Source organism: Schistocerca americana, chromosome 3, assembly GCF_021461395.2.
Source record: "Schistocerca americana isolate TAMUIC-IGC-003095 chromosome 3, iqSchAmer2.1, whole genome shotgun sequence".
NCBI classification, from domain to species: Eukaryota; Metazoa; Arthropoda; class Insecta; order Orthoptera; family Acrididae; genus Schistocerca; species Schistocerca americana.
Genome location: NC_060121.1, coordinates 562,545,578 through 562,689,756, shown reverse-complemented (window position 1 = coordinate 562,689,756; position 144,179 = coordinate 562,545,578). Strand labels below are relative to the sequence as shown.

At 42.3% G+C, this 144,179-nt stretch overlaps 1 protein-coding gene across 1 annotated transcript; it reads right to left on the bottom strand.

Moving 5' to 3' along the window:
- Window positions 1–26,196: 26,196 nt before the first annotated feature.
- Window positions 26,197–85,965, bottom strand: LOC124606223 (prolactin-releasing peptide receptor-like). Its single transcript, XM_047138199.1, has 4 exons — window positions 85,894–85,965; window positions 32,078–32,096; window positions 26,538–27,533; window positions 26,197–26,450 (listed from the first exon to the last, which is right to left on the bottom strand). Exons 1-4 carry the CDS (start codon window positions 85,963–85,965, stop codon window positions 26,197–26,199), a joined length of 1,341 nt encoding a protein of 446 aa, XP_046994155.1.
- Window positions 85,966–144,179: the final 58,214 nt, after the last annotated feature.

The following is a 144,179-nucleotide window of genomic DNA, read 5'->3' as shown; positions in this document are numbered from 1 at the left end:
AAGATCTGATAACTTTTCATTTTAATAACATGCAGCTCCTCGCTAAACAAATTGCCCCAAACATTCGACACCGACTGAACAACAAAGAAAAGCTTTGGTCAAGATAACTGCATATCTTAATTTCAGAAAAGATTTCTGACTGACGATGGAGAACGAATAAAGAGAACAGCGCATTCTGCGCTGGAATTTCTATACAGTGAGGCATAAGGGACGGGCGTCTTAAAAAATATATATAGTTATTTGTGCTTCGAACAAATTTTTATTTTCAGCGTAATAGTCAAATGATGTTGCCATTTGGCAAAATTAATGTTTGAAGACATCTCTCAGGTTACAGCCGTTTTTAGCGATACACTTCTCAAGCCACTCTCTGAAGTTGGCTCCACTCTCTCCTACATTGCTCTGTCAATCTGAACGACTTTAACACAAAGCGCATGCTTCAGTTCCTCAAGTGTACGTGGTTTATGCTAGTACACACGTGACTTGAGGTAACCTCACAAAAAGCAGTCGCGCTTGGATATGTCTACTGAACGAGGAGTCCAACTAATATCACCAAACCGGGAAATGACGCGACCACGAAAAGCAGTCCGAGTACGTAGCTTCCATTGACATTCTTTCAGTATGAATTGTGACCCCCTTCCTGCTGAAACTAAACTCGCCTGATAGGAATACCTTTCCTTCTTAGTTCAGGTAGGAAGAATTCAGTAGTCATCTGTCTATAACGTTCCGAGGTTACAGTTTCAGTGTTGCTGTTATCGTATTGAAAAAGTATGGACCAATAATATCTGTACCGGTTACAGCACACCAGTCACCTTGGGACTACGTAATGGTCTCTCTGGCAATAGTTTTCGATTTTCACTGGCCCAATACCGACAGTTCTGCTGATTTACCACGCCGTTCTAATGAAAATGAACCTCGTCACTCGTAAACAAAGTAATGATCTCATTTTGCTCAATTATGGCCTCCTTCATCGAGTAAAATTTAGCCACAGAAACAGAGTGTGCAATAAAGATACGCCAAGTGCACTCAATGTACCCACTTACAACTGTTACCCATTCTTGAAAATTTTTGCTTGCTACATCTTGGACTCCATAATTAGCTAATATTGTTGTTGTTGTTGTGGTCTTCAGTCCTGAGACTGGTTTGATGCAGCTCTCCATGCTACTCTATCATGTGCAAGCTTCTTCATCTCCCAGTACCTACTGCAACCTACATCCTTCTGAATCAGCTTAGTGGATTCATCTCTTGGTCTCCCTCTACGTTTTTTACCCTCCACGCTGCCCTCCAATGCTAAATTTGTGATCCCTTGATGCCTCAAAACATGTCCTACCAACCGATCCCTTCTTCTAGTCAAGTTGTGCCACAAACTTCTCTTCTCCCCAATCCTATTCAGTACCTCCTCATTAGTTACGTGATCTACCCACCTTATCTTCAGCATTCTTCTGTAGCACTACATTTCGAAAGGTTCAATTCTCTTCTCGTCCAAACTAGTTATCGTCCATGTTTCACTTCCATACATGGCTACACTCCATACAAATACTTTCAGAAACGACTTCCTGACACTTAAATCTATACTCGATGTTAACAAATTTCTCTTCTTCAGAAACGATTTCCTTGCCATTGCCAGTCTACATTTTATATCCTCTCTACTTCGACCATCATCAGTTATTTTACTCCCTAAATAGCAAAACTCCTTTACTACTTTAAGTGTCTCATTTCCTAATCTAATTCCCTCAGCATCACCAGATTTAATTTGACTACATTCCATTATCCTCGTTTTGCTTTTGTTGATGTTCATCTTATATCCTCCTTTCAAGACACTGTCCATTCCGTTCAACTGCTCTTCCAAGTCCTTTGCTGTCTCTGATAGAATTACAATGTCATCGGAAAACCTTAAAGTTTTTACTTCTTCTCCATGAATTTTAATGCCTACTCCGAACTTTTCTTTTGTTTCCTTTACTGCTTGCTCAATATACAGATTGAATAACATCGGGGAGAGGCTACAACCCCGTCTCACTCGTTTCCCAACCCCTGCTTCCCTTTCATGCCCCTCGACTCTTATAGCTGCCATCTGGTTTCTGTACAAATTGTAAATAGCCTTCCGCTCCCTGTATTTTACCCCTGCCACCTTCAGAATTTGAAAGAGAGTATTCCAGTTAACATTGTCAAAAGCTTTCTCTAAGTCTACAAATGCTAGAAACGTAGGTTTGCCTTTTCTTAATCTTTCTTCTAAGATAAGTCGTAAGGTTAGTATTGCCTCACGTGTTCCAACATTTCTACGGAATCCAAACTGATCTTCCCCGAGGTCCGCTTCCACATCTTGCTCACCAGATGGTAGAGTTTTGTCATGACTGGCTCTCCCAAGGCCATCAGTAGTTCTAACGGAATGTTGTCTACTCCATAATATTGTCCTCAAGTACATCGCCCTTGTATAAACCCTCCATATACTCCTTCCACCTTTCTGCCTTCCCTTCTTTGCTTAGAACTGGGTTGCCATCTGAGCTCTTGATATTCATACAAGTGGTTCTCTTCTCTCCAAAGGTCTCTTTAATTTTCCTGTAGGCAGTATCTATCTTACCCCTAGTGAGACAGGCCTCTACATCCTTACATTTGTCCTCTAGCCATCCCTGCTTAGCCATTTTGCACTTCCTGTCGATCTCATTTTTGAGACGTTTGTATTTCTTTTTGCCTGCTCCATTTACTGCATTTTTATATTTTCTCCTTTCATCAATTTAATTCAATATTTCTTCTGTTACCCAAGGATTTCTATTAGCCCTCGTCTTTTTACCTACTTGATCGTCTGCTGCCTTCACTACTTCATCCCTCAGAGCTACCCATTCTTCTTCTACTGTATTTATTTCCCCCATGCCTGTCAATTGTTCCCTTATGCTCTCCCTGAAACTCTCTACAACTTCTGGTTCTTTCAGTTTATCCAGGTCCCATCTCCTTAAATTCTCACCTTTTTGCAGTTTCTTCAGTTTCAATCTGCAGTTCATAACCAATAGATTGTGGTCAGAATCCACATCTGCCCCTGGAAATGTCTTACAATTTAAAACCTGGTACCTAAATCTCTGTCTTACCATTATATAATCTATCTGATACCTTTTAGTATCTCCAGGAATCTTCCAGGTATACAACCTTCTTTTATGATTCTTGAACCAAGTGTTAGCTATGATTAAGTTATGCTCTGTGCAAAATTCTACAAGGCGGCTTCCTCTTTCATTTCTTCCCCCCAATCCATATTCACCTACTATGTTTCCTTCTCTCCCTTTTCCTACTGACGAATTCCAGTCAGCCATGACTATTAAATTTTCGTCTCCCTTCACTACCTGAATAATTTCTTTTATCTCGTCATACATTTCATCAATTTCTTCATCATCTGCAGAGCTAGTTGGCATATAAACTTGTACTACTGTAGTAGGCATGGGCTTTGTGTCTGTCTTGGCCACAATAATGCGTTCACTCTGCTGTATATAGTAGCTAACCCGCACTCCTATTTTTTTATTCATTATTAAACCTACTCCTGCATTACCCCTATTTGATTTTGTATTTATAACCCTGTAATCACCTGACCAAAAGTCTTGTTCCTCCTGCCACCGAACTTCACTAATTCCCACTACATCTAACTTTAACCTATCCATTTCCCTTTTTAGATTTTCTAATCTACCTGCCCGATTAAGGGATCTGACATTCCACGCTCCGATCCGTAGAACGCCAGTTTTCTTTCTCCTGATAACGACGTCCTCTTGAGTAGTCCCCGCCCGGAGATCCGAATGGGGGCTATTTTACCTCCAGAATATTATACCCAAGAGGACGCCATCATCATTTAATCATACAGTAAAGCTGCATGTCCTTGGGAAAAATTACGGCTGTAGTTTCCCCTTGCTTTCAGCTGTTCGCAGTACCAGCACAGCAAGGCCGTTTTGGTTAATGTTACAAGGCCAGATCAGTCAATCATCCAGACTGTTGCCCCTGCAACTACTGAAAAGGCTGCTGCCCCTCTTCAGGAACCACATGTTTGTCTGGCCTCTCAACAGATACCCCTCCGTTGTGGTTGCACCTACGGTATGGCCATCTGTATCGCTGGGGCACGCAAGCCTCCCCACCAACGGCAAGGTCCATGGTTCATGGGGGGGAAATTAGCTAATATAAGCCTGCTTTATTAAAAAATATCTTGTGTGGTTACATGATTGAAGGACATAGCGATTTCCTATTCCCTATATCTTTAAAACTTTTTCTATATTTTTCTCTCACATGATATAAAATTGCTTTTCCAGTATTCTTAAATTCAAAAATTGGAGGAACATCACAAATGCTTTCTTCTCTTTCAATATAAGCTTGTTCTTGATGAGGTCTGCGACTGACTCCATTTAATAAAAATAATTTTTATTAGAAACATATTTTAATTTTATTATAATTTAAGGCTATATTGTCGCAGAAAAAGCTGAGTAGCACCGTGGTGTAGTTGTTATGATACAAAACTATTGCATGGATTGTCGTGAGTTCAAATCACACCTGGACTATACAATCTTAGTTTTTATATTCGGTTCGAGTACTTTCTAGAAGTATCCACAAATGGCAAAAATCCTTGTACTGGAATATTCTGTAGCTGTATATATACTGTATGTGTTCTGGCCGGAGGCAGTTCGCTCAGCACTCTTGTATGTGCAAGTGCTGAATAAACATTCGTTAAGTGACGTTAGTGTTCGTCGTACATCTAATTACATCTTCTTCTACGTGACATTATTCTGATGGAGACGCTGGGTATTGGAACTTGTGATAGCGCACGTTATCGACGACACAAGGGCTCCCATCAGGCCACGACACAGCCGCCGATTACGTGGCGAGAGACCCGAGTTCGAGCCATATCCAACAGATCGCTATCTATCGGAGACAGAAGAAGAAAATGCCGTTACGATGACAGCAACTGTGTGCCACCACATGAGACATTCTTCCTGGTTCTCTGGTGACGATGGTCAAGATCCAAACAAGTGGCTGAACGTATATGAGCGTATAGCCACATTTAACAAATGGGATAAAATGGGATGACACCGTGTGTTTGGCTAACGTATTTTTCTACTTGGAGGGCACTGCCAAGCAATGGTATGAGAACAACGAGGACAGGTTCACAAGCTGGGAAGTAAACCAGGTGGAACTGCGGAAGTATTTCGGCGACACACAACGACAGAAGTGCAAGGCTGAAGATAAATTAAAGTGCATTGCACGTCTCATGAAGGGTATTGCTGAGGGCGTGTATCAAACCCTACTCCTGAAAGAGATTTCGACAGCAGACGACTTCATAAAATGGTGCAGGTCTATCGAGACAATACATCAAAAAAGAATTACACGCAAGAAGCTTGAACGGCTTCCAAACGTCGTATCGATGTCTGTGATGGAGGAAGCATCTTCGTCAGATAGTGAAAGAGTAAGTTCAGAAGGAATTTTGATTGCACGGCGATCAAAAATCCGAGACGCTTCAAGAGGTCATAACGGAGGAAGTGGAACAGACATTGAACCCAATCTCTCGTCCTTCATTTCCCTTTAAAATGGTGAAAAAGTTGAGACCCAGGCGGAGTTACGTTCCTACATTGTCGCATGAGGGAACTGTTTGGACAGAAATGAAGACTGACGTCTGGAGGACCCAGGATAACCAACCAGTATATTTCCATTGCGGACGCCGGGACATGTGGTGCTCTATTGTCGATAAAGGCGGCAGATATTTGATGACGCCAGCGCCAGAAGACAGCAGACCGATCTTAGCCGACGCCAACTCCGAGACGACGAAGATGAAGAAGAAACTGTGGGTGCAGGATGACGTAGGTCACCATCGCCGCAAGCTAGCCGCTGGACAGGACGCTCCCCAACACTTCTATCAAGGTCTTCATCGCCGTTTAGAAGCTCCAGCTGATCACCCAGCCGCCGCATCTTGGAAAACTAAATGAGATGAGGCCGCCGAAGAGAAAAATCCTCCGCCATTGATCACTATAAAAAGACAAGAAACTACGTCGATATCCTCGTGGATAGCCGACCAGCCAAGCTATTATGGACCCTGGAGCATCATATTCAGTCATTTCGGAGAAATACCGACGCCAGTTGCAGAAAACCGTATTCATCGACGGTAAAACATATCTGCTGAAGGTAGCTAATGGGAAATATGTAAAACCTACAGGAAGATGTACTATCCGTGTGGGTATAAGTGGCAATACACAGCCCTTAGAATTCATCGGCTTACAAGAGTGTAATCATGACGTCATTCTTGGATGGGACTTTTGAAAGCTTCTCAAGCAATTATAGATTGTGGTCGCTCGAAGATTATGCTAGACGAGATGAGATACTGTGGACAGGAAGCTCTGCATCCGAGTGTGTAGAGACTATGTGTGCTGGATGAAGTGATCATTCCTGCAGTCAGCGCTAGAAAGGTAACTGTCACGTGTCATGCCATGCATCAACCCATGAATCTTGTAGTGGAATGTAAGAGAAGCATACCACTGAAGAATAACTTTGCCATCCCAGCCTCTGTCGTCTTGGTTAAGAACGGATTCGGTGAATTGTGGATAGTTAACTGTCGCCGAGTACCACAGATCCTTACAAGACGCATGTTCATAGAAAACGCTAAGCCGTTAACTGAAGAACAACTGAGCGTCATAGAAACCTCCCATGCCGAAATTAGCGCTACGAGATAAGATCTTCTACTCTACTATCACCAGATCACACTAAGGAATAACAGAAGAAGCTACTTGCCATTCTTCAAGAGTTCTCTGAACGCTTCAATTCACAGGTGAAGAGAAAATTAGGAAAATTGACGGTGAAGCACCAGATTAGCACTGGAGACCATCAACCAATAAGCCAGAGAGCATACCATGTGTCAGCAACGGAACGTCGAATAATTCGCGACGAGGTAGACAAAATGATGAAGAATGACATCATTCAGCCTTCGCAGAGCCCATGGTTGCCACCAGTGGTTCTCGTCAGGAAGAAGGATGGCAGTTGGCGCTTTTGTGTTGATTACAGGAAGCTTAATAACTAAAAAAGACCTTTACCCTCTTCCATGAATTGACGATACACTAGACTATCTGAAGGGGGCTAAGCTTTTCTCAACATGGACATGTACTCGGGATACTGGCAAATCGAAGTAGATGTGGCTGATCGTGAGAAAACTGCATTCATCACCCATGAGGGCTTGTATGAGCTTAAAGTAATGCCGTTTGTTTTGTATGATGCACCAACAACTTTTGAACGGATACTAGATAGTCTTCTAGCCACCTGAAGTAACGATGTGTCTTTGTTATTTAGATGACGTTATAGTGTTCTCAGAGACATTTGATGAACATATAAAAAGACTGAGGGCCGTTCTTAAGTGTATCCAACAAGGCGGACTGAAACTTAATCCAAGATAGTGTCTCTTTGGAGCAAAAGAAATCAAAATACTTGGACCCCTTGTGTCAAACGAAGGTGTTCGGCCAGAACCAGAGAAGGTGAGATATATAACGGAATTTCCCACTCCTAAAAGTATTAGAGATGTGAGAGGCTTCCTCGGATAATGTTCTTGCTACTGTTGTTTTATCATAGACTTTTGTATCAAAGCCAAACCACTCCAAGAGTTGTTAAAAGCTAATGCTAAATTTATCTGGGTTGGTGCTCAACAACATTCTTTCGATGTGGTGTGAAATGCTGACGACTGGCCCTGTACTTAGTCTGTATGATGAGAGAGCACTTACGTAACTACATACAGATGCCAGTGGGTGTGGGATCGGTGCTGCTCTGGTGCAAATTTCGGATGGAAAAGAGAAAGTTATAGCCTATGCCTCTAGGACACTTACAAAGGCTAAGAGAAATTACTCAACTACAGAAAGAGAGTGCCTTGCTGTGATCTGGGCCATGTACAAATTTCGACAGTATCTCTATGGGAGGCCATTCACAGTTATTACAAACCATCACTCACTGTGTTGGCTGACAGGTCTTAAGGATCCATCTGGGCGACTCGTCAGGTGGGCACTAAGTCTTCAAGAGTATGACGTTACCATAGTGTATGTCTCACAAGAAACCCTGTGCAAGACCATCAAGACTTTGATGAAGATAGTGACTGTCGTAAGTTGTGAAAGGACAGTTTAAGGTAGTTAATGGATTACTCTGCAGTAAAAACTTTGATCCGTTTGGAAATAGGTGTCTACCAGTGATTCCTAAACACATGCGCTTAGATATTCTACAGAAATTCCACGACACATCTGAGGCCGGACATTTAGGATTTATTAAGACATACGATAGAATCCGCAAGAGATTTTTCTGGCCGGGTTTATTTAGGAGTGTCCGTCACTATGTGTCGCACTGTCGAGTGTGCCAGAGGAGAAAGACAATTCCTCAAAACCACCTGGCCGAAACATACCAATTCCACAGCCGAAACGCCTTTGCAGCGTGTTGGGATTCACCTCCTCAGACGATTCCTAACGTCTGGTAGTGACAATAGATGGATTATTGTTTGCACTAATTATCTGACACGCTATGCCATTACAAAAGCCGTGAAAATAGCCGAAGCATCCAAGGTCGCCAAATTCATCGTAGAACAAGTTGTATAAAACACGGTGCCCAAGGTCGTTAATTACAGATCGAGGGATAGTTTTTCAATCGAATCTTGTTACAGAGATAAACCGTCGGTGCAACATTACTCATTACATGACGACTGCCTACGAACTAACGGACTTACTGAATGCTTTAATAAGACCTTGGCCGACATGCTCTCAATGTTCGTCAATGTTGAGCAGAGCAACTGGGATGAGGTGCTACCTTTCGTGATGTTTGTCTACAACACCGCAAAAGAAGAGATCACAGGATTTACGCCATTTTTCCTGGTGCATGAGCGTGAGGCGACTTCGACGATGGACACTGTGTTTCCGTTACATCCTGACGACGTGGACGACGACTACATCGGCCAGATGTTAACCAGAGCTGAGGAAGCTCGGCAGTTAGCTCAACTCCGCACGCTGCAGGCTCAGGAAAACGATCGCCGAAGGTACGACGCGAGCCAGCGCCCTGTTGTCTGCCAGCCTGGTGTCCTCGTCTGGATCTTTTCGGAAGGTTGGTCTCTCCGAAAAGCTCCTCAGGCGCTACTTTGGACCTTATAAGGGTGTAATACAGTTGTATGGTGTTACTTATGAAGTTGAAGATTTCGACCCCAACGTAAGACGACGAAAGATTAGATATACGGTCCACGTCCTTCGAATGAAGCCCTACAAGGATCCTGCCACCCAGGGTAAATTCTAAGCTCCAGCGACAGGCAACAAGCGGAAAGGTGACGAAGAGCGTAGCAGCAAAACAAGTTCTAAGAAGATCACCGCCAGGGCGAACATCAATCATCGGGAGTCGAAGTATGTGTAGTGGCGTGGCAAGACAGCCAAGCCTTTCGGAGGTAGCCGAAAGGCACGCGTTAAGCTCACGCATACTGGCGTGAGGTCTGGAACAGTTAAGGGAATGTATAGTAGCAAATAAAATACGTAGTGGATGTAATACTTAACTTTAATCCACAATTGTAGAACATCTCTCGTTACTGTACATGTTTCACAATATTAATTATCAAATGCTATGGCGCCTTCCTAGGTCGTAGCAAATGACGTAGCTGAAGGCTATGCTAACTATCGTCTCGGCAAATGAGAGCGTAATTGTCAGTGAACCATTGCTATGAACGTCGGCTGTACAACTGGGGCGAGTGCTAGGAAGTCTCTCTAGACCTGCCGTGTCGTGGCGCTCGGTCTACAATCACTGACAGTGGCGACACGCGGATCCGACGTATACTAATGGACCGCGGCCAATTTAAAGGCTACCACCTAGCAAGTGTGGTGTCTGGCGGTGACCGATGACACCTTCCCGGACTAGGACGACGTAACACCGAGACGCTGTTTTCTGAAGGAGGGAGCAATGTCACAGAACAAGCTGAGTAGCACCGTGGTGTAGTGGTTGTGATACTAAACTGTTGCATCGAGGGTCGTCAGTTCAAAACTCACCTGCCCTGGACAATTTTAGTTTCTATATTCGGTTCGAGTACATTCTAGAAGTATCTACAAATGGCAAGAATCATTGAACTGGAATGTTCTGTAGCTATATATATACTGTATGTGTTCTGGCTGGAGGCAGTTCGCTGCACGCTCTTGTATGTGCAAGTGCTGAATAGACCTTCGTTAAGTGACATTAGTGTTCGCCATTCATCTAACTACACCTTCTTCTACGTGACAATATAAATGAAGGAACTTCTACTATTGGCGTTTGTGGAAACAGTAATTGAAGATGAAAGGGGTAAAAAAAATATTTAAACGAATTTGGCTGTTTGAATAATCCAACAACAGGGGGGAAAACTCGAGAGAGTGACTTTGTATTTAGAGAAGCCTTAATCGTATTTCAGGACACATACAGTCTTTAAATAAATGGTGAGTTAAGTAAAGAAACCTCTTTTATGAATAACCTAGACGTGGTGTAACAGATATAAATGCTGACTGTAGAAGTAGTATGTACAAATGGAATAAGTAAAATATAAAATAATATTATGAGAAACAAGGGCAGAAACTTATTTATGGCAGAAGTATATTGACATCAAGATAACAGTAGTCCTGATATTTTAATTATAAATAAAATACACGTGCATAGTTAGGAAATATATGGTCTCCATTGTCCAAAGAATCGAGATGAAAAAATTAGGTGTTAGGTCATGCGTTTTTCCAAATGTGAATAACGATCCAGTGGAAATACCTATGGATGACAAAGAGTTGTGATACTTGGAGACTGATGGGAATACACCAAGAGATTAAAGAAATTTATCTGCAGTGCTAACTCAGCAAATTGGTGGTGCATTAGGTCTAGAGAACACTGATGTTTATTGAGCAAAATTCTATTTTTGCTGTAAGGTTCTCATTTAGAATTATCTCAAGATGATATCGATGCTATTCAAAGCTTGTATGGTAAAAAAATATTGACGGCAACAAAGCCATCTATACCGAAAATAATTCCAGTTGTTGCATCTAAACCAACTGAAGCATTATGTAAAATTACAAATGTGTGGTCAAATATTATCTGTGAATGGAATTTTACATATTTTTATCAGAAGTGGGTATGGATAAATATTAACTCACAGTTAATAACTAATAGGTTAACATTTTACTACAAGATTCACAAAAAAGATATGGAATATATCAAAGACAAGTGGTGAAGTTACTTTATTTGATGCAATATAATATATATGATAAATCTGATTACAAATAATCTCAGCATATCCAAAACTACTATCTTATAGAGGATTAGATCAAGATCTTAATTAAATGGTGTATCAAGCACATATTGAGGTAAAACATATATATTCTGTAATGATTTTTTCTATGCAGAGATGGATGAATGTAGTTTTAAAAACAAAATGCATGGCACTATAGTCATATGATTTTCAGAATTCTGTGTTTACGTACATTAATTTCTTTTTTTAGGATAATACATTTTATAAACATAATGAATTCACAAAAAATTGATTGGAACTGGTACAGTTGATTTATCGTTCTTTGGTATTGATTGCATTAGTTCCTAAGTTATAAATATATTAAGAGTTACATAGCTGAAACTAGGAAGTTTTATTTTTTCCTAATAAATTTTTTTTATACAATTGGAGAAAGTTCAATCCATACTGTGTAAATATAGTCATACTGAGATGTTATTTGATAATTTTGCTTCACAGAAATATACAACAGATGGTTATAACATAATGTGTAGGCAACATATAAACGAATATCATATAAGAGTATACAATAGTAAAAGAATTCCTTGTTTATGTGTGTGTGTGGGGGGGGGGGAATGTTTCTACATTTTATTATAAAAATTACTCACAATGGATTCAAAGTAAAGGACACCCGAAGATATTGTTGTGTATGGGAAATGATGAACAACAGACTGAAGGTATAAAATGAGTTGATTGTCAACAGATTAAAAAATAGAATATTTTTGCCTAAAACACATGTGTAAAGATAAACATTCAAGTTGATTTAAGAAATGTACTCTGGAAAATGCCAACAATAAGAAAGACCATTTTAAAATTCCTTTATATAATTTCTTTGTTAAATGCAAGTGTAAAATTGCTCCATTCACAAGTGCTGAACTTTGTGATCATTGTAGAAGGGATAATATAACTAATTACAATGTATTAAGCGAATTAATTTAATTACATCACATAATTTACCCAGTTTTACAAAGCTACTCAATAATATAAGAGTAACTTAACTCAAAGCTAGAGCTAAAAATCTAGGTGTTACAGGCTGCAGCAGATTAAAGAAATCAGGGTTCTTTAATTAATTGTTTTACAAGATTTTCCATTTCAACAAAAATAATTCCAAAAGAATAAGTCATAACCAAAACACGTACCTAATATAAACTACTTTTAAAGGTTTCATGATGATGTCTTTGAAAAAATATGACCACTAAGATAAAAACCTGTAGTGAGATTACATCAAATTTATCCATTTACCAGTAACACTATTTGAGCAAAAATAAGAGGACAAGCCACCAAAAATGTACTCATTTCAGATTACAGAAATAAGATCCAAAGGTAATGAATTTAAAGCATAGTCTGGTGACTATAAAATTTTCTTTAATGATGATAATTTTAGTAAACTCGGTACCATTTGTGAGAAAACTAATGTTTACATAACGAAAGCACTTAATTCTATGGTACAAGTAGGTAAAAAGGGAATTGATTTTAGAAAAAGGAGATAACCTGAACATAACAACAGCAGAACCAAAAATGTTTTATCCTATTTTTAAGGGATATAAAGCATCAAATTGTATTAAACAGTCTGTTCAAGTTTTGTGGAATTAAATCAGATATATATTAACATCTGATGAGTCTATTGATTCAGAAATACTACATTTATTTTCAAATTTAAGTAATTCCAAAAGGTAACAAACATAATAAAATAATAAATTTAGCTGATGATAAAAAGAGCAAAAACGCAATTCCAGAATTAATAATTGTAATTATCTGTGTTGATCTAGAGCAATAACAGTTGCATTAATATATCACACAGATTTTATCATATGCCCAGAAATAGGTACTGGTGAAATTAAGAAAATTAGAGAAGAAGGTAAATAAAAATTAGAAAACGAGTTAACCAGGGTATTACATAACCAATTAGGCGAATACAACAATAAGGGGTTTACTCTAGATGACATTAAAAACGTGGAACAACTATTGGATATTCAAATAAATGTTGTATGTGTTGAAGATTTCATTTCAGTTACCTATTATGTTCCTGAGAAATCAATAAAAATATGTCTGTACAAAATCACAACCATTTTCATGTAATTGACAGTATGTCAGCATTCTTAGGACCATCACATATCTTTGATAAATGTAACAAAAGATATAAGAACAAGAATGAATATAAATGCACAATAGAACAAAAACTATATGTATTAAACGATGGTACAGAATACAAGACTCTGGGAAGTAAGATATACTGTGAAAACTGCAATAGATACTGTTGTAATGAAGAATGCTTGAACAATCATCAAGAAGTTTGTGATGTATATTATAAATGTAAGCATATAAAAGTGTTTGTTTGAGTACTAAAGAACATAAATGTGGTCTAGAAGTAGAAATTGAACATCATTGATGTTACATACAATACAAAATAGAAAAAATGGTGCATGAGAAAGAAAATTTCGTGGAGAATATGTAGTCAATTTTGTAGTAAAAATGGTTGTTGTATTAATAATGAAGAAAAAATTATTTTATTTTTAAATGCTTGAAATGTAGTAATATAATTACAGGGAACCAGTTCAGTGTTGTAAAAAAGGAATTCCATAAAGAATTCCTTGTACCTATACCAAAAAATACTTGTGGTTTGATTATAAAGCTCAACAAGGAACAGGAATACATATTCCAAATCTCACAACAGTTCGGAATTTTAATGTATATACTGCTTATAAATTTAAAACTAATGATAATTTCTACAGGTGGATAATATCAAATAAACATAATGATTATGCATTTATAGCTCATTATTGTAAAGACTATGATGCACAACTCATTTTGAAGTACTGTGTTGAAAATACAATAAATTCATATTCTGTCTTTATTAGGTCTAAAAATTATATATAGCAACAATGTTATATAAGGAAAACTTAGTAAATTTCCAGTAACATTTGATTTCAGAGATTAAAGAAAGGTTATTTCCCACATTTATTCAATATATGGAAAAATCAAAATTACATAAGACTAATTCTTGATATCAAATATGGTGTTGATACTATGAAACTGAATGATAGGGAACTCTTGCTAATAGGCATAGTCAAGAAGTTAAAGAAAATTTTGTATTCAATATAAAGAAAGACATTGATGAATACTGTAATGCTGATGTAGGTATATTAAGAAGAGGTTGCTTAGAACCAAGAAAAAATGTAGATATATTTCATTATTTCAAAATTGTTAGAGTTTAAGTGGTAATATACAGTTCTAAACATTTATCTGATAGAAGAGTTGCTGTATTGGATAAAGGACAAAAGGAAAATTATTGTAAGGAATCTATAGTTTAGAAACAATAATGTTCAATATGCTCTTAATGGTAGTGAAGTAAATACTGATGGAGCAAAAGTAGACAGTTTAGATGAGGAAACCAATACTACTTGTCACTACCTTTTGGCATGGTTGCAAAAATGTTTTAAGACAGAAACGATTAACAACAAAAACTGAGAATCAGTCGATGATTTATACCAAACTACATTAACAGGAAGTACCAAAATACGAAATTCAGGATATAATTCAGTAGAGATGTGGACTGTAATTAGATTAACGCACCAAAGTACAAAAACTTAAGAAATTGTAACAGTTACCTGAAGTTACCAAACCAGTGAATCCAAGAAATGCTGTTTATGGTGACTGTACAAACACAATGTAATTAAGATGTAAAACAAATGATTTTAACAAAAAAATTAAATATGTCGATGTATGTAATCTTTGTCCAACAGTACAACATTATGATAACTATCCTATAGGTCATACAGCAAAAAATGTAGAAGCAAAGATGTTATTCTAAAACATGGTAAGGGCTTACAAAATGTAAAGTAGTGGCACATAGAGCACTGTATCATCGAGTTTACCTGCACAAATGAAGAGTGATAAAAATGAAAAACTGTTAATTCCTGTCTAAAATGTGCAGAGGAAAGAATAAACAAACAAAACCACAATGATGACAAAAGAAATTTTGTTGGAACTTAGACAATTAATTAAGTAAATAAAGCTACAGAAACATAATAAAAATTTTACATATCTGCAAAGTGTGGAATTTTATAAATAAAACCAACATGTTGTTTAAGAATTATGTGGAAGACTTAACAAAAATAATAATAGAAACCAGACTCTATAAGTTTGAAATTAATAAGATCTATATAAAAAATATGAAAAAAAATGCACTGACTGGGATCTAGACAAAATAAAAGTAAACCCAGGAAAACGAGTTGTTGCTAATATATGTGTGAATTCATTATGGGAGAAATTTTGATCACGTCAGAATATGAGTAAAACTGCGAATGTTACAAATTTATGATAGTTATATCAGATACTACTGGACGAATGCATAGCTTTGTTTCATCTAACTTGATTTTTTTTGTGTCGCTTTGCTTGATATTCATTGTTTCTTTACCGAGTCTGACACGCTAAACCTTTGAAGAAATGATGGGCCAAGCTATTTGTTTTCCTTTTACGCCCATATTCCATGAGTGATTGTTGTTGGATGTCTGTGTGAGTGTTTGAAAAAAAAAAGAAAGAAAGAAAGAACACAGAAGGAGAGAGAGAAGGGAACGGACAGGCCCTGACAGGAATGGGAAAGAAAGTTGGTTGGACACTTTAAACCCAATGAATCTCTCTCAACCAGTTTTGAAGCAGAGGAACTGTTCTCCAGCTTGTGTCATTTTACACATAACAGAGAAGGAAATAGGTCAGATGAGAATGAAAAAGTGTGGAACGAGAGACCAGGTTGGATATTTCAAAGTCAGCAAATTTGTCCCCACCACCTTTTTAAGCTGAGGAGTCGTTTCGCTGATGGGGGTAGTTTGCAGACACTTATGGACAATGGACAGTCATACTTTTTGTAGCAATCTTGTCTGACCTTCGTTGGAAAGTATCAGACGGTATTATTTTGTGATTTATCGTTTTCAATTCCTTCTGCTTTGGTGTAATTGTGATGGCGAAGTGCTTGATGTTATTTGTTTCATTTTTGACGGTATTTTGGTATGTTCAGAAAGATGTCAGTTATACTGTTATAAATGGGTAACTCACTTGTATTGACTACTGTCTGAGATCCATCGTAGTAACTTCCGTGAAAATTAAGCAGTCTTGAGGGTGAAAACGCTGAGAAGATTTCGACATAGACAGTGTTCAGGGTTCGTGATGTCAAGGCGGGAACGAGACAGTGTTACCAAGCTTTTGAATTCCAGTAGCTAATGTTCGTCGCATCGGCGCACTGCTGCTGCCAGTTGAATCCAATGGTTACAGATAGAGATAGACTTCCCGCGGCATCGAATATACGGCCGTTTTTAATACTGGCTCTACTTTTAAATCAAACACCGCACATTGTCATATTAATTTCGAGTACAAGACGCACCCGAATTTTGGAGGCAATTTTTCGAAGAAAAAAGTGCGTCTGATAATCCCTAAAATACGGTAAAATATAAAGAATACCGTAATACGATATGAATTTCTGTTTTGATTTTCTTTGTGAAATATCTCATGTAATTAAAATCAAAGTAATGATGTTTGGTCGGAAGTTTTACTAAAGAGGCCAAACGAAAGGAACTTCGTATATTTTTGTCTTTAAAACAAGTGAAATATTGTATTTCATTTATCCTCGCCATACTTAGGCTCCCTTCTTATTGTCTTGCTGCTGTAACATAAGCATCCATGTTTGTATGTACCGTAAATTAGACTCAAACAGATCGTATTGCTATAACTGTGCGTGTGGAATTCTTTTAGTAATATTACACCTGACTAACTCCCACGCTAATAACATATTTTTATAATTAGATGATATATATATATACATATATATAGCCACATCGGTTGCGCAAAATTTTTGTCAAATTGACTATGGTTACGACTGCACTAGGGCAATCTTCCTCAGAAAAAAAATTACATTGATTACCTAAAAAATATAACGACATGGCTTGAAATACAGTATACTTAATAGGAATACTTCCATAAATTACGAGTACGTAAAAATAGAGTGTACTTACATGTAATCACACCATGAGTAAAATAACGTCTTAGCAAAAGTGTTCTCGTCAAATATAAATTTCACAAAAATAAAAAATAAAATGTAAAAATATAACATGTTTGTGAACTGGATAAAACATTCCATCGAAATACAGTGGCAGCCGCAAGGTCTCTTAGGGCCAAGAGCTGCATCGACACAGCCGCTACCATTAAAAAAAAAGTAGCTAACAGGCCGAGGCAGCCACGAGGTGGACACGAAAACAGATTCGCGCCATCTAGCAAGAAGGTATCGAATTACAGACAAGAGCAAATGAGGCATTGCAAAGACAGTTTTAAACATTACAGATAACAAACAGAAACCAGTGAATGAAAGTTACAACATAACGTAACAGCCTTTTTTACAACAGAAAATACGGCTCAGGTAATGTACAGAGAAAACATGAAAATGGAAGGGAAAACGATGTTTAAGAGAAAAAATTTTTGGAAATTTGTGGTAAAGTCTTATGGGACCAAACTGCTGAGGTCATCGGTCTCTAAGATTACGCACTACTTAATCTAACTCAAACTAACTTACGCTAAGGACAACACACACACATACCCATGCTCCAAGGAGGACTCGAACCTCCGACAGGGGAAGCCACGCGGACCGTGACAAGACGCCCCAGACCCGGCGACTTACCCATGCGGCGATGTGACTACGTTAAGGAGAGTATCGCCATTCACACTAGTTTTAATTAGCGGATCTATACCTTGAAAAAAGCTTTTGTTGCGTAGTTGCAACTGTTCGTTAAGAATGATACCCTCCTTCAGAGATAAGTGTTTAAAAGTTTCAAGATGTTAAGCCTAAAGACTTTTTTTCTCCGAGTGCAAGATCTGGACGTCTTCTACATCTTAATGATTATGCTCTGTGATTAACAAATGGTCAGTCAAAGTTGAATTGTGAACGTTGGTGCCATTTTTGCCTAGAAGGTGTTTCCTGAATTTTGCCGAAATAGCTCGGCCTGTTTCCCCTATGTAATTTTATAAACACCAGAATTTTGCAAAGGGGAGAGCGTAGGTTTCAAGTTATGTATGATGTTACTTTTTAAAGAATTATTAGTGGAGAAGGCTACTCTACAGTTATACTTATTTTTAAGCAGATGCTGTATCCTGTAAGAAACTGGACCCAGAAGCGGTATAGACAAAAAAAAAAATTATTTTCATTAGGTTCATTATTAGAAAGGCGTAGGGTGGTGATTCTCTCATTGGTTTTACTATTTAAAATATTATCTACTATGGCAGGGTCATAGCCATTATTAACTGCAATGTTTGAATCAAATTGATTTCAGAATTGAGACATTCACCAGAAAAGGGGTTGGAGGTGGCTCTATTAATAGATGAATGAAGAAAGGCCTTCTTATGAGAATGCGAGTGTTCTGAAGTGAAAGGTATAATTTGATGAGAACTGGTTTCTTTACGGAGGATTTTGAAGATAATTTTGTTGTCTACTATCATAAGAGTGAGATCTAGAAAATTTCCACGTTCACGAGGGAAAAAAATATTTTCGTGAAACTCGCTAAAGATATTGAAAAGTCGATCAATACCGTCGTTAGGCCCTTTGTAAATGGTCAAAATGCCGTCGACGTATCTAGCGTATGAAAGAATGCCTGCAGTTGATGCTGTGAAATTATTGAAAAATTTTACTTCTAAGAAATTAACGAACACGTGTGCAAGGATTCCTGCTACGGGGTTCCCCACTGCAAGGCCATCTAGTTGTTGATATAGTTTTACATTAAACTCAAGATAATTGTATTTTACCACAACACGAAGTAAATTCTTAAGATCGGTGATTTGCTCATCAGATAAGTCTTTTTTGAATAAACGTAATTTTTTTCTACTATGTCTAAGGTTGCAAGTACTGGCATATTTGTGTAAAGATTTTTAATGTCAAAAGAAAGTAATTTCGTATCTCTTGTTACAGTGAACGTCTTTCAAATGTTCAGATGTGTGTGAGTTCTAAGGGACCAAATTGCTGAGGTTATCGGTCCCTAGACTTACACACTACTTAAAGTAACTTATGCTAAGAACAACACACACACCTATGCCCGCTCGAACCTCCGGTGGGAGGGGCTGCGCAACCCACGACATGACGCCTGGAACCACGCGGCCACTCCGCGCGGCTGAATGTCGTTAATTTTATTAACTAAATCTTGACTATTGGAAACAGAATAATTGTTATGGAAATCGAAACGATTTTTTCAATATATCTTGTAGGAATTTCACTAAGTTGTGATAGGCACTGTTCACACTGCTGGAAATTGGGCGGACAGGATGGTCTATTTTATGGACTTCAAACTGAGCTCTTAACATAATCGGTTGAGGGTTCATCTTGATTAAGCTGCTTTTTTTGAAAAGGTTTAACAGGAGATTTGACATCGTCAATTGCGGCTCTGACTTCTTTCTACTGGGGTCTTCATGTAGCTGGGAAATATCGTGTTCCCCAAAGAACTGTAGAGTTTTTGTAACATATTCTTGTTTACCAGCAATGACAATGGTATTACCCTTATCAGCCTTCGTTACCAAAGCATCTTTTTCTACAAGCTTGGTATTTATGATTTTAACTAGTTTTTGTCAGAATTGACAGTATTATGAGAATTGCTTAGGGTTACAAACGCCATGTGCTACTCTAGTCCGACGGGAACTGTCCGTTTTTATACTGTCTATGCCTGATTTTAAGTCAACAAGAAAATTTTCAAGTACATTTTGGTTAGATATCTAAGGCATGACATTATGCTTTAAGGCTTTCTCCAGTAGCGACATCTCAGCTTTTGTAAAATTAATGTCAGCCTTATTTAAAACCCTGTCATAAAATTTATGATCACTTTTTTTATAAACTAGGCGGATTACATGATTTTACAGGTAAATGCATTGCAGTTTGCTTAGTTTCTTTTCATGTCTAATGAGAATTTTTTGACTACAGTTGTCTAAGCTTTCGTTAATATATCGCCAAAAATCATCAATTTGAATATTATAACGAACCTTAAAGATTTTGTTAATTCTAAATAAAAATAATAAGCTTTTTCGTTTAAAACATTCCTCTTATTATACAGGGCATTTATTTTTTCAGACATGATTTTTTGCATAAACATTTGAAGGTTTCTTTTTTGAAGCGCTTAAAGCTGGATCTTAGCCAATAAAAATGTTTAATATTTCAAGATTCCTACCTGCCGAGGTACCTAAGGCGGTTATAAAATACAAAGATTTGAAAATGAAAATTCTGAATACAGGTATGGCAATTAATTTCAATAAACAATGTGCCTAATCATGTGAAGTGTTATCTGAACTTTTACTAATGTTATATCGCTGAGGGGGACCTCCCTGCGATCGATTTGCTATCATTTCTTTCAGTTCTTTGCGCTTCATTCGACTAATATGTCTAGTCTCATACTACGCAAATGTGTAATTATCTGATATCATCAGAAATCATTATTTCCTTTTGTGTAAATTGTGGATCACGTTTTTCCGAATTGTGGTTCGCCTCTCTTGTCGTCGTGTTACATTAACTTCAGTTCCTTGACAATCATATTTCACTATTACCGTGTCTTTCTGAGAAAACTTTCATCTAAAAATATCTCAGCTTTTTCCTTCATCATTTAATAATTTGAGAGAGAAACACTTCATTAGAACAGGAGTAGTAGAGTTGAAGGCTCGCACATATTTATCCCATAAATGAATGAGACGTACAAGATTGAAAAGAAATGAAACAGTACCAATTCTAATAGTAACTCGCTGAGTGCGTCACCTGAATTTCCACAAACTATCTTTTAACTTTAACCACCACATGCATTTCGTAGTCCTTCTATAGTTCAGAGATTGCCTCACCCTGTCATGAAATACATGAATACCTATAAATTTCCCCAAAAGAGCATGCTGACTTTAATTCATTTTGAAGATGAGTCTTATATTATTTCCTGATTATCAAATGCAAAAGATAACTTTTATTTAACGAGAAGAGATAAATTATTTTACTGCAGACACAGTTATTAGCTTCAGTATTGTAGAGAGAAAGATTTAATTTGCTTTCAAGATGTCAAGAAATACATTTCATTTAACACAGATTAATATGTGCCACATTCTAGCTAATCGTTTTTTGCTGACCTCCACATGTGCAGACAATATGTTCTCCTTAGAATATATCTTCACGTTTTTTGGCTACTGGCAGTACTCTTTAGGCAACTAACTGGACAGTTCCAATTAGTTTAACTCTCGCAGAAGTCGTTTAAATAAAATTTCGCCCAGTATATCCTCCTACGCAAACGACAGTTATCAGAGGCAACCTGTAAACGTGCTCGGAGTTCGCCAACTCAATGCTGAGAAACTCATGAGAATTAAGAGCAAAGTACTATAAAAAATCTTGCGAGCGGATTGGTGGATATCATAATCTGTAAGTTACACATCGACGATGAGAAGACTCTCTGGAAGCAAGGTCATGTTCCTGATTATAAACTTGTGTCCAGCATTAATAATTCTTAATATGGCATTGCCAACTTTCTTTACAATGGTGGCTTAAATTATGTTGGAGTTATACTCAAAGGGAAATCGGATAAATAAACGTATTTGTAGTGGTGAATCAGATTGGGAACATTAGATAGCAAACATCTACAAACCACCGAACACTGCTTGGTCCAAAGAACTTACGGTACTAAACATCCTGCAATATACAGTATGTAGACAACTATTGTCACAGCCATGAAAGAGGCTATGCCGAACAGGATGAAACTGGAATAATTGTCGCAAAACTGACGAAAGCCTACGATTTTCAAGCTTCATTATGACACAAAATGAAAGAGCACATTCAAGTCTAAAAAGTTGGTTACAGAGGAGACACTTGTACTCTGCATGTCGCGGGCACTTCTGGGAGCAGTACCGGAACTGTCATCAAATCGATCCTTCATGACTTTCGCAGAAGTCAAAATCGCCCCATTCTTATCTCCTACGGTCTACATATTCCTCCAGTGTGATCTGCTCCTGTACACAATAGGAACTTTCAAAAGCCAGAGTGGAATACATACTCAAAAGTTTTGGGTGAGCCAATAAAATGGATTCCTCCCCTACTGAGGGAAGGTAGGTTTTAATCCAGAATTCATCTCTCTATGATGTGAAAATTCGCCAGAAATGACATGTGGTTCGGACTCCACGTTAAACGGCAGATCCTCTTTCCCCGGGTAACTGGGGCAGCTTAGGGACACGCAAATAGCCGAAGTAGTTTCCAGTTGAAAGACCTGCATCCAGGCTATTGAATTAGGCGAAATTATTGCCAGGATCTGTACGTCTATGCATATCTTCTTCTATAGCTACTATAAATTAAAGTCCGAGCTTTTCTGTACGTATGTGAATGCAAATCTCGGGATCTTCAATAGGAAATCTGACACAGTTTTAGTAAGAGGCAGACTTATGCTCTAGGCAGATTCGTGCATTTAATTTATTCACTACGTCAGACGAGTGGTCTGGACGTAGATACTTCGAGCCAGCCCTGAGCATCTGGGGCGGATCGCTACTTGAAAGCAAATTTAAGTTTTAGGAAGTGTTTTGTGAAGGTATTTGTCCGGAACATAGCCTCGTACGGAGACGTGGAGGGTAAGCAGTTCAGACAAGAAGAGAATAGAAGCTTTCGAAATGAGAAGCTATAGAAGATTGCTGAATATTAGGTGGGGGGACCGATGACTGTTGCTGTCTGGTCCCTTAAACCCACAAACAAACCTATTAGGTGGGTAGATGGCGTAACTCATGAGGAGGTACAGCAAGGAACAAGGTAGAAGAGAAACTTGTGCTACAATTTGAGGATACGTTCAAGAAATCATCAGTTTGGCACTGTCGAAACTGGGATGACAATAAAATAAAGTATAAAATAGCACGAACGCTACAGACGTTTAAACACAGACTTGTGGTGGGGGAACATCAGGACGTGTACAGTTTTTAAGAACGTACAAGTTCTAGCCAAAAACACTAACATTTATATAAAAAAAGTCCGAGAGGTGTTTGAGATCTCTGATAACGAAAGTAATTTCAGTAGAGATGAAAGCTACATACTTCCAGCTTCGTGTATTCCGGCAATCAAGTAATAAATATCCAACCACTTTGCGTGAGGAATACGAACAATTACCAGGACGCATCTCGGCAGCATGACAACAGTAATATTTTGGTAAGCATTCCCCCTGTCCTTCACTCTCTGTAATCACCTATCCAATGACGACTGTCTGCCTATACTATCCTGAAGAATTTTTCCCCGATAACTATACCTCTTCTGAATAAGCACGGGAAAACATCCTTTCACGAGTAAACGCCACACTACTTTCCTCCGAAATTCACTCCAACTTGCTTCCCTCGTCTGACTACCTTTTCCCGTTCGTATTCTGTAACAGTTCAGAAACGTCGTACATATCCTCAGACACATATAAAACCTTCTGCTCTTCTGTATCTCCAGCAAACTTGAGTCCTAACATAGTTCAGTCTCCTCTACCCTTGAGAACCAACGTCTGTTGTCACGCCTCTATCAACACATACCACATTCCCTTCGCCCTGAAACGTCCTTTTTCAACGAAATTTCAGCCTCCTTCCTCCCTGAGACCATGAACTTATTTCTTCCCCACATTCTCCCACGTCCGATTCCTTAGCTACGGTTACCTGGAGCCACCAAAATACAGAGCGTAACGAGTAGAAGTGCAGATATTTCTATCGGTGACTGCGGACGATGTACTGACCAATATAACATCAGTATTTACGTCATTTGCAAATTAATACTTATAGCCATCATAAGTCGTATGTTTTTTATGTTGGTTAGTAAATCCAAGTATATGTGGAGAGAACAAGCAGTCAGTGTTTATTTTCCCATGGGAGTAAGTCAGATGTTAAATTGTAGATGCATTGGCACAAAACTGTTACATTACTGGCCATTAAAATTGCTACACCACGAAGATGACGTGCTACAGACGTGAAATTTAACCGACAGGAAGAAGATGCTGTGATATGCAAATGATTAGCTTTTCAGAGCATTCACACAAGGTTGGCGCCGGTGGCGACAGCTACAACGTACTGACATTAGCAAAGTTTCTAACCGATTTCTCATACACAAACAGCAGTTGACCGGCGTTGCCTGGTGCAACGTTGTTGTGATGCCTCGTGTAAGGAGGATAAATGCGTAACATCACGTCTCCGACTTTGATAAAGGTCGGATTGTAGCCTATCGCGATTGCGGTTTATCGTATCGCGACACTGCTGCTCGCGTTGGTCGAGATCCAATGACGACAGAATATGGAATCGGTGGGTTCAGAAGGGTAATACGGAACGCCGTGCTGGATTCCAACGGCCTCGTATCACTAGAAGTCGAGATGACAGGCATCTTATCCGCATGGATGTAACGGATCGTGCAGCCACGTCTCTATCCCTGAGCCACCAGATGGAGACGTTCGCAAGACAACAACCATCTGCATGAACAGTTGGACGACGTTTGCAGCAGCATGGACTATCAGATCGGAGACCATGGCTGCTGTTACCCTTGACGCTGCATCACAGACAGGAGCGCCTGCGATGGTGTACTCAACGACGAATCTGGGTGCACGAATGGCAAAACGTCATTTTTTCGGACGAATCCAGGTTCTGTTTACAGCATCATGATGGTCGTATCCTTGTTTGGCAACATCGCGGTGAACGCACATTGGAAGCGTGAATTCGTCATCGCCATACTGGCTTATCACCTGGCGTGATGGTACATTAGTTACACGCCTCGGTCACCTCTTGCTCGCATTGACGGCACTTTGAACAGTCTACGTTACATTTCAGATGTGTTACGATCCGTGGCTCTACCCTTCATTCGCTCCCTGCGAAACCCTACATTTCAGCAGGATAATCCACGCCCGCATGTTACAGGTCCTGTAAGGGCCTTTCTGAATACAGAAAATGTTTGACTGCTGCCCTGGCCAGCACGTTCTTCCGATCTCTCACCAACTGAAAACGTCTGGTCAATGGTGGCCGAGCAACTGGCTCGTCACTATACGCCAGTCACTACTCTTGATGAACTGTGGTATCATGTTGAAGCTGCATGGGCAGTTGTACCTGTACACGCCATCCAAGCTCTGGTTGACTCAATGCCTAGGCGTATCAAGGCCGTTATTACGGCCAGAGGTGGTTGTTCTGGGTTCTGATTTCTCAGGATCTATGCACCCAAATTGCGAGAAAATGTAATCACATGTCAGTTCTAGTATAATATATTTGTCCAATGAATACCCGTTTATCATCTGCATTTCTTCTTGGTGTAGCAATTTTAATGGGCAGTAGTGTATGTACTGACAGGGGTATTCCACTTACTGATGCACTTACAACTGTTCAGAAAATATCAGGTAGTTTGCAGGAAAACTCTTCGACGCAGAGAAAAAGCAACCAACACACTAATTTGTGTGTGTAATAAGGTACCATAAATAAAAATATCTGTACTTATACGCATTACACCCTACATGATGCCCGTAATAAAGAGAACACACATCACATCACAGTTACCTTGTCATAAACAGCATTACCTATTTTGTACTTTTACGTTTCTTGTGGTAGAATTAGAAATTTTACAGTACAGTGGCTGAAGAGTGGCAGTTTGGCCGAAAGCAGATCGCCCCCAGTATGTAAATAATGACGTTTACGTAAAATAATAGTTCTCCAGTTTTCAACCAAACGATGGCGTCAGAAAAATACTGAAGAAGACTCCAGCAGAGGAGTCGAAACGTCGACTAGTGAAGAGGAAATTTCAACAGAAACATGCCACGGCTTAACAACTCTGAAGAGCTTACCATCAACGAAATAAACTTCATGACCAAATATATAGTGGTCAGCTGCTTATTATGGGCAGAGATCGAAAATGGGAAGAGCATGGAAAGGGAGAATGGAGCTAAAGCCAGGTGCATATATACTAGAGAAGTACAATGGAGAGCGTCAGTGCTTACCTACAGCGAGTCGAAGACAGGGCTGCAGAGAACATCGTCCTCCTTATGAGTGCAGCCAAGATAGAGGTGCACTTCATTAACACCAGCGTTGTACGAGGCTGCCTCAGCACCAGTGGAGACAGGATCCGTGAATTCTTCGAGGACGGGCCCCGCCGACCGAGGCCGCATCGAATCGAGGCGGCAGTGCGGCGTCGTCTTCGTCAGCAGCGTCTCAAGAGCGTCGTGCCCGTTGCACGCACGCTGCTCCTTCCAGCCTGTAGCGCCATCCGCGGCTCCAGCAGAGCGGACTGAGTTCCTACCCCCACTGCCACCACCGCCACCGACACTAACGCGGCCTCCACCGCCTCCAACGTCCCCGCACCGGTTGCTACGGTCGTGTTGCGCGGCAGCCATCGCCGACTGCTCGAAGCAGGGCAGCACCTGCTTGAACTCCTTCCGGAAGTTCTCATTGAGCCATGCGTACAGGAACGGGTTGTAGCAAGTGGAGCTCATGGCGATAGCGTGCACCAAGAAGAAGCAAAGATTGAAGTACTCCCAGCGGCCAGTCGACATGTACACGTCGTTCGTCAGATTCACGATCGTCAGCGGCATCCAAGAGATGCCGAAGATGGTCACCATGGCGATGAGCATGCGATTGGTGCGCCGCTTGCGATCGCGGTCGGCCTCTTCTCGTCGCGAGTTCTTGCTGCCGGGCTTGGCTCTCGCGCGGTCCCTCAGCTTGAGCGACACGTTCACGTAGCAAAAGGTCACCACGAAGAAGGGCAGCACGAACTGCAGGCTGGCCGTGAGCCCGCCGTACGCCTGGCGCACGCGCTCCGACGGCCAGTGCTCCTCGCAGTAGTAGGCGCGCCGGTCCGAGCGTAGCACCGTGTAGACGCCGTAGGGCAGCGTCACCACCAGCGAGAACAGCCATATGCTGCAGATGATGGCCACACATGTCGATAGCCTCATCCGCGGCTTGAACGGGTACACGATGACGAAGAAGCGGTCCACGGCGATCGATGTGAGGGTCAGCGTCGAAATGTAGACGCTGGTCCCCTGGGCGAAGGCCACGACGTGGCACAAGGTGCCGCCGAATACCCAGGTGCCGAGAAAGGTGTAGAGTGGCGTGAAGGGCACGCACAGCATGCACAACAGAATGTCGGAGAGGGCGAGATTGCTGATGAAAAGGTTGGTCACCGTCTGCATGGCACGGTTGCGGCCCACCACATAGCACACCAGCACGTTACCGAAGAGGCCCAGCACGAAGATACCAATGTACACAGTGCAGAAGAAGACCTGCACTGCGCGATTGTGGATGACATCGTTGAAGATGTTGTACTCTGTCGTGTTGGAAGGGCCGATTGCTGAGACTGGCGCCGGACTGGAAAAGTTCATAGTCCCGATCAGACAACAGTCACTTGTCCTAAAGACATTTTCCAACGTTGGTATCCCGTTGATTCTTCCAAAGTAGCAGTAGTTGGCTCTGAATCTTCACGCGTCCGAAGGCTAACTTTATACAGGAGGGTTAAGGGTCTGTTTTCCACAATAGTTTTGTATGTACCCAAAAATGGGAGCTACAGTTCGGTAAAGAATTAATGACTTCCCCTATCTGATACATTGCCAACAGTCTTCGAGCCCCAATCGCGAAAGTTTCACAAATATACTTTTTCTGGTCTGATTCTCTTCATTGAAACGTGTAACTCATTCTGGCTCTTTATGCGGCCGAAGCCTTAGTAAATGTCAGTTTTTCACGATGACAGTTACGTTTGTACTATGCAGTGAGCATTGCCCCATACTGGAAACTCCGCTTAGCTAAATAATTCATGCCAACTACGCCTTCTATGATATATTAAGAAGAGACCCTTCACACCAGTCGAAAGCGTTCTACAGATATCATAATTCTTGCATCTATGGAAATATGTTCACCGTAATAAAGAGGTACAGAGGTACAATACAGCCGCACATTACCGTAAATTTACTGACACAATCATGTTATAAATATGTCAGGCAAACATAGTAGCTACAGTAGTGAGTGACCCATATAGCAACGGATCTGAACTCGTGATAACATTAATATACGTTGATGGGAAATATGTCAGTTCGCGGTTTACAACTACTGAATAATAGCATGAATTACGACGAATGGCTGAGCATTTTGTTAAACGTCTAGCTAAGGCTGTAGACCGGCGAATGAAGCAGAGAGGTACTCTCTGCAGACAATAACTAAGTCACATAAGCTTTCTCTTTCAACACGCTATAATTTATTGCGTCTTCCGTTCATATTCTTTTCATTATTGTTTTTGTAACTATAACAACAACAATCTCTTCATCTAACTGGGACTAATAAAATATTTCAAATAATCGAAATGTATTTTTCTACTGACTACAGGAGTAGCTCGTAGGCTATTCCACTATGTGGTCCACTAGGTACACTAGTTGTTTCATTAGTTACACTACTCACAAATACGATTTGATCCTGATTAGATACGAAAGAGTTTTAAGAGTTAAGACAAACACAAAATACGAATGAGCACATTTTATAGGTACCGGATTTTAACACAGCCACACGTTAATAACACGAGCTGTTCCCAAATCATGTCCAAAATGACTGAGGACTGAGTGAAAGAATTGTTTATTGTCTTTCGCCGATGCACTTAAAGGAATTAATTAGGTCTTTGTTTCACACAACAGGAGCTAAGTTTACTACTCGAAATTTGATTTTCCTTGCTACATCTGCGACCCAGAAACAATGGTCATGAATATTACTTGAAGAATTCTTAAACGGCTTAATTCATAGCACAAGACCACATATTAATGGCCATAACGTGATCTGGAGAGAATGTATTGTACCGCATGAATCGAACGTCATTGGCACAGCCGAGAACGCGCGCGAGAAATTCGCAATGCTCGAGTGCAGCGTTGAGCGGCCGTACGCGCGCAGTCGAGCGAGAACGCGTAAACGCGCGTTGCGGGCAGGTATAGCCAGCAGGCGAGGCGGCTCCCGAGAGTGCGGGCGGGCGACTGGCGCCAGGCCACGTCTCGCAGCGCCGCGACGCCACTGCGCACGCATGCGCCCGCACAGGCCGGTGACGCTCATTGTTGTGCAGCTCGCCCGCTGGACTCTTGGGTTGGACCACAGTGGAGAATCAGGAAGCAATCCATCACAGCCCTCCTGCATGTCGACAGCTATGAAGCTTCAGGGCGGTAAACATTTTTTATTCGCTTCTGAGGTCTTTTAAAACCAGATTTGAAAACGCTACGTGATTGTTTCTATTTTTGCTCCTTTAAAAATACTGGTGACATGGTATTCGTGGCAGAAAGTGAGCGGACAGTGAATAACATGCTCAAAGATTTGAATGAAGCTTGTGTGGAATATGGGATGCAAATAAACACAGCAAAAACAAAGAGTATGGTCATCAATACAAGACACAGACTGTCCAATATTAAAATAGGCCAATCTACCATTAGCCAAGTAAGTGAATTTAAATATCTCGGAAGCACAATAACTGAAGACTTGAGATGTCACCAGGAGATAAAAACTCGAATTGCAATAGCGGAGGAGGCATTCAACAGAAAGAGGAGACTCTTATGTGGAAAATTAGATAAAGGACTAAGGAAAAGGCTTTCCAAATGTTTTGTCTGGAGTGTGGCACTATATGGGGCAGAAACATGGACTCTGAGACGAGAGGATGAAAAAAGGTTAGAAGCATTTGAGATGTGAATGTGGAGGAGAATGGAGAGAATAAGCTGGATGGAAAGAGTGAGTAGTGAAAGAGTATTGGAAAGGGTTGGTGAAAGAAGATGTCTGCTGAAGGTTGTAAGAGAAAGCAAAAAGAACTGGTTGGGGCATTCATTGAGAAAGGAGTTCTTGCTAGTAGATGCTTTGGAAGGATTGGTTTGTGGGAGAAGACTGAGAGGAAGAAGGAGATACAAGGTGATAGACGACATAAAGGGAAGAGGAAATTATGCAGACCTGAAGAGGATGGCAGAAGACTGGACAGCCTGGAGAACTACCATGTGAAAATCTGCCTTTAGGCAGAACACTGATGATGATGATTACAAATACTTGTGCAGATAAAACTGACTACAATTCTGTTTTTGTTGTGCCCTGTAGGAAAATTTTGTCTTATTTGTAGTAGCAGCAGATTTTCAGCAGACAGGCGTTGTGAACCACATGTATGTTTACTGTTATAATTCAGTGAAAACAGAGGTACAAATCTTCAAACAGACAAGACCGCTTTTGTACAGAATTTGTCTACATTGCCGGTTTCGGCAAACTATGTTGCCATCTTCGTATCCGTAAAGCGTGGACCCAGTCATTAGCACAGTTTGGCTATCCAAATCAGATGTGACACATCTGAACAACATTTTTTTACAAAATATCTATCTATAACGTACTTTATGCACTACACTTTAAAGAATCTCGTCCTTGTGCACAATATATCTTGTCACATCACACAATGACATTTCAAGAACATGCAATGTGTAGTATATCGGCACAACTTAAGTAAAACTACCATTACACAAAATATCATGCATAGTGCAGTGAGTATGCATGCTCATGTTTGCTTGGCAGTTGAATGAACAATGAGATTCTGGAATAAACATAATAGATGTTGTGATTAACAACCAGGTAGCACTGTAGTAATAACAATCAGAAATACACCATATCGTATAAAACATAAGTACAAATATAGATGCATACAACTGTTTACAATGCCATACATACAATTTTACTATACAAGGAGTCATCCAAGTCAGAGCACATAACATGTTTAAAATATTTCTTAAATTTTTAAAAAATACTTTAAATTTAAACATATTTTTGTAAAATAAAAAAGATAATTTAGCAAAATCATATTTATCATTTAATGCATTTGTAATGGAGCCAAACGTATGGTATGTGGAAATTAAATACGTAGACCAACAAGTCGCAAGAGTACATTCAAGTTTTAAAAGACAAGGAATACAGTACAGATATGTCACATAATTTTTTTACTCGATCTATACTATTGTGGCCTGTACATGATATTAGGAATTTAAATTTTTTTCTATATTTACTTCTTTAATGTTTACTCCCAAATCTCAGTCTTTATTCGGCTGTTAACTAAACATGAGCATGTATACTCGGTCCACTATGCGAGATATTTTATGTAATGTTAGTTTTACTTATGACATGCCGATATACTACGCCTTGCATGTTATTGAAATGTCTTTGTACGATGTGATACGATGTATTGTGCACGTGGACGAGTTCTTTAAAGTGTAATGCATAAAGTACCTCATATATCCATATTTTGTAAAAAATGTTATGTAGATACGTAGCACCTGATTTATGTGATGACACTGCGCTCACGACTCGGTGTATGCTTTGCAGATCTGAAGATAGCAACATAGCTTGCTGAAACTGGTGATCTAAAAAGATGCTCTACGAAAAGCGATCATGGCTGTTTGAATTTTTTTTTTTTTTACTTCTGTTTTCATATTAATCAATATCGCCCCCCAAAACTGAAACAATGTCAAGTACATAGATTGTAATTCATATCAATTCCTACTATAAACAACCCAGGAAGTGAGCAATATGGGAAATTGGAGCTCACGCAGAAACTTACCGTCGTTAGTTCTCCGAGCGCAACATTCGTGAATGGAATGGGAAAGGGGACTAATGTTGGTCGTACCCAAAACGTCCTCCACTATATACTGTAAGGTGGCTTCTGCGGCACTGATGTACACATCGACGCATACCACAATCGTGCTATTAATGAGACCGTAGAGTATACATACAGCCTCAGCTCTACCTGACACGTTATGGAACTACAACATTTCACTAATAGGTACTTGCGTTTATATGATGTATAGGTTATACTATTTTCGAAGACTGCATTCCTAATGCAGAACAACCACTCTTCAAGGATTTGCTACAGAGGTAGAACACACCATCGGTTACTCATTTGTAACACAGTGCTAATTTCGCGTTGAAGCTCACAGTGAATGCGTGTTTACTGTGTCAACGGCAATGCCGGAGATTTTATTTCTTACCGTTTGAATGTATGAGAAAAGAAATTACTGAAGAAAGGAGACGGAGTTTTACAGCTCAACAACATGGATTTTATTAGAAATGAGATATCAGCACGGCTGAACAATTATGGAGATGAAAATCAGAGCTGACTTTCTTGAACGAAACGCTCCAGAATTCACCTGAAGCGGAAGGTAGTAAACACAAAAAACATGTATCGTGATTGGCCAGATGAGTTTTGTCCTTTTTTCTCAGATTGCAGTAGTTACATACAAGTAAATTCCGTCATAGAAAGAGTCATTGCATAAACAATTCTTGCAGTTCTGATTAAAAGAAACAAGATATTTGTGAACTGTATACAAATATCACTATAGACCAGGAGTATGTAAACTACATCCAGGAGCTTGTGTACAGAATAAAAGACGTGTAGCTGGAGGAGGCTTTCCAACTTCAATTTTAGAATTTGCAATTTAACACTCACATCTCTCAGTTGTGCTAGAAATCAGTAGAAACTGCACAACAGTGGTCACCTTTCTATGCAGCCGTTATCTGGGTCATTTCATACTCCAGTCGCTTTTGAATGTTACCCACAAAAGCTAGCATGGAGTATACGTAAAGGGATAGCTCGCTTTTCGTTAACTTACATCGCAAATTTTTCTGTGCGCCTTTGCTGTGAACAGAATATTTTGTATGAATGTGCAGAGTTGCCTAAAAATATACTGTTCTGAAACAAAGAAACACTTTTCAGTGTTAATGACAGTGGAGATTAACCTCGTAGTGAACCTACCGAAACTTTAAAACGGTTAACAAGGTTTAGCTTAGAAAAAGTTATCTGATTTGTTTCAAAACTTACGTGGCATGTTTTCCAGATAAAATACTGAAAAACGAAACAGTAAGTCAAGCTGAATTAAAAAAGTTTTGCACTCAGTGACGTCATGAGAGAATGGGCATGTAATCATTATATTAGCGTACAATCCGAAAAACTGTTAACATGGGTTAGCTTAAAAGAGTTATATTCTGGCGTGTCTCTGAACTACAACTGCACTTTTTAAAAATAAAATGGAGCGTAATAATTTGGGATTAATAAAAGAATAAAATAGTTGCAATGGATGATATGTCTAAGTCGAGCGTAAACATGTGACATCTAAGAACTGTTGAGGGTACTGACATAGCTGGGACGCATCGTTGACTGCTTACAGAAGTATGTTTCCTGGCAATTACCTACAGCTGCGAACTTGAGGAAAATCTTTGAAAGAAGTTGTCAACAACTGGGATGCAGATGTCCAAGAAATTGATGCTCCTCATTGTGCATTGTTCGGTAAGTGTCTTTTCCTTGGCTTTTTTCAAATGAGCCTAAATTTCTGTATCTTCATAAAGTAGTCCTTCGTCATTATGCGTACGAAGGAGTACAATATTTCCCAAAATGTGTACCTTGTGACTATCTTGTATAAGGTGAGCTGAGAAAGTGGATTTGCTACATAGGTTTTTTCTTTTTAATTCCGTGTGTTCCTAATATCGCGTTTTAAATTTCTGCCCAATACATTTCGCCATACAGTCAGAGCAGTGACCTTTGTGTATGCCACTGCTTTGGTATATGTCATATGTAGTGTTGATGTTGTGAAAGTGACGGTTGAGGTTGTAAGTAAGGGGTTCACCAGCCTGCTGGAGCAAATGCAATCTCGATGTGCTGCTCACTTGCTAGAACTACAATTCACAGGTGGTGCCTGAGACATAAAATATCTTTGCCCCTGTTAAAACAGAGCTGCAATAGAGTCGCAGGACATAGTAGTCTCTGCCGCAGTTGCAGTCGCTCGCTGCTACAGTGTAGTTGTAGTCTGTCGCTGGGACAGCGCAGTTTATAGTTAGTAGTTGTTAAAGTCACACTGGAGAACAAATTGTAAAATTTTATTATATGCAACTGAATGATAATTGTGATCAGCTGCAGAGCTAAATGATACCATGGAATGAGATGATGATGAACAAATGAATACTTTTTAATACAACGAAAAATCAACAGTGCAATTAAGTGAACCATCTATTGTAAATTTTAGTACTTTTATTTGTATGCGCGTAGTTAAGTCACTTGTCTGAGATGTTAATACGAATTTGTTTCAATCTTTTCGTTTGTGATTCGTTAGCACCAGTAGACCCAGATTTGTAACATATTTAATTTTCCCGTGTAACGGATTGTAGATCTTTGTCAATAGCCTAAAACATTTTCAGAATATGATTGTTTTTACCAGTCAACTATAAAAGTATAATTTCCCCTTAAGTCATTGCCAGTCCCGACCCAGTCACTTATCTAAATTAAAATATTCCAGAATTTTTGTCAGATCATAGTCATGCGCTCTTTAATAATCAGACGAGCAGCTGTGCAGCTTTGTCACTAAGTAAAGTCAGGTTTTCTAGTAATTCAGATCTCAGACGAATGCTATCCAGTATTAGTAGATAGGCCAGCATTGCACTAAGCTGTTCCATTTACGAGCAGATTTATAGACAGTGTCATCCGGCGACACCATCAAGAGGTAAGAATTTTTCAGTTTATTTCTCACGGACAGATTCAAACTGATTTCACAGGGCCATGGCGTAGCGCTGCTTACGTCAAAATGTATCAGTTTTTCATGAGTTAAGGTTTATAAATTTTCATACGTTAGAACTTAATTATCCAAATTTCATTATTTTATATTTTATAATTATACGGGAAGGTTACAAGGTTTTTAGGTGATGTATAAACCACGTTTTTAAACAGATTACTTAGTCTGTATGAGACCTGGACGCTGAAAGGAAACGAAACAATTTTTTTTTTAATGTAATACCTCGTTACATGTCAATTGATTCCTTTTAGACTTCGTCAAATCGTAAATTTCATCAATGACCATGCTATGACAGACATTATTCTGTGCTGTATTTCACAACCAGCAGAGTTCCTTCTCAACTTCCTTAGGTTTTAATGGCAGTTTAAGGATTCCATTTCTCGTACCGTTTGTGCAGAAGTGTTTATACTTGGAAGCCATGAGAATAGAAAATAATAATGAAACTAAATGATTTCTGCTGATATAATATATGTCGTCGGCAGCAGCTAGGATATGAAGAAGAGAAACAAATAGCATTACACGTTGCGTTGACCGATGGGCGTCGCAAGCGCACGAGCTAACTAGAGGAAGAGGCATATCTGATTTTATTTCTTTATTTTTTATTAAATAATCTCATATACAACGCCTGAATAATAAACAACAAACAGAAAACACTGTCTCTTTTCCTTATAATTACAATTGCTTAATTTCGTAAAACATAAACAAAATCCAGCGTTTATACAATCTATCAAAAGAAAAGCACTTCTGCCATCTCCATTCTTATAATAATAAAATCTTTCGAAACTTGAATAATAATTCTAACACAGAATTTGTCATTGCGATATTGATCACCGCTTTATTCGATGGTTTAGTATTTACTTCAACCAAATATCAAACAGTTAAAAAATCTGCGGAAATTCACAGGACAATTGCAACGAAGTGAATGCAACAAAAATAATCATCACAGGGTTCTGATGAATACTTTTGCGAGAGCTGATTACATATGTAGTGTAATCACGCTGTTCTCTCAGTAAAATGTCCCATATGAATAAATTAACGTATGATATTGTACCTATCGAAATAGACTGAGATAAAAGATTTTAAGTAGACGATGTACTGGTGTGAAAACTTCTGAACTCCCAAGTCCAATTCAGTCAAAGCCGTATTTTGCATATTTTACGGTCTGCATCTACATCTACATAAAAAGACTGCAAGCCTCCATACGGTCAGTGGTAGTGGGTACTCTGCAGCACTACTAGTCGTTTCCCTTCCTGTTCCACTAGCAAACAGAGCGAGGGAAAACAACTACCTATGTGCCTCCGTATGAGCCTTAATTTCTCGGATCTTTTCTTCGTGGTACTTATGCGAAATGTACACTGCGGCAGGAGGATCATCCTGCAATCAGTTTCAAATACCGGTTTTCTAACCCACCGGTAAAAAATCTAGCAGCTGCCTCTAAACTCCTTCGATGACCTTTTCCGTCCGACCTGCTGCGGTACCGAAACGAACAGCACTCAAGAATAGGTTACGTTAGCGTCCTATATGCAATCCCCTTTACAGATGAGCATTACTTTTCTAAAATTCTCCCAATAAATTCAAGTCGACCATTCACCTTCCCTACCACAACCCTCACATGCTCGTTCAGTTTTACATCGCTTTGTAATGTTACGTCCAGAGATTTGAACGACGTGACTGTGCCAAGCAGGACACCACTAATGCTGCATCCGAACATTACGCGTTTCTTTTTACAAACATCTTTTTAATCCCATCAGTCACTATAGAACAGTATACTAGAAATAACCTCAAAAACCCTCAAACACAAATCACAGACTTACGCTCCACATTAATTACGAAAGTCGTAAGTGTTCATTTCCTCCGATTTTTTTCCGTGTACTGACCTCCAAAGAGCACAGAACAAAGTTTTTATGCATCTGACAGCGCATCACATTTACGAGATATTTAAATTGAATTATTTTTTCCAGTTTCAAAAATGGTTCAAATGGCTCTGAGCACTATGGGACTTACCATCTCAGGTCATCAGTCCCCTAGAACTCAGAACTACTTAAACCTAACTAACCTAAGGACATCACACACATCCATGCCCGAGGCAGAATTCGAACCTGCGACCGTAGCGGTCGCCCGGGTCCAGACTGAAGCTCCTAGAACCGCCCAGCCACACCGGCCGGCTTTTACAGTTTTATTTAGGTAATAGGCAACTTACTTAAATCATTATCAATTGCAATTTACAACAAATTACAATATTTAATCAAGTTAAAATTTACGTTAAGTTTAAAAATCGCTCTATTATCCAGCATCTTGACATATCTTAAGTAGCCTGGCGTACGGAGCAGACAGGCAGCTGCTTCTCGACAGAAAGACAGAAGTTGGACCACGTGACGGGTTTAGTCACACAGATACCAGGATCGTTGCTGTGTCTATAGTGAAACTTCCTGGCAGATTAAAACTGTGTGCCCGACCGAGACTCGAACTCGGGACCTTTGCCTTTCGCGGGCAAGTGCTCTACCATCTGAGCTACCGAAGCACTTGCCCGCGAAAGGCAAAGGTCCCGAGTTCGAGTCTCGGTCGGGCACACAGTTTTAATCTGCCAGGAAGTTTCATATCAGCGCACATTCCGCTGCAGAGTGAAAATCTCATTCTGTGTCTACAGTGCTGTAACTGACTGGGCAGCAATTTTGGTCGGTCATCTGCCAAATCTGTCTAAAACTAACTCTTCTACAATCTTGAGAACCAGAAAACAAACATTAGTGAATTTTTACGTGTTATTTTCATATCCTACAAATGCTGAGAAGAACTAAAAACAAAGCGACGTATTACAGATTTTATCTCAATGGTTAAATGGTTTGATTTACTTGAGGTAAATACCAGCAGCAGGATCACCATTGGCTTCCATTAGTTTAACCTTACTCACTATAAAACAGTCTCATCTACATAGCAGTCGAAGATGTTCAATTTATGGCTCCGTTGTCATGGTGGTCAGGTACATTCGCACTCACAGTGATGTCAACACAATAGTCTAATAGCTGGATCACTGTAGATCCAGTTGCTCTATAGAGACAATTTATATTCATTAGGTATTTATAAATAGCTTCCGCCGATTTACTAGCTCTTCCACCAAAGAAAACTGTTGTTGTGTAGTCTACTTTAACTCGCCTATATTTATGTGACCGCAATAAAGGCAGCCACCCAGAGGCAGTGTGATTTCTAATTCCCTAAAAATTTGTATGAACGTCATCGGTGTCAAGTCGCAGCCAGGCTTCTCACAAAACCTTCGACGTCTGTGGTTCAAAGTTTCCAGTCTGATCCTTATCTGGAGCTACAACAGTTCTGGAGACAATTCAACAGATTTCGTTCTGTGCCGATGTCCCATGAGCAACGCTGGTCTTGTCAACATCCTCTGTTACTGGGAAGATCCAAATACAGCTATCGAGATAGGATCTCAAAGCGATACTGCTGTTGCGACAAGTGCAACAGGTGTCACGGTGCATACATACATTACGACGGCAGTACCCTACGCCTCGCGAGGCAGAAATTCAGACCGGACAGCTTAATGGCATATAACTGAGGGCGACAGCGGTGACCGGGCCAGCAGCAGTACCAAGGCGCGACGTCAGTCACGATCAGCGTTCCCAGATCGAACTGTCTCCTACTTCTACCGAAGCTAAGTTTGAGCCAACGAAACAGTAGTGTCACTCTGTGAGACAACTACGCACATCAAAAAAAAGTTTTGCATCACCCCGGTTCCCAGAACTCCTGGAGATAGACGTTGAATGTGAATATTGTATCAGAGACACAGTCACTTTGACTGTTCAGAGATATCACTAAACCCGCCCAATGATGAGAACAACCATGTATGAGCAGCGCCTATTACACGGAAAGGATCCGACAGCCGATCAGTTCCAGTCATTCCACGAGGAAGGAGGTACACGGCTCGTGTTGTCTGTAGTTCAACCATGCCTAGACGGTCAATACCACGGTTCGATCGCGTCTGCAATGTTACTTTGTTCCAAGAAGGGCTCTCAACGAGGGAAGTGTCCAGGCGTCTAGGAGGGAACCAAGGCGATGTTATTCGGACATGGAGGAGATACAGAGAGACAGGAACTGTCGATGACATGCCTCGCTCAAGAAGCCCGAGGGCTACTACTGCAGTGGATGACCGCTATCACGGATTATGGCTCGGAGGAACCCTGACAGCAACGCCACCACGTTGAATCATGCTTTTCGTGAAGCCACAGGACATCATGTTACGACTCAAACTGTGCCCAGTAGGCTGCACGATGCGCAACTTCACTCCCGACGTCCGTGGCGAGGTTCATCTTTGTAATCACGACACCATGCAGCGCGGTACAGATGGGTTCAACAACATGCCGAATGGACCCCTCAGAATTGGCATCACGTTCTCTTCATCGATGAGTGTCGCATATGCCTTCAACCAGACTATCGTCGGAGACGTGTTTGGAGGCAACCCGGCCATGCTGAGCGCCTTAGACAAACTGTCCAACGAGTGCAGTTTTGGGGTTTCATTATGTGTGGCCGACGTACGCCGCTGGTGGTCATGGAAGGCGCCGTAACTGCTGTACGACACGTGAATGCCATCCTCCGACCGATAGTGCTACCATATCGGTAGCATATTGGTGAGGCATTCGTCTTCATGGACGACAATCCGCGCTCCCATCGTACACATCTTGTGAATGACTTCCTTCATAATTACGACATCGTTCTACTAGAGTGGCCAGCATGTTCTCCAGACATGGACCCTATCGAACATGCCTGGGACAGATTGAAAAGGGCTGTTTATGGAAGACGTGACCCACCAACTACTCTGAGGGATCTACGCCGAATCGCCGTTGACGAGTCGGACAATGTGGACCAACAGTGCCTTAATGAACTTGTTTATAGTATGCCACGACGAATACAGGCATGCGTCAATGCAAGAGGATGTGCTACTAGGTATGAGAGGTATCGGTGTGTACAGAAATCTGGACCACCACCTCTGAAGGTCTCGCTGTATGGTGGAACAACATGCAGTGTATGGTTTTCATGAGCAATAAAAGGGTGGAAATGATGTTTATGTTGATCTCTATTCCAATTTTCTGTACAGGTTCCGGAACTCTCGGAACCGAGGTGGTTCAAAACTTTTTTGATGTGTGTAATTAGTCCCGCGCCGCGATGTCAGCCAGCAGCTCCAGCGCCCCCAGCATCATTGGGAATACCTTGTGGGAACGACGCACTACCACGATAAGCTCTTCCATTCTTCTACTCTTCTTCGTCACTGTGAAGTGGGACCGACCAAACGGTACGCCGCCGAGTGGACAGAACTTGGCATTTTGTTTTTCTACATCTCTTACACTTATGAAGTGTCAGACTTAGCGCCAGTATTACAAAATGACTGTTACTTTTTGGAACTCAGATTATTTGTTCTCTCAATCAGTCAACAAAGTTTTCATTTTTGTTCTTCAGAAGTTAGTTATTGTGTCCATCGCAACTTTGTGAGTTTAATTCTTGTTTTTCAAATAAAACTGTGATATAACCGATCTAATATACATAACAGAGTCCATATTTCTAGATTTGCGAAAGGTATCTGACGCCGTTCATCACAAGCAGTAATAAGACTGCATGCCTATGGAGTAACGTCTCACCTGTGAGACTGGATTCGCAATATTCTGTCAGAAAAGTCACAGTTCGTAGTTACTGAAGGGAACTCATCGTCAAACGGAAGTGATATCTGGGGATGCCCGATGAAGTGTTATAGGCCCTCAACTGTTCTTAATCTAGATCAGCTGAAGAGCCAAAGAAACTGGTACACATGCCTAATATCGTCTATAACCCCCGCGAGCACGCAGAAGTGCCGCAAGGCGACGTGGCATGGACCCGACTAATGTCTGAAGTAGTACTGGAGGGAACTGACACCATGAATTCTGCAGGGCTGTCCATAAATCGCACGAGTGCTGAGGGTTGGAGATCTCTTCGGAAAAGCTCGTTGCAAGGCATCCCAGATCGGCCCAATAGTGTTCATGTCTGGGGAGTTTGGTGGCCATTGGATGTGTTTAATCTCAGAAGATCGTTCCTGGAGCCACTCTGTGGGATGTCGCATTGTCCTGCTGGAATTGCCCAAGTCCGCCGGAATGCACAGTGGACATGAATGGATGCAGGTGATCAGACAGGATGCTTACGTACGTGTCATCTGTCGGAGTCGTATCTAGACATATCAGGAGTCCCACATCACTTCAACTGCACACTTCCCACGCCACTACAGAGCTTCCACCAACTTGAAAAATCCCCTGCTGACATTCAGGCTCCATGGATTCATGAGTTTGTCTCCATACACGTACACGTCCATCCGCTCGACGCAATCTGAAACGGGATTCGTGGGACCAGGCAACACGTTTCCAGTCATCAACGGTCCAATGTCGGAGTTGTTGGGCCCAGGCGAGGGGTAAAGCTTTGTGTCGTGCTGTCATCAAGGATACACGAGTGAGCCTTCGGCTCTGAAATTCCATATCGATGATTTTTCGTTGAACGGCTCGCACGATGACACTTGTTGATGGTCCAGCATTGAAATCTGCAACAATTTGCGGAAAGGCTGCCCTCTGCCACGCTGAATGTTTCTCTTCACTCATCGTTGATCCCGATCTTGCAGAATCGTTTCCCAGCCGCAGCGATGTTAGAGATTTGATGTTTTATCGGATTCCTGATATTCACGGTACAATCGTGAAATGGATCTACGAGGAAATCCCCAATTCATCGCTACCTCGGACATGCTGTGTCTCATCTCTCGTGCACCGACTGTAGCCCCACTTTCAAACTCACTTAAATCTCGATAACCTGCCATTGTAGCTGCAGTAACCGATCTAACAACTGCGACAGACACATGTTGTCTTATGTAGGCGTTGCCGACCGCAGCGCCGTATTCTGCCTGTTTACATATCTCTGTATTTGAATACACGTGCCTCTAATTCAAATGGCTCTGAGCACTATGGGACTTAATTTCTAAGGTCATCAGTCTCCTAGAACTTAGAACTGCTTAAATCTAACGAACCTAAGGACATCACACACATCCATGCCCGAGGCAGGATTCGAACCTGCGACCGTAGCGATCGCGCGGCTCCAGACTGTAGCGCCTAGAACAGCTCGGCCACTCCAGCCGACCGCGTGCCTCTACCAGTTTCTTTGGTGCTTCAGTGCAGGACACATATGGGAAAACCTATTAGATTTCTTGCAGATGGTTCTGTCGTTTATCGTATAATAAAGTCATCAGAAGGTTAAAAGGAAATGTAAAATGATTTCAATAAGATGTATATATGATGGAAAAAAGTTAGGTTGCCCTACAAAATAAAAAAAATGAGAGGTCCTTCACATGTATACTAAAAAAAAATTAGTTACATTTCGGTTAAGCAATAAATCTGAAGGTTACAGGTTCAACTAAATACCTAGGGATTAAAATTATTAGCAAATTATAGTGGAACCGTTGCAAAGAAAAGGTTGTGGAGAAGACAAAATAAATACAGTGTTTTATTGGCAAACACATGGAAGATGCAACAAACCTTCTGGAGAGACTGCTTCCGCTACACTTGTCCGTATCCTTCTGGAGAAATGCTGTGCAGTATGGGATCTTTACCAGAAAGGACTGATGGAGGATATCGATAAAGTTCACACAACGGCAGTTCGGTTTGCATTATCGCGAATTAGGGACAGAGTGTCACGAATTTGTTAAGGAAGTTCTGGTGTCAGTTTTCTTTGCAACGTGGTATTTTCATAAAATTTCAGTCAGCCACTATTTCCTCTTTCTGCCAAAATTTTATGTTGAATCTCACATTTGCAGTTCAGCATCACGCCTTTTGACAAGGGCTATCTGGAGTCACAGCCTTTCATCCTTTTCGTCATCCCCTAGCTCGCCTTGAAGGCGCTTCTGCTACTTGTAAGTTATCAATTCACTTGTTTTTCCAAGCATATCTTTTTGTTTTAGCGGTGGTTATTTACTTATTTAACCAGTCCTTATTTTCTTTTTTTACAACATAGTTACCTAAGAAGTAACAGTTTTAATTGTCACTAACTCAAATATTACTAGGTCTTCGTCCATCTTCTTTGTCTGCCAGTTTCTCCACACCAGTCATTAAATGGAGCTGTACCTTAACAGCGTAAGTTCATTATTTAGTTTTCTTATCTTCTTCCCGGTGGCCAGTCGTCGCCGGCAACCGATAAATAAGCCTAGTTGTGAAAAACGGTCCTACACATCCCATTACGAAGTTATCTTGGTTTTTTGGCTCCCCAGTCAGTAAGAATACATGTCTAGAAACACGGATGAAGGAAATCAACATCTTCGAAAGCGGAAGAAGCTGAGAATCTAAATGGCAGAGGAGATTTTCCTCACTGTAAGCCTGGAGTTAATCCAGACACGGGATCTACGGTCGAGGGACTGTGCTGCGATACTAAGACAACTGCCGCTTGTCGACAGAAGAAATGTCATTACAAAGAATAGTATTCCACAGAATAGAGACCTGGCAATACACAATTTAGTAGAATTATGAGCTTTACACACTGACCATGAGAATTCATTGTGGTACGAACGCGGGAAGTGCTGCAATCATCACCTCTAGACGTCGTGGCAGAGAATCAAAGAATTGGGTATCTGAGGAACACGATGGTTTGTAGGCGCGTCCACAAAGCACCAACAGTGGTTGCAATAGGGCCAGAACGAACACTTTGCCGACGGACTACCTCCCAAATGTTCTATGTGCGACATGCCAGGCGATCGTGCAGGCCAGGGGAACAGGGGTAAGCTTCGTTCTTCCAAGAGGGCTCGCACATTCCTCGCCGTATGTGGCAGAGCATTGTTTTGCTGAAATATGGCATTTGGTGCTCCCTGTGGGAGGCACGGTGCTTCGGACTTTAAAGTTCCTCTGACACAACGGTAGTGTGCAGATTTTCCTGAAGATGTAACAGGCGACATTGTATGTTTTAGCCAATGGCACACCAAACCATAAAACTTGATGTTTGTTCCATACCCCACTCAACAATACAGTCTGCTCGATTGCGTTCACCGCAGTACGCGACCGTCACTGTAGGACACTTCGAAGCGGGACATATCCGAAAACACTGTGTTTATTCCCCCACAGTATGCCAGTGACGGAGTTCACGTGACCAGTGGAGTCTGAAACGTTGGCGATTTCTGGTCAATGGAAGGCGACACAGTGGTATACATGCCGCGAGTCAAGTATTCAGCAGACGACGTCGAACCACCGACCCTGGCTTGTCCTCAGCCGTGGTAGTGTTCCAATGTTTAATCAACGTTATGGACTAAGCTGTTGTGTCGGCTACGGTTATGCACGCATACTGGCAGCATATCGCGATATGGTAATACTGTGTGGTCTAGTACGCTCTCGTCGCTGTGTACGACCCTCTTACTTCCACACAGTCGTTACTGTCACACCAGCGTGCCCTGGATGAGCCGCAATTTCACGATACGACAATCCCGTTTCCTAGAGACCATTCATTTGACCCCATTCAAGCTCATTCACATGCTGCTATTGCGCTCTTTGACGTCGACTAGACATACCGTGTACTTTTTAGCACGTCTTCGCTTCGTTTGAGATCTGTGCATCAACAGTAACACTGAACTGCTCAGTCACACAAAACAAGCCGCTGCTGGGCCGTCGCGTATATATCTTTCTGCACTCTTAATCACTTATTATGGTGCCACTCTTCTATACATCCTTAGATTTTGGAGTGATTCTTTCTTCTGTGCTCTGCAATTTTCAAAAACAATAGTGTAGGTCCTTGCCTGCCTCAGTATCAGTAGGCCTTCTTCAAGGGATGGTTCAAATGGTTCAAATGGCTCTGAGCACTATGAGACTTAACATCTGTGGTCATCAGTCCCCTAGAACTTAGAGCTACTTAAACCTAACTAACCTAAGGACATCACACACATCCATGCCCGAGGCAGGATTCGAACCTGCGACCGTAGCAGCCGCGCGGTTCCGGAATGAGCGCCTAGAACCGCTAGACCACCGCGGCCGGCCTTCTTCAAGGGAGCGGCTGCTAAAGAATACACGTAGGTTCTGCATGTTAGGAGCGGCGTGTAAAAATTCTCTGAGGCTCGTTACCTCACTGCCACTGCTGTGATAGCCGTATTAATACTTCGGCTTGGGAAATAACTATGCAACACAACGAGGTATTTACTCCACATACTAAATAATCCACGGCGATCCCGATAGGTACAAGCACGCTATCAAATCTGAGTAGCCTGCATCGTATGTAGAATACGTAATGAATCGCACATCAAAGATAAGATCAAAAATGGCCATTTAAATTGATGCTCCATTAACATATAGACCTTGACCAAACCCAAAAACTAACACAGATAAAAAAAATCATAAATTTTTCTGGGTTATTACCGATTGATTTACTTGTTTTGCACCATAAGCAGACAATGCAGTATTAGTAAAATGTAGCGGGCCAGAGTCATACAAAGGATACAGAGAAACCTCCTTAGCAGAGGAGTCTAAGGACTTCTTAGTCACCTGTTAACACTGTACAAGAACTTCGGAGATATGTTTCAGCGGAATAGTTCATATGCGCGAATTACAACCAAATATTCTGATGCGGGCGACATAGAGGTTAGTTCCCTTTTAGAAATTTAACGGAAAATCATAAAACAAGGTAATATTAATGTGAAGTAAACCTGTGCTGGATGAAGAGAGTGTGCGAGGAAGTCGATTGTCAGCTCATGTTTGAATATCTGAGGTTAGTTGGTCACACGTTGTTTTAATTCCTGTCACAAAACAATTAAAAAAACAACCTACAAGCGATGACCATCATTCTTCTGTCGTTCAACGAGTCAATATTTCAGAAGATCATAACGTCACTGCAAACCTCATGAGTGGTAACATGTAGTGATATGGTTATATTGGCAATACTAGTTTCTGAGAAACACTACTTCCCCTGACTAAGACCGTAGTTCGTTGTAAAAGTCGGTTTCTAGTATCATAATACCCTTCATGAATGCGCACAGCTACCCCAGCCCATGAAATCAGTGGATCTAATAGAATGAAAATTAGCAGAATTAATAATTTTTTACTGGTGAAGTATCGGTAATAGTATCTTGTTATGGAAGTTCCCAGTGTATGCATACGATACTGAATGTGAAACTTCCATGAAAGTTTTTCATCTATTTCAGTCCTAGGAATTTTAAGCTTTCAATTTAATGTGTCCCCTAGAGGACTCCCTTCTCATTAGCATGTGGGTGTTCTTAGCTAAGTCGGTCGTTACTTCCACTTGCTCGCGTCAGGCTTCTTCTGTCATTTTTTGTTGTTGTTTTTTTTTGTCAGCCGGTGTCCAATGTTGAAACTCTTTTTCCTTTCGACCCCAACGGTATTATGTTTCGAGGCCCGAGCGTGTCTTCCACTTCCCTCTTGTACGAGTATCTCCAACGGCCAAAGGTTGGCAAAAGGATCCCAGAGTCCGCTCAGGCTACCGATACCGGTTCAGAATCAAAACTCTGACAAACGTCTACTGAAATCTGATGACTGAATCAGACATTGAAGAATTCAAGGCAGCTCCGCCAACAAACCCTACTCCCACGTCCAAATAGATGCGAGTCGCACAACCCTGCTCAGTGCAGGGCTGTACGTCATGTAGTCAACGAGAGATGATGAAAGCCGAGTTTTCCGGCATCTTATGTCACCAGAACGTATCAGCTAGGGTAGATAACGCTGAAATAAAATCTTGATAGTCCTAGAAAGGCGGTTGAGCACATGGCTGGTAACCAACTCTCGAAAAACATACGTTATTTCTAGTACCCAAGGAGCCTCGTAAACAAGGTAGTGTCAAAGAAAAATGTCAGAACTATGAAAAGAAGAAACGATAATGGATCAACGGATATACAATGAGCTGACAAAAGTTATGGGATGCCTCCTAATATCAATGTCGCACCTACTTCTGCCCGGCGTAGAGCAGCACCATGACGTGGCATAGACTCTCCAAGTCTTCGGAAGTCTCCTGCAGAAATACTGAGCCACGATGCCTCTACAGCCGTCCATAATTGCGAAAGTGTTACTGGTGCAGGATTTTATGCACGAACTGATCTCTCGATTACGTCCCACGAATGTTCGATGAGATTCATGTCGGATGATCTGTAAGGCCAAATCATTCGCTCTAACTCGCCAGAATATTCTTAAAATCGATCTCGAACAGCTGTGGGCCGCTGGCATAGCGCATTGTCATCCATAAAAAAATCCATCAAGTCTATGAATGTTTGCAAATGATCTCCAAGTATATGAGAATGCAGGCTTTCTCGGCGAATCTCGATGATAAAATCTTTTCGGGTTGACAGGCGAGTCAATGAGTTGTCCTCCAGCAACGTTTCCGCAAGTTTCTTACTTGCCATCTTCAGGCGAAGTGTCGGGTTCACGTCTCGTCCGGATATTTATAGCCGCTGCACCAGCAGTGATGGTGCAAGAAGGAGAAGGACCTTCAGGAAGAAGAGAACAACAAAGGTCTGGTGTTCCTCACGTCCACGGCCAAGATTGCCAGGATACTGGAGAAGAACAAGATAAAAACCATCTTCCATCCTCCAGCAAAAATCAGAAATATGCTGGGCTCAATTAAGGACAACTTGGGTCTAAGAACACCGGGTGTCTACAGCATTTCCTGTGAATGTGGGAAACAATGTATCGGACAGACACAGCGTTGCACAACACAACGCATCTCTGAACATGTGAGAAGCGTCCGCCTCGGACAAAAAGAAAAATCCGCGGTGCGGAGCACAGCCTCAGTGAAGAACACACGTTTCAATTTGAAGAAACCAAGAGACTGTGTAGAGCGGAAGATTTCTGGGACTCTATTATTGAAGAGGCAGTGGAGATATCGGTGAGTGACAAGCTGGTCAGTCGGGATAGTGGCTTCCAACTCAGCAGCGCGTGGAACACAACATTGTCAAGAATGAGACGAGAGCGCACCGATGGAGGAGGGGTCGGTGGCGGCACATGGGATAAACAAGCCGCACCGAGACGAGACGCCAGGACCCGGCGCCCGCGGCTCCCCTCCACCACCCGCCGCCGCGACGATTCCGCTCGCACCTAATTGGCCCGACTGGCGCGGATGCAGAAAAGCCCGTGGTCCAGCGGCTATAAAGATCCGGACGAGACGTTAACCCGACACTTCACCTGAAAATGGCAAGTAAGACTCTTGCTGAAACGTTGCTGGAGAACAAGACATTGACTCGAAACTTCCTGGCAGATTAAAACTGTGTGCCGGACCGAGACTCGAACAGGCGACCTTTGCCTTTCACGGGCAAGTGGTACGTTCTGGTAACACATTGACTCGGCTGTCAACCCGAGAAGATTTTATCATAGATCTCCAAGTAGCCGAATGTAGCCATTTACCGCCAATGATAGGTTCATTTGAACCAAAGAACCTAGTCTATTCCATGTAAACACAGCCCACATCATTATGGAGCCACCACTAGCTTCCACAGAGACAACTTGGGTCCATGGCTTCGTGGGGCGTGCGCCACACTCGAACCATACCATCAGCTCTTACCAACTGATTCCGGACTCATGCGACCAGGCCACGGTTTTCCAGTCGTCTAGGGTCCAACAAATATGGTTACGAGAGGCGCTGCAGGGGATGTGGTACTATTAGGAAAGGCACTCTTGTCGGTCTTCTGCTGGCACAATCCGTTAACGCCACATTTCGCCGCACTGTCCTAACGGATAAGTTTTTAGTCCGTTCCACAGTGATTTCTGCAGTTATTTCACTCAGTGTTGGTTGTGTGTTAGCACTGACAACTGTACACCAACTCCACGGCTCTCGGTCGTTAAGCGACGGCCGTCAGCAGCTGCGTTGTCCGTGGTGAGAGGTAATCCCTGAAATTTCATATTCTCGGCACGGTCTTGACACTGTGGATCTCGGAATACTGAATTACTTAACGATTTCCGAAATGGAATGTCCCATGCGTCTAGCTCCAATTACCGATCTGCGTTCAAAATCTGTTAATACCCATCATGCGGCCATAAATCATTTATCACCTGGGCCGGCCGAAGTGGCCGTGCGGTTAAAGGCGCTGCAGCCTGGAACCGCAAGACCGCTACGGTCGCAGGTTCGAATCCTGCCTCGGGCATGGATGTTTGTGATGTCCTTAGGTTAGTTAGGTTTAAGTAGTTCTAAGTTCTAGGGGACTTATGACCTCAGCAGTTGAGTCCCATAGTGCTCAGAGCCTTTTGAACCATGTATCACCTGAGTCAAATGACAGCTCTACCAATGCACTGTCCTTTTATACCTTGTGAAAGCGATACTACCACCATCTGTACATGTGCATATCGCTATCCCATGAGTTTTGTCACATCAATGTATCAAAACAGCAACCTGGAATGTCAGAGAACTTTCCCAAAAAGAGACAGAACTAGCAAATATACTAAAAGACATGAGTATTGATGCTGTACGAATCACAGGAATGAAAATGAAACTGGGAGATGGTACAGCGATAGGCTATTACAGTATGTTCTAAGAAATGAATATTGATGCTGTAGGAATCACAGGAATAAATATGAAAATGAGAGATGGTACATCGGTAGGCGATTACATTATGTTCTAGAGTGGTGTCGAACAAATCGAAAAATCAAGTAAAAGTGTGCGTAAGAGATCGAAAAAACAGATCAAAAATTGGACACACATAAGCGAAAGTATACTCTAGCCAATTATATGTATGGAGGTTCTTTAGACTAAACAGCTCCATATGCTTGGTAAGGCCAGATGTTACCAACGAGCTCCTCAATGTTCTGCAATGAAACCACCAATTTTCTTGTTTAATGCGAAAAAGCTTGAAAAGGGTTTGCATCGGTGTAAGGCGTAAGTAATGCGTGAGGAACAGTGCTAGCCTGGAGATCGTAAGCTGTTGTTGTTGTTGTAGAGTCAGACTGAAACTGAGAGGAGGCAACACCACCGTTATAAGAGCATATGCACCTGAAGCAGGAAAAAAGTACGAGTCTACAACCTTCTAAGAAGAACTACAGAAGACTCCGAATAAATGCAGCACTACTGATTAATTTATGATGATGGGCGGTATCAGTGCCGGAATATCCCAGCAACGAATAATATGGGGCCTTTTGGAGAAGCGAGATGTAATGAAAATGGTAAAATATTAACAGATTTTATCACTTACAACTATTTAAATATAACAAACTCACTTTTTAAAAAATTCGATGTATACTTGGGCCAGTAGAGGTCTTGATCAGAAAGTTATTACTTTTCAGGAAATGATAAATTAGTGGGTCAAGTAAGGGATACAAGAGTTAATAGAGGACAAGACAAAGGATCATCTCATTTTCTAATACCATTCTCTCCAGAAAAGAGTAGCATGAGAAACTCTCAGAAAAAGGCCTAAAAATTTGGAATGAGGATATAATTAAAACTGTAAAAGAACAACTGGATGCATATATAAAATACTTAAGCAACCCACAACTGGGAAGAAGCAATACTATAAGGTGAGAATAAATGTTGCTAAATGTGTAGCAAGAAAAGCACTTCAAAAATGTCAAGAATGATGTCCATGGGAAACAGCAAATGGTCTATTAGGTTTTAAAAACTTTAAACACAATATAATAAGAGAAGATAAAAATAAACAACAATGAAGAAGAACAATAGCTAAATTATTACAAAGAATTATGGTGTGACGAAACAGTACAAGAAACTGAAACTGAATCAGTAGATAAGAAGGGAATAGATGAAAAGCAGTCCAATGATATAAATCTGCCTTAACATCACTAAAGAACAGAAAAGCGACAGGAAGAGATGGTATTAATGCTAGATTGTTAAAATATGGAGGACTGATGCTACGGCTGCAACATCTCTTAAACGAATGTTTGAAGAGCAAGAGCATCGCCAAGGGCTGGAAGATCCCTAGAGTGATATCAGTTTTTTAAAAAGGAGATAAATATCTGACGCAGTAACTATAGAGGAATAAGTGTACGAAGTCAGTATTCAAGATCCATGTTAAGATTTTAAACACAAGACTTAAAAATGGAACGGAAGCAATACTGCATGAAGTACAAGTGGGTTTTAGGAAACGACGCTCTACAATATATGCAGTTTTCATTTTACAGTAGGTAATACAAAAATGCAGAGAATATAATAAAGAAACACACACTGCTTTTATCGATTTTAAAGAAGCTTTCGGCACTGTCAATAGACAGGATCTTTGGAACCAACGGATCATGGATACCCGAAACTTCTAACAAATGCGATAAAAAAGTTTGTATCAGAACTCTAATTTCACTCTAAATCTCAATGGAAAAGTGACTAACGAGATCCCAACTGACAAAGGAGTATGACAAGGCTGCTGCGTCTCCACAACTTTGTTTAATATTTACATGCATGAAACAACAGATATATGGGAAACAGGATTTAAAAAATATATTTACCTAGACAGGAGAACTCTTTTAAACAACTTGTGGGGCGGCGAGTGGAAAATAAAATTTACTTCTATTTGCGGCCGTTCTCAACACAGGCTCTCTAACTACTATGTTAGCAACCAGGAAAGTGATTAGCAAAAATGTGTTGCCTGCAATTAGAGTTTACTGTGCACACTCTGATAGAGAATTAGAGTTATTGATTATTGAAGTTCATTACTCTGAGGATTTAGGATGATGTTTGGGATTCATAGAAAATGCAGTTTACTATAACAATTTTCACCATATTCTGAAAACGATAAAGTGTATAGTTCCAGACAAATGGTTACTCATATCAGCTATTGTACTATCAGAGCTGTTAAGGGTCTATTGCGTGGGTCCTATTATCTCTAGATAACTAAACTGTTCAATAATCGTTATCGAAGTAAATGTTCAAAGTGAATTCTCGCCAAAATTTCGTGTTAATACTTATCAAACGCCACGCTAGTAATGGTAGAAAGTCTGTCCTGTGGCGACACACGAAAATACGACATACGCAAACTGAGAATAAATCACTGGAGTCGTTCTGCAATTAACACTCTACCCCAATGCGAACTCATCGTTACGTGCATACCGAGTTACGTAAACCGGCATCCAAGGCTGTTCCTTGCAACTGCACAAATGCGACGCGGCTTCAAACATGGAGTGCGCGCTGATACGAATCTAGAAGAGAACTGCGGCCTTACTCTAGTTTTTTTTTCTTTATTGTTATTTTTAAACCTGTACAAACAGGCAGGCTGTCAGCAGAATTCTACGCTGCTCGTCAGTCATAGCATAGACAATGAGAAAACAACAGAAAGAAGACACGTAAGTTACATAACAGTGGGTAAGAAAACATTACACACAGAAATACAAACACGGAGAAACTGTTGACGCGACACACAAACATTGAAGATGTCGATGGCACAGGTGAACGAAGGAGTGTGACAGCGAACACTGAACACTAAACACGACGGCACACACGAGACACTAATGGCGATGATCTCCAGCGCGCGAATGTCCACATAGCGTGTGCGAGTCCGGGGGCCTGCCGAGAGGTGAAAAAGGGTGGGTGGGGCGGGGGGAAGAGGGGAGAACAAAGATGCCAATGGCTGAGGAGATGGGAGGAGGAGTAGAGGGACAGGGGAGGGGAAGCCCGGGGGAGGAGTGGGGAGAAATGGAGGGAAGGGGGAGAGAAGGGAGGGAGGGTGCCCAAAGGAGAAACACAGGAAGAGGGAGGGAGGTTCAAAGTTGGTAGGAGGGGTAGATAGAGGGGAGGAGGGCATCATCAGGGAGGGGGAGCTGGCGGAAGCCACCTTGGGAGAGGGTAAGGAGGGTGGAGAGATGGAGAGCAGTTTGGACATGGGAATACAGGTGTGGCAGCGGACGGGGGTGGGAGAGGATGGGGGAGATAAGCAGGTGAGGAGGATCGAGTTTACAGGAGGTGTACAGGATCCATATCCTTTCAAGGAAATGGAGGAGGTGGGGGAACAGAATGAGGTCGTACAGTATCCGCGTGGGGGAGGGGAGACGGATGCGATAGGTGAGGCGGAGAGCATGGTGTTCAAGGATCTGAAGGGATTTGTAAAAGATGGGGGGGCGGAGATCCAGGCCGGATGGGCGTAACAAAGGATAGAGCGGATGAGGGATTTATAGGTGTGGAGGATGGTGGAGCGGTCCAGACCCCATGTACGGCCAGAAAGGAGCTTGAGGAGGGTGACGCCAAGGTCATTAAGGGTGGGGGTAATTGAGATAGGACGGCCATAGAAGGTTAGATAGAAGTCGAGAAGGCGGAAGGAAGGGGTGGTTTTGCCTACAATGATCGCCTGGGTTTTGGAGGGATTGACCTTGAGCAACCACTGGTTGCACCAAGTGGTGAACCAGTCAAGATTGGAGAAGGTGTTGGGAATGCTGCAGGGTGGGGGTGAGGGAAAGGAAGGCGGTGTCATCGGCAAACTGGAGAAGGTGGACGGGGGGTGACAGCGGCGGCATGTCTGCCGTAGACAAAACGTTCAGAAGGGGGTAGAGGACGGAACCTTGGGGCACACCGGCGGAGGGAAAAAAGGTGTAGGAATCCGTGTTATGGATGGTGACGTAGGAAGGACGGTGGGAGAGAAAGGAGCCAATCAGATGGACGTAGTTAATGGGAAGGGCGAAGGTTTGGAGCTTGAAGAGGAGACCGGAATGCCACACACGGTCATAGGCACGTTCGAGGTCCAGGGAGAGGAAGATTGCGGAGCATTGGGAATTAAGCTGTTCGGAAAAGAGTTGAGTGAGGTGAAGAAGAAGGTCATCGGAAGAGAAGGACACCCGAAAGCCACACTGTGTAACGGGAAGGAGGCGGTGCTGGCGAAGATGCTGGTGGATGCGTCGGGTGAGGATGGATTCCAGGACCTTGCTGAAGACCGAGTTAAGGCTGATGGGTCCGTAGGAGGAGATGGCGGACGGCGGTTTACTGGGTTTAAGGAACATCAGGATACAGGAGGTTTTCCACAGGTCGGGGTGGTAGCCGGTAGACAGGACTACATTGTAGAACCTGGCCAGGGTGGAGAGGAAAGAGACAGGAGCTTTACGAAGGTGGCAGTAGGTGGCACGATTGTGACGAGGTGCGGTGTTGCGTTTCGTGCAGAGTGCAGCAATGAGATCCTATGTAGTGATAGGGGCATTGAGTTCTGTGTGTGCAATGTTGTCCAAGTACTGGAAACCAGGTGTGAGGGGAGGGACAGAGGTGTCAGTCCGATCGCGGACATCTGGGAAGAGGGAGTAATCGAACTGGTGATCGTCGGGGATGGAAAAGACATTGGAAAGGTAGGAGGCAAAGTGATTGGCCTTACTAAGGGTGTCAGGGAAGGGGTGATCATCATGGAGAAGAGGATAGTAGGGGGAGGGTTTAGTTCCGGTAAGGCGACGGAAGGTGGACCAGAACTTGGACGAGTTTATAGGTAGGGTAGCAGTTAAGTGGGTGCATGTCTGTCACCAGTCCTGGCGTTTCTTAGCTGCGAGCAAATTTCGGATGTGTCGCTGGAGTTGCCAGTGGCGTCATAGTGTGTCCAGGTCACGCGTGTGGAGGAAGGCACGGTAGAGACAGCAGGATTCACAGAGGAGGAGGACAGCCTGCGGGGGTAAGGTAGGACGGTGAGGGTGGATGGCGACAGTAGGGACGTGGGCCTCCATGGCCTCAGACAAGGTCTGCTGGAGAAAGGAGGTGGCATGGGTAACATCGTCAGGGTGGTGGTAGGTGAAGGGGTGGCCTTTGACCTGGGTGGAGAGGGTATCCCGGTAGGCATTCGCGTTGGCTCGGGAATAATCACGGACGTACTTCGGGGGAGGGTTATGACGAGGGTCGGGGTGGGGGCGACGGTGAGGAGGACAGGGAGATGGTCGCTACCAATGGGCTCCAGGACATCCACCGTTATGCGGCCAAGGAGGATAGGGGAGGAGAGGATGACATCGGGAGTGGAGTTGGATTCGGGACAGGACGAGTTCGCCTTGAAGGGAGGAGAGGAACCGATGCCACCACCGTAACTGGGCGGCAGAACGACTATGGATGTTAAGATCAGCAGCAATCACGTAGGAAGAGAAGGTACGGTCAATGTGGGAGAGGAAGTCGAACGAATAGGGGCGTTAGGGTGGACATAGATGGTGGCACAGGTGACGGTAAGGCTGGGGAAGAAGAGACTAAGGATCAGGTGTTTGGTGGGGTCGGGAAGGAGAGGTTGGAGCCGAACCAGGATCTGGCGGTGGTTACTAATGGCAACTCTGCCACGCGCAATCAGGAGGGGATTGTCGGAATTGTGAAGGAGGTAGGGCAAAGATTGGACGGTGTGGTGGAGTTGGAGGAAGGTTTCATTTAGTAGGAAGGCATCCATGCGGTGCGTGGCAAGGGTGTGCAGGAAGAGGTTCTTGTTGGCGGGAAGGGAGCGGATGTTGTTGAAAAGGATATGGTGCTATCGTGCCATGACAAGGATTTAGACGAAGGTGTCAAGATGGGAGACGGTGAAATGGGCCCGGTTGTGAGAGTAGGTGGCATACATTTTTAGGTGGAAGAACATTTTGGAGGATGATGGTCAGGAATCTGATGATGTCCTCAGTGGTAGGGGGGGGGGCGAAGGGAATTGCCGGGAGGGGTGGGGGCGTCCAGAGGGTGGAGGGTGGACAGGGACAGTGAGTCCAGGAGTGGTAGGAGGCGGTCAGGCCTTACATTTCTGGGAGTAAGTAGGATGAGGGAGGTTACAGGTATTACAGGGGGGGGGGGGGGGGGGTGGGGGACTGGAGGTTGGGACACTGCCGTAAGAAGTGCTTGCTTACAGTGCAGGCAGGTGGGGGCCTTGCGGCACTCAGATGTCGGGTGTGCATTATACCGCAAGCACCTCTGGCAGCGGAGGGACTGAGGAGGGGAGCGGGAGGGCTCAACTTTATAACGTTGTTTAAAGAGGAGGGCACCTTCCTTCAGGAGACAGTCTATGGAGGGGGCGTGTTCGGAAATGACCCGCATAAGGCGGGTGGGGCCGGCTGAGTTGTGAATGTGGCGAACTGCACACACCTCCAGATGGGGATGTACCTTAATCCCCGCCAACACCTCCTCCTCCGTGATCGTCGGACTAAGCCGAGTGATCAAGGTGGTGAGGGTCGGCGGGCGACGCAGGGGTGAGGGAGGCATTAGGGCCAAAGCGGGTGACAGGGATGTGGGAAAGGAGATCGGTGCGAAGGGTAGGGCTGGAGATGAGGACCGAATCACGGCGAGGAGTGAGATGGGGGCACTGAGAAAATGCTGCCGAAGGAAGAGGGTGAGGTTCCGGGCCTCAAGAAGGGAGGGATCAGGACGGGAGACGAGGTAGCGGTAGGAGGAGGGGTAGGAGGAGGAGGAGGGGGCAGGGACAGGCAGGGAGACATCCATGGCATCCTGTGCAGGGGAAGGGGGACGAGGCGGAGCCTTTTTAGGAGCAGAGGAGGCAGGGGTGCCACTGGGGCGTTTGACGGCGGCTGAGGAGGTCTGGGGGACGGGAGCAACTGGAAGGTGGCGTGGAGTGGCAGGTCCCGGTGCTGGAGTCGGCGCCGGAGATGGTGAGGGCGATGGCGATGGCGACGGCGATGATGAAGGCGAAGGGGTGAGTTGAGCATGGGCCGTAGCCCTCCGGGGGACCACCCTAGTGGGGCTGCGGAAGCGGAAGGAGCAGAGGGAGGGAGTTGAGGGAAGGGATCAGAGGTGGCGCGGGAGGGAGGAGCCGGGGATGGGGCGACTGAGGAGTGGGGGGATGGACTGAGGGGGGGTGATTGGGCACACCACGTGATAGCCGTGGCGGCGGCGGAGGTGGATGTGTATATGATGGCAGTGGTGATGGCTGTAGTAGTGGTGGTGGGGTTTGACATTATGATAAGGGGAAAGACACAGGGCAGGACAAAGAAGCAAATGAGGGATGAGCAAGGCGACGAGAAACACAGAGTAAAAGGGACGGAGAATGATGAAGGAGACTGGGGCCCAAGCCCCACTCTGCTGCTGCTGCTGGTGGGGGGGGGGGGGGGGGAGGCGACCCGGCTGGCTGGCCGGTGGGGACGCCGCTGCTGCTGCTAGTGGCTGGCCGGCTGGAACCGCTGCTGGCTGCTGGCTGGAACTGCTGCTGGCTGGAACCACTGCTGGCCGCTGGCTGGAACCGCTGCTGGCTGCTGGCTGGAACCGCTGCAGGCTGATGGCTGGAACCACTGCTCGCTGATGGCTGCTGGCTGCTGGCTGCTGGCTGGAACCACTGCTGGCTGCTGGCTGCTGGCTGAAACCGCTGCTGGCTGCTGGCTGGGACCGCTGCTGGCTGGCACCTGCAAATACCTATCGCTTCAATTAGAGCCAGAAAGGCACAATCGAAGGGTAGTATCCTTTCGGATTACCGCCGGAGATTGTGGGCCCTACTCTAGCTCACAGGCTCTTATTTATATAGCGCGGTGCGGACCGCCGAAGGAGCAGCCGACAACATTTGCCTTACTGACCAGCCGCTGGGGCTAGCAGAACACCACTTCAAGTTACTAAATAATTAATTGCTTCATTCACTAAAGGCCAATGAAGCTCTAGATTTAACTGTGCAATCACCACACAGGTAAGTATCTATAATAAAATTCTAATGTGGCTATGTTAAATACTTTTGGCGAGAGAATTATTTTAGTTGTACTGCACGCAATAGATAAGCTCTGAACTTGCCCTCTGGAGAGACGCTACAGCTGTAGTTTTATAGCTTTCTTTTTGAAACTTCACACATCTTTGTTATTATACCATATCTCCATTCTACCTAAACCTAAACATCCTAGCTTTATCCAATCACTTACTTAATCTATCTTGCTTCCGTACCCTTTAAGACACAAACACAGAAACTTACGAATTTCAACCAAAATATTACTTTGTGAGATCCATCGTGCTGTTTCCATTAAATTACAAGGAAAAAGGAATCTGAATATAAATTTTGAAGTTTCTAGCTCTTTCCTGATGCGCCGATGATTTTTATGTAAGACATCCAAACTTCGAAAACTGTTAAAGTTACTAAAGTGAAACTTAACGCATTATAATTTTAGCATCACTCCTGACATGCTATTAACCTTTCAGATTATCTACTTTATTTTTAAGGCAATGCACAACATTTGTGACGTCATAGCTAGTTACAGCGGACTAGGCTGGCACACAATGGAAAGCATATGAATTTTATATGGCGTGAGAAGGCTGCTTCCCTACAAACTTATTATATGCTGACGATGCAGTGATCCTAAGAGATAAAGCAGAGGACTTTCAGAGGGGAATTTACTTATTGAAACAAGTATGAGCAAAATTTAACATGGAAACCTCAACAGAAAACACTAAAAGAATGACCTTCATGGGGGAAGAACACATTAGAACCAAAATAGTGGCAGATCAGAAGATTTTAGAGCCAATAAACCACTTCCGTTATATGGGTGACATATGGCTACAGTAAAGATATAGAAATTAAGCTTAGTAAATTCAGCCAGATATGTGGAACAATTAACAGAAACTTTAAAAGCAAAACTAGGAAAGATACTCAAATTCTAAAAAACCGTTACATTCCCTTCTCTGCTCTATGGAAGCGAGACAGATGATTAGCAAAAGGCAAGAAAGCTGTATTCAGGCAGAAGAAATGAAATTCCTGGGACAATTGAAAGGCTGCGCAGTAGAAGACAGTCTAAGGAAACAAGGTATTAGAGAACATCTAAAAATTTTTGATCTAAATGATAAAATTTTAAATTACAGAAGAAACTGAACGAACACATAGCAAGAATGACAGAAATTATAAGTGGCAAGGAACAAGAGCATAGAGGAAGGCACTGGCAACGGCAACGACGGATACCGTAAGAGTCGACTTTGTCTAATACCCGAAGAGAAGAAAAAGATTATTTCATAACCACGTGATAAAAACAGATTCCTGTTATATTAATTTTGTCTCCGCAATTTTTGTACTGTGAACGAAATGGAGAAAAGAATTCTTCCGATGTGTATTCCATAACGTGGCTTCGGTAAGATAAAAACATGTGTTGAGGTACAATGGTTAAATAGTGTGCTTGAGGAAAACTCGATCCTGTAGGTATTTCACGCGAGGCTGTATTATTTGGGAATACCAGTGTATCAGCCTCATTTTATTTCGTTGACTTTCTTAAAAAATATATCGTTTTTCGTTGGCGTTTATTTCGTATAACACAACTGCCCCGCTGGAAAACCCGCCGTTGTGCAACTCTCCTTTGAAAAAAATTCGAGTGCTGAACTCAAAATCAAGAAACTGACCAAAAGAAAATAACATTTTTAGACATACGGCGGGGAAGCGTTCTTTTAGTTTCCCCAGTGTGTCAATTGTTGGTGTGTCTTCAGGTACAGAAGGTAACACGACATAGGGTAACAAACAAGCTTTCGTGTTTCGCGCAGTTCACGTGAAGTTCAGTCAGAAGGGTGAGTGGCTGGGTGAGAGAGGAGGGAGGGGGCAGAGGGCCGGCAGAGGTTGGCGTTGGAAGGGAGAGTACTCGACGATGCGCGAGCAAATTGGTCGTCCTGATTAATCGATCCTCCGACACCTGCGATAATTACCACGCTCCATTGAGTAGATAGACCACAGACCGCAGGCCGGAGAGCGAGCAATTAGGACAGATGTCGGCACGGCCCTCCCGCCTCCGGCCACGGTGATCTATCACCCTGTCAGAGCGGATCACTTAGTTCTGTTGCGACTTCTCTCAAAGCACAGTGAAGTCCCTTATTACGACACAGACCCAATTCCGAGGCCTGGGGAACTGAGGCGTTTGTACCAACAAATGTTTCTTTTATTCTGTTGGTTCGCGTCTTGCAATAACGTCATATTAACCTGTGGGTTCATTTTCTTCCCATCGTTTTTTGAAGTAGTAGCGTTGTAGGTGTTCCTTTCGTGTGAGTAAATTGTAATGACACGTCGTTAGGAAGTTCTTTGTCTGAAACTGTTTACTGCATACGGTAACTAATTCAAAGTTGATTAAGGCTAACAAGCAGTAGTGGATTCTTAATTTTTAATAGCTACAAAACGGGAGGCTATTTAAACATGACCGTAGTTCAGTTGAGGATAACCAATTGAAAGCCGTCCGTAAAACAGCAACAACTGATAGAAACGTGAAGAAAGTGTAGAATGTCGTATTGGACTATAGATATTTAAAAGTATGTGAAATAAATGATGTCCTGTACGTATCTGCAGAAAGAACGCGAGGGGTTAACAGCAGTAAAATTTTTTGTGAGATGGGTTGCTCGTTTGTTGACTTCTAACTGGAGTAATCACAACAAGCTGCCTCCACGAATCCATTACGCAGACAGCGTTAAAATGACTGCTCATTCAAAACCACACTATATACACACGGATCCGCGAAAACAATTCCACAAACAACTCAAACAATACAGAAACCAGTCACTGTGGAGCAACAAGGACGAATTAAAAGTCGACACAAACACAGAGAACCCAGAAGCCGTCGGAAGAAAAAATACACGTCGTCCGTTCAGACGACCGACCGAACGACCAACCAACGGTCGCTCTCGATCAAGTCAGGTAAGCAGAACGTCCCAGTATGAATTGCCAACTAACAGCTTGTTACCATGAGGTCACTTCGGCGGACAGACACACATACTATGGTGGCGGTTTCACTACTCGGATTTAACGATCCATTCAACTTAAACTAGCTGAATCCGGTCCTTGGCGTGGTCGTGCACTCTCGCGACCACATCCTTCTATCGGATAGTACATGTACTGCCAGCTGTCCCGGCGAGTCCTGGGGCTGTGCGGACCTCACTGGTTCTCCGCCCAACTCGAACTACGACACACGACGACCCGGAAAAACTAGAGGTCGCTCCACAGGTAGTACCACAGTACTCGCTATCGATAAACGCCGCCGGCCGTTGTGACCGAGCGGTTCTAGGCGCTTCAGTCTGGAACTGCGTGACCGCTACGGTCGCAGGTTCGAATCCTGCCTCGGGCATGGATGTGTGTGATGTCCTTAGATTAGTTAGGTTTAAGTAGTTCTAAGTTCTAGGAGACTGATGACCTCAGATGTTCTCATAGTGCTCTTTTTTTTTGATAAACGCCGCTGCTGCTATCACGGACAGACAAAGCGAAAAGACTTTGTGGTGCCAGTGAACGCACTAAGAAAACGAGAGGTCACAATCCGAATACACGTCGCCAACCTGTCAACGGCACAAACGCGAGACGGAGCACGGCTCATGAGGTAATCGTACAAACAATACGTCTTCATTAGACAGACTCCCTTGTGGATGCCAGAGTAATAAGCATCCCTGGCGTAAAGAAACAACTGAAAGACTTGAAAGCAAATAAGTCACCAGGTCTGGATGGAATCCCATTTCGGTTGTACAAAGAGTAGTCCACGGCACTGGCCCCTTAACTAGCTTACTTTTCTAGTGAGTCTCTGGCCCAGCACAAAAGTTCCAAGCGACTGGAAAAGAGCGCAGGTGACTCCTGTGCATAAGAAGCGTAAGAAAAAAGAAAAAAAACGTATCCGTAATATTGCAAACCAATATCCCTAACTTAGGATTGCTGCAGAATCCTTGAACATGTTCTTAGTTCGAATATAATACACATTTATAATACACATTCTTGGAAACTGAGAAGCTTATGTTGATGAATCAGCATAGTTTTAAAAAGTATGTCTCGTGTAAAACTATTCAGCTTGCCCTTTTCTCAATGATATACTGTGTGCTATTGATGAAGGACAATAGCCAGATTCCGTATTTCTAGATTTCCGGTGAGCATTTGACACGGTGCGCCATTGCAGGCTGTTAACAAAAGTACGGGCATATTGCTTAAGTTCATAGATATGTGAGTAGTTCTATGACTTCTTAAGTAAAAGAACCTAGTATGTTGCCCTAGACGTCGAACGTTCATCAGAGACAAGAGTATCGTCAGCAGGGCCGCGGGAAGTGTTATTGGACCGCTGTTGTTCTCTCTATGCTGAAACGATTTGGCGGACGGGGTGGGCACCATTTTTTCGGTTGTTTTCTGGTGGTACTGTGGTGTATGGTAAGGAGTCGAAGTTGAGTGACTGTAGGAAGATACAAGACGACTTAGACAAGCTTCTAAGTCAATGCAGTCAAAAGGTACGGATGTTTATGTTACATATTTTTGTACCCACAAACCCACTCGTCAAAATCTATAACGAACTTCCCGTGGACCTAGTATTATTAAATTAGGCAAGATGTCTAGTTGGTGTGATGAATGTCAACTAGCATTAAGTGTGGAAAAACGGAAGTTAACGCGGTGAATAGGAAGAACAAATCTGCAATGTCCGGTTACAGTATTACTAGTGCCCTGCTTATCACAGTCAAGTCGTTTGAATATCTGGGTGTAGCGTTGCAGAGCAATATGAAATGCAACGAGTATGTGAGAACTGTGGAAGGGAACGCGAATGGTCAACTTAAGTTTATTGGGAGAATTTTGGGAAAGTGTGGATCACCTGTAAAGGAGACCGCATATAGGACGCTGGTGCGACCTATTCTTCAGTACTACTCGAGTGTTTGGGCTCCGTACTAGGTCGGATTGAAGGAGGACATCGAGGAAATTCAGAGACGGGCTGCTAGATTTGTTACTAGTAGGTTCGAAAAAGATGTAAGTGTTACGGAGATACTTCGGGAACTCAAATGGGAATCACTGGAGGGGATGCGACGTTTTCCTCGAGAAACGCTACTGAGAAAATTTGAGCATCGGCATTTGAAGCTGACTGCTGAACGATTCTATTGTCGCCAACATCCTTTGCTCGTAAGGCCCTGAAGATAAGATTCGACAAATTAGGGCCCTTACAGAGACATATAGATAGCCGTTTTTTCGATTAGATTAGGGAAGGAAATGACTAATAGTGGTGGAGGGTACCCTCCACCATACACCATGCGGTGGCTTGCGGAGTATCTAGGTAGATGCAGATGTAGAGGTCGTGTCGGACCTCCTTTTGCCTACTGTAGTGCAGCAACTAGACGTGGCACGGACTCAGCAAGTCACTGACAGTCCCCTGCAGAAATATCGAGCCTTGTCGGCTCTATAGCCGACTACAATTGCAAAAGTGTTGTCGGTTCAGGATTTTGTGCACGAACAGACCTTTCAATTAAGTCCCGAAATGGAATGTCACATGCGTCTAATTCCAGCTACCATTTCGGCTTCATAATCTGCTAATTCCCATCCTGGAGCCATAATCACGTCGAAAACCTTACCACATTAGTCATCTGACAGCTCCGTCAATGCACTGCCCTTTTATACATCTTGTACGCGACACTACCGCCATTGGTCTTTTGCAACTAACCTTCGCCTCTACTAGTGCTGCCTGTGGCCACAGGGTAACTCGTTCTGTCCGCTGGCACGCCAGATACAGTGCTGCAGGGAGTCTCCATGGAATTAGCAATGACCTTGGTGAACTGACTGTACACGGAACACCACATTAAAGTTTATAAATTAACAACTGAGTACGACAAACAATTGAAGACAAAACCCACAACTGGGATATAATGGAAAAAGAGCACCTATTTTCGGCATTAATAACTTCACCTTTAATTAATGACGTGAGTGATTATTTGATCCGGTACCCTCATATGAAGAGAAATAGAATAAGAATGCTTGTGTTGAGCCTCTGAATTTGAACACTGCATAGATAGTAGGAATCACTGTAAATTTAACAGTTCTAATATAAAGATCCCTGCGCAAAATTTTCTATGCTTCTGCGCCAGTCTCTCGCATCGCAATGCCGCCTTACCACCGTTCGATTGTGTGCGTGGTGGTCGTGGTGCGCCTCTGAGCTCCGTCAGAGTGTTTCCTTAGGAGTGGGCAGGATCGTCCGTACAGCGGCGGTACTTGCAGACTTCACGCCCCATTCGAATCTCATAGCCACTCATGTTTCATGAGCTCATTAAAACTGGTATGCAAGATTGAATTACTTATACCTGATGTCGATTAAGAAATTTGAGGAAAAGACCAAGACGCGGCCGATGTCACATATTGTGTATGTGCATCTTGCTATCCCATGACTTTCATCACCTCAGTGTAAGACCAAATGGTTTGCTGTTGCCATATGTACTACTCAGCCTAAAAACAAACGACTTGTAATAGCGATAATGATTAGTCTGCAAGTGACGTAAATGCCAAGCCCTTGCCGCAGTGGTAAACTAGCTCTCGTCAGATCGCTGAAGAAAAGCGCTGCCGAGCTTGGCTAGCACTTGGATGGGTGGTCACATGAGTGTGCCGTGCGCTGTTGGCAAGCAGTGTGAGAGGCCAATCGAGTAGCTGCTTGACTGAGAAGTAGCGGCTCTGGTTACAAAACCGTACAATGGCCGGCAGAGCGCTGTGTTTACCACATGCCTCTCCATATGCCTTGTAATAATGATAATTATTAGTCTGTGTTTACCACATGCCCCTCCACATCCAGTGACGTCTATCAGCTCAGGATGAACCGTGGTTGGTTGGTACTGTTGGACCTTCCAAGGTGTGTTCGGATGGAGCTAAGTTTAAATGGTGTAAATACTGATGTAATATCGTTCAGCCAACAATCTCTGTACTTACACCCATTGCACCCTGTGCGCCGCGCGGGATTAGCCGAGCGGTCTCGGGCGCTGCAGTCATGGACTGTGCGGCTGGTCCCGGCGGAGTTTCGATTCCTCCCTCGGGCATGGGTGTGTGTGTTTGTCCTTAGGATAATTTAGGTTAAGTAGTGTGTAAGCTTAGGGACTGATGACCTTAGCAGTTAAGTCCCATAAGATTTCACACACATTTGAACTTTTTTTTTCACCCTGTGCATGATAACACCACTAGGAATATATGCTTGAACATAAATCCAGATGCTAGCAAAGCTGAGGATTACGCTATTGAATTTCACCATGAACGGCACCCGCACAAAGGCCTCAACGCGTTGCAAATGTCAGTTGTGGCCAGAACAGTGTTGTGTGTAGGTGTGAGTGCATTATGTCGGAGCTAAGTGACTTCGAATGTGGCAAATTGTTGGTGCTTGTATGGTGAGTGCTTCCGTATCCAAGCCAACCGAAGTGTTTCGTATTTCATGACGCAACATATCAGAGATACATACCGCATACAACGAAAGTATGGGTTCAGAATAAGTGATCATGAAATGGTCGGCGAAGAGGATAGTGGCGAAAAATAAGAAGACGACAACTGCAAAAGCCAGTGCAGAACTGAAAGTTACACTCGCCAACATTGTCAACGCCAAAACAACGAGAAGGGAGCTCCGTAAGCAGGGAAATGCAGGGCGATCTGGAATTCTAAAACCACTCATCAGTGATGCAGTCTTGTTTCACACTGGTTCAAACTTCTGGCCGAGTTTACCTCTTAACAATGAAACATGGCGGGGGTTCAGTGATGATTTGGGCAGCTGTATCGTAGTACTCTATGGGTCCCATTGGTGCGCTGCAAAATCACATTGCTGGCAACGATTATGTGACCATTTTGTCTGATCAGGTCCATCCCTTGTTCCAGTATTTGCCGTCCAATGATAATGGTGTGGCGGCTGTGGCCGAGAGGTTATAGCCGCTTCAGTACGGAACCGCGCTGCTGCTACGGTCGCAGGTTCGAATCCTGCCTCGGGCATGGATGTGTGTGGTGTCCTTAGGTTAATTACGTTTAAGTAGTTCTAAGGCTAGGGGACTAATGACCTCAGATGTTAAGTCCCATAGTGCTTATCCATTCCGAGAGGACTGTAAACTATTTCGATAGCCAACGGTTTGCTTACACTGTACTGAGCAAGGAAATTTGTTGCTTGATAAATAAATTTACTGAAGTTCTTTCAATTACAATTAGCATGAATCTGTGGTTTGCTCCACAAATTACTGAGCATTGGCCGAAGCATTTTGGTGTTTCAAAATTTTTGGTCGACCTCCATAAGAGCACCACTATCCAAAATGGCCACCGGGCGATGGTAGTGGCAACCAGCTGCAACATCACATTAATAACAGTTACTCTATTAATTTGGTTGGGCTAGTGCAGTGGTGCTACAGAAGAATGCTGAAGATTAGATGGGTAGATCACATAACTAATGAGGAAGTATTGAATAGGATTGGGGAGAAGGGAAGTTTGTGGCACAACTTGACCAGAAGAAGGGATCGGTTGGGAGGACATGTTCTGAGGCATCAAGGGATCACCAATTTAGTATTGGAGGGCAGCGTAGAGGGTAAAAATCGTAGAGGGAGACCAAGGGATGAATACACTAAGCAGATTCAGAAGGATGTAGGTTGCAGTGGGTACTGGGAGATGAAGAAGCTTGCACAGGATAGAGTAGCATGGAGAGCTGCATCAAACCAGTCTCAGGACTGAAGACCACAACAACAACAGTGCAGTGGGTGGACAGCAGCTAGATATTATGTTAAATAACGAAGCCCGATAAATGGAAACAATACAAACCACGGGCATGCTACATTTATTATTGATGGCTATGGTACATGATCTGTTACGCTAAACAATGATTTAATTCCTGTTATAATATATCATACAGGAATACTGTGTGGCGGATACTCATTCCAGAAGTCAAGTAAATACACTGTCGGCCATTAAAGGCGCGACGGTTCAGTTGGCTCTGAGCACTATGGGACTTAACTTCTGAGGTCATCAGTCGCCTAGAAATTAGAACTAATTAAACCTAACTAACCTAAGGACATCACACACATCCATGCCCGAGGCAGGATTCGAACCCGTGACCGTAGCGGTCGCTCGGCTCCAGACTGTAGCGCCCAGAACCGCTCGACCACACCGGCCGGCGAGGGAATATTCCATAAGAATAGTTTCTTTAATTTTGCATCAATTTAGGGCACCTGCTTTTTACAGGTATGCTCAAATACCCATGGTTCGAGTCGAGCTGAAGTTGATCAAAGAAGGAACAACCTTTCTAGTTCAAACGAACTGTGTTTTCCGGTGTCGCTTCTGAAGGCTTTGTCTGTCTGCAAGCCAGAAGCTGTCATTCTATGTGCGTGATGTTCCACGAATTTGTGTTTCGCCTGCTTCTGCGACAAATACCATGCGAAATACTGTTCTAGCAGATAAAGTGTTGCAAGAGATAGCGAGTGAGCCGATAATGTATTAAATGGAAAACACTCCTGAAGAAAGTGCGCTATAATGATTGCTATCTGAATGAATTTTCTACTAGTCACAGAAACTGATGTTTCTGTCACATATTGAGTCTGACCTTTATCTACGATAAAAAAAATGCGCCGAAGCAATGAATGTAACAGCGCGGAAATTAGAACTGGCATCTCCTGCTTGCAAGGTGGATGCGTTATCCGTTGTGCCACTCCATCTTCCTAAGTGACTGAATACCGATATGTATGCATGTGTGGAACAACTACATCAAATAAATAGAAATACAAATGATTGAGCGTACGATTCGCAGTGCGAAGAGAAGTTATGCTGGAGCTCACCAGATGCTACCAAGTGATAGCTCCAGAGCCCGCTAGTGGCGGTGTGCGTGTAGGGAGAAGTGGCAACAAAACGACTATTTGCATTGGGTTGTAGAATTTATGAGACTGGCGATATACCATCTGATTTCCGGAAAAATATCATCCACATAATTATGAAGATTGCCGATAAGTGCGAAAATTACCGCACAATCAGCTTAACAGCTCATTCATCCAAATTTCCGACAAGAATAGCATACAGAAGAATGGGAAAGAAAATTAAGGATGTGTCAGATGACAATCAGTTGCGCTTTAGGGAAAGTAAAGACACCAGAGAGGCAGTCCTGAGGTTGCGGTTGATAATGGAAGCGAGTAAGCGAGACTGAAGAAAAATCAAGACACGTTCATAGGATCTGTCGACCTAGAAACAGTGTTCGACAACGTAAAATGATGCAAGTTGTTCGAAATTGTGAGAAAAGTAGGGATAAGCTACAGGAAGAGATGGGTAATATACAATATGTACAGGCACCAAGAGTAAAATATAAGAGTGGAAGACCAAGTACGAAGTGCTGGAGTTAAAAATGGTATAAGACTGGGATGTTGCCTTTCGTCCCTTCTGTTCAGTCTACATCACGAAGAATCAACGACGGAAATAAAAGAAATATTCAAGAGTTGGAATAAAACTCAATGTTTTTTATTTTTCCAGTCTTTGATCACAATATCAATTCTTTAGACGATGACCGGTTTCCGTCCGTAATGACCATCCTCAGATCTTTTTTACATCTGTTGCAATAATGACTGTGCGGACGATGTGACCTATTCTAAACCTTATTTTAGATATATGTGACGATCCTGTGCTGATTATATTTATATGTTTTGACGATGCCATTATGACCTTATCACTTTAGGACATGGTGTAAAAAAGATCTGAGGAGCCGCGCGGGATTAGCCGTGCGGTCTAGGCGCTACAGTCATGCACAGTGAGCTGGTCCCGGAGGAGGTCGAGTCCACCCTCGGCATGGCTGTGTGTGTTTGTCCTTAGGATAATTTAGGTTAAGTAGTGTGTAAGCTTAGGGGCAGATGACCTTAGCAGTTAAGTCCCATAAGATTTCACACACACACACACACACACACACACACACACACACACACAAACACACACAGATCTGAGGATGGTCATTACGGACTGAAACCGGTCATCGTCTAAAGAATTGATATTGTGATCAAAGACTGGAAAAATAAAAAACATTTGACAGTATTGGATCACTGTTTGTATACACGACCGTGTCGCAGTTGATGAAACTAGTGCCATATCAATAATAATATTCGCTGATGACTTTCCTGTCCTCAGTGAAAGTGAGGAGGAATTGCAGGATCTGTTGAGCGAAATGAACAGTCTAATGGCTACAGAATACTGGTACAGAGTAAATCGAAGAAGACGAAAGCAATAACAAGTAACTTCATATTTGGTGACCAGGAAGTAAGTGAAGTTAAGGAATTCTGCTACTTAGTCAGCAAAATAAGCCATGACGGAAAAAGCGAAAAGAACATAAATTTATTTTATTTTATTTATTTATTTATTGTTCCGTGGGACCAAATTAAGGAGAAGTCTCCATGGTCATGGAACGAGTCAATACATGAAATTATAACACGATATTAGAAACAGATAAAATGAAATATAAAAAAACATATTCAGGTGACAAGTCGTAAGTTTAAATGAAGAAAATCAACAATGTAACACTGGAATTTGCTTAATTTTTTAGCTCTTCCAGGAGCTCCTCGACAGAATAGAAGGAGTGAGCCATGAGCAAACTCTTCAGTTTAGACTTAAAAGAGTTTGGGCTACTGCTAAGATTTTTGAGTTCTTGTGGTAGCTTATTGAAAATGGAAGCAGCAGAATACTGGACTCCTTTCTGCACAAGAGTCAAGGAAGTGCATTCTACATGCAGATTTGATTTCTGCCTAGTATTAACTGAGTGAAAGCTGCTAACTCTTGGGAATAGGCTAATATTGCTAACAACAAACGACATTAAAGAAAATATATACTGTGAGGGCAATGTCAGAATTCCCAGATTTTTGAATAAGGGTCGACAAGAGGTTCTCGAACTTACACCACATATAGCTCGAACAGCCCGTTTTTGAGCCAAACATACCCTTTTTGAATCAGAAGAATTACCCCAAAAAATAATAGCATACGACATAAGCGTATGAAAATATGCGAAGTAGACTACTTTTCGTGTTGAAGTGTCACTTATTTCAGATACTGTTCTAATGGTAAATAAAGCAGCATTTAGCTTCTGAGCAAGATCCTGGACATGGGCTTCCCACAACAGCTTACTATCTATCCGAACGCCTAGGAACTTGAACTGTTCTGTCTCGCTTATAATATGCCTATTCTGTCTGATCAAAATATTGGTTCTTGTTGAATTGTGAGTTAGAAACTGTAAAAACTGAGTCTTACTGTGATTTAGCATCAAATTATTTTCCACAAGCCATGAACTTATTTCATGAAGTACATTATTTGTTACTGTTTCAATATTACACACAAGATCCTTCACTATCAAGCTGGTGTCATCAGCAAACAGAAATATTTTTGAATCACCTGTAATACTAGAAGGCATATCATTTATATAAATAAGAAACAGCAGTGGCTCCAGCACCGACCCTTGGGGAACGCCCCACTTAACAGTGCCCCAATGGGACTGAATATCACCACTACTCTCAATATTGCGGAGAATTACCCTCTGATTTCTGTTCTTAAAGTAAGAGGCGAACCAATTGTAAGCTACTCCCCTTACTCCATAATGGTCCAACTTCTGCAGTAATATTTTGTGGTCAACACAGTCAGAAGCCTTCGTTAAATCAAAGAAAACAGCTAGCGTTCGCAACCTTTTATTTAATCCGTCCAAAACCTCACAGAGAAAAGAGAATATAGCATTTTCAGTTGTTAAACCATTTCTAAAACCAAACTGAACATTTGACAGCAAATTATGTGAATTTAAATGCTCCAGTAACCTTGTATATACAACCTTCTCGATAACTTTAGCAAACACCGATGGCATAGAAATAGGTCTAAAATTGTCAACATTATCAATGTCTCCCTTTTTATAAAGTGGCTTCACTACCGAGTACTTTAATCGGTCAGGAAACCGACCACTCCTAAAGGAAAAGTTACAGATATGGCTGAGAACTGGGCTAACATACATAGAACAATACTTCAGTATTCTGCTAGATACCCCGTCATATCCATGAGAGTTCTTGGTCTTTAATGATTTAATTATTAACTCAATCTCCCTCTTGTCAGTATCATGGAGGAGCATTTCAGGTAACAGTCTCGAAACACTTTTTTCTAAAAGCGCTATATGATTCCCTGTTGGGACTACGTTTCTATTTAGTTCACCTGCTATATTCAGAAAGTGATTATTAAATACTGTACATATATGCGACTTATCAGTAACACGAACATTCCCACTGCGCACTGATTCTATATCCTCGACCTGACTCTGCAGACCAGCAACTTCCTTTACGACTGACCATATGGTTTTAATTTTATCCTGAGACTTAGCTATTCTATCTGCATACCACATAGTTTTTGCCTTCCTAATAACATTTTTAAGCTCCTTACAATACTGTTTGTAATGGGCTGCTGCATTTAGATTTTGACTGTTTCTAACGTTTTGATATAATTGCCACTTTGTTCTACAAGATATTCTTATCCCTCTAGTCAGCCACCCAGGCTGCCTGTTTGTGCTAGCACCCTGTTTTAAACGTTCTAACGGAAAGCAACTTTCAAAGAGCATGAGAAAAGTCTTGAGAAAAGCATTATATTTATCGTCTACTGCAGACTAATGCTGGCAAAGAGGGGACTCCTAGTCATGATAAATCTACTAGTATCAAACATAGGCTTAATTTGAGGAATAGATTTCCGAGAACACACGTTTAGAGCACAGGATTGTATGGTAGTGAAACATGGACCGTGGGGAAACCGGCACAGGAGAGATTCGAAGCGTCTGAGACGTGCTGCTACAGAAGAATGTTAAAAATTAATTGAACTGATAAGGAATGAGGAGGTTCTCCAAAAAATCGGCGAGGAAAGAAATATATGGAAAACACTGACAGGAAGAAGGGGCATGATAGTATGATATCTGTTAAAACATTAGGGAATAACTTCCAGAGTAACTAGAGATAGATTTAGTGGGTAAGAACTATAGAGGGAAACAGAGATTGGAATACATCTAGGAAATAATTGAGGACGTAGGTTGCAAGTGCTACGCAAGATGAAAAGGGTTGGCACAGGAGAGGAATTCGTGGCGCAACACATCAAAACAGTCGGAAGACTGATGACTCAAAGAAAAAAAAAGTAATTCTATGCAATCCTCGTACAATCTAACAAGGATGTACATTATTTGATGCCAAAGGCGTGTTTGCATAGGGGCTGTTATGTACAATTTGCACTTCTGTGACGCATAGCCGGCCGGAGTGGCCGAGCGGTCCTAGGCGCTACAGTCTGGAACCCCGCTACGGTCGCAGGTTCGAATCCTGCCTCGGGCATGAATGTGTGTCATGTCCTTAGGTTACTTAGGTTTAAGTAGTTCTAAGTTCAAGGGGACTGATGACCTCAGAAGTTAAGTCCCATAGTGCTCAGAGCCATTTTTTGTGACGCATTGAAATTGTTTATAAATAGTATGGAGGCGTTATAGTTAAATTCGTTTCGCCTGCTGGCGGATTTATGGTGCAGCTCGAGTAATTACGTGCAAACTATACCGCATATGGTGCTATATATTATGCGGCATGTTATTATTTTCATTGAGCTTGGATTAATTACCATCAATAAATGGTTGCAATATGTTTGGATTATTGTTAAAAGTCAGCAATCATAGAACTGCAGTAGTAGAAGTGTTCATCAGATAACAAACGTTTTGTCCTACGCACACATCGCCACTAGCGGCCTCTGGCGCTATCACTTGGTAGCGTCCGGTGAGCTCCAGCATTAGTTCTCTTCGCACGACTAATTTTAACTTGTCTAGAGTATGGTAAAGCATCTGTATTACCATTCGGATTATTAGATGTGGGTGATCCACAAATACGTACATGACTGTTTTCAGTCTCTTAGGAAGACGGTATGTAACTTTGTATCCTGTTACAACATGGCTCAAATGGTTCAAATGGCTCTGAGCACTGTGGGAGTTGACATCTGAGGTCATCAGTCCCCTAGAACTTAGAACTACTTAAACCTAACTAACCTAAGGACATAACACACATCCATGCCCGAGGCAGGATTCAAACCTGCGACCGTAATAGTCGCGCGGTTCCGGACTGAAGGGCCTAGAACCGCTCGGCCACCGAGACGGGCTGTTACAACATGAATTATTGTCATACCCACCATCTACTGGTATTACTATTACAACATCTGCTGCAGTTCTGGACCCATGGGATGATTTGAGAAGAAACTCCGAAACTAGTCACTATCAACAAATAAAGGAGACTTCGTAATGCAACTTACGACGGTTTTTCCAACCCTTTCTTTCACGTTAGAGGTTGTTTCCTTTCTTGTTATTTGATATCTCGTTTTATTTGCTGTATCTGATGATGCATGTTTCTCAAAAAACCTTTTGTCACAGGAATGAATAACTTAAATTTACTTTTTCAGTAGAAAAGGGAATAAAGAGTACAAGTACAATCGCGAACACATATGCAGGATTTATTTCACAGAGAGCTACGTTCGACACTTTTTATAGACGTCTCTTTGATTACCATTGGACCGTGAAGGCAATTCCTCGCGATCGCCATATGTTTTTAGTTAGCTGTGTATAAAATTATAAAGGCTTATAACGTTCAAAAAAATCTAGAGGCCTTCCACATGTTACCTCATGGCTAGAACCTTTAAATATGAACGAGCGAGGCGGCGCAGTGGTTCATTGGATTCGGATGCAGAAGAGGTGATTCATATCCCAGCCCTGTTTTGGATTTAGTTTTTCGCTGATTTCATGAAATTGCTCACAGTAGTTTCGAGGAAGGTTCCTTTAAGAGGAAATGGAAATTTGTGGTACGTTCTATGGGACGAAACTGCTGAGATCATCGGTTCCTAGGCTTACACACTACTTAATCTAATTTAACGTATCTTAGGCTAAGGACAACACACACACGCACACAAACACATGCCCGACTGGGGCAGCCGAGACAACCGTGGCAAGACGCCTGAGACCGCGCAGCCACCCCGCGTGGCCCCTTTAAGAAAGGCAATTTTCTACCTCTATCCTTTGAACGGCTATGTTCCAGTTCTAATTACCTTGTCACCGGCTGGGCTTTAAACTACACATTTCATTCTTTCCTTTCTTATACATAGTTTTCTTGGTGAAAAGAAAATTCGCTCATCTTCTACAACAACTATATTTATCTGAAAATTATATTTCAGCATTATACTTCAGTATGAAGATTTACATATTGGATGGTAACTCACATCGTAGGTCAGATGGGGTGGTATAGTGGATGCCACAACCTCGTCAAAGATGCAGCTCGGCATCGAACGAAAGAGGATATCCTGTCGGAAAACAAAGCCTAGGTATCTTAATTAGATGAAACTATATGGTTCCAGAGATCTTTTCAAGCACCTACGATGTATATATGCAGATTGAAGCGACGAATGAAAATTAGTACCATGGCCGGAATTCGAACCGCCAGCCGCATTGACCGAGCGGTTATAGGCGCTTCAGTCAGGAACCGCGCGACCGCTAAGGGACTGATGACCTCAGAAGTTAAGTCCCATAGTGCTCAGAGCCATTTGAACCATTTTGCACAGAGTTCTACGTGTTTGCATAGCTAGGCACTTGTCTCATATAATTATAAAGGATATGACCATGAGAAATATATGTAATAACCCAAGACGGGATAACATTCAACGAGTCGGAGCTTGTAAAGTCAGAAGATTGAACATAGTAGGGAAGTTAGAAAATCTGAAGAGGAAATATAATGGTTCAGTCTACATAAAGGCGTGGGGCGGGAGGGAGGGGGGGGGGGAGTCAGTTAAGTGAAATAGAAAGGGGATAAGCGTTTCTGGTCATACGAATATCGAATAACATCAGCAACGGGAGAAAATGGTATAACGCGAGTAAGATTTGTTATGAATAGGAAAGTGGGACAAACAGTGAGTTACTGCGAAAAGTACAGTGATAAGTGTGTTTCGTTAGAATCGACAGAAGACCAACCGTCAACAGCAAAAGGTCAAGGACACATGGTGACATTACAAATAGAAGATTAAGAGAAAGACAGGATGTTTAAGGATATTGAAAGCGTAACACAGTGCACAGGATGTTTCCATAAAAGCGTACAAAAATAGAGAGTGCTCCACTGAACAAACTGAGATGAGGAACCTGGGGTCGGAGAAGCCAGCTTGAAGAGATATGAAAGTAAACTTGTCTACCACGTTATGCAGCATTACTTTTTTCCAGCTTATTTACAACTGACACGCGTTCAAGTTTACACGTACTGTGCTGCTGATTTACATGTACATTCTTCATTTCCTGGAAGGAAACCAGGAGGACGATCCTGATTACCAGGAAGTCATGATACGGGTTTTGTTTATGTTACTTGTCCATAAGGTGGCTTTGTTGTATGGTATTTGCATTGTCCCATGATAGAATGTGATATGAATCAACGACAGCTCCATTCATTACTCAGTGCTATTCAGAGACATACAGCACAGTACGAGCAGCGCCGGTACAGTATTTCTTGGTGGCTGGATTGGGAGGTCTTATTCTATGGCCTGTGAGGTCACCTGACCTGAAACCCCTGCATTATTTCCTATAGGGAGATCCAAAGTCACTTGTGCATGAGTACGTGACCCCAGTGAATACGGAGACGGAATTAACTGCCAGAATTGTAGCTGCCTGTGATGTGATTCGAAACACACCAGGGATATTAATTTTGTCAGGGTGCATCAGAATCTTGTTCACCGACGCCATGCTTGCACTGAGGTTGATGGCCGTCAGTTTCAGCATATTCTGTAAGATACAATACAAATGGCATGTTCGTTGTGTCAATGATGGTATTCGCAGTTAACTAATGTAAGTAAAAAAGTATACAGTAGCGTGATTTTATTCTTGTTATCTCCTTAAGCTGGCTTCTCCGACCCCAAGTTCCCTACCTCAAATTGTTCGGTCCAGCATCCTCTATGCCCTGTTAAATTTTTGCAAACACACTGCGACGGATTTTTTACGTGCGTGCGTGCGATGCACCAATTGCGACGGATTATACGTTGCTGCTGCAATGCAATTTCCTTTATAATTTTTGTTCACCTACCTCTTTACAGCGGTAGATCTTCGCACGTAAAACTCCTGACTGCAGCTACTTATGAGATCACAGAAAAGCAGTGTTGAGGAAACTGTAACCACATAGCTACACGCCGGAGGCCGCTATAAGTAAAATTTGCTGAAAATTGTCTATGTACTTTAAAGAAATGATTCGGAAGGGGGATGTCACTCGTACTTTAAACATGAAGTTCAAATTTAAACCTTCAATAGATCTTTATTGCCGTGAAGCAAGATCATCAGCCCACATTTACGAAAATTACTAAAGTTTCTGCTCACAGTTATCACCATACCCAAAACAGCCTGAACTTTTACCCTCCCAAATTCCGAAACCAATTACTTGTAACACAGTCAATGATCGGCCAATTACTTCTGCACACGATATTCAGTGGTTGTCTTTAGTTAAAGTTTATGCTCGCCATAAAATACTCGGTAAGAATATACTCAGTACCGCCACGCTATATAATTCAAAGTTCACTAGCGGTTTTCGTCGGAACGAATTGTCACAACACTCCAAAGTTTTCATCAACAGTTTCTGGTCACTACCAGATACCGTTAACACTGGACGATAACGCGGAAGTCATCCTAAGACTTCATCTTACACATAACGCGAAAAGTCACATCCAGCATAACCGCCTCCAATCAAAGCTAGCTCGCGACCCTCTTCTCACTCTCCCACCCCTCAAAACTATATCTCCTCGCTAGGTGACCAACCGTCTCGCTTCTCATTGGCTATCAGCTCTTACATCCAATGAGAACTCACTTCTAGGGCGCGGCTCGCGCCAAAATCTAGCAAGCACCAACCACTCCTCTAGGCTCATTAACGTCACCAAATTAAGTAACACAAAACTCTCTAATTAAATAAACAAAACAAAATGAACTATAAGCTTTACTCTACATCTGGAAATTTACTATGTAGTCGCGAAAGTTCTGGCTGTCTCATACATAAGCATACATACTTGGACATCCGACATTCACTAGTAGGGGAACCACTAGTGGATTCGTTCCCACGTTACAGAGTTGGAACACTTGCCAGTTCCTGTAGAGAATTACATGAATGATTTTTAATAATGCCGAACGTCCCACATACTCTCACGCACGCATTCTCATTCACACGCACCCTAACACACAATACACATATTTACTTAGAATTCTTGATATTATTATTATAGAAAAGTCACAGAGGTAAAAACTTTCCAAATTTAATTATGAACTCTGAAAGTGTTATCAGATCATCGTACATAGTCACTGAAGGTGAACTATTACATCACTGTATTTATTTAAATTCTTGACTGTCGGAAAATTACGTTTTTTTATGGAATTTTACTAACTTCCAAAATATAACTATTTTTGATCTCAGACTTTGACATATTGCTTGTTTTCACAACAGAAGGACGTACATCAAATACGACGTTCCTCAGGTTACTCCTTTATTAGTTATCAAGATTTTTAGTTTCGTATAATGTAAGTGGCCTGCCAGCGCTACTCCACTGCTTTCACACGCACAGCTGCAACAAATGGTCATGACGTCAGTCTTCAGGACACAACTCGTCCGTTACTGACCGTATAATACTCTACCGGCTTACATTGCAGCCCACATACATTCTGAAGTAAAACTTTTAATAGACAAATGGGCGATCGCGCACTAGTTGCGACGGCACAACAGTGCATGCAGGGACATGAAAGCTTAAAAACCATGGTAGACTTGAAGGCGGTAGTAGGGAAGGAACAGAAGAACGTGCTTCGAGAGGGTAAGGGCATGGCAGTTGGAATGATAGACGAGAAAGATTAATTAATTTCTGCAATAAATTTCAGGTAGTAACAGCGAATACTCTTTTCCAGAATGACAAGAGGAGGAGGTTGGTTGGTTGGTTGGTTTTTGGGGGAGGGAGACCAGACAGCGAGGTCATCGGTCTCATCGGATTAGGGAAGGACGGGCGAGGAAGTCGGCCGTACCCTTTGAAAGGAATCATCCCGGCATTTGCCTAGAGCGATTGAGGGAAATCACGGAAAACCTAAATCAGGATGGCCGGACGCGGGATTGAACCGTCGTCCTCCCGAATGCGAGTCCAGTGTCTAACCACTGCGCCACCTCGCTCGGTAGAGGAGGAGGTATACTTGGAAAAGACCGGGAGACTCGGAAACATTCCAGCTGGAGTACATCATGGTCAGAAAGAGATTTCGAACTCAGATATTGGATCGTAAGGAGTGCCCTGCTGCTGTTACAAACTCACGTCAGATCACAATTTAGCCGGCCGAAGTGGCCGAGCGGTTCTAGGCGCTACAGTCTGGAACCGCGCGACCGCTACGGTCGCAGGTTCGAATCCTGCCTCGGGCATGGATGTGTGTGATGTTCTTAGGTTAGTTAGGTTAAAGTAGTTCTAAGTTCTAGGGGACTGATGACCTCACATGTTAAGTCCCATAGTGCTCAGAGTCATTTTTGAAGATCACAATTTAGTAATTATGAAGAGTAGATTAAAGTTACGAGAATCGTCCGGAAGAATCAGTGTGGATGAAAGTAGGATCTTGAAGTACTGAGGAACGATGAAACACGTTTGAAGTTCGCTAAATATGTCTACTCTGTGATAACAAATATCAGAGCAGGCGGTTCATTCAGCAGATAATTGATGATGCAGAATGCAACTCAATTCAACTCCTACTCTCAGATCAAAAGGTTAGCGTAGAGCCGCATCAAACCAGTCAGAAGACCGATGACCCAAAAAAAAAAAAAAAAAAAAAAAAAGGGCGGTTTGTCTCAACGAAACTCGAGCCCAAACATTGCCAATTCATATGTAGTTCTCTTACCGACTGCGCCACTCACTCGAGACTTACGACCGCTCTCGTAGGTTTAATTTCACCCGCGCCTCTCAGTAGCTTACCCAACTTCACAGAACCTCACATATCTTACTTATTAATACCTCTCGAATAAAAATATGTTGTCGATAAATCGCTTAGATACATTCATAAGATTGTTTCCCGAATGGGTCTTTCACTCTACAGCAGAGTGTCTACCTTTTTGAAACCTACTAATTGTGTGCAGTAGCGGATTCAGGGGGAGGGGGTCTAAGAGGCTCAAGCCTCCCCCCCCCCTTCCCCCAAAAGCATCTGGGTTCATTCATGACAAATCTCAAATTCAACTCGATATTATCCTGTTGTCTTAGTACTACACTACCTACAGTACAATTTTCATCACTTGTTACGTAATCCATTTTCAGTAGGTGTAGTATGTTTCCAATCATACCATTTCTCTAAGAAGGTGCTTGTGTGACTAGTTTTTAAATCGCGCGCCACCCATTCGGAACGCAGCTACATACTCACACACCACTGCCACCGCCACCCGCCCGCCCGATACGTGTGTGCGGCTTGCGAGTGGGCGCGCCGCGCTACTGTACACATAGGGCATTGTTGTATGGTTTGTCGAATGAGACACAATAGAATGCGCTGTTCAGTTGTAATCACGGGGTGCTTTTGTTCGTATTTGTCAGATTTTCAAAAAAATGACATCGAAACGTAGAGAAGGAGATCTTCGTTCGTTTTTTTTTCTTTTTTTTCTGTTAAGGAAGAAAGAAGAGGTAGGATCGAGCGAGAATGTTACCTGGAAACAACGTCGGTGACTTATCATTGTCGACTCAACGTTCAGCAGGTACATCTTTCTGGTTATTTTGCATGTACTTAGTGAAATTCATACAAACACCGCTGTCGAGTTCGTTGATCTTTCGGTCGGTGTGGTGTGGGTGGACTCTGGATCAGTATTGCAAAGTTAGTGATTTTTCCCATTAAGTTTGGTGGTTTTGAGTACCTGTCTAGTGTGTAGATTTTGCATCTACTGGCTGGTGTGAATTATGGTAGATTTTAAAAAGATTTGTGTGGTTTATGATCAAATTATTTTTTAAAGCCACTTGATCCATTCTACGTACAGCAAACAGCACTATTTAATTTTCTAACGTCTAGTAGCTCTTAAATTTATATCACCTCAACATTTATAATACATGGTACTTTGTCTTCGTTTAGGTGCTATTTTGTGGCCGTATTGTTATGCACCCGTTTTGTTAGGCGCTTTAGTATAATAAATCTGCAATTGTATGCACAGAGCATATCTGTAGCGCCGCTGGTAATGTGGCGTTTCTTAAATCACTTGCTCTTGTTTTAGTTCAAAACATATGTAAAGTAAAGGGACAGTATACCCAGAAATTTCGTACATAATCGCAGACTGTCTAGAAAGAATTGAAGGCGATGACACAAGATCATATCGCAAATTTTGCCGTAACATTTTGTTAGCGTGTTCTGCCGCAATAATAAGCCACAGTGACATAAAAAAAAAAAAAAAAAAAACACAAGAGTCTCAGCACCAATGTCAACAAACAAAAATACCTTTCAAAACCGTGGAAGAGTATTCAGAAGTGAATCAAGCTGGCCGTCACCGTGCAATTTGTTTCCACCCATTGTCCGATCATGTCTTGTCATCACTTAACTGATTTGTGCAAGAGGAAATTCACAGACAGTAATATTGCCAGAAAACTTAAATTGGGTAGAACAATATGCAGTGCAGCTATAAAACATGTAATAAGGCGATATTTTGTGCAAAATTTGCAGCAAGATATAGGTGACAACATGTTTGTCATTATAATTAATGAATCAACAGACATTAGCGTGACCAAATTTTTAGGAATAACAGTAGTATATTACAGTGCTGCAACCAATGCGATCACTTCAACGTTTTTAAAATTGGGTGATCTCGAACATTGTAATGCACAGTCTAGTGTAACAGTAACTAAAGACATGCTTCAAGAACTGAAATTAGATCTAAACAAGCTACAGGTTATAGGCATAGACAGTACGAATGCAATTGTAGGAGTTCACAATGGTGCCAATCAAATTTTGAAAAATGTTATTCTGGATTTGATTGTTATAAAATGTGTAAGCCATTCAATTCAGCTTGCTACCGAGCGAGGTGGCGCAGTGGTTAGCACACTGAACTCGCTTCGGACGGTTCAATCCCGCGTCCGGCCATCCTGATTTAGGTTTTCCGTGATTTCTCTAAACCACTCCAGGCAAATGGCGGAATGGTTCCTTTGAAAGGGCACGGCCGATTTTCTTCCCCGCCCTTCCCTAATCCGATGAGACCGATGACCACGATGTTTGGTCTCTTCCCCCAAGCAACCCAACCCTCAAATGGTTCAAATGGCTCTGAGCACTATGGGACTCAACTGCTGTGGTCGTAAGTCCCCTAGAACTTAGAACTACTTAAACCCAACTAACCTAAGGACATCACACACATCCACGCCCGAGGCAGGATTCGAACCTGCGACCGTAGTGGTCGTGCGGTTCCAGACTGTAGCGCCTTTAACCGCTCGGCCACTCTGGCCGGCCCCAACCCTCAGCTTGCTACTTCTGCCGCAAGTGAGACGCTCCAGGAAATCTGGACTGCTTATTTAGGGAAGCATATAATTGGTTTTTGCATTCTTCAACTCACCAACAGTTGAATAGTGATATTTATCAGACTGTCAAAGGGGCAAAACCCCTTAAAATTCCACGCGCGTGTGATACGCGATTGTTGTCCATAGAGCCTGCGGTAACAAGAACTACAGACCAGCGGTTAGAGTTTAGAACGCACATTGAAATAACGCGAATCCAAGACAACTGTTACGCTGCAGAAATGCTTTATTCAGTGTTTTCCGATGAATCGAGGATCCGTGCAAGCTTTCAAATAACCACGTTGTGCTAACAGAATCATAAATAAAAAAAGTTTTTGTCGCTACATATCCCATGCAGAGAAAATTAGACTTTGAAAACCACTTAGATCCCAAAACATATCTAGGATATTAGTTCGAAAATAAGATTAATGAATTGAGAAAATCTTAATTATACCCAGAACAAGAACATGTCCTACGTCTGAGATGCATCCAGTTTGTGTACCAATTAATAATTCAGTTGTTGCATCGACTTCCAGACAACAATGAAATTTTGAGGAGAACTTCACTTCTTTCAGTGCCCAAAGCTCACCGTGTCGTTAAAAAGTCATTCATTCCTCCCCCTGAATCGTGTAATACGGGTCCTGGCACAATAACAAAAACTGATTTTCAATGACACAATTCAGCTTTTGTGAAATGGTCCGAAACAGACGCTGTTAATTTCTGATGTGAAGTGCTTCCACACAGATATGCAAATGACGTCAACCCATTTCACGAACTGACAACTTTTGCACTGTCACGACTAGTGTTACTATGGTCGAATGCGGAAGTGGAAAGACCTTTTAGCCAGATGAACATTATTAAAACTAAAGCGAGAAATAAAATGAAATCCGAAATGATTAATTCACATTTGTCGATTCGAGCAGGAATCTGAATGATGAATCACTGTTGCCACAATAATGAACTGCCAACAGAATTACTGACACAGGTAGGAACTTACAACATTGTAACATGGGCAGCCACAGCCGTTGAAATTCATGGTGACTTGAAACTGAATGAAACCGCAGACAGCTTTTAACTGATGGTTTATTGACACGGCCGGTTTCGCTGCATTAAAGCAGCGTATTCGGGTGTAAGTGGTGTCACATAAATCAACGCATGGAGATGCTTCCAACGTTCGCAGTCAGAAAATACACTTGTGCTTTACCCTTACGACTACTGAATACAGTTACCGCATCCCCTGCACCATTCGCCCCAATGTTTCGCCGATTTTTATTTGTTGAGCACTTCCCCTCTTCATGGGGTTGGATTCTCTAACTACGAAGGTTGGGATGTCTGCATGTGCTAATTTATGTGACACCACTTAACCCAGAAGATTTTGGTTCAACGCAGCGAAACTGATCGTGTTAATAGACTATCAATTAACAGATGTTTGCAGTTTCATTCAATTTCATGATAGGAACTGTTAACGACATGTAAAGCATCTGAATGTACTACTACCTCTGCCTCCGGTGTTGAACCGTCTGTCGAAGAAGACGTTGATATCACCGAGCTCTTCATTTTCTCTTAGATAATTTCGCTGTACCTCATTTCATAATATTGTTCTAGCTTTCAACAAAGGAATAAATTCAATTGCTTCATACTTTTGGTTTCTCAACGTATTCATTGCTTAAAAAATAACAATCTAATGGTTTTGTTAAAGCCACGATAAAAAAAATGTAGTGGTTTATAGTGGTTTTGAATAAGTTATTTTAGTGGGGAATCTCATTTCACTGTTGGCAACAAAAATGCTCTGAGGACTCGATCCTCTCCGCCTGCCGTACAAGGGACAGCGTAAAGTAATATTTAGCGTCAATGATGTAATATCAACCATAGGGTTTGTTTGGTTTTGAATTCTTTTTTAACTACCTTTCTCGCGCACATTGCGGTGTTGCCGTGAATTTCATACTTTTATACCGCGTTATTTACCTAATTGCGATAAACAATCTTTTAACGGGTTAAATTACTCTTCAATAAGAACAAATTTTACTGTGGGACAAACTTCAAAATCGGGAAAAATCAGCTGTTTCATACATTTTGGTCGAGTAGGTTAGTTTGTATGTAACTTTTGCAGGGACCAGTTGATTTCAAGTTTGTCCCATAATAAAAGAAAAGCTTCATATTAATGAGGGGCCTTAACTTTCACATATGGACATACAGACCGTTGTGGACACATGTTATGTTGAGACAGCGTCACTGACTGATTGGTAATGTGAAGTTTACACGTACAACTTTTCCTTTGCTGGTATGTATCATGTTGTCTGTGGCATTCCTACGTCTGTAGAAAATAGCTTCTGTTTGACGCGTAATATTGGTCCTAGACGTTTCGATTGCAAGTTATGTTGTCGCATTGTATGCAGGTTTGTCCTTCTCAGGAAGACGGGTTTAAATCCGTCGAAACCATGGTAAAGGTTATTTGAAAACCACCATATATTGTAACTGGTTGATTATTACACCGCTGTTCTGTAGCCTTGCTGTAGTGCAGCCACATTACAAATATTGAATATCTAGCTTTCCAATAACATAATAAATTACAACAGATGCACAATTTAGTATCCAGAAACGCGTACATGAAAACGTTAAAATTGATATATTGGCCTTTCAACCATAAGATAACACAGTCATACACAAAATGACAGGAAGCATATTTATCATGTAACAGTTTTGCAAAGACGGGAATTAGTGTATATAATAAAATACAAAATGCAGTGTACATAAGGTTAGGAATACTACTGATTAATGTGCATTTAACATACGGCTCAAGAAAAATAGTGAAAAATTAGCATCTGCCAAATCTTATGATCATGCACAACGTGCAAACTACTATTCACAGGTTGTGAGCTATGGTAGACTGTGGGCATTCCATTAAAGATATAGCGGTCTTGTGTAACAATATTCCACTTCCGGTGAGGGGAAATTCCACCGCTCTTCGCTTTTTATGACGTGCATATCATGTATTTTATCAATGTTTTTTCACTGAGCGCTTGCTCGTTCCGATTTTACTATGTACGTTTTATGCAGCTGTAGTAACAGTTTTTTCGCTCCTACTCTTTCATGTATTTCTTTTGTAGCGTCTTTGAGAGAGGGGTAAGATGGAAACATTTGAGGCGGCATAAAATTAACAAAAACACTGGGAAAGACTAATATGAGGTTTTGAGTGTATTATTTTAATACTTTGCACTGTACTTAGAGAAAAGAGAGCTATTGGTAACGACAAGGGATATAAAATGCAAACTTTCACAGCCGGAAATGCCACAATTAATAAAGGAAGGAACCAATGATGTCAGCTGCATCGGGTTTCAAACCTGTGACCTGCTCCTTACTAGGCAGTTGCGTTAACCACTGCGCCACCCGGACACCGTCACAAATGTGCCGACTATCCCGGCACGCTCCTCGACCGACTCACGCTCCCACCTAGCGCCACTACTCATCCAAGAGCCCCCGCTCAAATGGCTCTGAGCACTATGGGACTTAACATCTGAGGTCTTCAGTCCGCTGTAACTTAGAACTACTTAAACCTAACTAACCTAAGGACATCACACACATCCATGCCCGAGGCAGGATTCGAACCTGCGACCGTAGCGGTAGCGCAGTTCCGGACTGAAGCGCCTAGAGTCCGCAGCTCATGGTCGTGCGGTAGCGTTCTCGATTCCCGGCGGGGTCAGGGATTTTCTCTGCCTCGAGATGACTGGGTGTTGTGTGATGTCCTTAGGTTTAAGTAGTTCTAAGTTCTAGGGGACTGATGACCATAGATGTTAAGTCCCATAGTGCTCAGAGCCATTTGAACCATTTTTTGAAGCGCCTAGAACTGCTCGGCCACAGCGGCCGGCTATATCTTGTTTAGTGAAGAGACCACATTTTCCAGTCATGACCAGGTAAACCTCCAAAACGGTGACTGTTGGTCTGTTGACAATCCTCGTTGGCATCGCCAAGTGGACTGTCAGCGTCCATAGAGTGTAAACGTATGGTGTGGGATAATGAGACAAACTTATAGCCCCAGTCATAGGCCCACTTTTCCATGATGGAACACTGAACGCACACAAGTATTGCAGCCTCCAAACAGACCATCTTCCACAGATGCTAGAAGACGTTTCTCTGCAGACTAGCAGTAACTTGTGTTACCAACATAATGGCTGTCCAGCCCATACTTCTCAAAGTACTGCAGCATGTCTTCACAGAGGACCTGTACCTTGACCAGGCTGTTCCACAGATTTGCCACCTGTCGACTTTTTTCTGTGGGGGAAGCTGAAAGATGCTGTCAACAAGGACATACCGACTACACCCAATAATATGTAATAACGCATTGCTGGGGCCTGCTTAGACTTCTCTGCTGAAATTCTAGCACATGTGCAGCAGTTGTTCCATTTCAGACTGGAAGCATGTATTACGGTGCCTGTGGTCATGCAGAAAGCAACCTGTGATGATCAGTTGCCTCGTTACAGGTTGGAATCCACATAAGTAGGATACGCATTTGTATTTTTCTTTAGTGTGTGCAGCCATTTAGTGTCTGCTCCCACAAATATTGTAAAAGTGGCGGTGTGGGAACTTTTAAAAATACGACATCTCGCAAACGACTCACACTAGAAACCTGAAACAAACGTCACTGACATTCTAATTTATGCTACTTTTAGTTGGCATTTTTCCATTTAAAGAGTGTATGCTCGCAAAAAGAATACACTTTCTGAGTATTATTACAATCTCTTTATTGGCTGTCAACGCGAGCCCCTGACCTCCAACCCATTCTGAAAGATATGCACATCAATAATACTTTCCATTTTCCCAAAACTTGCAGTGCAGGTTATTGGTGTTTCACCCTGTACACTGGAAAAAAATTAATACGTTGGTTACAGTTACACATCGCTTGCATTTATAAGTTCCTAGTACTTTAATATTCTTTAATATTAATGCTAATTTCATGAATTTTGATATAATTTAATTTACTGTTCGAAATAATTATTTAGACTGATACATTACAATTTCTTATCGACCAAAGAAGTGATTGCAACGGTTAGGTTTCAAGCACAGCGTCGGTAGTTTCTCTGTGTCACGGAGGGCAGGGCGCAGCGCTTTGACACGTCAGCCAGGCCGTGCGAATGCTCTGTTGCCACGGCTGTCCGCATGATAGCAGCGGCGGGCGGACCAGTGGTTAATGAGAATCCCGCAGCCGGGCGCTGGCCGGCCGGCGGCGATAGGTCTGGTGCCACCTGCGTGCACGCGGCACACGGCACGCGGCACGGCGATAACCGGCGTACATCCGCTGCCAGTCCGCGGCTGCAGAGGCCGGCCTGCCCCACCCATTCCACGTCACGGCGCAGCTGCCTGGAGGTGACACAACGCGGCGCTGCAGCCACGTTGCTCGTCAGACAGGGTGCGCCGCACTAGTAGCGCGAAACACGGGCTGTATCACAACTAATAGCGAGAACTGATACAGGTTAAAGTACCATTCGGGCGCGAGGCGTAATCGCCGATTACAGTTACAGATACGACGCTTTTCCTTTTTTTTTTTTTTTTTTTTTTTTTTTTTTTTTTTTTTTTTTTTTTTTTACACATTCTTGGTATTATTTTTTTCTACATTTTCGTCCATCCTCTCTCTCGCTTCCGCTAGAGAAAGAAAAGGAGAACTGTGCAGCGGTTAATAGCAGACGATTGTCATAAAGCCGCTACGGTTCTCTATCTCCTCTAAAAACACATATGTTATCCTTCATCGCGCTACAGTGCTGAAAGTAGTCACATGAAAATCAGGGTACATGTTTTAGTGTTTGAAAGTTTTACAGTATGTATTATTATTTATTCATTATAGTTTTAGAGAACATGTATATTTTTAATGATTTTAAATTAGTCTCCGTATTAGTGTGAAGTTGGGTTGCTGAAGCAATATGGATGTAGTAGCGGGTTCCTCAAAAGATACAAACGTATCAGACTGTAAATGTGTGCTGGAAAATCTGTAGAAACATCCTTTTGGAGGAGAAAAGTAACGTGATCAATTAGGGACGGCCTGCAACAGATCTTCCACATTTAAATACAGTAACTAGAAATCATATTAATTGAAGACAAAGTATGTAGATGAGTCAACAATCATTTTTGGCACTTTATTTTGACAAGTTCGTCTTGATCACACAGATTTCTTATACATCAGAATATTTTAATTACCTGACTCGGGCATGGATGTGTGTGTTGTCCTTAGGTTAGCTAGTTTTTAAGTAGTTCTAAGTTCTAGGGGACTGATGACCTCAGAAGTTAAGTCCCATAGTGCTCAGAGCCATTTTAATTACCTAAGGATGGCAGTATGCCGAAACCGGTAATAAAGTGTAAGAAATCTGTGTGATCAAGACGGACTTGTGAAAATACAGAAATTATATCACATCATTTTCAAGAATCTTAATGCTGCTCTTACAAATGTTTATGTGGGTGTAAAGAAACACAAATATTGTACTGCTGGCCATTTGTTTAGTATTTAGACAAAGTCAGTATCTCGCCTCCTGTGGTCTCAATGAAGCAGGACCTGAAGCATCTAAAGTAATGAAATTAATTAATTTTAATCATTCCTGCAAACAGTGCTTCGGCAGGAAGATCATTTTTGGCGGTGATAAGAGTCAAAACTTATCTTTGAAATACATCGTTACAAACCAGATTTTCTCATCTTGTTTTGCTGTCCATTGAAAATCGATTTTGCCAGCCGTTGTGGCCGTGCGGTTCTAGGCGCTTCAGTCTGGAACCGCGTGACTGCTACGGTCGCAGGTTCGAATCCTGCTTCGGGCGTGGACGTGTGTGATGGCCTTAGGTTAGTTAGGTTTAAGTAGTTCTAAGTTCTAGGGGACTGATGACAACAGATGTTAAGTCCCATAGTGCTCAGAGCCATTTGAACCATTTTTTGAAAATCGATTGCTCAAATCCGTGAAACAATAAGTGTAATTCCATGACTCCAGGACTGAAATTTTCGACAAGAAGGATAGCAGGACTGACCTCAAATATAAATAAAACAATGATCATCCTTATTAATGTAGATACAATAACAGGTATTTTTCGAGTATCTGGCATCGCTCAACAGACCTAATCTTTACGTGGTTGTGCTTTGTGCTAAGAAGGCATAAGACATTGTTCACTGCAACAGTAGGGCGTGATGCGACACAACACTGGATTGTCGTAAACATTAACTTAATAATAACAATGTCAATAATAATAATAATAATAATAATAACAGAAACAATACTGTTACGTTGAACAATTTTTTAAAAGCGATTACGGTTATGAACTGCGAACGCCTCGCCACTGACACCATTGTTACTTAAACAGACGTTTCTGGAGTCATGCAAATAAGTAAATTATGAAGTGATTCGTAAATATTAGAGAATAGTTGTACAGGTGAAAGTACCACTTTTCGTCAAGCAAACTACTTCAATAGTAACGGCAACTATGAAAAATACAGAGTGTATCCTAATTAATAACAAAAACTGATACGAATGAAAGCACACAATAATGCGCAGTTCAGTCACAATAATATGACCACCGCTTATGGTCGATGTCAACGTGCAGTAACCACTCACAGACAGAAGGTGTCAGCACTAGCAGTGGAGGGTATATAATACATGTTGAGCGGATGTGGAAAACAGATCAGACGTTGTCGCAATGTGAAAACGGGGCGCTTTATCTTACATCTAAAAGGGCATGATCACTGGTTTTTGAGCCAAGGATAGAAGCATTTCCGAAAAAGCTAAATTCGTTTACTGTTGGCATGCCGCCGTGGTTAAAGAAAACAGTGCATGACAAAATGGCAATATCCAATATTGGTGTTGAGGCAACTGTTGTGCACCACCCGCCATAAATGACTGGGCTGCATGATAGCTGTGGAGATGTGTACAGGTCAACAGCAGTGCAAATATTGAGCAACTGGCCGCTGAGATGAACCAAGGGGTTACCAGCAGTGTCTCCTCAACTACTCTCCAGCAAATGTTGCTGCATATGTGACTCATCAATAGACGCCTAGGTCATGCGCCCATGTTGACAGTTGTTCATCAGTGGCAGATGCTAGAATCTGTGCGCTAATACAGCATCTGGACATCCAATAAGTGGCATCAGGTGGCCTTTCCAGATGAATCACTTTTTACACTCCATCAGACACATGGGAATAATGGTCACTGAGATGTACGGCACTGCAACAATCATCAGAAGGGTCGAGGTTGGAGGAAGAAGCTTAATGATCGGGGAATGTTTTCCTGGCATACCCTCTGTGACATCATCATTCTGCAAGGCACAATAGATCAACACATCTGTCGTTGGGGACATCCACCCTTACATGGACTTCGTTTGTCCTTGGCACAGTGGCATCTACCTGTAGGACAGCGCACATGTCACACAACGCACAGTGTACATGCAGGGTTCGAAGGGCGCCATGAATAGTGTACTATACTCCTTGGGCCACCAAATTCCCACGATTTAAACCAAATCGAGAATATGTGGGACCACCACGATTGGGCTGTTCGCGCCATGGATCTGTAGAGGAATGTTGGATGAGGATCGGCCGTCAGGATGCACCATATTAAAACTTGTCCGAGTTTCCCAAGTGATTTATTATTTCCAGCAGCAGTGCCCCCATTCCTCTCGGTCTGCATCAACGGGTCGCGCAACGCTGAGGACACCACTTCACTGTCTGTGAAATGAATTGGCACAGACTGGCTGCCTCAGTGACCCATGCAGCGCACTGCTGTGTGTTGGCCTTGTACAGCTGCGAAGTTTTGACATCAGGGTGCGCCAGCAGTCGACTCAATGGTATCCGTCCCTGCCATCTCACAGCCGCCCGCTGGGAGCTGCAACCCAGCCCGCGGCGTGCTTCCTTGCCAGTGTGGCTAAGATTGTGGCGAAACAAGTGCCCACGATCTGGCGTCTGAATCTGCGGCCCTCACCTCAGGATGCCTCCAGTGTGTGTTGGGAGCCAACAAGACTGCCCACAGTACCGAGCCGTAGTGTGGCCCGCCACAGGCTGGCTCCATACCCCGTGTTGGCCTCAGAGGATCGAACCAGTGACCTGCCGTGGACTGGAACACTGGCACCCCATCCGCTTCTGTGTGTAGTAGGTTGTGTGACACGCCCCACCAACCAGGAGAGCTATCACACTTGAATGCCTTGTGAGTGAACCAGTGTCCATTTATATGCAGTTGCGCGCTTCTGTTTTGCTAACGTGCCACTCCGAGTCATCTACCCCTTCTGCCTGTAACTTGCATCATGCACACCGTTGCGTTTACTCTTTTCAGCAGATCTACAGCCCTGTGGCCTCCATTCTACTTCGCAACCGCTGGTAGTGTAACTTACTGTCAACAGGCCCACCCCTGGCTCTAACTTGTACACTCAGAAATATTGCACCGAAGCTAACCTTTTCCCATCTTAAATAGTGGTGCTGCTACATTAAACCCCCCTTTGGGAAGACCCGGTGCCCAGGTCGACCTCTAACTACTCTTAAACCTGTTTGGGTCGGCACGTACTTAGGACATATTTACTACTACTATTAAAAAACTTAGATGTGGGCTAGTCCTCCTAAAACACATGATATGACACAAAACATAAAAATTCCTTACTGGATGACCACTCCACTTAATGCTCAATCAAAACCTTACCTACTCGTCTTACACCCTCAGTATCCAGTCCAATGGGATTTGAAATACCATTGGTTCCCTCTTGGAAGTGGCTCTCCGCCTGATCAGAATGAAAACAACAAACAACAAAGTTAAGGCTGCGATGGCACTTGGCATAGAGGTGCTCAAAATGATCGTTACTTGTCGTCGCCTCTCCCTATACTGAGTGAAATGCTGCACAAGCTGTTTCGCTGATATGCACCCCTCTTGTTCTGAAATGAACTGGTTTAGAGATCTCAACAGACCTGACTCCAGAGTTTAATTTAACAAGGACAGAGTCTGCCTGGCCAGTACAGCTGTGGCTGTGTAACATTCAACTGCATGACTCCTGAAATTGATGCTGGCAGATGAAGGTTGGTCCTACTATGTTACATGCAATTCCGTTGATTAAAATTCCGCTTCCCTCGAGCTCTATACGTTTCGCTTCGGCAAATACTCACAGCTCAAACAACTTGCTACTACTCTTACTTTTTCGTAGGTGGAGAAGATCCAATGCATCCCGACCCATTGCAAGCTCAATTTTGGCTCCGCAATCCCTTCGACAGTCTATTTCTCCCCTCCTGGCTAAAAACAACTGCACCGTGCACGTGTCCGGATTGGTGCTTATCACCCTGGTTGGACATACCCTTACCTTCCCTCTATGGCATATCCGTAATTCCTCCCTTGTCATCTTGGTGTACCGGCCGTTAACTGCCGAGATTAGCAATACCTCCTCAGTTTTTTAATTCTACCAGCTTACTCAACACTCCCCTTTTCAGTAACCTGAGGACAGGGATCGCCATCACCCTTCTTCTCTCTTCAAAAAGACTGCTGTCCCCCGTAGGCTCACAATACTCGAAAACACATACAGTACATGAAAATACAATGCCTAAGTAATCTACACAAACCCAATGATACATAACAAGAAAACAAAAAACTACAAATACTCCACTACTTTCTAGATCGCAAATCATACGATACATCATACTGTATCTTCCTGGTTTTCTCTGTGCTGAATACCTTTCTTCAGTTTCTTCCTCTTCCCTTCCTGTGACATACCTGGAATCACATCCAGACAACCCTTAAATGACCGCAATTGCCCAATGTGTACTATTGTTGTTCTACTTGGCAGCTGAAGCTTAACATTAATTAGAGGTGTGGTTTCAACTACTTGGTATGGCCCTTGATACTTCGTGATGAACTTCTTCGTTTTCCCTTTTGGCGTGTAGGGGCTGGATAGCATTACCCATTGCCCTACTCTATACTGCGGTAAATTTCTCTTCCGCTTCACTGCGTCTTCCTGCCTTTCCAAAGCCTTCATATTCGACTTTTCTACCTGTCTCCAAATATCCCGAATTGTTCTCGCAAATTGACATAGAGATTCACCGGTCCTTCCTTTCTGTAGCTTCCCTAAATCAATCGGTGATGGCATTTTTCGCCAGTACACTACCTCTTACGGAGACAAACCAGTATTGGTATGGATTTTGCACTATATGCACATACAAAATGCTTCAAATGCTTGTCCCACTGGTGGTGATGAGAATCCACAGTAAAACTCAGCAACTTCCCGATTGTTCTGTGTACCCCTTCTGTCCTTCCGTTCGCCTGTGGGTGCAACGCGCTCATTCTCAACTTCTTTACATTCAACAATTTACACAGTTCCTTCATTAAATCCGACATGGAGTTGGTCCCTTGGTCAGTAATTATTGTCTCCAGTCCACCAAACTTCAAAATCCAGTTACTTATTAACGCTTGCACGACCACTGCTGCCTGTTGATTTGGCATAGCCACCAACTCCACATACCTCGAAAAATGGGCTATTATTGTCAGAACGAATCTGATCGCCAATGGTGTTCGACTGAAAGGTTCTAAGACACCAATTCCCAACATATAAAATGGACATGTCGCTTCCGGCAATCGTTGTAGCTGTATCTGCTCTCAAATCTGCTCTCTGCGCACATGGTATACAATTCTTGACATACTAATCCACATCTACTTTCCTACCTCTCCACTAATACCCCTCCGCCACTCTCCCATTTGTTGCTCTACACCTGCCATGACCACATAACACGTGATCATGTGCTTCGTTTAAAACCTCATCTCTCAGTTTCACTGACACTACTACCCTTGGCCCTAACTTCGTTTCCCTCCACAGAAGACCATCGTACATATTAAATTGTGGCTGTGTCTGATGCAATTTACAGTAGTTGTCAGCGTCCTGTAATTCTTGCCGTACTGCTAGGTCATAACCTATGACTTCTACTTTCGCCACCTTTCTACTCAGTGCATCCGCATTACCACGCTTCTTCCCAGGCTTGTGCACCACCTTGTAGTCGAATTCACTAAGCCTCACAGCCCACCTAGCGAGTGTAGTGGACGGATCCTTCAACCCCAACAACCACTTCAACGCAGCATGATCTGTCACTACCCAAAATCTTCTTCCATATAGATACACTAAGCATCTCTCTCTCTGTTGTTGAGTAATTCCTCTCTGCTGCATTCAACTGCCTAGATGCATAGGCTACAGGATGTTCCTTCCCATCAATTCCCTGACTAAGAACACAACCTAATGCTTGATTCGATGCATCACATGCTAGAATAAATTCCTGTTCAAAATCTGGAAACACAAGAACTCGACTTTATGTCAACACTTCTTTCAGTCTGGCAAACGCTTTCTGACACTCTTCCGTCCACTCAAATTTCACACCCTTCCGTAACAATCACGTCAATGGCTGTGTTAAATCTGCCCAACCCTTCACGAACTTTCGATAGAAATTGCAAATTCCGACGAATGATTGCACTTCCTTAACTGTTCTCCGCTCCCAAAAATCCCTTGCAGCCTGTACCAACCTCAGATCTGTTCGCACTCCGTCCTTACTGATGATATGACCTAAATATTTCACTTCTTCCAATGCAAAATGATACTTCTCCAGGCTCAACGTTAAACGAGCTGCTCTTAACCTCATAAAGACTTACCCTAACTGCTGTCTATGCTGCTCCATACTACTTCAAAACACTATAATGTCATCCAAATAGACAAGACACTGCCGTGGTTTCAAACCCCTTAACACACTGTCTAGCAACTCTGAAACGTTGCCAGAGCGTTTTTCAAACCTAATGGCATTCTGATGTACTGGTAATGGCCTCCTGGAGTAGATAAAGCAGTTTTTGGACGATTCTCTGGAGCCACCTCTAACTGATGATAACCACTTGTCAAATCCATCGTAGAAAAGTACTGGCACTGTCCTAAATGATCCAAAGCCTCCTATATGTTTGGAATGGGGTATGTGTCCGTTACTGTCTTATTATTGACGTATCGTTAGTCGCAACAGAACCTGTATTTCTTAGTTCCATCCATAGATTTTTTAGGCACAACAACAATGCCCACTCTCCAGCAACTACTACTATGCTCTATAATACCATCCGCAAGCCGTTGATCAATGAAATCCTCCACAATCGGCTGCAAATGCCTCGGTATTCTGTATGGTTTACGGTAAACAGGTGCTTCATTACCTGTTGGTATCCTATGTTGAACCAATGGAGTTGCTGGTAACGGCCCTTGCGGAAAAAACAAATCCGTAAATTCCCACAACAATTCTTCCATATGCTCTTTTTCTCCCCCTTTGAAATGCTTAACTTTTCTACGCAATGCAGTTCTATCAGCAGTTAGTGGTTGATCGCTACACCTACCTCTCAAACACCAGACTTTGTCATCTGGTACATTCAAATTCGCTACTAAAACTCAAAATTCGCGTCTGCAGTGCTAAAATCATCCACGTTCACGGGGACTACTCACCCGTCGTTTCCCTCTTGTACGCTTACAATACTATGTTTCACAAAACCGTATACTATGCCTTCCACATCGCTGACATCTGGTTCTACACAACGCTGGTGACGACTTTGAAGGACAGTAACAGGAGCCAACGTGTAACTCTTTTGCATCGGTTGTGAATAAATAGTTGCCACTATTGACGTTCCAGCCTTCGTATGTAAACTGAGCTAGCAGCAATTCCATGAGGACAGTTGAAGTTCTTAAGACCCTCTGATTTCATCATTAAGGTAATAAGAGGCCATTAGTATATATTGAGTTATGGATGATACTCTGAACGCTGTTCTGCGTTTGTTAAGATTGGGGTGATATTGGTTCTACATTTAATATACCAGCAATTTTGATCCTTGGCCAGTAGCAATTCCGGCTTTAAGTGTGTATCTCTTTCGACCTGTTAACTTTAATAAACTTCGCGAGGTAAGTTAACATTTGTGGCGCTTTAATCTTAATATTCGTTATTGGTTTTGTTTAGATCCATGGCAAAGATGTTGGCTTTATTTAAGCTGTTCGCTGCTTAAGAGAGCTTCACTGTATATGTTGTAGTGCACTCCCTGTGGTTGCCAGAGAATTAGGTCACGATGTCAACATCTGGGGGCTGTTACGTCTGAGCATTTGTGTCCGGACCCAACATGAGACGACTCTATTACTTTATGGAGATTTTCAGGTAATGGTGTGCCAAGGCATGACTTTCAATGTAAATTATTAATATTTAATGTTTTCATGGATTGTAATTTTGTGAAAAAAACCTTAAATAATATCTAAAGCAATTTAGCTAAATTTTGTAATGTTTTTAACATTTGCATTTATACTGTATGATGAAACATGACAGGGACACCAACGATAATTCAGATGATAATGAAGAATGTTATCCGTAGTATGAACGTGACAGAACCTTGTACCAACACTACCATGGTTGCAGCATCACTTGTAATTGAAGAGTGACTTGTGCTGTGAACTTTATTAACCAACTGGCGAGCGTGTGCCAACACCAACTTAAGTTTGAGATGTCATTTGACAGAATTTATGTCACAATATTATCCATGTAATGAGATATAGCATAGTTGTAAGAGTACTTGAATAGTGGTAGAACATACAGCAGTAGGCAAGCAATTTTCGTTCTGAACCACATTTGAACTTTGACTCTTCACCATGACCTGCCCCTCCCTTACATGCTCACGTCGTCCTACACCATCTCCTTCCCTCCTACTCCCCACCCTCCACTCCCCAATCCCTCATCTAACCACTCACTCTCCTCCCCCCTCTATTCATTGCATTCCCATTTCCCCTCTCCTTCCCCTCCCCATTTCCCTCCCTCCCCACTTTCCAACAGCTCTCTTCCAGAGTCTAAAGCCACTCCCCTTCCATTTCCTTTCCTAAACCACGCCCCTTTCAGACACTATGCAGGTCAATTGTTATAAAATAATACTTCAATACGAAAAATGAAGTACTGATTTTTAATTTTAATTACACCAGGATGTTAATGAACTTGCATCGTTCGAAAGGTATTTTGCCATAGGTATGCACAAAGAAAAAATCTTTCATGTACCTAGACGTTAAGAGAGGTAAAAGGAAGTAGAAGCTTTCATACTCGTAACTTTGATGATATCTTTTCTATCAGACATTAAAATCTCCAATACGTGAACATCGAAAACCGAAGCGCTACCAACTTCCGCACTGAATATCGATCAGGTGATATGATAGAAACGACATACGAAAGTAACAAAGTTTCGTGAAATCGCATTCTAGGAACGTTCATATTTACATGGTTCATTTACAGTACCAGACGCATATTGGGCAGCTACAATGCAACAACTTCTAGGCTGATGATGATGTCAGCAGTGGAAATTAAATTATTGTAGTAACGAAGTCTATAAATAACGTTGTATATTGCCATCGCTATTTCGTTTACTTTTCTGTAAGTGTAACTTTGTGATCATTTTTTGCCGTTCCGGCAAACTTTAAGGAAGGTTCTTAATTTTTTATTTCTTCATTTTGAATTACTACGACTTTCGACTTATTGTATTGAAACTATATTGGTTTCAGGCTATGCCTAGAAAGAGACCGCTAACGAGTCGGAATGAAAGGCACAGAGCTAGACACAAATTTTGCATAGAGAGGACAACAAGAATGTGGATAATGCAACTGTTTTATTAACGGTATATTTAAACTTGCACTTAAGGTAATTCCACATAATTTTGACAGTTACAATTGCGGTTGATGAGTTAATAGCGCAGATTTCGTAATGTATGTGATGCAGCGGAACTGATATTGTGCTGTCATAGGGAAAAGTTAATCTGCCACGTTAACACAAAATTTATTTTTCAACGCTCTTTGTCAAGGACGCAGTTCAAATTATCCAAGAATTCCGATGTCAAAGTATTATTTCAATAATATTCGTCAATTCTGGCGCTAAAATTTCAGACGAAGTGATACGTGGAGGGAAGATACACGACTTCTTTTGTCATTGATCAGGTCCAGTGACTTCTACATATAGTCATTCACCGTGTTATGTAGCATTATACATTTACGACATCGACACAGTTGGTCAAATTTTTACCACACTGATTAATCTTCTCGGTTTTTCCCCCCTTTAGAGGAGTGTGTGAACTTGAACCAATCATTGCTTCACTTCCCTTTCTTTATTTCTCTTCTTCCCGAAACCTCTTCATTAACTCACTGCATTTTTTCTTCCATTTTTCCCTGTTGTTTCTTTCATTATGACTTGTTGGAGTTTCTTGTTTCTTAGTTTAATTCTGAATTGTTTTCTGTCCACAATATCTTCTTACAGCACTCGCTTGGAGGATTTTTAATTTGGACCACATATTTGTCCAACGGAAAAGGGTATCGGACAGTAATTTTGAATTTATTTAATTAATAGAAAAACTAAACAGACTTTGGGGGTAATGAAAGTAGTAAAGTTCATGAACGAATGAAAAATCAAACGGTCGCCAGCCCAATTAGGCACATTAATTTGAAATATTATGGTCAAGAAAATTGAATATTAGTTGTTGTAGCAACTTTCATTAAGACTCCCTTTGAATAGCATACTGGATACACACGAATACGGGTAATCTAAGTTGTGGGTAGTAGTAGTTACCATTAATGCACAAACCAGTAATCATAGAAAGCAAAGTAGTACCCAACTCATAATAATAACAGTTACAATCACTGTCATTACGTGACTCAGTATTGAGATGTTACTTCAGGACGCACCGAACTAAAAATGGTTCAAATTGCTCTGAGCACTATGCGACTTAACTTCTGAGGTCATCAGTCGCCTATAACTTAGAACTAATTAAACCTAACTAACCTAAGGACATCACACACATCCATGCCCGAGGCAGGATTCGAACCTGCGACCGTAGCGGTCACGCGGTTCCAGACTGAAGCGCCTTTAACCGCACGGCCACATCGGCCGGCAACACCGAACTAAAGTAGGCCATGGAGGGGTTCCTGACTTACTGACATATAATTACCACAAATAAAATTAAATATTAGCCCAGTTACACTGTTTGAACTCCCATTCACAGAAACGTTTCAGTTTACAGTAGTAATAATATTCCAATGATCTTTCTAATATGAGGAGAATATGGTGGGTACTCATAAACTGATATTCCTTCACCATTCAAACTCTATGATTGTTTCAGTAACAAAATCCAATTTAACTAAATTGGATTCTTAGCCTCACTTGGAATAGTTTATGTTCTTAATTTTCAAAGCAAATTATTCAACACTGAGCCCGATTAACTTAAAAAAAATTGTTCGTGATAGTAATCAAGGCTAAATTATGTTTCAAATAAGTTTAACTTATGTGCCTTTTTCATCACCTGTGAAGCAGGTATTTTAGACAGCAACATTTACAGAGTGTGTCACTTAATTTTTGCACATTGAATACACAGAAATAAATTACTATTTTGTTTGGAACAGAATACTCGGTTTTATGAACGCGTAAGAGGGTATCCTGCATAGGTTCATGATTGGAGTAAAAGTTATGGCTCTAAACACAGGTTTATAGCACTTCTATATGTATTGGAAACACTCACACAATTTAACTGGTCCATGCTCTGATACATATCTGTGTGCATAAAGTTGGTGGAGCAGTGGCAAAGTAGTGGTGGCAAGCGACGTGGCGGCTAACTGTACTCACGGCTCTTGATGTTTGAATGCTCCTTACAATTTCTTCTTGGCGACGAATTTTTGACGTGTTAGAGCCATTGCTTATTTCCGAGAGTACCGTGCAACAGCCAGTTCCACATCTGAGGCAAAATCCCTTGCAAAACGGTTTCCAGTTGCCAACCCTGGCACCGATGATGTGTACAGTACAACGGCTAGCCACTGACTGCGTACCGTTCCCACCAAGGAGCCGCCCAGTTCGACCACCAAAACTACCTTTTACATCGTTCAAAGCCATTCCGTTGCGAAGGGACTTCCCTACATCTTTTACGTTACACAATACAAGTGTCCTAAGCATGAACCAGCTTCCAGTATACGATGTTTTTTTCATAAACATACATATATTATAAAATTTCATTATTTTAAACATCATTTAATTTTTTACATACGTACATTACAAACTTTAAATTTCTTCCAGAATGAGATTTTCACTCTGCAGCGGAGTGTGCGCTGATATGAAACTTCCTGGCAGATTAAAACTGTGTGCCCGACCGAGACTCGAACTCGGGACCTTTGCCTTTCGCGGGCAAGTGCTCTACCACTTGAGCTACCCGAGCATGACTCAGGTCTGGTACTCACAGCTTTACTTCTGCCAGTACCTCGTCGCCTACCTTCCAAACTTTACAGAAGCTCTCCTGCGAACCTTGCAAAACTACCACTCCTGAAAGAAAGGATATTGCGGAGACATGGCTTAGCCACAGCCTGGGGTCTTGCTTGACACAATCACATCGTTCAAATATCTAGACGTAATGTCACAAAGTGTAAATGAAAAGAGGTCCGTGATCAGTGACTACCTGCTCAGTTAATGTGGAAACGCAAAATAGCAATGGTTACTTCATTGCGAATGTGAACAAACACAACTGTTAAAACTCGACTGGTTTAGCGTAGGCATTGTTATGGAAACGTGTTACTTGTAAATGCAACAGAAAACCGAAGTAATTTGACTTGTACTGCTATTATTTCACAGTGACATTTTCCATCCTTCAACCGACTAACGATAGTATTTGAAAAGTGTAAGAAACACGTATTCGTATGAGACAAATGGTTAGGTTTATTTCGTAACGGAGCGTATTTTCTTTGTATAACTTTCTTACTTGCGTCATATAGTCTGATAGTCGAAAAGACAAACAAGAAAAGTCATTAACAACGAAAGCAGTGAAGCCTTACAGGCTGTAGTGTCTTGGCATCGTCTAACGCGTTGTATTCTTTTGAGGTTCCAGGTCTTCCCAACACAGGATGTCACTTGCCTCAATCCCGCCTGATAATCGCAAATCTGTGAGTCTACTTGCAGCTCAAGTCAGTTCAACAAATCTTCAGAGAGAAATTGATAAGTTACTGGAAGAAGTTAGATTCTTCTGTGATCATTCGGATATCTTTTATCTCCTTTCACGTGCAGTGGGCGTGTGAAGACACTCTTCCATTTTTTTGGGACTCTTTGTTTTCCCGGCTACTGATACTACTCTTTGAATTTTTTGTGTTTTTTTCTTTATGAACCAGTTTCCATAATTCTGCAATCATTCCAAGTGCTCAATCGTTTTTCAGTAATTCGATTATTTTCACTATTTCTTCGAATAAGATTGGGAGTGAACTAAGATTTGCTGCCATGTTTTACGAACCGGAGCTCTTCAAAGGGGACTTTATAGTTGACGAGTGTACAGATATGTTGGTAGACTTTCACAATTATTCTTTGTACTAGTTTCCAGGGGTCCATCAGGTCGTTAGAAGCATATGCTAGGAGGCTGATAGCCAGCTACATTTTCTCTGGAGGTCTCCTAGTAATTGCGATTGTTGCTCTTGGTAAAGTCTTCTTCCATATCATTCAACGTTTTACTATCGTATTTGCATTTTTCTCGTCGAAGAATTTTCTGTTATTCTAAGACTATTGTAATTATTCCATGCTTTAATTCTATATTCGATCTACAGCTTCATATAAACCTTCCCAATGTGTTACTAACTTCATGTCACTCATTTCTTGCTCATTCTGCATAGTTCTACCAAAACTTCTGATAGTCTTTAGTTCGAAAAATTTCCTTTCTGAATTATCTCTCAGGTTTTCTAGGCGTGACTGATAGATGGTGTCTTTCCGAGAGTTCTCCCTAGCTGTTGTTTTCCGTTTTTTACACAATAATTCGATGGCTGATTCAGCCATCCTCTTCAGGTGCTGCGAGTTTCCCTGTTACTTATACCCGCTGCCTGGACTACAACCAGATTGCTCCAGATTGCTGCCCCCTAAGTCATTTGATGCTCATGCTAAAGAGCTAAATTTCGCACATTAGAAATGCTACCAACAGGCATGTTACATCAGCGCCATGAAGCATGTTGTAGCTTTTCTCCCACTGTAACCAGAAAAAGTGGTTTACCGTGAAACCTGTAGAGCACTTGCCAAAGCACCAATGCTAAGATCCAACATCTCCACAGGAGAACGAGTAGCATTGAGAAATCTCCAGGAGGGCAAGGAAACAGCAATTCTGCAAGCTGACAGGGGCAACACCATGTTCCTCATGACACATGTGTACTACAATAAGAAGATTTTCGGGTCTTTTGAATGGCATTGCTTACAGACAGAAGGATGTCGATCCTACACGTAAAATGAGAAGAAAATGGTGAACCTTCTCAGTGAGTCAGATTCACCCCCCAAGTTCATTATGGGTCTTAAAAACACAAGAAGCAGTGCCCCCACACTATATGTCCTTCCTAGGGTATACAAAGGAAGTATTTCTCTAAGACTCTGAGTAATACCTTTTTTTATTTTTTCTCGCAATATCAGTTCATATGAATGTTTTCTTTTCCTCATTAGTAAGAAGAAACTGGTACATCGCCGCAGAAGACAGCGAAGATACGATTTTAAAATAATCTTTGTAACAAAAGAGAAATGTCAGGACTATATTCAATTTTTTTAACAACTTTTCTTTCAGTCTCGCTTGAGAGTACTTATATTTTAGATCTCACACAAAAAGGACGTGTAATTTTTACTCGTGCGGCAACAATATGTGTAATAAAGGATACGTGTGATTAAAAGAAATCATGACTTTTGCCTGCAATCATATGAAGAGGCAGTAATTTCTCCCTTCCGGCAACACCTCTTAAAATATATATACATACACTAATCATCAGGATTTAGTGGATGGACTGTATGATAGGCAATCACAGAAAATTATAGGTAAAGTCAGCGTAACTTAATAGTGACTTGTGTGTGTGTGTGTGTGTGTGTGTGTGTGTGTTTGTGCAATAATCAGAACAATTGACATTTTGTTAAGCATCAATTTGCTACAAAATACGGTTTGTGTGACTTCAGTATTGGTGCATTTTTATTATAGTGCGAGGAAGACTGTTGATAGCATCAAATTTAGTTTCAACAAGAATTCATGCTTTAATTCCAGTACTGCAAGTAGTAATTATCTCTCATTACGTAAATTTCATGCTGATTCATACTCTCTGTGTTAATGTTGGGCTGCCTCCCAGCACGGTTATTCCAAAGTCGACCAACAGAACTAACACAATTGGTGACCGATTTTCCGGTACAAAGTCATTGACAAACAATGAACAGACTTTTTCTAACCAATTTTAAATGAACACACGCAAAAATTTTGTCATTATTGTGTTAAAGAAAAGCTAATTTTTGTCTAATTTCTTATTGCATGAATATAAGTGGAACAAAAGCCATATTATATGAAAACGAGGAACCTAATATAAAGAACGAGGAGCAGAGAATTAAAAAGACTAATTTATCCAATAACAGGAGACACAAGTGAACTGCTTGACTACGCAGAGAAGGTAGAAAATTTGCGCAATGGCTTGCATGATTACGCTTAGTAGCACCTCTCTTGTCGTAGTTAGATTTCGTTCCTTGATCCTCACCGTTTGCGCAGTGAAAAATTTATTAATCGAAAGGACTCAAAAATCATACCAAACCTTGACTCATCAGGCAGGCAATTTCAGGTTTCAGGTGCAAGATTTATTTGTGTAAAAAATTTTCTACTGATTTTTACTAATTTTTTGCTAATTGCTAGCACGATGAAATCAACTGATCAAAAATTATCCATTGTTGGTCGTAATACAGAAGGTGCACTCGGTCAAGATGGCCGTGGTTTGGACTGACAGATACACGGAAACGAAGTGCCAACCGCGTAGCTAGCAGAAAGCCGATATGCATCAGAGATAGGTATCACAGATGTAACAAATGACAGTACAGATACACAGACAAACTACGACGATACCATGTTGACTATCGACGAGACTGTTTCACGCATCTCCCGAAGCGATATATCGCTGCTAAACGAAACATAGAAACGTGGAACAGCGGTGTATTTTGACAACATAGGACGTACACCGACTATCGGTAGTCCGAATATTAACATGCGCAGTACAGCTAATAGCAACGATAATAGTACCACCAATGCGCTGTTACAGCAACTACTGACAACTGTGAACGATATGAACAGTAACTTGAACACAAAATGTAAGGATTTGTCACAAAGTATTTCGGATTTCAAAACAGAACAAAAACAGTTGTTGGAAGATTTACAAAACAGTGTCACACAAAAATTCAATGACCTGAAAAAAATCTACACATGGAGATACCTGAAAATTAAAAAAAGAAATGAAAAGACAATTAAAACAGGAGGTTATTTCTGACGTTAAAGAAAGTATTGATGTTTTGAATGAAAAGGTAGGTTCAGTTACTGACAATCAAGAACACGTAGAAAGTGAATTGAAAAAAATTCAAATGGCTCTGAGCACTATGGGACTTAACATCTGAGGTCATCAGTCCCCTAGAACTTAGAACCACTTAAACCTAACTAACCTAAGGACGTCACACACATCCACGCCCGAGGCAGGATTCGAACCTGCGACCGTAGCGGTCACGCGGTTCCAGACTGTAGCGCCTTTAACCGCTTGGCCACACCGGCTGGCGGTGAACTGAAGACAATCACTAACACGAATAATAGTATAAGAGCAAATCGAAAGCAAATATGTGATACTATATATGAAGTGACCACTACTGTCCATAAGTTGGACAAGGACTATGAAGGTTTACCACTGGCAGTAAAGGAACTAACACTAAGAGTAGAAAGCTTGGAATTAGAGTCTGAATGTGCCAAAAGAGAAAGAACTCAGATACGGAAAAATTTAGACGATATAACCAAAAGATCAGAAGCAGGTACCTTAGATCAAAGCAGAAGCATTAGCGCAGGAAGTAGTATCTGGATGCAAAGTATATGTAGACGTGGTAGAACATGCCATGAAGAAAACGGAAACCGAATCATCAAATGAAGTAGGTCAGGTTCCTAATATTCAACTATCTGTGCCCAAGATGGATGCGTGTAATAGTTATCCACATCTTGTCACAAGCCTGATAGCGGGCGCAAGTGAAGATTGTAAAATTCGTAATTTACCCATAGCAGCACCTACAACACTTGCACAATTGCTACACAGTGCTCCGCACACTTGTAACGACACACCGATGTCAGATAATGCCGCATGTTTAACATCCATCTTTGCTGATGAAGGGCTACATCTACATCTACATCTACATTTATACTCCGCAAGCCACCCAACGGTGTGTGGCGGAGGGCACTTTACGTGCCACTGTCATTACCTCCCTTTCCTGTTCCAGTCGCGTATGGTTCGCGGGAAGAACGACTGTCTGAAAGCCTCCGTGTGCGCTCTAATCTCTCTAATTTTACATTCGTGATCTCCTCGGGAGGTATAAGTAGGGAGAAGCAATATATTCGATACCTCATCCAGAAACGCACCCTCTCGAAACCTGGCGAGCAAGGTACACCGCGATGCAGAGCGCCTCTCTTGCAGAGTCTGCCACTTGTTAAACATCTCCGTAATGCTATCACGGTTACCAAATAACCCTGTGACGAAACGCACCGCTCTTCTTTGGATCTTCTCTATCTCCTCCGTTAGCCCGATCTGGTACAGATCCCACACTGATGAGCAATACTCAAGTATAGGTCGAACGAGTGTTTTGTAAGCCACCTCCTTTGTTGATGGACTACATTTTCTAAGCACTCTCCCAATGAATCTCAACCTGGTACCCGCCTTACCAACAATTAATTTTATATGATCATTCCACTTCAAATCGTTCCGCACGCATACTCCCAGATATTTTACAGAAGTAACTGCTACCAGTGTTTGTTCCGCTATCATATAATCATACAATAAAGGATCCTTCTTTCTATGTATTCGCAATACATTACATTTGCCTATGTTAAGGGTCAGTTGCCAATCCCTGCACCAAGTGCCTATCCGCTGCGGATCTTCCTGCATTTCGCTACAATTTTCTAATGCTGCAACTTCTCTGTATACTACAGCATCATCCGCGAAAAGCCGCATGGAACTTCCGACACTATCTACTAGGTCATTTATATGTATTGTGAAAAGCAATGGTCCCATAACACTCCCCTGTGGCACGCCAGAGGTTACTTTAACGTCTGTAGACGTCTCTCCATTGATAACAACATACTGTGTTCTGTTTGCTAAAAACTCTTCAATCCAGCCACACAGCTGGTCTGATATTCCGTAGGCTCTTACTTTGTTTATCAAGCGACAGTGCGGAACTGTATCGAACGCCTTCCGGAAGTCAAGAAAAATGGCATCTACCTGGGAGCCTGTATCTAATATTTTCTGGGTCTCATGAACAAATACAGCGAGTTGGGTCTCACACGATCGCTGTTTCCGGAATTCATTTTGATTCCTACATAGTAGATTCTGGGTTTCCAAAAACCACATGATACTCGAGCAAAAAACATGTTCTAAAATTCTACAACAGATCGACGTCAGAGATATAGGTCTATAGTTTTGCGCATCTGCTCGACGACCCTTCTTGAAGACTGGGACTACCTGTGCTCTTTTCCAATCATTTGGAACCTTCCGTTCCTCTAGAGACTTGCGGTACACGGCTGTTAAAAGGGGGGGGGGGGGGGGCAAGTTCTTTCGCGTACTCTGTGTAGAATCGAATTGGTATCCCGTCAGGTCCAGTGGACTTTCCTCTGTTGAGTGATTCCAGTTGCTTTTCTATTCCTTGGACATTTATTTCGATGTCAGCCATTTTTTCGTTTGTGCGAGGATTTAGAGAAGGAACTGCAGTGCGGTCTTCCTCTGTGAAACAGCTTTGGAAAAAGCTGCGTAGACATAGGCAGTTTCCCACGTATTCGGCAGATGGGAAGCGGATGAACCCGGTAGTTTTTTTGAGTGCGTTCCGCAACGTATTTCCGCGGAACTGGACAGAGGCTCAAAAAATAAGATTTATTGTTGGTCACACCCAAGGTGACGTTCTTTCGTGGGCCACTGAAATGGCAGAATGTTGTCACAGTTACGAACAATTTTAACGTGTTTTCTTAGACAAGTACTGGTCGAAAGCCGTTCAGGAATAATTAAGAAGTGAAGTCTTTAACACGACTCCATTTAATAGCAAGCATGGAAGCTTGCGGTGGACCAAGCCCATATTACAGATGGATATATTGAAGATATTAAAGAGCCGACTTCCGCCGCACATAAGGGAAAAATTAGTAACCACATCAGAGCACAAAACTGAGTACTTTTTGTCAGTTTTGGATTATGTTGACCTAATTTATGAAGAAGCGCCATGGCATCATAAAACAGCAGATAAGCAAACACCTCAACTCGTCTTTGGAAACCAACCTGTAAATAATAATATTGCTACACAACAAGCATGGCAACCATATCCGACACGGTACATACAAAAAGGGAATGGATATGGTAATGGAAATGGGGAGAAACAAAAGATTTAAGCGAGGTTACCAGAACGACAGGATCAGTTACAACGGACAAGCGAACTACGGTCTGCCAGTACAAGGCTATCCGCCGCCCGTAAGTAGTAACAGCCAGCGGGTGCATTGGCAAGCGGCCGGCAACAATCCTTTGGACAACATAATAACGCGAACTATAATATCGCAACTACCAATACGAATTCGCGCGGAGATGGGTCACGCGCAGCCAATAACACGAATTGGCGTAACACAACACACGCTGTACAACTCGCTGAAATTACTCCGGTCACCGAGGCCAATGCTCCTGCAGGGGGAAACTCCAACCGGTCGCAGTGAGGCCCCACAACGCTGACCAGGTAGGTAGTGGGGGCAAGACACTTACAAACACACGTTTTGTGAGACACGACGAACAAGGTGACATGTAGGATGATTTATACCGACATGAGGAGGAAGTTCAAGAAAACTTGTACGAAGAGCAGGTACAGGCAATTATAAATACAACGATATTTGACACGGAAGTGTACTTAGTTCTAGACCAGGTGCAACGACTAAATTAATGTCAACTGAATTTTTCCAAGAAAAGATTCCCAGTGCAGAATTTTAAAATACAGACAGCCGCTGGAAACAAATCAAAAGTAGTGAAGTTACAAGCACTTATTCCGTTGAAAATAGGACACTTTACTGTAAAATGTAATTTCCTCATCACTGACAAATTAATAGTAAATTGTTTGATTGAAATGGGCACGTTTAGAACTTATACGGCGCAAATTGACGTAGGAAGTGGTAAATACTACTTCAGTGTAAACGAACAGGTATTTTCTGTCGATTAAATAAAAACTTCAGCCAAGAAGATCAAGCAGAAGAAGGATTCTGATGTGATAGTTCAATTTGTATTTCCTGCTGTATTACTCACCGTAATGGACAAGTGCTAGAATCAGATGAAAACTATGAAATGGTAGAGCAAAAGGTAAGTGACTTCAGCACCTTAAATGAACAGGAGCAACAGGAACTTACAGATCAGCTATTTAAGTATGCACATGTATTTAGAAAACAACCAGGAGTTATTAAGGATTATCATTACAAAATGGATTTTTACCCACATGAAACTTTTTGTGTATTATCGTACCCCATTCCATGGACGAAAAGAGAGGCAGTACGAGAAGAAATCTATCATAAGAAGAGGCAGTAATTTTTCCCTTCCGGCAAGACGTCTTAAAATATATACATATGCTAATCATACGCTGTATGATGTATGATCGGCAACCACGGAAAATTAGAGGTAAAGTCAGCGTAACTTAATAGTGACTTATATATATATATATATATATATATATATATATATAATCAGAACAACTGACATTTTGGTCAGCACCAATTTGCTACAAAATACGGTTTACGTGAGTTCATTATTGGTGCGTTGCACTGGATTTTTCTTACGGTGCGAGGAAGACTGTTCATGGTACCAAATTTAGTTTCAGCAAGAATTCATGCTTTAATTCCAGTACTGCAAGTAGTAATTATCTCTCCTTACGTAAATTACATACCGATTCATACTCTCTGAGGTAGCTGTTGGGCTGCCTCTCAGCACGGTTATTCCAAAATCGACCAATAGAACTAACACAAACCATAGTTAGTAATACCGGTGTACCTACGTACTAGCTGGCAAAATACCTGGAACGCATTGAATATGTATGGAATTTTGCACACCACATTTGCAGCTCCATTGTTTTGTGCGCTTCCTCAGTCAACTGCAGTTCCAGGAAACCGATATTATGACCAGTTTCAATGTTATTTCCCTTTTTATGAGAGTTCCACGTTCTGGTTTCTTAGAACCAGTAGTCGAAATGTTTGAGATTGTTTCACGGAACTTTTTAGGTACGTTCTGACATCAACTTATTCCATATTAGACAGAAAATATTATGAACAAATCGATGGCATGGCGATGGGTAGTCAGTTATCGCCTGTCGTGGCGAACCTATACCTTGAATACTTAGACAAAAGAGCGCTAGAATCTGCCAGGTTGAAACCAACGTGTTTCTATCGGTATGTAGACGACACACTTGTGGTGTGGCCACATGGAGCATAAAAGTTTCATGAGTTCCTTAAACATTTATACTCTATCTATCGCAATATAAAATGCATAGTGGAACTCGAAAAGAGAACAGAGTAGCGCTCGGTTGCAGTATAAGCAGCAAATCTGAGCACACCGATCTCTGTCTTCACACCTAGAGCCTACACCATCCGCCACAAAAAAATTCGGGGCTATGGATTCTACTCCATAGAGTTCGACCACTTTCAGAATAGCCTCTAGGAAGATTTACTACACCTGTCACCTGTCGAGTAGTGTTCCAAAGGAATGAGTACTCAGATAATCAAATTGAAGGGGTGATGGTTGGTTGGTTGGTTGGTTGGGGAAGGAGACCAGACAGCGAGGTCATCGGTCTATTCGAATTAGGGAAGGACGGGGAAGGAAGTCGACCGTGCCCTTTTGAAAGGAACCATCCCGACATTTGCCTGGAGCGATTTAGGGAAATCACGGAAAACCTAAATCAGGATGGCCGGACGCGGGATTGAACCGTCGTCCTCCCGAATGCGAGTCCAGTGTCTTACCACTGCGCCACCTCGCTCGGTCGGTGAAGGGGTGAAGGAACCAATATAAAGAGGTATGGATTGAGACATATGAAAGCACTTCGTCTTCAGGCCACGAGTGGCCTACCGGGACCATCCGACCGTCGTGTCATCTTCGGTGGAGGATGCGGATAGGGGGGGGCGTGAGGTCAGCACACTGCTCTCCCGGTCGTAAGATGGTGTTCTTGACCGAAGCCGCTACTATTCGGTCGAGTAGCTCCTCAATTGGCATCACGAGGCTTGAGAGCACCCCGAAAAATGACAATAGAGTATGGTGGCCTGGATGGTCACCCACCCAAGTGCCGACTACGCCCGACAGCGCTTAACTTCGGTGATCTCACGGGAATCGGTGTATCCACTGCGGCAAGACCGTTGCCGAGACATATGAAGATGTATCAAAAATCGATTATCTATCTTATGGTAGTCTACTATCCGGAAAGATCAATAGAATTCTGTGGAAACATGGCATCCAATATGTTTCACTCCCTTCAACTAAGATCGAAAGTATTCTTTGTGATGGTAATGACGATCTAAGTATCCGAAAGCTGGGTGTATGTCGCATTCAGTGTTAATGTAGCATGTTTTACGTGGAGCAGATTATCAGAACAGTCGAGGAAAGGTGCAAGGACCATCAACGACACATCCGACTGCAACAACCAAGCAAATCAGCTGTCGCCGAGCACTGCCTCGAATGTAATCATGAAATGAAACACAATGAGGCGAGTAGCAAGGTGCAAAGGCCAAATTTCTGAGAAAGGACAACTGATGAGCCTATCGAAATAAGGATACCAGGAAACCTAAATAGGGATGGAGATTTCAATACGAATAACCCTTGGGGCCTAGCGTTCCATCGATTAAAATCTCACCGGCCATCAAATCCACCAGAGCAGGGAAATCCTCAGAGCATTTACGTTTCGCAGAATATCTGTGTGAGCTCTGAAAAACGAGAGAGCATCATAGGGCGTAGGGAATCGATCTCTCCTTTAGTCTGATTGGTGTCCTGGAAGCGACTACACATAACAGGAAAACTCGCGGCACCTGAAGAGCATTGAGAAAATGAAAACAACTCGGCAGAATACCCGGAAGCTCACCGTGAAATGTCCCCTTAGAAAAATTTATGAATGACTGTGATGATAAACCTCTTACATTATTTGCTTTTCAAACAGCTGAGCAAAACTGAACGTACTCAGACATTACTCTCTTTACTTATTCTGATCATCATTAAATTGACATACAATATTTTTAGCGCAACGCAATCTGACTTTTAATAATCTCTACTAAAGAATGGCCCTGACTAACAATAACCTATACCTTTCATGAATCACTTACCTCACAAAAATCTTCCTTACTCAAACTACTGAAATACAGCTAGCGCCAATACTGCCAGCTAAATAAAAGATTCTAACTTCTGAAGGCACCAACTACTGATAGGCATACTTAGCAAATGAAAGATTTTGATACAGAACAAACAATGTATTTACCTTAATAGTGTTCAAAAGTCATTATATATATATATATATATATATGTATATATATATATATATATATATACATCAGTTCATGACATCAAGTCTTACAAATTTACTCTTTCTGGCGGACACACGTCCAGATCGTCCGCTCTTAAAATTCTGCTATCTCTCTCCCCACATCCACCAATGCTGGCGGCTCACCTCCAACTGTGCAAGGCTACGCGCTGTTAACAGTCAACTGCCCAACACTACAATAGCATATACTCCAACAATGCAAACCTACCACAGCCTTTACACAGCACAGTCAGTGATTTTCATATAGAGCGCTACGTGGCGTTACCAACATAAAAACCTAAACAGCCTACTTACATAGCCCCCATGCTCCCCACAAAAAAGTTTACAAATTGCTTTGGGCAGTGGCCAATATACATTTGTTAAAAAAATTTTATATTAACGCTAACAAATACATCAAATGCACACACTTATCGATACAATGTTGGTCAAAAGCTAAAACTTTCTCACAGTCCATAAAGACAGTCCTGATCATTCATAACAGTAAAATTGGAGTTTTTTCCTCAAAGTCTGAGCAGTAACAGAAAATGCACACGGAAATAGTGGATTTCTACGCAGTCTTGAAGAAGTAGTGTTCTCCTTCCAACGGAAAAACAGTGCTGACTCTTGACATGCAGACAGGTAATGGGCCACAACAGAGCAAACCCACAACAGAGTCAGTCGAAGTTTTGAAGAATATTGGTAGGTAGGTCATCACAGAGTAGACCCACTGTAGTCCTGATAGAGAATACGGTATTGGTGGGCCACCAGAGGTACAGACCCACTTCAGTCCTTGTAGAGACGGCCAGCAGCCATCTGTTGCGACTGTGCAGGTGCACAATCACCATCGAAGAGTCTTGCGGACAATATAGCAAGTCCATGAACCACCACTTGTGCACTCACAATTTTTTTTTTAAATGTCCTTAGAACCAGCAATGCTGTTAACAAGTCCCTTGCTGAATTATTAACACACGTGCAAGCACTAACAGTCCCCTTTTTTCATATATTGTGGATTTACTATGAGCAACAGAAACGTGTGCAGTGAATTGTATCTTAATTTGATGAACTGCTGTCAATTACAATTTTATAACATGAGAATACAATCACAAAGGTACAGAAAACATCATTAAAAAACATAATAATACGGATAGCATTTGTAGTAATACAGGCTTTACAAAAGAATAGAAATAAACATGTACATTAGTGTTACAGGAATTATGACATAAATAAATATGAGTTGCATATCGGTCATTGTTACTTCTTTTCGGCGGTTCCATCTCAAAAATTCGGTGTACCTTGCCAATTTCTTTCATAATTTCCGAAGTGCCCTGTGTTATTATTTTGTGGCTGTTCCGTATTTCTATGTCCCTCTTCCCGTATTGAAGCGCGAGTGTCCTCTGAATATGTAATTCTTGTATAACCTGCGTCAACTGATCTTGTACTTCCCGGATTTCTCTTTTGTACTGTGTATTGATTTGATTTTGATTTTGTTTGAATTTTCCAATTTGTTCATACTCTTCTGTGTCAGTGAAGGCTACCGGTCTTGTGTCATTCATATCATCATCTACCTTTGTAGATAAGTTAGTGAACTGGTTCGAAAGTTCAGCTACTTTCTCCGATAGTTAACTGATTTCCTCAGTGTGTTTTTCTGAACCAAGTTTCAGAGTTTCCATTTGTGTTGAAATCGTATCTACTGTGTCCTTTAAGTTTTCCTGAGTTTTTGCAAGTTGCGTAACTGAATCGGTAGATGCAACTGAGTCAATTTTACCTTGCAAGGTGTCGTGATTTTCATGAACAATAGTTTGCAGGTCTTTTGTGGCTGCTTCGTGATCCTGTAATGCATTTTCATAACGCGAAAAAATAGGTTGAAAATGCTCACAAATTTGTGTTTTTACGTCATTACAGACTTTTCGACATTTATATTCGATGTTAAATAACTCTGCAGTTAAATCTTCACGTGTTTGTTCAAGCATTTGTTCCATTGAGCCTAACTTTTAAAGCTGTTGCTGTGTTTGTCTCTGGTGTTGTTCCATTGTACCTAACTTTTGAAGATTTTGTTCCATTGTGTCTAACTTTTGCTGTGTTTGTCTCTGATTTTGTTTCATTCGTTGCATTAATTGCAATAACAATGTATTGGTGTCTAGAATCTGTTTCTCTATGCTTTTTGGCAGCGCCTTTTCACCGGCAACATTCACATTTTGACAAGCAGAAAATATGTCTTGACTCATTCGAGAAAACGGTGAGGACCCAAAACCTGAATCTGCAGTATTTGCAAGATTGTGCCCTGTCATTTCGGATTCCTGAGGCGAGCTGTTGCCGACCGATCGATCGATAATGCTTCCCTGTTCACTAATTGTTTCACTGTATACACCATTATTTGCCGCCCGCTCCATTTCCCTATACACAAATACCAAATTACTATGTTGAACATTAGTTAATTCGTTACACGGTGGCACTAACACACTGGTTTCGTCTTCATTGTCATTTCTCAGTTTACTTTGGAGCCAAGTATTACGTTTTTCACACGCCATTATTGTCACAATGTTTCACACAATAACACAGAAAAGCACAATTTGAAGAGCAAAATAAGAAAACACATTAACATGGCATTGAAAATAATATCTAATTTATTGCAACCACAGCTGCGAAATACTTGGTGCAAATCTACATGCATGTTACAACTGTTTTACTGTAAAACAATGAAAAACTACAACTACAAAGGAAATTCTCTCTATAATTATGCACTAGAAATAAACAATAGCTACACTAATTACACACACTACAAGAAAAAATCAGAAGATTCCAGGTTCGAATCCTGGCAGGGTCGCCATATGAAATGACCCCTTAGAAAAATTTATGAATGACTGTGCTGATAAACCTCGTACATTATTTGCTTTTCAAACAGCTGAGCAAAACTGAACGTACTCAGACATTACTCTCTTTACTTTTTCTGATCAACACTAAACTGACACACAATATTTTTAGTGCAACACAGTCTGATTTTTAATACTCCCTGCAAAAGAATGGCCCTGACTAACAATAACCTATACCTTTCATGAATCACTTACCTCACAAAAATCTTCGTTACTCAAACTACTGAAACACAGCGAGCGCCAATACTGCCAGCTAAATAAAAGATTCTAACTTCTGAAGGCACCAACTACTGATAGGCATACTTAGCAAATGAAAGATTTTGGTACAGAACAAACAATTTATTTACCTTAATAGTGTTCAAAAGTCATAATATATATATATATATATATATATATATATATATATATATATATATATATATATATATATATATCTCAGTTCATGACATCCAGTCTTACAAATTTACTCTTTCAGGCGGACACACGTCCAGATCGTCCGCTCTTAAAATTCTGCCATCTCTCTCCCCACATGCACCACTGCTGGTGGCTCACCTCCAACTGTGCAACGCTATGCGCTGTTAACAGCGAACTGCCCAACACTGCAATAGCATATACTCCAACAATGCAAACCAACCACAGCCTTCACACTGCACAGTCAGTGATTTTCATATAGAGCGCTACGTGGCGTTACCAAAATAAAAACCTGAACAACCATTAATCAATCAAGCCAAGAAAATTCGAGAGATCATTTAGAAAAGAATTTTTTCAACGTAAAGACTAAAAGTGTTTCTGGTAGAATTACGCAGAACGTGTGAAAACTGGTCCATACTTCCTCCTGTGAAGAAATGGACAGCACAAAGCTTCCAATAGAAGAGGTCCACTGTCTTTTCTGGTAGTTTGCAACATCATCAAGGAGTCACATTCTTCGTGGAGCAGCTGATTTCAGTGGAAGGCCGAATTTCAAGTAAGATCTCATATTTGAGGAAAAATTGTTTGCCATTGAGTTAAGCAAAAGATACTACAGTGCGAGAGAGGTCTCAAGAAGGCAGGGCTAGTCAGCAGCTGTTTGTGTAACAGGGGACAACTTAAAATGGAGTTAGCAGTAAAATTGTAAGCTATGTGTTGTATACATAGAAAAGATGTAAATTGTAAGTATAATCTGCATGTAATGATAATATAATATATACAAATAGTAACATATCCAAAAAGATACAGAAATGATGGAATGGCAGCACTAACTGAAACTGTATTCTGTATGCAGGGAGGCAATTCTCCTGGAAAACCTCGAATTCGGAGAGAATAACATTTTACTGGAAAAATTAGGGAAATCTCAGGGAATATTAGGAATTTTGAAAATTTCAGAATATTCTGTGTTTTTATACTAACATTGGAATTAAGTTTTGTTGAGTTTTATAAATCACAAATTTTAAATTACTTTGTATATCAAAGTGTGTTAATTATTTGATTATTAGGCCATATAAATTATCAGTGCTTAAAAACTGTAGTTAAATTGCAACTGAGGGGAAAGAAAAGTCGCTATGGTGAGTTAATCAACACCCTCCCCTGTGCCTCACCGTTAATTTCTCAGGAACTTCTTATGACATCATCTTTCTCCCCATAGCTGGAATACTCAGAGATGCTTTTTTCAGGTTTGAGTACCTACCCTGATATATTATAGATGTATTGCGATAGTGAAAATGTAAACCACTGGTTGTAGAGCTAACATGAAAGTGTAGTTGTAATCTACTTGCTGCAGATGTAGAAAAGATTTGGTGGATGTGTAATGTAACGAAAGACTTTCATAATATACACTGACGTATATACTGACCAAAAAATAATTAATGTAGAGTAATGAAATTTCAAGAATACATTTGTCTAGGTACGAAATTTAAGTCATTAACACTGCAAAATCACAGGATAATGAAGCACGAGATAAGCCACTGAAAATGTGAAATGCTGGTACAGTAACAACTGGTCGAAACTCCAGAATGTTGAATACGAGCGTGCAAACGGGCATGCATTGTGTTGTGTCAGTTTGTGAGGTGGAGTTACACAACTGTTGCACTTGGTCGGTCAATACAGAAACGATTAATACTGTCTGTGGATGATGCTGGAGCTTTCATCCAATGATGTCCCATATGTGCTAGATTGTTGATCGAACAGGCCAAGATAACATGTAGACACTCTGTAGAGTATTCTGGGTTACAACAGCGGTATGTGCGCGAGAGTTACACTGTTGGAAAGTATCCTCTGAAACACTGTTCATGAATGGCAGCACAACAGGTCGAATCATCACACTGATATACAAATTTTCTGTAAGGGTCAGTGGGATAACCACGAGAGTGCTCCTACTATCATACGAAATTACATCCCAGACCATAACTCCAGGTGTAGGGTTGGTTGCAGGCTTTCAACTGGTCTTCTTCTAATTGACACACGGCCATCACTGCTACCAAGGCAGACACAGCTTCCGTCGGAAAACAATGAGCTATCGCTTGACACCACTGAAGTTGTAATTGGCGGTGATTTTGGGTTAGTGGAATGCACGCTACACGGCGTCTGGCTCGTAGCTGTCCTTGAAATAAGCGATTTGTAACAGTTCTTTGTGTCACTTTCCTCAAACTGATGCTGCAGTACAATGCATAAAAGCTATATGCTGAGCACGATGGTCTTTCCTCTCGGTAGTGCCACATGGACATCCAGAACCCGGTCTTCCTGCGACGATACATTCTCGTGACCACCGTACAGTGGCTACATTCCTGACGAGTCTTTCTGCTGTATCGCAGTATGATCCATCTTCTCGTAGCCCTATTATTTAACGCAAAGCTGAATTGCTTCCTGCTAGTGGCGTCTCTAGCCCCACTCTTATGCAGCTGGCGCGAAATTGGAATACACATCATCCTTCAGATGTAGAAACGAGCCTACCAATTTCTGTTTATGTCGCACAACTCCTTTTTGGTTTTTCATTTTTTTCCATCAGTGTTCTATGTGCTACTTTTTGTGACTTGTAACAATCATGCCTGTTTGAAATTACATCACAGACTGAACGCTCCAACGAGAAAGTCGAACAGCTGCGCAACTGCATCACCACTGGATGAGAATGATGTCATGCAACCTATGCCCATTCCTACTGTAAGTAGCTGTCTGATTTTTATGGCAGTAAATACTGAGCAGTGACTGAGGTATCTAAATGAGTTGGCTCAGTATGCATGTAGGCTTTGATGCTCTCTGTTTAGCCTATTTCCAAGAGTGGGCCATAGCGTAGTAAAGTGGAGCGAAGCAGAAGGATGGCGTAGAAGAGGATAGGGAACAGAGTAGGGAGAGTTAAGAAATTATCTGTGTCGTTTTTGTGGCAATAAAACTGTGAGTTGTTATTGGTAAAGCTACAAATGTGTGACAGAGTTGGCTTTGAGGTTCTCTGGTTGGTGCGTTTCCAAGAGTATGATGTGGCCTATGAAAGAGTTTGTTTGTCTGTTTCTGTTTAATGACAGTAAAATTGTGAGCTTTTCATTTTAGTGATGGTAAAATACTGATCTATGATTTGGAGAGCTAAATATGTGAAACACAATGGCTGTTTCCAACAAAGCGGGGTGGTTTAGGATAGGGGAGGAAAGGGGAGGAGAGGAAAGGGCATGGGACTTGACTTAGGAATGGGAGAGTGGATGGAGGAGAGGAAGAGCAGGAGGGGATCGAGGAAGGTGACAGGATAGGGAGAAATTTGGAAGGGGGGCGGGATGGTAAGGAATGGGAAGCGGGAGAGAGCGGCAGGTAGAGTAGAGGGAGGGATGTATGTGGGCACCATGGAGGGGAGTTAGGGCCAATGGCCAGTGGTCATTATGCTTTTTACAATACAAGTATGCTGACCAAGCTCTACATACAGATTATACTGTTACAAAGAAAAACAGAAGTGCAACAATAGGGTAAGTTGTCATTATTAAATTAGGCCACAGTGCTGAAATGGTGAGGTCAACTACAAATTATGACCTCGCTACATGAAATAATTCAGTTAACGCGTAGATAGTATTAGTATAATGAGTGTGGGTATCATAATTTTGATTTTTAGTGAATTGTGCATCTTTTAGATTAACTTTGATTCAAATTCTGTTTATTCTTCATTCAAATACATGTTGTGTGAGGCATCAAAATCATCAGCACGCTATGAAACGTATTTTGAATATTCTATAGTTATAAAAGTACACTTATAAATACGGGGGTTGGACAAAAACACGGAAACACCAAAAACGCAATACATTACCATGTTTAATATGGATAGGAAACCTTTTGGTATTTAAAACAATTTTAAATCGTCTCGAAAGGGATAAATACATGTCCTGCATGGTTTTCAACGGAGTATTATACCGTTCTTCCTGCAAAATAATGGGAGGTCAGGTAACGATGATTGAGGTGGATAGCGATCGTGTACCCTTCTCTCCAAAGTAAGTCACAAAGGTTCGATAATTTTGCGATCTGGTGGCTATGGCAGCCAAGGGAGATGTGACAATTTATCCTTATGCTCACAAGAGCAGTCCTAGACGCTGCAAACTCGGTGACCAGGAAACCTTTTGTCTTGGAACACAGCATCCCCATCTGGGAGCAACCAGTCCCATGGGATGCATCTGATCAGCCAAACTGCTCACATAATCCTTGGCTGTAACGTGACCTTGCAGATTAATCATGGAACTCACGGAATACCACGATATGGCTGCACGAATCATCGCGGAACCCTAATAATGTTTCGCACTTTCCACGCTAAATCGGATAGAAGTTGGAGACGTTATGAAACAAGAATCTTCCAACCAAATGACTTTTACCCAATGCTCCATAGTCCAGATGGTTCTGGCACTTATTTTCCTGTTACAGGGAGTACATCACTGATAAGCGGTTAAGGGATTCCAGCTCGCCCTGCGTTTTCCAGCTCATGGAGCTCTCTTCGTGTTGTTACGGTGCTAAAATGCTTCGTGAGTGCGATAATCAGTTCTACAGTGACTTTTTCAGCTATCGTCTTCATATTTTTCGGCACAGTTCTCTTCAATAACCATCTGTCATGATCACTCAGCACACACTTTCGTCCGCGTTGTGACTTAGCGGATGATATTTTCCCGCTTTCCCTGCATGCGGGATAAATCATCGATACGGCGCCTTTTGAAACACTTCACCTAAACAGAATCACCCATCATACGAACACCAAAACTTTGTCAATGTCCGAATTCACTTACCTCCAGCATAACCCACTCACAACTACACAGAACATCGTTCCGACCATAACTGATACTTGCAACTTATTGAGAACATTGTACAGGTGCCGTTCGTGCTCAAATACGAAAACACCATCTGCAGGCTTGGCTAGCATCTGCGTATATGCATTTCTCGCGGAGTTCTCATTTTTTTGCCCAAACCCAAACTTGCTATAGTAGCACGACCCACAAATGGAAGGGACAGGGCAACGCAGACAAATAGGAGCAGAGAGCTATACGCTGAGGAGGGGGCGCTTTTGCAACGAACAGCTTTCGGTGGTACGTCTGGCATTTTTCGGGTTATAGTCTTTTGAGTTCAGACATGCTATGATGTACTCTTGTCATCGGTGAGTTTGAGAGTGCTGTTTTTGAAAGCCATAGATCTTGTTCACAGGTTGTTAGAACTTTTCCTGGGATTATGAGTCAACCATTATCAGGCGGCATTGCCATAGGCTTTGAGTGCTGCTTCAACTTAGACGTGTATAGCATAGGAATAAATGTAAGTTTAAACCTTAGGATCTCAGTGAGGACTACATCACTGATAGTTTCTCAGATGAAACTCCTCACTCACACTAGTTTTCAGTGGAACATACAGCAGTTGTTAGGCTAGGTTACTAGCGTGACGGGTGTACAGTTTCCCCTAGACGACGAAGAAGAGCTGAAGAATCATGTAGCACCGTAAGAAATCGAAATCTACCTGGAGTAAGCAGTAGCATTAGGTTCAGCACTTCGCAGAGGGTTTCCTGAGCAATGCTAGCAGCAAGGTAGGTGAGAATGTTGTAACACTTTTACAAAACACAAAGTGAAAGTGATCAGGTGAAATGTGTTCGCAAGAGCCTACAAAGTTGACAGAGACACTGGAAGTCATAAAGACGCCAAGCCAGAACATCGAACCTCTAACTGTAACTGTAACTGTAACTTGGGTGACATGATAGCACAGTCTTTGTGAATTCAGAGTTGTGCCAAACCGCACCAGACGCTGCCTATCAGACCAAATGAGAGAAAGTACAGCAGTTTACTGTAGTTTTGCGTAATGTAACGCTGTATGGAGCACTATAGTGTGTAATTATGAATTACAAAATTTGTGGTGTAACAGTGGAGTGTAGCACATTAGTGCAGCAGGCTGCACCTCCTGGATTCCGTATGAGAACATATCTGTATGTCAGAAGACCAGAGCGCAGTGCGTAGACTTTTCTCTCTTCTTTTCGTTAAGAAGTAATTACTCTTATTTAGTATTTCTCTGAGCCCCCACCCCCTCCTCTCTCTCTGTCTCTCTTTCTCTCTCCCTCGATTTCTCCTCCTTCCTACATATTTTTGTTTTCCCCCTCTAAACAGCACGATACTGAGATACATTCCGAACTGAAAAAATCATGGGATACGATATAAACATATACAGATATAATATCGTATACACAAGGTATAAGAGGGCAGTCCATTGACAGAGCTGTCATCTGTACCCAGGTGATTCGTGTGAAAAGGTTTCCGACGTGATCATGGCCGAACGACGGAAGTTAACAAACTTTGAACGCGGAATAATACTTCGATAGAAAAAGAAAATTGTATGTTATTGCGTAGCGAGCAGGGCACAATATTATAATTCTCCAAAACATAGAATCCCCGGGACCGATATCTTGTCAGTAAGAATGTCGATAACAGGAAAAAATGGTCGAGATTCTCGATTCTCGGAATGGACGAACTTCTGTATATACAATTAAATTTGTGCGGAACCCTGAGTGCGCAAGTCGCACTCGCACCTGACCAGTTTTATTTTTTCTTCTAAAAATGCGGTGTGCGCCCAGGTATATGATGCCCTCTGTTTGGGCCTACATTAGTCGTGGTTGTAATCATATGCTACTGGAAATAATTACGTAGTCCTTAATTTAAATGCTCTGCTTGTACTAACATGCTTAGACGTGACATTAGACATCCGGTACTTCCGTGGTGTACTTTCGTGCTGTGGCATCTTCACGGACTGATAGTGTAAATGTTTCACGTCGGTAGGATAGTCAGAAAGCACTGTTTTCTGCTTGACCCCGGGACACGACGCATTATAGCTGGGCACGAACCGCAGCTTAGCGGCCATCCAACCCGGACTACACCACTTGGCAGCTAATGGACCACGCCAAATCTCTGTTTTGTCGCTAGTGCCTTTCTCTCTCTGCCTCCACCCCCCCCCCCCCCTCTCTCTCTCTCTCTCTCTCTCCCTGTTTCTGTTTCCATTCCTGGCCTCCGCCGTAAGCGGAAAGGCTTGACAGTCTTAGTTTTTGTTCCCTAAAACACGAGAAAATTGTTGTTTCCTTGGTTGTAATGTAAATCGGCACTAAAAGTTTTCTGTACAAAAAAAAGTAAAAGGCTTCGCCTAATTTCAGAGACAATTTTCTAACCTCAAAGGTACACCGTCACTCATATTTCATATGAAGGAAGCAAGTTATACCCAAGCATTCATTAAATATCAATATGAAAACTTGCAGAACAGTTTGAAGACAAGTGGGTCACATTTACAACAGATAAAACTATTGAAAAGCTTGTGTAAGTATTAATAAAGAGATTTATGAGTGCGACAAATCTTGCAAAAGCTTTTTAATTTTTGTGTGGACACCGTGTAATGGAGGCAAAAGATCAAGACGTACACTTGCAAAGTTCTTGAAACAAAACATTTAATGACTGTTTTAATGCTAGTGAGCAGATAATAACTACTTACATTGACGAACGTTTTGAAAAGTAAGCTTATGAACTGCGCCTCGTAGCTACATAAACAAATCTTAGCAGTGTCATAAACACCACTAAGATTAATATATTTAGAAGTAGAACCCGTTACGTACGGAAAAGTAATTCAAAATAAAGAAATAGAAAGAGAAGATACGTTCAGCTGCTTAGGACAACTCATTATTTGCAGCGAAGAACTGAAATTGCGTATAAAATGGGAATATTCAGTTACATACATAACGCTCGTTACAGAAGTAACGCAAGAAGACAGACAATGATTAAATTTTTACAATACAATGACTATCCTTACACTGTCTTATGTGTAACAACTACTACGGCTTATGACATCAAATGTAACAGTTGTGCTACTCAATGTAACTGGGTTTTCTCTTTTGATGCTGTCAATTGTCAGGATGAGCATTCTAAAGCATTCTGTCAGGGTGAAAATATTAAATAAATTAACTTTTCTCTCTTACAACATGTGGGCAGGGTGGGTTCTCCCTTGGCTCGGGTATGAGGTCGAATGAAACATCATTTTACATAAGATAAATTTTATTGAAAGTTTCGTACAACTGTATCTTACTGGGACGTTCTGGTTCGGAGAGCGGCAGCCGTGTCGTTTGCGTAGCCTTCTGCTGCGACAGCGGCGGCGGCGGCGGCGGCGGCGGCGTCTGATTACGCGTAGCGGTGTGTATCTCGTGTCGCCGTCTCGCCCAGCTGACCGGAGACGCGCAGCGCGAGGTGGCCCGTTTAATTATTGCGAGTGACGTCGTGCATCGGATGGTGATACCTTGAATGTGGCGTCCCAGTGTTTCTCTTCTCTAAGCGGCCGCGTGTGTTGTGCGTCGACCAGCGGAGCGGCGCGGCGGTGGAAGGCCAGTGTCCCGAACTCGAACCACGGACTCCCGCTTGCCAGTCTTCGGCTGTCAGGTCTTCATCCCAGCTCACAGGTAACTACTGATGTGAGGCCGTCTCCTTCCCGTCCTCACGAGTCACCCGGGTATGTAAAAACCAGACTTCCAATACCTTTTAACTTCTGTCTTCTGGCGCCGCGGCTGCTGCTTGCTATTCCATTACAGCGGCGGACTTGGTGCGTCTGTGCATGATGCAGTCTCTTCTCGCATGACGGTCTTCAGCACCGAAACTGACTGAAAACTACTGCTACTCTTCTTTTCTTCCTTCGTCTCTCGTCTTCGTCTCCGCCTGTCTTCATCTGTCTTCATCCGTCTTCATCTGTCTTCAACTGTCGGGCCCACCGCGTCTCGCGTATTTATTCACTTCAGTTCACTGGGGGTGAACGACTTCACGGCCATTGCCTCTTCTGTCACGTTGAAAAGCTTCTCGAAGAATCTTCTTGACCTCGGTCATTGGCTCTTGGAATGTAGGCGGGGGCCTCTGATCGCATGTGACGACTGAGAAACACGTGAGCCGGTCATTGCTTCTTCCGTCACGTTGAAAGGCTTCTCGAAGAATCTTCTTAACGTCGGTCATTGGCTCTTGGAATGTAGGCGAGGGCCTTTGCTCATGCGACAACTTAGAAACACGTGAGCCGGTCGGGCGATGCCCTGACGGCTGAATCGACAGCGCCCGCTTATGTGGAACTCGCTGACTCCACGGTCATTGTTTCTTCTGTTCTGCCCGCTGAATGCCAGTATGTAACTCTCTAAACTAAACCAAGTTTTCCATTTATATTCTAATTTCTTAGTTCACTTTGATTTCACTAATTTATTTACTTAATTAACACTCAACATTCCTCCACCCTTCGGAGAAATTCGCCCTCGAATTTACCACTCAACATTCCTCCACTCTTCACACGGAAAAAGCACAAGCACTGAAAACTCTCGACTTAGAAGATTGCACACGCTTCACATTAAGTACGTGGAAAATACTTTATCACTTTACAAAAGCACTGTACGGTCATGAATCACATAGTTCTTACATAAATGGTTGTAATAAGTGTAACAAATCTTGATGACAATGAATAAACTAAAAACAGATTTTGCACTTAGAAAATTACATAGCAACAGCTGTTTAATCTACCCTATACTAAAGCAAGAATATCTATTCTACAGTATTGTTTATTTTAACAAGAGACTGTTTAATAAAGAATGAAGTACAATAAACAAAATTAATACACTAATGCTCAAAAGTAACTGCTGAAGTACACCAGTTAAGAGTGTGGTATCCAGTTAACAGGGATTTGATGAAGTGGTATATTATTATTTGGCTTATTTTTTCGTCTTAAATAACAGGAAACTGTACAAAGCAGAAACACCAACACAAAGGTTCCAGATATACCCGTTCCTAGCATTATAATTTTAGTTTTGTGTTCACCTTTTAATTTTAAGACATGTTGCATCATAACATTGGCATCAATTTTGCCTTGCTGTGAGTTTATGAACATATCTAATGACTTCAGAAGGGAACTGTCAAGGGAGTCATTGAGGTAGGACAGGTTTTGTGTAGGAAATGCTTGCATGGCGTTTTCTGAAAAAAGCAAACATGGTTATAGACCTACGAAGCTAGTAAAAACAAAAATAAAGAACAGAAGGAATACATTGTTAACTACAAGATCTACATGTTTCTACGTTCAACTTTTCTTTCTTAAAAAATAAACCATTATAATTTATTAATTATTTACATTTGTATACTGTCCATAGTCTACTAAGATTCAACTAGGACATTCGCAACCTTGAACGAAGATTGTATGGTGCCATGTCTGTATGTTGTGCTGGCGTGGGCACTCTTTTTCCTTTACGGGAACTTCCTCCACCCTTCGGAAAAGCAGACACTATTGTTGAAGGAATTACATCTGGAGCGCCCTTAAAAGGTTTTAAACGACTTACATGGACAATGGTAGTTCGGGTGGGCAGTTGCAATTTAACGTTGACTGGTGACGTGATCTCAATAATTTGATAAGGACCTCTGTAGTTTGTTACAAATTTCTTCGTTTTTCCTTTAGCTATGTAAGGAGTTGAAAGCATAACCCACTGACCGATTTTGTAATTTGGATATTTAGCTTGGGTAGTACCTAATCTTTCCTGTCGTTCCAAAGCCTCGAAGAATCTTCTTAACGTCGGTCATTGGCTCTTGGAATGTAGGCGAGGGCCTTTGCTCATGCGACAACTTAGAAACACGTGAGCCGGTCGGGCGATGCCCTGACGGCTGAATCGACAGCGCCCGCTTATGTGGAACTCGCTGACTCCACGGTCATTGTTTCTTCTGTTCTGCCCGCTGAATGCCAGTATGTAACTCTCTAAACTAAACCAAGTTTTCCATTTATATTCTAATTTCTTAGTTCACTTTGATTTCACTAATTTATTTACTTAATTAACACTCAACATATGGAACAGAGGTAAGAATTATCAAGGAAGAGAGTGAAGGAAAATGTGAGGCTCTACAGAAGAATCAAACACGAATCGAAAAAAAAATGTGGAAATAATACAGAATTACAAATGTAAAGTATAATGCAGTTCATTCTCGTCTACTTTGGGAGAGTGGGTAAATCAGTTAAAATGAACAAACTTATCTGATAGAATACATCTACATCCTGCATCATCCAGATGAAGTTTTTACGCTATCAATGCTCATGAAAAATAATTTTCTAATGACTACAGTGAAAAATTTTGTTCCTTGCCAAATTTCATTATTCTCGGTCAACAGGAAATACCGTACAGGTTTTGATGAATAAGTTTGCGGGTATAAAGTATGTAATATAAATTGCCGTATCTTTTGACTGCATCGACTAGGAAGCTTAATTTTTTTACGACGCTAAGAGACTGTAGACCCTAGTATGTGACATACGTTTGAACTTCATACTTACCAGTCGAACAGACGACAGACTGCAAAGTGATCTTACAAGGGTTCCGTTTTTATCGTTTGAAGTGCGGAACCATAAAAATAACTGACTACAGAACTGAATGGAAACAAAATTTGCCAATACGAAAAGTGTCCCATCACAAGCTCTGATGCAGCTACATCATTACCCCTCGACTAATGAAACCTGACAGGAAACAGCTCTTATTGACAGAAATTACTTTACATTATCAGTAGTAACTACACACTTTATCTGAAAATACTAATTACGGAACAGATGTAAGGTAGCTTTCATGAAATGAACAGAAAGAGCAGCACACAACACGAAAATGTCGTCTAACTAATGGCTTCAGGAGTATCCGTTTAATTATTGATTAAATCTAATTTTGGTGCTTCAGTCATACACTGATGGAAAAAAAATCGCAACGCCAAAAAATAATTAATGTAGAGCAATGAAATTTCGAGAATACATTTGTCTAGGAAACATATTTAAATGATTAACATTGCAAGATCATAGATTAATGTAATCACGAGATAAGCCATTCCAAATTTGAAGTAGTGGTATATTAATAACCGGCGTAACCCGTAGAATGTTGAACGCAATGCGCATACATTGTGTTGCACAGGTGCCGGATGTCAGTTTGTGGGACGGAGTTCCATGCCTGTTGCACTTGGTCGGTCAATAGAGGGTCGGCTAATGATGGTTGTGGATGGCGCTGGAGTTGTCGTCCCATTATGTCGGATAAGTGCTCGATTGGAGAGAGACCTGGTGATCGAGAAGGCCAAGGCAACATGTAAACACTCTGTAGAGAATGTCTAATTACAACAGCGGTATGTGGACGAGCGTTATCCTGCTGCAAAACACCACGTGGAACGCTGTCCGTGAGTGGCAGCACAACAGCTCCAATCACCAGACTGACGTACAAATTTGCAGTCAGGATGTGTGGAATAACTGTGCACCTACTGTCATACGAAATCGCACTCCAGACCATAACTCCGGGTGTAGGTCCAGTATGTCTAGCACGTAGCAGATTGGTTGCGAGCCCTCAACTGGCCTCCATCTAACCAACTCACGGCCATCACTGTCACTGAGGCAGGACCTCCACCCTACCCTCCGATAAGCTCTCGCTTGATACCACTGAAGTCGCAAATGGCGGTGGTTTGGGGTGAGTGGACCGCGCGCTACAGGTAGTCTGGCTCGAAGTTAGTCTTCAAGTAATCGATTTGCAAAAGTTAGTTGTGTCGCTGTGGTGCCAACTGCTGCCCATATTGCTATTGCAGATGCAATACGATGCGCCAGAGTCATACGGCGATCAAGATGGTCTTACCTTTCGGTATTGCCACGTGGCCATCCAGAGCCTGATCTTGCAACTGCACATTCCCATGATAACCTCTGCCGGCAATCACGCACAGTGGCTACATTGCTGCCAAGTCTTTGTGCAATAACGTAGAACAGTCACCTTCTCATAACCCTATTATAACCTCGTTGGAACTCAGTGAGGCGCTGTTAATGATGCCCTTGTCGCCTTAAAGGCATTTTTGACTAACATCAACTCACCATGTCCAATCTCAAACGAACGTAACTAACGCACGCGACCGTTATAGCTTGTATTATAGCAAACCTGACTTGCATCCTCACAGTGGCGCTTCTAGCGTCATTCTTATGCAACTGGTGCGAAATTTGAATAGCAGTCATCTTTCAGATGTGGAAACCTGCCTATCAACTTTCGTAACTGATTGTGAATATAAAATTTGAAAGTAACGAGTCGTTAAAAGTGTAATTTCCTTATTTCTGGGTCTACATACAAAATCTAAATTGATTAATCCACTTCAAACAGTTTTTTTAAGTTTGATGACCCCAAAATAAAATATCATCACAACATCTATAACATGGCTACAACCAGATCTCCATGCTTTTTCATTCACTTGTGACGTCTAACATTGTATTACGGAGAACATTTATCACATAAAAAGGATTGAATTAATTTCAGTGACATGAAATACATGGAATCGATCAGTACGAGTTAAATAAAATGTATCGACCTTGAATATTAGTGACGTATGCTCAGAATATTTTAAACGTCAGTTATAGAACATGTCGTGACTAATGACTATGTATCAGATGACTCGATGCCGGAATCCTGCTTTTTGCGAACAGTCGCCTAAGCAGTTAGACTATCTGAGCATGCCTCCAGTCTTCAGTGAAACCTTTATTATGACTGACGTTGCCTCCCGTTACTTTCAGAGTTTCCCCATTCCAGAATCGGGTCGCCAGAGAAAAGGTATGGTGGAACAACGCGGATTACTCTGTTACAGTTGAACTGAATTCGCTTACGTGAAATGTGTGAAGTCGTTGAGGATGAATAAAATGAATAGCAATGACGTGAAATGAAATTTGAGAAAAGCTTACTCAGACAGTTCGAGACTAAAATGTAACGAACATGTTGTGACTGATGAAAATTTGTGCCAGACGAGAACTCGTACCTGGTTAGCTCAGGAATAATAGGAGGGAACATCAATGACAGTAAACGTTTGACTCGGACCTGGGGGTGTGCATAGCTAGCCTATTGGCTGAGGCAAGAGCTCACGAAAGGCAAAGACTGAAAAAAAAAAATTAAACAATGGATGTAGAGATTACATTGTTGCACACCGTACACTAACGACCATGGTATGAGATTGCATCTATTCATTTTTGACTAACAGGAGCCACTACGTTATATTGGTCAACATATGTTCAACAGAAACGACAGTATCGCCGGACGTGCGCCAAGAAAGCGTAAAAGAATCATTAACGTTGTCGACATACAGTACACTGCTCTGAAAAACTTAAGGACGGTATTGATAAAGTAACTTAACGTATTAATCTGTCGGCGGAAATTAATGAAAATGCGAGAGTATGTTTGCTCGAGTTCTCCCAATCGGGCAGGGAACATTGGACGTCACATGACGTGATATCAGCGTGACTAGTGTCACATGGGGCTGGGCCCGCACCACGAGGCAGTTGAAGGAACGGTAAAAGACAGTGTGCGTGAATCAGCGAACAGTTACAGTGCTCTTGGGTGGTGTTCTTCATTACACCGTGGCCTATAGAAATCATTTGGATGATTTCATGCGGTGAAGAATCATCGAGAAACTGAAAAAAGGACGAACTGTGACGAATGTAGTCCAAGAATTCGATACTGCTCGTACGTTGTTTCACGTGCATGGCAGCATTCTGAGTCACAGACATTGCTGCCCGAAGGAGGGGTGGCGGTCGACCAAGGTCAAGTACAGCTGCAGGTGACTGTTACATTGTGCAATAGGCAAGAATGGAAGAATGGACCCATGTCAAATGTCGGGTACATTTGCAGCCACATTTCCCAGGAGTGAAAGATACGCAATCTCACTCTCCACTATGGCACGGCGATTGCATGGGGGTGGTCTCTTTGCCGACGACCAGTACGTTGTGCTCCACTGACAGCATAACGTCGGCAGCACCGTTTGCCAAGAGCGTAGGGACTGGATCAGCGAGGAGTGGTATTGCGTGCTCTTTTCGGATGAGGGCAGATTCGATAATAAGAGTGATTCAGGCGAGAGGTGACAACATGTAATTCACCCAGGAACGAAGATAGTAGTCTGGATGTTATGGTATGGGAAGGCATGCTGGTGGATGGGCTTCCGAACACGGATATAGAAAACTCGCCGGTCAACGTTATTGTGACACTGTACACCTTACCCTAGCGCGCCTTTTCAATGGTTCTTCCAGCCCTGACTTCATTTTTATGGATGATAATGCGAGACCACATCGAACAGCGCAGCTGGAGGAGCTCTTGGGGCGAGAGGGTATCCAGCGAATGGACTGCCCGTTCCCCCGATTGACACCCCAGCAAGCAAATGTGGGGCACGTTGGGGTGGCGTATTGCAGCACGTCCACATGCACCACTGACCATCTAGCAGTTGTCAACCACGCTGGTGGAAGAATGGAACGGCCTGCCACAAGAAGTCCTTACCAACCTTGCGACCAGCATGGGAGCACGTTGCAGAGCATATGTTGCCATCTGTGGTGATCATAGATTAAGGCCGTTCATATCATTACGTATTTCCTTCAGTTCCCTTTTGTAGTACATATAATGTAGCAGTTGCTTCTATGTATAGCTCAAGTTTCATCGAGCTATGACACTTGGCAGTGACACATAATGCGGAAGCTACCTTCGTCCTTAAGTTTTGCACACCAATTCAGTACCGTTAAAAGATTTGTGCAGATGCAGAATGGTGAAGTTAGGAACTGTCAGGTATGTTTGCATCCAAGAGAGTTTTCAAATAAAAACGAATTTTTAAAACTCATTATTCAGTATATTCAATGATACGACATACAATTGGATGCGCCGGCCGCTGTGGCCGAGCGGTTCTAGGTGCTTCAGTCCGGAACCGCGCTGCTGCTACGGTCGCAGGTTCGAATCCTGCCTCGGGGATGGATGTGTGTGATGTCCTTAGGTTAGTTAGGTTTAAGTAGTTCTAGGGGACTGACGACCTCACATGTTCAGTCCCATAGTGTTCAGAGCCAATTGAACCACATGAATTGGACGCTGCCTGGAGTTGTAAGACAGACTAACAGCCAGTCGTGGTGGTCATTTCAGGTGTCGTTTGGCAATGGAACAAGTCCAAGATCAGTCAGGAGAAGGATCAGAGAAAAGACTCCAAGCCTCGCTGAGATCCAGGGTCAGAGGGAGCGACCACCTCACTGTCTGTCGTCCGACGCTCTGGCTCCGCCTCGCAACCAACACCAGACTCTCCTCCCACACTCCCCATTGGTCACTCAGAGGTGGCGTCTGGAAATTTGTCTGTCAACAGGTTTTATGGGAGCAAGCATCCTTTGCATAAGAGATGCTTTTACTTGACAAGGTACTGTGAAGTTATACTGGAAGATTGGCTCATTAGCAGCGGCTATGCACTTCAAGAATGAGCAGCATTCGTTGGGTGGCATCGCACAGAGCATGAATGTATTGCACTTTGAAGAAAGAGGGTGGCCGCCGTCAAGTTTCGAGAAGCGTTGAGAAGTGGTCGCCAGCTTGTTCTACTTAGCGGCGTTTAAGTCTTAAGGCCGTGTCCTACGTGAGCGACAGAAGCGAGCGACAGTGAGCGACTTCTGGATACGCGACACTCCAGTGACAAACAGCAACATTGGGCGACAATCTCCCGCGTGCGAGAGACCATGTCGTGCTACAAGATGGCTGCTTAAAGCCAACCAGGTGTTTCTACAAAACGGTGTGCTTACCCTCTAGAATACTGTAGTTGGAGAGTAAGGCTACAGAATTAGCTTTGCTTAAGAAAACAAAGCGAAAAGGAATGCTGTGGATGAAATTTACAAATGGAGGAACCTCCATGGAGAATTTCGTAAGTATCGTCAACTACGAAGATCACCAGACAAGTTCTTCGAATACGCGTCAATGTGCAGAGGATCATTCGACTGTCTCATCAATAAATTAAATAGGAATGTTTTTTTACATGATCAATAACTTTTAACAGCCAATAAATGCAGAGGAATGACTATTACATGACGAACTACGCTAAATACAAACATAAGTACAAAGAATGAGGTCTGTGGGCAACAGGTTGCTGTGGTGTAGGGTTAGCGAGTACAGGTCGTAATAGCGTGCGAGGATAAGGTCCTGAGTTCGATTCCTGGCATTTCTTATATATTGACTCGATTACGATTCTCTACTACATTTTATGTATACTGTTTACACTGCATCGCTAAGTATATTTTTAAGGTCTTGCCAAAGGACTTGATCTTCACACCTATCCCAGTATATCACACACATTTAATTCCTAATAAATTACAATGATCCATGAAATTTTACAGATATTTTATTTTGCGAACGTAATTCATCAGCAGTCAGTGTTAAGGCCAAGTGTTTCAATTATTCTAAAAAGTCTGTAAAAGTAAAGCTTACAAAATTTTTGAAAAGAAAGTCAAACGTTTTGTGTAATGATTTGTCTAAGAGTACGAAATAAAAAATATTAGGGAAACGTTTGGTGCACCACATTTTCTGTTCATGATTTCGAGCATCACTCAAAGGCACGTAGAACGTTTCTCTGATCTATTTATTTCTTTTACACAAATAATTTCATAAAATATTTGAGTGATTTCTTCCATTTTTTAATTTAATGTTTCATTCAGAAAGCATGGTCTTACTGACTCCACGTTTGCCTTCCTGACGTACTTGATTCGAAGGAAGCCTTTTTGACATTTAAATACCGCGCCACTGTATCTTTTTATGTGCAAAATAGCTAGGTCTTGAACAGATGACATTTTTGACACTTAATTTAAAGCAGCTATTCGCGAAATATTTCAATTTTTCCTCAGCTTATTAATTAAGTTTTCGTTCATTACCCTGATTACTTTCAAGCAGTTAAATATTTTCATGCCAAACTAGACCTCATGCTGGTCAATTTGATACCCCGTTTACCTGTTTCTCTCCCTTTGTTTCCCTATGAAACTTTGGACAAAAGCTCATGGTGTAAGTTATAGGGAGTCTTGTTTTCACTCTACTCACGTGTTTACAAAAACGCATCGAGTGTTAATCATATGACAAAATAGTCCTTTCTGAGTGCTGTCATTTCCAAAAATCGTCGTTTCGATATCTTGAACCTTTTATGAGATACGACGATTTTTACGTCCCTAAGAACTTAGAACTACTTAAACCTAACTAACCTAAGGACATCACACACATCCATGCCTGAGGCAGGATTCGAACCTGAGACCGTAGCGATCGCGCAGTTCCAGACTGAAGCCCCTAGAACCGCTCGTCCACACCGGCCGGCTTCATGATTGTATTTCAATGGGAAGTACCCTATAGGTATTGATGAGTTTGGAAGCAACAAAAACTTGCCGTATCTTTTGATTGCATTGGCTTAGAAGTTTAAACTGCCATGGGATTGCGAACCTTAGTACGAGACATAAATTTCAGCTAGGTACCACTACCAATTCATGAGAACAGGTGCACACACACACACACAGAGAGAGAGAGAGAGAGAGAGAGAGAGAGAGAGAGCTTGTATTTAGCGGTGACAGCCTTACTCTGATGTCGTTGAGGCTGGATCCTTCTTGAAAGCTATTAATAAATGTGGAGAGTCTAGTCACTCGTGACTTGATAACTGCTCTTTTCTTAACTAAATTTCGTTTCTCCACAGGATCCATGTTTCAGGAGAATAGCACAAAGGATAATAGATTAAGGAACTAGAGCCAGGCTGCTCACAGAGCAGGACGACGGTACCTGTAGAGCGCTGGCTGGGCAGCAGCTGCCGGCGGAGACGGCAACGGACGGCTCTCACTGATGCACTGGTGTCGCGTTGTCGGGAATGCCTGGCTGTGTTACGACGTCTGCTGGCTTGAGGTGCACCTCACCACACGATTCTCGCGGCGTTTTTTAGAACTTCGTATTCTCTATACTTGCACAGCAAATGAATACAGTATGAATACCTCACATGTTGTTATACTTGTGTAATTATTCATTAATCAGTTTATTATTTTACTAGTAACTTTATTTAAATGTTGACTGCAAGTGCTACTACAAAAATGTGCTAATTTAAAAGTAGTCAGTCGCATGTGTTAGTGGACACCACACAGTCCCAAAAGACACTTTTGAAACTGTAAGTAGGCCTAAAATTGTTTAAACAACATTTAACGACAATCTGTTGTTATTTATAGTGAGTCACTTGCGCAAGAATGCTGGCTTATTTATTCATGAACAAATCTTTCTTTATATTAATTGTGCATGATCTGAGTGTGAACGTAAGTTTATAACATTTCTTCTGTTTGAATATTGTTGTAATATATTATTTTAGTGTGGGAAAGTGGTGATGTTCAGTCACATGAAGTATTTAAATCGTAAGAACAATTTATCTTTGGTGGAGACAGTCTTCAGCTAATAGGAAAGCAGACAATAGCGGAACACTACAACAGCCATGTGGAGACTAGGATTTTTCGAGTAAAGAGCTCAAGCGAGCGGTTCTCACTCTTTTGCATTTGTGCAGGAAGAAGATAGTCTCTCCTGTGATAATGTTCATGATTCAGATACACAGTACACTGTTTGTTTGGATATCGAAGGTGACACTTTTGTATCGAGTGCTGGAAGAAAGTAGAACTGCCTATGGTAACGTTCGTGATTCAATAGTATAAGTGATTTATTCTGAACTGTGAACAGCCACTACAATACTCTAACGTCTGAAGGGACTCTATAATCCATACGGCGAGAAAAGAGCTCCATGCAGTTAATGCGGCCTTGGCGCATGTGTTTCGTGCATCCATGAAGGCCGATCAGATTGTGAGCTGTTGTTTACATTACCATGGCATCGCCCCAGTGATGCTGTAGTGCTGCCCGACTGCTGCTTTCAGTCAGTTGCGCCACGTGCTACGTTCAGGTTTGTGTGTATACATGTACATTCCGCTACTTCTGTGAGTTTCTTGCCATGTGTATAAGTGGAAAACTGTGTATAAGTATGTATAAGTGGAAAATGACTGCCTGTAGCGCAGAGAAGAGGGCTTTTGGGATAGGAGCTACACTGAAATCTCAAGCACGCGAATTGGATTGCATGTTTACTTTGAAACGGAAAGGGACAATGATGGCCTTTGATATCAGTGAGTAAACTGGTTGACTGAGTGGCAGAATCATTGAACATCTCTACAGCGACAGTGAAGAGAGTCACAAATGATAGACTGCCAGTTCAGCTGTGAGCCCCGTTATTGTGACGCCTGGAAAGTCAAGGAAGAGACCGTGTCGTGTGACTGAAACAGACATCTTTGGTGAAAGTCGTATCAGGCAACATATATACGTGCACAACAGCAGGAAGGAGTATCTGACACCTAAAAAGTTGTTGGCATCACTGTCGGACAGTGGTTTGTTCACAGGAAGAATGACAAGTCTCTCCATTGTTTTGAAGAAAATTGGCAGCCATTGGAAAAATTTCTCAGGACGAAAGGTATTAATGGAACACGGAGACATTGTAGCATGGATATGTCGTTTCCTGTGTGAGTTCCTAGCATGAATCCGGTAAATGTAATATGGATTGACGAAACATGGGACAATGTGCGCCATGCATGTTCCGTCGCATGGACAGACGACACGCGCCATGGAACTATGAGTGTGCCAACTGGTAAAGGAGGGTGACTAATAATAGTTCATGCTGGCTGTATGAACGGGTTTGTGCCTGATGTTATGATGATGTTTCAGTAACGTCCTTACACGTAACATTTGTGCAATTTGCTTTACCTTGTTAATGTTGAAAATCTGATTGTGTGTAATTTTTATTTTGTCTGGAACCGTAGTCATGGTAATCTTTTTAAGGATGTTACCGCCGTTTGACGGTAATAATTTTTATTTTACTGTTTTACGACCAGAGTTCGGGCATAGGCCATTTTGAAGTACAGTAAGTTATTTATATGTCAAAAGATATCAGACTGGTATGAAATACAGCGAAATCTGAACCGTATAGCAATAAAATAAAAATTGTTGCACTCAAATGACTGCAACATCATTAAATAAAATATTTATGTGTGTGTTCGTGTAAAGTGGCAAACACTGGTAGCGCATGTGAAAAAGTATTCCATCAAGGGACACATCGGTCAGCAGAATGCTGCCCTTACAGGAATGCTGCAATGAACTGCTGCATTATTAGGTTCTGAAGGAGCCGAGTTTTGCCGCGGGCCGAAGGGTGAGACGGGAAGGTCTGTCAGCCCGCTCCCCCCGCCACTGGCTCGCTGCCCCTCCGTGTCGAATACTGGCAACTGCGCTGCCAGCTGTCAGAGCTCTCTCTCGACGTACGGAGTTATAGCTCGCTAGGGATCTGAATGTGCCCCACAGTAGAGAATTTTTCCGCTTGTATTATGGAACTGAGTATAGAGTACAAGTTACTATTCTTTGTGCCGTGTGTGGTAATTTGTAAATCATCGCTTTGAACTCTACTATTTTAAACTGGTGGATTTCCGTGTACCGTGATCACGAAACCGACGTAGTTTTCGCGTATCTCTGATGGCTATTTAGTTTGGGGACTTTACTTCCATTTTCATAACACTCTCAACGTAACTTTATTGCATTTGATAAGAGTATATTCTTATGTTATACTTGAATATCATAGGATCATTTCCCATTTATTTAAGATGTCCTTTCTTGAATAAACATTATTCAACATAATTCAGTGTCGTCTATGCCAGTTACATAAGTCGGGAAAGAGCTCTTGTTATTAAACTATTCATTTAACTTTTTACAGTGTATTTCTGTGTATTTTATTAACTCGCAATTCTAGTCAATGCAGAGACTATTTGACTGCAGGATCGCAGCTACAGGTTACCATTTGCAGCGAATTAGCTGCAGGGCTTGCAAGCAGACGTGCGTGACTCGACCCTGTGATTACACTGAGCTACTCCTTTTCAATTGAGTCGCGCATAGCCGAAGTACCTACAGTACGAGGAACTGCGGGTGTTCTATATTGGTGCAACGTGCCACAAGGGTGCAGCACTGACGGGATGCTCACTGCAGATAAGGATTTTTTTTCTTCCGCCCGTCCACACAATGCACGGCCGAACCGGCCGGGACACCACAGACGGGCCGTGACCGCCAAGCAGCGCGCACGCTTCTGTAACTGTGTTTCTCAATGTAGTCTACAAATACAGTCCACTTTTATCAATCATGTATGTACTTTAATTTCAACCGCCCTTCCTTTGCAACTAATGATATGCATTCGTTTGGACTATGGAAAGAGTGAGGCAGCGCATTTTTGCGGCTGCCTTCATTTTGGTCCGCCGGGCGCGGATATAACTAGTCGAACATTTTCCGGGACAAAAGTCATGTGCTTTGATTTACACATACCGCGAATTACGAGTATCCGGTTATCGTGGCTTTTTGTGTGATTCATCGAAATTACCGTACGCACGTCTCTCAAGCATCAGCAGTGATAGACGTCCGTGCTCGAGCTCTCCACGGTACAAACGCCGAGAGAATCGTGTTGCGAAGTGCACCTCAAGCAAGCAGACGTCATAACACAGCCAGGCATTCCCGACAACGCGACACCAGTGCATCAGTGAGCGCCGTCCGTCGCCGTCTCCGCCAGCAGCTCCAGCCCAGCCAGCGCTCTACAGGTACCGTCGTCCTGCTCTGTGAGCAGCCTGGCTCTAGTTCCTTAATCTGTTATCCTTTGTGCTATTCTCCTGAAACATGGATCCTGTGGAGAAACGAAATTTAGTTAAGAAAAGAGCAGTTATCAAGTCACGAGTGACTAGACTCTCCACATTTATTAATAGCTTTCAAGAAGGATCCAGCCTCAACGACATCAGAGTAATGCTGTCACTGCTAAATACAAACAAGGATGAATACGACGACATCCAAACTCAGTTAGAGATTAACGATGTAGAAGAATCTCATGATGCGGACAGGGAGTCGTTTGAAGACTTGTGCTTAGATTTAGAATCAAGGATAGCGACACTGCTCCAGTCAAATGTTGTGTTACCACCTAAGTCTGCAACTTCATGCAGTGCACGTGAAATAAAGCTACCAGCAATTTCATTACCAAAATTCAATCGAAACATAGCAGAATCAATCCACTTCTTCGATACCTTTAAGGCAATTGGTTACATTAGAGGATTCCCTCCCTAGGCCTGACAAGACGCCTCCTGAGACGCCACAAGGTGGCAGTAGGCAAAACGAATGGCTCTGAGCACTATGGGACTTAACTTCTGAGGTCATCAGTCCCCTAGAACCTAGAACTACTTTAACCTAACTAACGTAGGAACGTCACAGACATCCCTGCTCGAGGCAGGATTCGAACCTGCGACCATATCGGTCGCGCGGTTCCAGACTGTAGCGCCTAGAACCGCTCGGCCACCCAGGCCGGCAGTAGGAAAAACGCAACAGGGAATGACAATATTAATGTGGCAATAGTAAACTGCAGGAGCGTCTATAGAAAGGTCCCAGAACTGCTCTCATTAATAAACGGTCACAATGCCCACATAGTACTAGGGACGGAAAGTTGCTGAAACCATATGTAAACAGTAATGAAATTCTAAACTCAGATTGGAATGTATACTGCAGAGACAGGCTGGACAGTGAAGGGGGAGGCGTGTTTATAGCGACAGAAAGTGCAATAGTATCGAGGGAAATTGACGGAGATCCGAAATGTAAAATAATTTGGGTGAAGGTCACGGTTAAAGCAGGCTCAGAAATGGTGATTGGATGTATCTATAGGCCCCCCGGCTCAGCAGCTGTTGTGGCTGAGCACCTGAAGGATAATTTGGAAATATTTCGAGTAGATTTCCTCACCATGTTATAGTTCTGGGCGGAGATTTTAATTTGCCGGTTATAGACTGGGAGACTCAAACGTTCATAACGGGTGGCAGGGACAAAGAATCCAGTGAAATTTTTTTAAGTGCTTTATCTGAAAACTACCTTGAGCAGTTAAACAGAGAACCGACTCGTGGCGATAACATATTAGACCTTCTGGTGACAAACAGACCCGAACTATTTGAAACAGTTAACGCAGAACAGGGAATCAGCGATCATAAAGCGGTTACTGCATCGATGATTTCAGCCGTAAATAGAAATATTAAAAAAGGTAGGAAGATTTTTCTGTTTAGCAAAAGTGACAAAAAGCAAATTTCAGGGTACCTGACGGCTCAACACAAAAGTTTTGTCTCAAGTACAGATAGTGTTGAGGATCAGTGGACAAAGTTCAAAGCCATCGTACAATATGCATTAGATGAGTATGTGCCAAGCAAGATCGTAAGAGATGGAAAAGAGTCACCGTGGTACAACAACCGAGTTAGAAAACTGCTACAGAAGCAAAGAGAACTTCACAGCAAACATAAACATAGTCAAAGCTTGCAGACAAACAAAAATTACACGAAGCGAAATGTAGTGTGAGGAGGGCTATGAGAGAGGCATTCAACGAATTCGACAGTAAAGTTGTATGTACTGACTTGCCAGAAAATCCTAAGAAGTGTCAAAGCGGTAGGTGGATCAGAACAAAATGTCCAGACACCCTGTGACCAAAATGGTACTGAAACAGAGGATGACAGACTAAAGACCGAAAGACTAAATGTCTTTTTCCAAAGGTGTTTCACAGAGGAAGACTACACTGTAGTTCCTTCTCTAGATTGTCGCACAGATGACAAAATCGTAGACATCGAAACAGATGACAGAGGAACAGAAAAATAATTCATATCGCTCAAAAGAGGGAAGGCCGCTGGACCTGATGGGATACCAGTTCGATTTTACACAGAGTACACGAAGGAACTTGCCCCCCTTCTTGCAGCGGTATACCGTAGGTCGCTAGAAGAGCGTAGCGTTCCAAAAGATTGAAAAAGGGCACAGGTCATCCCCGTTTTCAAGAAGGGACGTCGAACAGATGTGCAGAACTATAGACCTATAACGTCGATCAGTTGTAGAATTTTGGAACACGTATTATGTTCGAGTACAACGACTTGTCTGGAGACTAGAAATCTACTCTGTAGGAATCAACATGGGTTTCGAAAAAGACGATCGTGTGAAACCCAGCTCGCGCTATTCGTCCACGAGACTCAGAGGGCCATAGACACAGGTTCCCAGGTAGATGCCGTGTTTCTTGGCTTCCGCAAGGCATTTGATACCGTTCTCCACAGTCGTTTAATGAACAAAGTAAGAGCATATGGACTATCAGACCAATTGTGTGATTGGATTGAAGAGTTCCTAGGTAGCAGAACGCAGCACATCGTTCTCAATGGGGAGAAGTCTTCCGAAGTAAGAGTGATTTCAGGTGTGCCGCAGGGGAGTGTAGTAGGACCGTTGCTATTCACATATATAACTGACCTTGTGGATAACATCGGAAGTTCACTGAGGCTTTCTGCGGATGATGCTTTAGTATATCGAGAGGTTGTAACAATGGAAAATTGTACTGGAATGCAGGAGGATCTGCAACGAATTGACGCATGGTACAGGGAATGGCAATTGAATCTCAATGTAGACAAGTGTAATGTGCTGCGAATACAAAGAAAGAAAGATCCTTTATCGTTTAGCTACAATATAGCAGGTCAGCAACTGGAAGCAGTTAATTCCATAAATTATCTTGGAGTAGGCATTAGGAGTGATTTAAAATGGAATTACCATATAAAACTAATCGTCGGTAAAGCAGATGCCAGACTGAGATTCATTGGAAGACTCCTAAAGAAATGCAGTCCGAAAACAAAGGAAGTAGGTTACAATACACTTGTTCGCCCTCTGCTTGAATACTGCTCGCCAGTGTGGGATCTGTACCAGATGGGGTTGAGAGAAGAGATAGAGAAGAGCCAACGGAGAGCAGTGCACTTCGTTACAGGATCATTTAGTAACCGCGAAAGCGTTATGGAGTGATAGGTAAACTCCAGTGCAAGACTCTGCAAGAGAGACGCTCAGTAGCACAGTACGGGCTTTTGTTCAGGTTTCGAGAACATACCTTCACTGAGGAGTCAAGCAGTATATTGCTCCCTCCTACGTATATCTCGCGAAGAGACCATGAGGATAAAATCAGAGAGATTAGAGCCCACACAGAGGCATACCGACAATCTTTCTTTCCACGAACAATACGAGACTGAAATAGAAGGGAGAACCGACAGAGGTACTCAAGGTACCCTCCGCCACACACCGTCATGTGACTTGCGGAGTATGGATGTAGTAGATGTAGATTAGTCATTAGCAACGAAGCCTTAACTGATGTCCAACCATATAACCATATTATTATTTATTGTCATGTGTGTCTGGTGAACCTCGTAAGCTGGTTGAAAACTTACCAGTTACAGAAAGTAACTTTAAGATTGCATGGAATTTTATCGTTCAAAGGTATAACTATCCCAAGGTAATTGTTGATTTGCATGTTCAAAATGGTTCAAATGGCTCTGAGCACTATGGGACTTAACATCTATGGTCATCAGTCCCCTAGAACTTAGAAATACTTAAACCTAACTAACCTAAGGACGTCACACAACACCCAGTCATCACGAGGCAGAGAAAATCCCTGACCCCGCCGGGAATCGAACCCGGGAACCCGGGCGTGGGAAGCGAGAACGCTACCGCACGACCACGAGATGCGGACATTGATTTGCATGTAAAGGAACTTCTGAACCTGCCCAACGTCAAAGTTGAATCTGCTAAGGACTTAAAGATGTTAATTAATCTGCTAATGAGAAATCCGAACGCGATTGAGGTAATGTAGGTCGGCATTCCATTGCATGAAATACTGCTCTCGCACGTTTTGTTGGATCATATTAGTGTGACTTTGAGGAAGCAATGGGAATGTAAAACAGCTGACACCACATTTCCGCGTTTGAAAGATCTGGTGGCATTTCTAGAAACCAGCTGTCAGACGTTAGAGCTCATTCATCCAGACAAATTGCTGCCCCTGTCCCAGCAGCCGCCCGCGAAGCATATTAAGGCAGAGGGGTACAGTTCACGATGTACATTTCTCGCCACTGCTCCCGACTGTGCGTTCTGCAACTCAACTTCGTGAACAGACAGAAACTTTGTTTCAACTGTCGGGGCGCGAATCATAGGCAGAAGGAATGCCGTGCCGGCAACTGCCGCATTTGTAACAGGCACCACAACACATTATCGCACAAGGAACAAGCCAGTAGTAGTGACAGTAGAAACCAAGAAACGGATATACAACAACAGCAAGCATACTGCACAGTGAAAGGAGACGACCAACGTGCAGAAGTACTATTATCTACTGCACTTGTAAACATCGCCGACAAAAATGGGAAATTGAACAAATGCAGGGCACTTCTTCACAGTCCTGACAAATGAACTTTATGTCTAGGAGCTTAGCAGATCGGATGGGAATACAGCTCAGTCAGCATCCGATTCCAGTAAGTGGCATCAGCGACGTTCAAACGGTACAACCGTCGCACGTTTGCAGTATGTACATTTCCTCAAGAGTTTCTGACTATAGCGCACATGCTGTCTGTGCATTACTACCGCGTATAACAGGGCCACTCCCAACAGCAGCCCTTGAAACCTCCACCTGGCAACTTCCTACGTACGTAAGATTAGCAGACCCATCATTTAACAAACCTAATGTGATTGATCTGCTTGTAGCATCGATCTTTTTTGATATATTGCAACATGGACTACTGAAAATGGATAACCACCCAACCTTACAGGAAACATAATTTGGTTGCATTGTGTCAGGAAAGATACCTCCTCATTCAGTTAAGTCCAATGCTCGAAGAGTACTGTCATGCCTTGCACGCAATTCCAACATTATAGTCGAAAGGTTCTGGCAGCAAGAAGAAGTGAAGTCTGTCTCTGTGCACACAAAAGAAGAGCGATTGTGTGAGGAGTATTTTGCGAAAACCATTCAGAGGAATGCAAATGGCAGATTCGTGGTGAAACTTCCAGTGAAAGATAATCATGCAGGACTAGGAGAGTCCGTAAAGAATGCTGCATGCTGCTTACAACCCTTAGAGAGAAGGCTACAGCGACAGCCAGAATTAAGGGCACAGTATGTCAGTTTCATGAGAGAATATGAAGACTTGGGTCATATGGAACTGGTGACCACACATACGGAGAAATGCACGTATTACATGCCACATCACGCAGTGCTTAAAGAATCAAGCAGTACTACTAAACTTCGTGTTTAATGCCTCAGCAAAGACATCATCGAACACTTCCCTTAATGGCATATTGATGGTTGGACCAACAGTACAAGATGACTTATATTCAATTGTCCTGCAACTCCGAAGACATAGATATTATGCTTTCACTGCTGACATTACAAAAATGTACAGAAAGATTGAAGTAGGAAAAGAAAATCCAGGCCTACAAATAATTCTATGGCGTGAGTCTCCCAACGAACCAATCAAGGCTTATCGTTTAACTACAGTCACTTATGGTACAGCAGCAGCACCCTTTTTAGCAAGAAGATGTCTATTACAATTAGCAGAAGATGAGAGAACAACATATCCAAGAGCTGCAACCACGTTAGAAAGGGATTTCTATGTAGACGATGTTTTGAGCGGAGCTGACACCATAGAGGAAACACTCAGTCTGCAGGAAGAGCTTATTAGATTATTTCACAATGGAGGGTTTCCTCTTCGTAATTGATGTGCAAACGATTCAAAATTGCTGGAAAACATCCCAACTGAACATCGTGAAGCGCAAATACCATTGAGTCTGGGCAACGAGCAGCAAGAAACAGTGAAGACTTTGGGTCTGTTGTGGTATCCTCATAGCGATACCTTCCAATTCCTTGCCACTGATGCAGAAAACAGTAACGCAAGCTGGACTAAATGACGTATACTTCCTCGTGTTGCCTCTGTATTCGATCCTTTGGAACTTCTGGGACCAGTGGTAGTGTCTTGTAAGGTGTTTCTGCAATATCTGTGGCAGAGACTAATAGAATGGGACACGCCGTTACCAGATGACCTGAAGTCACAGTGGGAACAGGTGAATAATCATCTACCATTACTGAATAGCATTCATATCGAACGAAGGGTGATCGGCAACGGAGTTAAGTGGTTGCGCCTACATGGATTCTCAGATGCCTCCGAGCAAGCATATGGAGCCTGCATTTACCTTAGAAGTGTCTGTGATGAAAATAAATTCTCCATCAAGCTTTTAACTTCGAAATCCAGAGTAGCACCAGTCAAGCAAATATCACAGCCAAGACTTGAATCGTGTGCAGCCCTACTACCGGCTAGGAACAATCAAAAGTTTCTTACAGTCAAAAGCACCCCATGATTCTTCCTCCTCAGCATCATGTCACTAAATTACAGTACTGTCGATTAAAATCGATACACCACGAAGATGACGTGCTACGGACGCGAAATTTAACCGACAGGAAGAAGATGCTGTGATGTGCAAATGATTAGCTTTTCAGAGCATTCACACAAGGTTGACGCCGGTGGCGTCACCTACAACGTGCTGACATGAGGAAAGTTTCCAACCGATTTCTCATACACAAACAGCAGTTGACCGGCGTTGCCTGGTGAAACGTTGTTGTGATGCCTCGTGTAAGGAGGAGAAATTCGTACCATCACGTTTCAGACTTTGATAAAGGTCGAGTTGTAGCCTATCGTGATTGCGGTTTATCGTATCGCCACATTGCTGCTCGCGTTGGTCGAGATCCAATGACTGTTAGCAGAATATGGAATCGATGGTTTCAGGATGGTAATACGGAACGCCGTGCTGGATCCCAACGGCCTCGTATCACTAGCAGTCGAGAGGACAGCCATCTTATCCGCATGGCTGTAACGGATCGTGCAGCCACGTCTCGATCCCTGACTCAACAGATGGGGACGTTTGCAAGACAACAACCATCTGCACGAACAGTTCGACGACGCTTGCAGCAGCATGGACTGTCAGCTCGGAGACCATGGCTGCGGTTACCCTTGACGCTGCATCACAGACAGCAGCACCTGCGATGGTGTTCTCAGCGACGAACCTGGGTGCACGAATGGCAAAACGTCATTTTTTCGGATGAATCCAGGTTCTGTTTACAACATCATGATGGTCGCATCCGTGTTTGGCGACATCGCGGTGAACGCACATTGGAAACGTGTATTCGTCATCGCCATACTGGCGTATCACCCGGCATGATGGTATGGGGTGTCACTGGTTACACGTCTCGTTCACTCTTGTTCGCATTGACGGCACTTTGAACAGTGGATGTTACATTTCAGATGTGTTACGACCCGTGGCTCTACCCTTCACTCAATCCCTGCGAAACCCTACATTTCAGCAGAATAATGCACGACCGCATGTTGCAGGTCCTGTACGGGCCTTTTGGATACAGAAAATGTTCGACTGCTGCCCTGGCCAGCACATTCTCCAGATCTCTCACCAATGGTGGCTAAGCAACTGGCTCGTCAGAATACGCCAGTCACTACTCTTGATGAACTGTGGTATCGTGTTGTAGCTGCATGGGCAGCTGTACCTGTACACGCCATCCAAGCTCTGTTTGACTCAATGCCCAGGCGTCTCAGGGCCGTTATTACGATCAGAGGTGGTTGTTCTGGGTACTGATTTCTCAGGATCTATGCTCCCAAATTGCGTGAAAATCTAATCATATGTCAGTTCTAGTATAATATATTTGTCCAATGAATACCCGTTTATCATCTGCATTTCTTCTTGGTGTAGCAATTTTAATGGCCAGTAGTGTAATAGTCATGAGCGAGCATCTTCGTTTGTTGCATCCAGGATCTCAGCTGCTGTTAGCAAGCCTCAGAC

Bases quoted from the DNA above. Each gene is read 5' to 3' on its own strand.
- LOC124606223 (XM_047138199.1), bottom strand. From the start codon at position 85,965: ATGCGGACAGCCGTGGCAACAGAGCATTCGCACGGCCTGGCTGACGTG. The intron at 26,451-26,537 runs GTGGAGGCCGCG...ATGGCGCTACAG, and splicing joins GTGCGGGGACGTTGGAGGCG to GCTGGAAGGAGCAGCGTGCG.